The sequence below is a fragment of the Bubalus kerabau genome, chromosome 1, assembly GCF_029407905.1.
Source record: "Bubalus kerabau isolate K-KA32 ecotype Philippines breed swamp buffalo chromosome 1, PCC_UOA_SB_1v2, whole genome shotgun sequence".
NCBI classification, from domain to species: Eukaryota; Metazoa; Chordata; class Mammalia; order Artiodactyla; family Bovidae; genus Bubalus; species Bubalus kerabau.
The window spans coordinates 14,193,043-14,335,656 of record NC_073624.1 but is presented as its reverse complement, the minus strand read 5'-3'; the positions used below and the strand labels follow the sequence as shown (position 1 = coordinate 14,335,656).

Below are 142,614 nucleotides of genomic sequence, written 5' to 3'. Positions count from 1 at the left end.
CCTTGCTCATCCCCAACCGAGGCCCATGCTCAGCTGTCAGCCCCATTGGATCCAAATGGCTGCAGGGAGGTGGCAGAAGCAGGGGAACAGAGGTGGACCCCACCTTCCCGCCAAGCATGGACCAAGAATGTCTTGGGTCCTCCCTCCACCAGATCCTAAGCTATGACCCTGGTTCATGCAGTTTTTATAGCTAAATGGCCTCTGTTCCATCCCAAACCACCTCCAGGAGCTCCAGGCAAACGCGGGGCTCCAGGAGCCCAGAGACTGCCTTGTTACCCCTTCAAGAACAAATGATGCAGAAGAGAGCAACAAGGTGCACCCCCTGAAGGTGCCTTCTCAGCTGGACGACTTAGCTCAGGACAAAGAAGGGGGGCCAGGCCCCTGAAGAATCTACCCCCTCCTCGGGCAGCCATGGGTGGACCGCAGAGGAAACCAGAAAACGCCCTGCTTGTTCCTGTAGGTCACTCACTGCCTCCTGACCCCTCCCTCCCCACTTCCCAGTGGAAAAGCAGCGTAAAACTTTGTGATGGACACTCCATCATTCTTCTCATTCATAGCTTCCCCTCCGCCCCCACATCCCACCACACCTCCAACACACACCCCAGGCCCCTGGTCAGAGCTGTTCTAGGGCTTAAGAAAGAGGAGAGGTTCTCCTGTCCTCTGCTCCAGGCGACAAACTTCTCTCCTTCAGACACATTGCTTTCTCCCCAGGCCCGGAATTCTCTCCTAGTTCCCATCCTATCCAGAAGCAGGTGGGACTCTCCAGCCCAGGCTGGCTCCGCCCCTCTCTAGTCCTGGATCTCGGACCCTTCCTCATCCTGAGAGAGTCCTAGGGGAGGAAGGAAATGCACAAGGTCGTAAGCTGTCAGTCTCCTTCCCCCCAGAGTTGGACTTCCATCGCCTTTGCCCACTCTGGGCCACAGCTGCTAGTCCAAACCAAATGCGGTCACTGGCCTCTGGGATGAGCTCTCTGCCCTCCCTTTCCTTTTTGCCCCTTTTCATGTGGACACAAGCTAGATCGCCCCTACCTCTTTCTATCCCAGTGCTTTCCCCCAAGGGCTCTGGGTCCGTCACCACCAAGGAGGTGTTCTCTGCCCCCCACCCCTCCCGCACCTGTGAAGTATTTCTACACTCTCCTTTCAGCAAGAACCCAACCATTCATTGTGCTACCTCCCAGGAAAACGCCAACAGTAGGAAAGTTAGGGTCAGGGCCAGAAGAGTAGATGGAAACACTGACATCTGTGCTTGCCCCAGAACTGGTGCGTCCTCTTCCCTGGACAGGAGGCAGGAGTGACTGTGCCCACAGCCTCCGGAATCTGGTCCACCCTGCAGACAGCTCACACGGACCGTGTGGGGATGCCCCACTGAACGGCAGAGTCCAGCACCCACACCGCTGGGTCCTCACGTGGGTTCTCCTTCCTATTCATATAAATCAATCAGTACCTCAGGCTGCATCCCAGGGCAGAGCCTGGGTTTAGCGGGTAGGAAAACGCAGAATTTGTTCAGTCATGTGCTTGTAAAATGTGATGCTTCTATTTTTTTTTTAATATGTATGTGCTATGCACAAACCATATCATGTTCCAGCCAAAAGGAAAAGGTCTTTTTATACGTTCCTCTAAACTGTTTGACTCCACCCCTCCTATTAAACCCGACAACAAAGCTTTGGGCTGTGGATTCTTTTTCTCCTCTCGAGGAGGAAGGCAAATTGGAGAGAGAAAGCAGGAGTGCATGTTGCTGTGGATTTTTTTAAGGCTGGAAGTAGTCACATGGGTCGCTTCATCCATTCTGTATTTTACAGAATGGGAAATACAGCCAAGGAGGGAGAAGGACAATACCGTTGGCCATGGTAGACCAGGGAAGCCCTGGTGGACCAGAGGCTTCCCTGGTGGCTCAGCTGATAAAGAATCCACCTGCAATGCAGGAGACCTGGGTTCGATCCCTGGACTGGGAAGATCCCCTGGAGGGGGAAATGGCAACCCACTCCAGTATTCTTGCCTGGGAAATCCCATGGACAGAGGAGCCTGGCGGGCTACAGTCCTGGGGTCACAAAGACTTGGACACAGCTGAGCATGTGCACACACATAGTGTACCAGGAGCCTGGTTATGCACACTTCTGGGGCCATCAATCACTTTCGTTACTCATCCGCATATTCGCCCATCCAGGATTATTAATAGTTTGGGGGCACCTGTCTCTGGGCTGCCCTGTGCTAGATTTGGGGGCAGGCATGTGAGTGAACAAGGCAGAAACAGTTCCCTAGCCTCTCACGGACTTGCTTTAAAAATATAAAAATCACCCGTAAATGTATTAAAGTGTAGATTCCGAGCCACACTCCCAGCATCTAGGCCTGGGTGGGCCCAGGAATCTACCCAGGCAACCCCGACATTGCAGAGCCCTGGTCTAGATGGATGACTGAACTTGTAGAACATTTGGGCCAAAAGAGACTTTATAAATCATTTTTAAAAACCTTTTCATGGGTTAAAAGAAGAAAAAGGCTAGGAAGTGTAAGTTTCTTACCCAAGATCACCCAGCCTGGTGAGAGAGAGACCCCTTCTCTCCTTTCTGTGCACTGGCCCCCGCCATCATCAGCCCTCCACCCCACCCCTCACCCCTCACCCCTGCACCCACACCCCACCCCTCACCCCTGCACCCACACCCCACCCCTCACCCCTGCACCCACCCCCCCACCCCTCACCCCTGCACCCACACCCCACCCTCTTCTGCCTCCTCCACAGGTCCTGGGGGGGATGGATGGCAGTGTGTCTTCAGCTGAACAATGATGGGTTCTGAATAAACCTACACTCTTAGAAGAGGGCTTCCCTGGTGGCTCAGATGGTAAAGAATCCACCTGCAGTGCAGGAGACCTGGATTCGATCCCTGGGTGTGGAAGATCCCCTGGAGAAGGGCATGGCAACTCACTGCAGTATTCTTGCCTGGAGAATCCCATGGACAGAGGAGCCTGGCAGGCTACCATCCATGTGTTGCAAAAGAGTCGGACACGACTGAGCGAAGGACACTTTCACTTTCACTTTCTGCTGGAAGAGCCACCTGGTCCCGTGCCCTCTTTATCTCACCCTTGTGTTTATCCATGCAGTTAACATCTCTGAGCTCCTGCTGTGTGCCCAGATACCACACTGGCCCCAACAATATTGCTGTGATCAGTTATCTGTGGGCTCATATACTAGCAAGGAAGACAGCTATTAAAGGAATAATTCAGCAATTTGTGATTAAGAGGCATGAATGAGAAAGTCCAGGGGTCCCATGGGGGCACAGATCAGGGTCCAGGGTGGATAAGGGGACTCATTCCAGCGAGAGCTGAGCTGTGAGGGGCGTCAGTCAGAATTCAGGTGAGTGAGTGGGTGGGTGGGATCAGGGGAGGATGGATGCTCTGGGGGAGGGAGGCTGTTGCAGGTGTTTGAAGGGGCAGGTGGGGCTGAGGGAAGAGTCAGACACGACTGGGTGACTGAGCATGCTCACAACATAGGCAATAATCTCCGTTGAGGATGACTAGGACCTTAGGCGATTTCTGAAGACATTTTTGACCTTCACAAGTAGGAGTGCGGGCTTTTATTGTATCTTGTGGATAGAGACCAGGGCTGCTACACTACCCAGCACAGCCCCGACCACAGAGAACCTGCAGACAGGTACGGGCGCCCCTCTCACTTGGCCTAAAATTTCTTTCTTTTTTTTTTGTTGTTGCATCATGCCACTTATGGAATCTTAGTTCCCTGACCAGGGATTGAACCCACACCCTCAGCAGTGGAAGTGCAGAGTCCTCACCACTGGACCATCAGGGAAGTCCCTTGCTCAGCCTGAAATTCATCACTGACTCTCCCTGGAGACCCAGGTGAGGCAGGAAGGCTCTGAGAGAAGCACCCCTTGCTCCTCCTCTGCATCCCCAGGAAGTCTTGTGCAGATGGGATAAGGCAGTAGGTGATGGAGGATTGTCCAGAGAGGAGGCTGGGCAGATGAGGGGTTCACACCTGGGAGCCAGGTGCGTGTTCCTGGATGGAAGGAGGAACGTGAGGGGCAGGTGAGTAGGACCCAAGGGAAATGAAGTGAAGACCCCACAGGGCCTTCCTCTTCTCTGTCACCACCACCTCTGTCACCTTCTCAAACCTGGGTCAGAACCCTTCCCAACCCCCGCCCCGCTCCTGCCCCCATCCATCCCATCCCAGCCAGTAGGACTCTTGTTCAGAATCTTATCCCTAAATTGTTCCTTGCTGTTCAGTTGCTAAGTTGTGTCCGACTCTGTGACCCCATGGACTGCAGCATGCCAGGCTTCCCTGTCCTTTACTATCTCCTGGAGTTTGCTCAAACTCACTGAGTCAGTGATGTTTAACCATCTCATCCTCTGCTGTCCCCTTCTCTCCTGCACTCACTCTTTCTCAGCATCAGGGTCTTTTCCAATGAGTTGGCTCTTCCCATCAGGTGGCCAAAGTATTGGAGCTTCAGCTTTAGCATCAGTCCTTACAATGAGTATTCAAGGTTGATTTCCTTTAGGATGGACTGGTTGGATCGCCTTGCTGTCCAAGGGATTCTCAAGAGTCTTCTCCAGCACCACATTTTGAAGGCATCTGTTCTTTGGCGCTCAGGCTTCTTTATGGTCCGCTCTCACATCCATCCTGACGCATGCCACGAATTAGTGAGCTGTGGCCGCCAGCACTCACTGGCCACCTCTGTTCTTCTCCATCTGACCTGACCCTCCCCACTCCTTCCCCAGGGTTACTGTGGGGCCCTCTGATCTCCAGGAATGCCAGGAAGGTAACACGTCTTGACATTTTTATGGTCTTCTAGTCATTTTTGGAGAAGGCAATGGCACCCCACTCCAGTACTCTTGCCTGGAAACTCCCATGGACGGAGGAGCCTGGTGGGCTGCCATCTGTGGGGTCGCACAGAGTCGGACACGACTGAAGCGACTTAGCAGCAGCAGCAGTCATTTTTAATTGGAAAAACCCAGCTAAATAACAATAACAAAGCAACAAAAATTAGATAATATGTAATTCTTGATTTAAAACATTTTAAATTCATACACAGCAATTAGGAGGGTGGAGGGAGAAAAGTAACAAAATTTGGAAAATAATAGGAAATAGCATGAGTTATACTTTTAACCTTATTTTTACACATAGATGGACTTCTTCCTTATGGAATGTGTTATGTGCTTCTTGATTGGCAAATAAAATTGTGCTTGGGAAACCAAAGGTGTAAATATCTTATCAAGAAGAGCAAAGAACACTTAGCAGGGGAAAAAAGCTATTTCCCTGTGTTTTCCAAATTTTTGAAAAACTTTGAAAATTTTCAGAAACTTCCCAAAACATGTTTGATAACTTTCATCCAAATTTCCTCCTATACTTCACATTGTTATTTACCTTTTTGGCTCAGTACTTTTTCTTTTTCAAGCTTTATTGTGATATAATTGACATATAACATTATGTAAGTTCAAGGTGTATGATATAATGATTTTATATATACTGTGCTTCGTCACTCAGTCGTGTCCGACTCTTTACAACTCCATGGACTATAGCCCGCCAGGCTCCTCGGTCCATGGGGATTCTCCAGGCAAGAATACTGGCATAGGCTCCTACTCCAGTAGGCCATGCCCTCCTCCAGGGGATCTTCCCGACCCAGGAATCGAACCAGGGTCTCCTGCATTGCAGGCAAATTCTTTACCAGCTGAGCTACCAAGGAAGCTACATATATACATATATGTATATATATGCAAACTTATTACCAAAATAAGGTCAGATAATACAGCAATAACCTCACATAGGTACAATTATGTGGTGAAGACTTTAAAAAAATATACTTGCTCAGACAAGTTTCAAATATACAGTACAGTACTGTGAGCACTTTTCATTTCCTTTATACGTTTGTTCCTCTGGGCCCTGCAGGGTCTCCGGGATGAAGTCAGGGCGATCCATCGTCAGACCCTTTGGTACTGCCCCCTTGTGGCCACTTCCTTCATCACGGTGGTTGAGATCCACTGGATGTCGATAGGAGTGGCGACTTGGATGCTAATTTTATGAATAGACTGCAGTCCTTGCCTAGAAAGAGCTCACGGCCCTGAGTGGAGGAGCCACCTGCCCAACTGACGCTGCTTCAATCAGAATGCGTCCAAGGGTGCCCAGGAAAAGGTGACTCAGCAGAGGGGTGGAAAGCCTCGTGGAGGCTGGAGTAGGAGCCTATGCCAATATTCTTGCCTGGAGAATCCCTATGGACCAAGGATTATAGACTGGCAGGCTACAGTCCATGGGGTTGCAAAGAGTCGGACACAACTGAGCGACTAAGCACAGAGTGGGTGGGGCTGAGACTCCAAGAGTGAAAGACACGTGGAGAGGAGGAAGGACTCTTCTAGGCTCAGAGACGAGCCTGATCACAGGCCAAGCTCAGGATGTAAAAACACAGGGTAGGTTCTGCTTAGTGGGGGTTAGAAACGAAGACTCGGGTGGCAGACAGGTACGGGGCGGGGGGGTAGTCAGGGCTTGGATGTGGCATTCGGGAGCTGCTCCATCACGTTTTTGTTGTCCAGTTGCTCAGTTGTGTCTGACTCTCTGCAACCCCAGGGACTGCAGCACACCAGGCTTCCCTGTCCTTCACCATCTCCCAGAGTTTGCTCAAAACGCATGTCCATTTAGTCAGTGATGCCATCCAGCCATCTCATCCTTTGCCGCCCCCTTCTCCTTTTGCTGCTCCATCTTAGGTGGATTATTTAAACCTCGGTTTCTTCTTCCATAAAAGCAGGAATCATGGGGATAAAGCTAGTGCCTATCCACAGAGCCCTTGCAAAGGATGAATGGAATAATATATACAAAATACTGTGCACAGGACTCAGAGAAAGTACAATGACAGCAGCCAAAGCAAGCAGTTCAGGGTGTCCTGGAGCAGTGGGTGGCATGGATGGGTGTGGAGGCTAGTGTAAACTGGAGCCACATCTTGAACACCAAGCTCAGGACTCCCAAATTATCCATAGACAAAGGGGCCCCACTGTAGGGCTGGCAAGGGAAGCATTCTGATGAAATCTTAAGAGAAATCTGTGATGAGAATAAAATAGGGAAAGCAAAGGAAGCCCCCTCAGAGCTTCCCAGGTGGCTCAGAGGTAAACAATCTGCCTGCCAGTGCAGGAGATACAGATTCCATCTCTGGATCGGGAAGTTCCGTGAGAGGAGGAAACGGCAACCCACTCCAGTATTCTTGCCTGGGAAGTCCCATGGACAGAGGAGCCTGGCGGGCTGCAGTCCATGGGGTCGCAAAGAGTTGGTCGCGACTGAGCAACCAACAACAAACGACAAGGAAGCTACTCGTTCACGTATCAGCCAAATGTGTACAACCCGCCGGCTTTGGGGACTTCCCCGGTGGTCCAGTGGCCAAGGCTGGGCACTCCCATTGCAGGAGGCTGGAGTTCAAGCCCTGGTCAGGGAATTAGATCCCACATGCAGCAACCAAGTCTTTCCATGCTGAAACTAAGACCCTGTGCAGCCAAGTAAACAAATACCCCACTCGTGCTGGTGAAGCTCAGTGAATTGGAAGCAAGAGCAGGCTCCTGCCGCTGGAAGCCTTTGTCCTGGTGGAGACTGGATGGCCACGAGGTCCCCAGACAATATACCCTTATCACACAACAAGGGGAGGGTGGCAGGGCACACCCGTGGAGCCAGAATGGAGAATACCGGGGAAATGGGTCACTTCAGCTCCTGTGCCTACGGGCCAGAATCGGTGTCCAGATGCAAAAGATGTGATGTGTTAGGAGCTTGGGATTAACAGATACAAACTACCATGTAGAAAATAGATAGTGGAGACATGTGAAGCATCTCATGTTTTCATTATATTAAAAGGTACCATTGTTGTGTTCTAAGGAAAAATCCTCCCCAAACTTCACTGGCTATTTCTTCAACTTTTTTAATTTGGTGGAAATAACCTGGTATTTTTCAAAAATGACATAAATGATAAGGGCCTACTGTATAGCCCAGGAAACCATACTCATTATCCTGTAATAAACCATCATGGAAAAGAATATGAAAAAGAACATACATAATACGTATGTATAACTGAGGGCTTCCCAGGTGGCCCTAGTGGTAGAGAACCTGCCAGCGCTGGAGATGTAAGAGGCATAGGTTCGATCGCTGGGTCAGGAAGATCCCCGGAGGAGGGCATGGCAACCCACTCCAGCATTTTCACCTGGAGAATGTCATGGACAGAGGAGCCGGGTGGGCTACAGTCTACAGAGTTGCAAAGAGTTGGACACAACTGAAGCGACTGAGCCCTCAGGGACGCATGTACAACTGAATCACTTTGCTGTACGTCTGAAACTAACACCACATTGTAAATCAACTGTTCTTCAATATAAAAAAAATTTAAAAACCCACAAAGTGATGACGTGCAGGGCTGGGAAACGAGGATTCTGGGAGCAGTGAGAACAGTATGCTCGCTCTTCTTTTCTGGCTATTCCTGGGCTCTTGCAGAAGCTCTGAGGCCTTTGCCCCCAGTCTCCTTGCAGTTGACTCCTCTGATCCTTCCTTTTCCCTTCCTGCAGCCAGAGAGACTCCTCCAGCTTTCAAATGCCATGTAAGTGAACCTCCTGTTGACTCTCAGCCTGGAATCCAGGTCTGTTTCAGAAGGACGAGGGAACACAATCTCTGTGTCATTTGGGAATGAGAGAGAGAGAGGGAGGGAGATACAGAGGGAAGAAGACATAACTGATCATCTCAATGAATTATCCTGGCACATGTTCTGCTGTCCTGGATGGAGTGAGAGGATCGTAGGCAGGAGGTGGCATTATGTTCTATTCTGTCTGGGTCCCCGTGCCTCTGAGCCTCTGAGCTCATTTCCGTGCCCCGTTTCTCCTCATACAACCATTCCCGCTTTTGTAGCTGGGGGTGATCTTAAAACACAGGAGATCACCATTTTGGAGAACCATCTCCTGTCCATGTCCACCTTCACTAATGCCGTCTGCGTGAAAGCCTCCTTTTCCTGAGCTGGGTTCCTGCCATCCTATGCACACACGTCTCACACTCCAGTATCGTTCCCATGTCCCTACCAGCATGCCACTTGCTGGTTGCTCCCTGAGGGCAGAGATGGAGGCCCTTGGCATCCCAAACCCACCTGCTGGCACAGGGTAGGTGTTCGCTGCACTGTTTGTTCTGGAAGAATAAAGAAATCGATGACTATCCTCGGAGCGTGTGGACGGGCTGGAGAAAAAGTCAGGAACGAGTGCTGCGGGTGAGGACATCCAGTGAGCCCTGTGTTCTTTGCTGAGAGAATGAAAGAGTCAAGGAGTGGAGTGAGTGAAGCATGGGACACTACGCAAGCTCCGAACCCTGGACCACGGCTAAATGGGCGGCTGGGCTCCCTGTCCAGCAAGCAGGCAAGCAGGTCAGCAGCTCTAGAACCCCCCTGGCCTGTTGCCAGGGAGACACTCCTTTCCCTGTGCCCTCATTTCCTTCTCTCCCCGCTCACTGGTAGTGAGTAACTGGGAAGGAAGCTGACGGGGAAAGCCCTGCTCCGCGGCTGAGAGCCTGCTGATTGGCTGCCAGGCGCTGGCTGGCCCACAAGATAAACATCAGGCCAAACGCACGGTTCCTGTCACCTTGCATCCCACGCTGTGGTTTATCGTAAGCTTTTCTCTTTCGGCCAACAGTTCTAGGAATCAGAGGAACAGAGAATCCTTGGGCTGGGAGACTCGATGGGGCCAGCAAGCCTCCGTCTCCCCTTGACTGAGCGTGCCCAAAGCTCTGGCTCGGTTCTGAGCTGTCGGCAGGATGTGAGCTGCAGCTGCCTGGGATGCCTGTTGAGAAGAAGGAATCTTCTCAAGCAAGGGAGTTTACCCACAACCGGCATCCCTTCCATTCAGTCGTTGTCTGACTCTGCTCTTCTGATCAGCTCTGGCGTCAAGGGAGGATGCTAAGAACATAATGCCCATCCCAACCCAAGGAGGGGCAGGAGGTGCTGGGGCCAAGGGCAGAGCCTCCGGGGACAGACCAGCCAGGACCAAACTCTGGCTACACCATGTCCCACCTCCCTGGTCTCATATAACTGCCCTCAGACTCAGTCTTCCTACCTGTAAAACGAACATGATCCTTGGCCTCACACCAGCCCCTCCTCAGAGGGCTGGTCTATGAATTAAACTAGCTGTTGTTGCTATTTAGTCGCTAAGTGTCCAACTTAGCGTGTGTCTCTTTTGCAACCCCATGGATTGTAGCCCACCAGGCTCCTCTGTCCATGGGATTCCAGCAAGAATACTGGAGTGGGTTGCCATCTCCTTCTCCAGGGGGTCTTCCTGACGCAGGGATCGAACCCGGGTCTCTTTCATTGGCAGGTAGGTTCTTTACCACTGAGCCCCAAGGGACACCTGAATTAAACTAGTAAATACACCTGAAGAGCTCAGCACACCTGGCACACGAAGAAGAGTCAGCACATGTCAGCTAACACTCTCGGGGCTCAGACACACACAGGCAAATGAGGACTCACATGAGCAGCTTAGTGATGTCTTCTCATATATACATAAGGTAGACCTTATAGCATGCTTTTATACTTATCTTATTTGATGAAAGAATGAGAGGTAATGAAGACAATTCGTTGCTGCTGGAATTACATGCATGGTGCTGAGAGTAACCTCAAAATCAATATAATAGCAAGCCATCATCATGCAGAGAAGAAAAATGAAATTTAAGTAATCTTACCCACACCATGCATCTCAATAACAGTGAAAGTTGGGAAGATAACCTTGGTCTTCTAACTTCCCCACAGGATGTCCGTTCCCTACATCATTAGCACACACAACCAGGGTCAAAAAGATGAAGAAATCCCACTGGGAGCATCTGCCTTCTTGTCTTTTCCTTGGTGAGATAGGAACATGGAAGGAGGGGCTCCCTGGGATCCAGGGCCGAGGAGACAAGAGAAGTCACACCTAATTCACTAAGTGGGGACAGAACTGCTTCTCAGACCTCGGAAGAACTGCCTCGGGTCCCCATGTGTGAGCCTCTGAGGCCAAGTTGGTGCTGCCTGCCCACACCCCTGTATTCCCTATAATTATATCGTCATGAGCTCAGACTTCCTCTCTGAACCCAAAGGAGTGCTGGCCCTCTTCTTCCCTTTTAGTCTTCCCCTCCATGGCCTCAAGGTAAATGTTAGCCCTAATTTCCTCATGCCCTCTGCAAGTGGAGGGGAGGAAAGAATGAGCACTCTTAGTAATTTCATAAATACAAGTGAACTGCAAGAGATCAACACTTCCCAGCTTGCTTGATCCAACAGACTCCATCCCAAGCACCAAGGTTTGTGGCCAAGCATGGTCTCCACTAAGTTAGTTCAGCTTTTGAGATGTCCTCAAGAGTCAGTGCAGATGGTTTGATGTCTTTTATGCTTGACTCGCCAGTGTAGGAGACCTGGGTTCAATCCCTGGGTCTCCAAGATCTCCTAGAGAAAGAAATGGCAACCACTCCAGTATTCTTGTCTGGAAAATTCCATGGACAGACGTGCCTGGTGGGCTACAGTCCATGGGGTCGCAAAGAGTCAGACACGACTGAGCATCTGAGCAGGAACGCATGCATGCACTCCTCTTAAGAGAATCAGCATGACCAAATCTCTCAGGAAAAAAATGGTCAAATTTATGACTTATGCACAGAAGAAAATTTATAGAACAATCATAACTAAATCTACCAGCCCCTGCTAATCAAACATAACAAATGACCCTCTTGCTTACTCACATCTTCCTAAAGTGAATAAGCTAATTGTCTTTGATGGCTGCAGGTTCCATTGTATTTATTTCTATTGAGAACTTCTTCACAACAGCAGACGTGTGCTCCAGAGTATCTGGAGGTTTTGTTCCCATGGTTTCTGAAGTTCCGACTTTTCCATATGGCTCACATCTGCCTCTTGACATTAACAAAGGAGTGGAGAATGTATAACTAGCCAAACTCTATCCGTGATGCTTTCAAATTGTGGTGCTGGAGAAGACTCTTGAGAGTACTTTGAGCTGCAAGGAGATCAAACCAGTCCATCCTAAAGGAAATCAACCCTGAATATTCATTGGAAGGACTGATGCCAAAGCTGAAGCTCCAGTACTTTGGCCACCTGATGTGAAGAGCCAACTAACTCATTGGAAAAGACCCTGATGCTGGGAAAGATTGAGGGCAGGAGGAGAAGAGGGGGACAGAGGATGAGATGGTTGGATGGTATCACTGACTCAATGGACATGAGTTTGAGCAAACTCTGGGAGATAGTGGAGGACAGAGGAGCCTGGCGTGCTGCAGTCCATGGGGTCGAAAAGAGTCAGACATGACTTAGTGACTGAACAATAGCAACAACAAAGCCCCATCCAGAGCACATCATTCAAGGCCTCTAGAGAGTGTTTCTCTTTCCTTCTGTCCTAATGATTCAGGCCCTTTCCAAGTTCCAAAGATTCTTGGAATCTGAACCACACTCCGGGTACACTGCTGACGAGCAACTGTGGTCAGCAGGGAGCACTGGGGGTAGGGAAGGGGGCGGGGGTCAGCGGAATGCTTGGCCTCTGTACCTTCGCAAGGTTTCGTTTCCCAGGGCAAGAGCATCCGTGCCTGGACACAAGCGTTTTCTGAGAAATGATCATCACTGCTGCCCCTCTTCCTGGACCAACTTTGGCAGATGCTAGCCGGAAACAAGTCTCTTCTCTTTACTGGAATGTTATCCCTGTTGTTCTTTCTGGAATTAGCATGTCATCTCTGCCTGTTACACACCCTCCTTACTATAAAGAAACACAAGCCTCACGTGTGGGACTGTGTCCGTTCATTTAGTCCATGCATTCAGTAAACAAGCATCAAGCACCCTTTGTGAGCTCAGACCATGTTGGCTCTATGGATGTGGACACAGTTACTAGAGAATTAGAATTACTAGAAATATGCCCTCTTCCCAGAAAGACTACATAAACTAGGAGAAGCAGAGGACCGTTTCCTGAAGGCAGCGCTCAGATCAATTCACTTTTACATAGTCTTTATCATAGTTTTTATCTTCATGAAAACTGCAGCCCAAACAATTCTTTTCCCAGAAATTGTATTCTAAGTACCCTAATTAAAGTTTCTCTAGTCAAATTTATGAGGAAGGACACTTAACTAGAGAAAAGTTGTATAAAGTCCTAAAGTCCCTTCCTTGCTTTCAAATTCCACGATTCTCTGAGATCAAGCCAGATCTTGCCCTAAGTGTTAAAAGACTTTTAAAAAATGAATCCTAAAAAAAGGCAAAGATGTAATATGATCAAAGTCTGGTAAATACTAGTGTCATTAAGGTAAACGTGTACTTTATATAGCAAATCTCAAAACATGAAAATGTCAGCTCCCTTGTCAAAAGTTCTTAAAGTTTTGGAAAAATTTAAAATATCTAAGTGCTATCAATTTCTGTGCAGGTGGTAAGGCTCTAGAACTCACCACTTCCAAGAGTTAATCTAGATGGAAAATACAGCTGGGCTTGGGACAGAAATTATATAAGTCAGCAGATGAGTTATCATCATGGGCATGTTTGGGGACATGTTCCCGACATAATGTATTCTGGCCCAGGTTCTACTAAGTGCTGCAACACGAAGCCAGCTGTGAAAACTCACAAGGCACTTCCCCTCTCTGGGTCTCACCTGGAAAATAAGGGGGCTGGACTGCATGATTGCCAAGTCCCTCCCTTCTCCACCGTTCTGAGAAACCGTCTTTTGGAACAGCTGGAGAAAACAGGATAGAGGGCTACGTGCCCTTGCGGGATGCAACTGCAATTCTGAAAAGAAACCTACGGTGGCTTCTTTTGTAACTAATTCACTTGTTATTTGTGAGATTCTGTATGCTTGTTCACAATGACTTGTATGCATATAAGCAGAGCCTGCACATTGGAAAAGACCCTGATGCTGGGAAAGATTGAAGGCAGGACGACAGAGGATGAGATGGTTGGATAGCATCACCAACTCAATGCACATGAATCTGAGCAAATTCTGGAGATTGGTGAAGGACAGGGAAGCCTGGTGTGCTGCAGTACATGGGGTTGCAAAAAGTCGGACACGACTTAGCGACCAACAACAGAGGTAAGCGTGGAGAAGCTATGCAGTCTGGGAGCAGTCAGAGGAGTCCAGGGATGAATCTTTCCTGGATTTTGGAGGGTGATCCGGGCAATGGGAATAGGGAACAGAACTGTGTGCCCGGCAGTCACTAAGGATACTGACTGGAGCCACTGAGTATCAGCAGATCCCAGGACTAGCTGCAGGTCAGCCACTTACATGATGTGGTTCAAGGTGGGTCAGAAATTCCTCTTGACTCCCTTCCTCCAGTCAAAAACACCCCTCCCGCCAACATGCATGAAAACGGCCATACCCGTGGACTTCCTGACAGATTATAATTTCTATTTTTGATTAAGAAAAACCAAATCAGTGTTTCATGTCACTATGCTTTGAATTTCATTTACCTCTTGGTGGGAGAGCTCATTTCTAGATTCTGTGGGGTCAGAGAACTTTATTGCCCCAAGAGTGCTAGGTTGGCCATCTGTACCTTTGCAACTTGAATGAGCAAATACAGACAAAGGTGCCAGCAGTTAGCAGCTTGAGAACCAGGTTCTAAAGGTGGAAATCATCAGAAAATTTAAGAAATCAGGAAGTTTTTGAAACAAACTAAGCTTTAGTTTCCTCATCTGCCAAGCAGGAATCAGAATTCATTTTTGTAGAGTTATTGTGAGGGTCAAATGTGATAATGTCTGTAAAATATCTGGTGGGTAGAAAGCAATTAGTATGTTTTTTGTTGGGTGGTATTCAATATATTGCTGTATGTTGGAAAGTATTCACATTTTCATAGAAGCCTACTGGAGACAGATCCTGAATATGAAGGAATGAATTTTTCACAGCCATAATGAGACAGCTGTTGGAAGAGGTACAGAGTTTCAGTGACCACAGGCTCAGAGGTATGGGCATTACTTAGGGATTTAAAAAATGATCCTTTTCTTGGCCAAGGTTAGGATTTCTCTGGAAACACAGTTCCTTAATATTTTTGTTGTTCAATCACTAAGTCATGTCTGACTGTTTGTGGCCCCATGGAATGCAGCACGCCAGACTTCTCTGTCCTTCACTATCTCCCTGAATTTGCTCAAACTCATGTCTATTGAGTCGGTGATGCCATCCAACCATCTAGTCCTCTGTCATCCGCTTCTCCTCCTGCCTTCAATCTTTCCCAGCATCAGGGTCTTTTCCAATGCGAATCAAGTGGCCGAAGTACTGGAGCTTCAATGTCAGCATCAGTCCTTCCAGTGAATATTCAGGGTTGATTTCCTTTAGGTTTGACTGGTCTGAGCTCCTTGCTGTCCAAGGGATTCTCAAGAGTCTTTTCCATCATCACATGTAGCTTCCATCAATTTGCTTCTAGTCAGTTCTATGATTTATTAATCCTCAACCAAAGACTTTATCTGAATGTGGTCTCTGAGTCCCCTGATAAGTGAGCTCCTGGGCCCAGTGTAAAGACCTCTGCCCAGAGGCACTTTAAATAACATTCCTGGGCAGGGAGCCCCCACCATCAAGCTGATCTTGCTGACACCCTGTCCAGAGGGTCTGGTGAAGAAACTCAAAGGAAGGTGTTTGGGAGGGTCCTGGCCAGTACGGTTTTTATGGGCTTAAGTATCTCCTGGAGACAAGATTCCCACCTCCTTCTCTGCTTTTCGATTGGCATAATCTTGTCTGTTTCTTATAAGATTTACTAAAGGCCACCAAAAGCAGTCAGTGCTCCAATATGCTGAATTTCCCATCATTTCCCCTAATACCACACCCTCAATGGGCACTCACTTATCATCCCACAGTTCTATTGAAAATAGTTGCATCTGGTAACTCACAGCCTCATAGCAGTGTCCAGCTGTCCAGCCTGGACCTGCGGGAATCTTGATGCTGGCTCCTGCTTCCCCACCTCCTCCCCTCGCTCATCCCTCATTTGAGGGCCACTCTCTTCCTCACACCTGTTACCCCTTGGCTGTGCCCCTCTGCATGCACACCTTTCACTCCCACAGTGGCAGAAAAATAACTGTAGACACAACTATCACACGCAGATACCATCACCCCTTTCATACGCTTTTCTGCGGGAGCAAGAATTTTCCTGAAGCCCACCAACAACCTCTCCTTTACGCCTCACCCATCACACTGGGCTGTGTGCACACTCCCAGGCCAGCCTTGGGTGCGGTCACCATGACAGCTTTCAACATGTGTTTAGAGGCCCCTGGGGGCACTGAGGTCCTTTCAGGAGGTTCATGAAGGGAAAACTATTTTCATAACAGTATTGCCTTTCTCTCTCAGTCTCTCACGATGGACTTTTACAGCAACTGCGTGCTGGGTGATAACACAGCAGATGGAACACAGGAGCGAATGTGGGCATCCAGCTGTGCTGCTATGAAGCCAGGTGCTGAAAGGAGTTTTGCAGACACGTTAAACAATGCTGCTCTTCTTACTGAGTGTTTTTGGTTTTGGAAAATAAAAGATGTTTTCTTTAAAATATGCTAATCAGGTTACCATCTAACTGGCTTCTTGTTGCTATCTGTAAATTAATTCAAAAGAATTCTTAAATTCCCTACTTCTAGTAGCAAATACAGTGAATATTGACAGATATAGCCCCTAGAAATGAAGGCTCTTTGAGTTCTTCAAAAAGTTTCAGAAGTCTGACGGTGTCTGACACAGATGTATGGATACCAAGGGGAGTGGGAAGGGAGTGGGATGAACTGACAGATTGGGACTGACACATATACACGACTGTGTATACCATAGCTAACTAATGAGAACCTACTGTGTAGCACAGGGAACTCTACTCAGGGCTCTGTGGTGACCTAAATGGGAAAGAAATCCAAAAAAAGAGGGGATATATGCATAGGTATGGCTGATTCACTTTGCTGTACTGCAGAAACGAACACAACATTGTAAAGCAACTATCCTCCAATAAAACTTTATTTAAAAAAGAAAAAAGAGGGTAAAGCTGTCTGAAACTGAAAAGTTTGAGAACCACTGCTTAAATTAATCAGCTTCCACCTATTGAGGCTGGGGCGGCCCGTGGTCAGCTCCCCAAAGCTTTTCATAGAGGAGGGGTGCGTGTCTGAGCCAATCAGGATCTGTTGGAAAGGAGTAAAGGGCAAATAATTATTGAGCAGGCAGACAACAGTGTTCACGACAGAACACAGAATTTTTAAACCAAACTTAGACGTGCACTCACTGACTTGCTCAAGGTCACACAAAAGCTCTGCTGGAGTCAGAACTTAAAAGCAGGACTTCTGATTGCTGGTTAGAATCAGTTAGAAGTCTGACTGTTAGGCTTTCTAAGCCCCACTGCTTTTTTGCAAAAGGTCTGAAAGAGGTTCAGAAGTCCTGGCAAGGTTGCAGTGATGGGCTGTGCTCATAAAATGCTGGTCGGAGTATAAGTGGTACAACCCTTCCGGAGAGCAATTTGGCAGCATGAGGGGCAGTGCTGAAAGTGTTTTTACCCTTTCACCCAGTAAGTCCACTTCTAGGAATTCACACAAAGGAAGTCATTAAGAATGTGAACAGAATCTGTGTGTGAGGATATTCATCAAAGTGTTATCTGTGGTGACAAGAAAACCTGGATGTCCAACAACACAGAATAGTTAGAAATTCTGATAAAGCTGCTGGCTGCTTCAAGTGGTTTTCTCTTGAGGTGAGAATATCAGGAATGTTCGTAAACGTGAATATTTTACAGGGATGTGTAAGTTTGGTGATCCAGAAAAAGAAAGGCAAATAATAAAAAATAATTATGACCTTGAAAAACTGATGGTGTGGGAAAACACAATACTGAGTTGTTGTTTTTTTTAAATAAGCCTGGTGCCATACCAAATATATAATATAATATCATTTACATATGTCAGGGGTGGATTTCCAGAAGGAAATGTTCCTAAATGTTAACATTTGACACCATCTCTGGGGTATGAGATTATTGATGATTTTGCTTTCTTTTTTTTTTTTTTTAACTTTTTAACAGCAAAGGCATTTTGTACTGGGGTATAGCCGACTAATAATGCCGTGATAGTTTTGGGTGAAGGGTGAAGGGACCCAGTATCCATTCTCCCTCAAACTCCTCTCCTATCCAGGCCGCCACATAACTGTTGCTCTCTATTAAATTTTCCAAGGCTTTAGAATGAGCATCTTTTCCACTTGTAGTCATGGGAAAAGGAAGGTCATTATACAAATATAAGAGGTGGCCAACGAGACACGAGACGAATCCTACCCAGGGCTTGGGAAGCATTTCCTTGTGTTTCCCCTTTATCGCTGCCAGGAAAATGTACGTGATGTCTGGAGTTGGAGTGGCCATCTTTCAACTCCAGGGTCAAGGCTGAAGAATCAAAATGATATAGCCCTGATGATAAGCCACTGAACCATTGCCAGCAAACACCTACTATTATTTTCTTATTACCTGAGGAAAAAGCCCTCTCTGTGTTTGAACTGTTGGCAGTTGGGTTCTCTGTCAATTATAGTGGTAAATATTCACTTTCAGTGGCAAATATTCATTTCATGAGAATTAGTCTAACAGATTTGCATAGATTTTTTTCAGAGCTATTCTTAACCTCATCCTTGAACCCAGAACAAGCAGAGTTGCTCAGACAGAGTAAAAAATAAAAAGAAGTGGTGTGGAAATTATGCATTCATACTACAGAAGTTGAAAGAAAAGGAAAGAAAAAGACAAAAAATAAATACTAATGTAGAAGAAGTTATTTAAGTTTAGTCTCTAAGTTGTGTCTGACTCTATTGCAACCCTTCAGGCTGCTCTGTCCATGGGATTCCCCAGGCAAGAATACTGACTTGGGTTGCCATTTCCTTCTCCAGGAGATCTTCCCAACCCAGGGATCCGACCCACGTCACCTGCTTGGCAGGCAGATTCTTTACCACTGAGCCACCTGGGAAGCTCAGTGTGGAAGAAGTGGTCGGGATCCATCATTAAGTGGATTAAAAAAAAAAGACACAAAACTGTTTATAGAGTTGTTTTAGTTATCTATTTCTACATAACATATCACTGTTAAACAACAATCAGTGGCTATGGCTTACAGTTCTATAAATGAAGAATGCGAGTAGGGATTAGCTGGGGGCTTCTTCTGCTCCACGTCAGTAGATGGCGTCAAGACTTGGCTGCATTTAGCGTTGGCTGTGCTGAACCAGAGGGTCCAAGAAGGTTTCACTCACATGCCTGGCTTCTCTCTCTCTTGCCCGGTGGCTGACTTAGATTTCCTTACAGTAGGGCAGTCTGGTGGCATTCAGGCTCCTTAGAACACTGCTGGCTTTCAAGAGAGAAGACACTCGTCCTTCCAAGTATAAAATCAAGGTATAGGAAACAATACACCTGCAAGGAAGTAAAGTCAGGCTGACCTCAGACTTCCAGGAGCATTGTTTAACTGATAAATAATGGGGCAATATTTACAAAGTTTTGAGGAAAAGAAAGTGGCACCCCAAATTATAACCACCAAGAAGTCATTTAGCTAAAGTCAAAAAACAAAATTTATCAAACCTGAAAGAACTTAGGAAGACAGCACCCAGAAACTCTACTTGGGATGAGGAGGAAAAGCTATTTAATACAACTTTATATATTAAAATAAGAATCCAAACAAAAATTCAGGAAATGAGAAACAGCTGAAAAAGTACAGGTGGTAAACACTAAAACAATTAGATACTGACTGACGACTAAACAATCATAGAACAGCTTTGATGATGTAAAATTAAGAATATAATTAGCAAAATTAGGGAGTTGTGAGAACACAGACATGTGAAAGATGCTAATTACCTTATTTTTCATAGCATTTACCCAATTTGAAACCGCCAAATTTAAATCAGTCACCAAAAAAATATTGATAGATAGGCAATGATTCTAACCTCTCAATGCTTTTATAATATTTTCATAATCTATTTTCTTAAATGTGGGAGGATTTTATCGAAACATATCTCTTGTGCAAATGACTCATTTAACTGAAGTTCACCAATTACTTTGCCACTTTAACTTCCGTTGTTTCCTTCCATTAAATCCAAGTAATATCGAATTAAAACATTTTTGTGTAAAAACATGAATAGGCAGTATGATTCCATTTTTGTAAAAACACTTCTGTTAATGTTTCTGCCTATTCTTCTATCCATAAAGATACACATGAAATGGTGGTGGTGCTGCTCAGTCATATCTGACTGTTTTGTGACCCCATGGACTGTGGTCCACCATGCTCCTCTGTCCATGGGGATTTCCCAGGCAAGAATCCTGGATCGGGTTGCCATTTCCTTCTCCAGGGGATCTTCCCGAGCCTCGGCTCGAACCCTGGTCTCCTGCACTGCAGGCGGATTCTTTACCACTGAGCCACCAGGGAAGCCTATATATATGGAGATATATACAATAATCAAGAGTGGATATTGATAGATAGCAGGTTTTTTTTTTTTAAGCTTTGTTCTTTCTACTTTGTTCTTTTTTCACTCTATTTTCTTAAGTTATTTATGAGTAACAAATTCTCACAAAACAAAAAAAGGTGTTCAATAAAGGAAGGTCTAAAGAAAACACACTGAGTTATGATCAAATAATTTTTATCGCTCAGACAGAGTATGGGTATTTTCTTGCCTGTCTACTTTTCTATAGTTTACAAAGTTACTCACCTTTCAGATCTCGGTTTAGCCCTCATCATGTCCTCCCGGTTATTCGCTGTCCTGTTTGCCGGGATGTGCGGGATGTGACCCACTGGCACACTTTCTCCCTATTGCAATATTTACCAACTCTTAATGCGATTCATGGGGTTGCAAAGAGTTGAACACGACTGAGCGACTGAACTGAACTGAACTGAATGTGACTTCTGAAATTGTCTTTCTTCCCTGCTAAACAGTCACCACTTTGAGAGCAGAGGTCATGTCTATCACTTTTTACTGCTAAAGTATCAAATAGCAACACTCCTCAATAAAAATGTATTTTAAAAGTGTATGTGCTGAAGCTGTGTATCAAACAGCAAATATTACTACTGCACATGGCAATTGCTTTTTATTTTCTAAATCGAATCCTCTGGTTTTGCCAAACTTATCAGGCTATAAGGTACATGGACGTTTGAAGAAGGAAATCTTTTAAGAGTTTATTTTTTGATGCCAGTTTTGGGTTCACAGCAAAATTGAGATGAAGAAGCAGAGATTTCCCATCCTCCCTGCCCCCAACATGCATGCTACTGCTACTGCTAAGTCACTTCAGTCGTGTCCGACTCTGTGCAACCCCATAGACGGCAGCCCACCAGGCTTCCCCGTCCCTGGGATTCTCCAGGCAAGAAGAACACTGGAGTGGCCCAACATGCATAGCCTTTTCTTTGATCAATATCCCACACCAGAGTGATACATTTGTTACAATTGATGAACCCATATTGACACATGATCATCCAAAGTCCATAGTTTCCACCAGAGTTCACTTCTGATGTTGTTACAGATTCTATGGGTTTGGACACAGGTATCAAGTGACATATACTCATCATTAGAGTATCTTTACAGCCTTGCCTGTGTGCTCAGTCATATCCAACTCTTTGCAACCCCATAGACTGTGTAGCCTGCCAAGCTCCTCTATCCATGGGATTTTCCAGGCAAGAATATTGGAGTGGGTTGCCATTTCCTCCTCCAGGGGATGTTCCTGACCCAGGAATCGAACCCGAGTCTCCTGCATTGGCAGGTGGATTCTTTACCATCTGAGCCACCTAGGAAGCCCAAGAAATATGCAGTTTAAACCCAGGGATACATCCTCTCTGCTCTGCCTATTCATCCCTCCACCCCCAAAACCCTAGAAATAACTGATCTTTCACTGTCTCCATAGCATTGCTTTTTCCAAAAAGTCACATAGCTGGAATCACACAGTATGTGGCCTTTTTCAGATTGGCTTCTTTCACTTAATACTAGACAATGAAGGTTCCTCCGTGTCTTTTCATGGCTTAATAGCATATTTATTTTTAGCACTGGAAGATCCCTTGGAGGAGGGTAGGGCAACCCACTCCAGTATTCTTGCTTGGAGAATCCCCATGGTCAGAGGAGCCTGACAGGCTGCAGTCCATGGGGTCGCACAGAGTCAGACATGACTGAAGTGACTGGCACACACACACACGGGGTAAGAGTATGTTTAATCTTGCAAGAAACTGCCAAGCTGTTTTCCAAAGGGGCAGCACCATTTTGCATTCCCACCAGCAGTGAGTGAGAATTCCTACTGCTCCATGTTCTCGGCAGTATTTGGCATTGTCGATTCTGAATACCAATCTAATAAGTGTGTAGTGTACGGGTGTGTAGTGGTATCTTATTGTTGGTTTAATTTGCCTTTCCCTGATGACATATGACGTGGAGTATCTTTCTGAATGTTTATTTGGCATCTGTGTAGAATCTTTGTGTGAGGTGTCTGTTCAGGTTTTATGCCTACTTTTTAATCATTTGTTTTCTTATTAATGAGTCTTCAGATTTCTTTGTGTATTTTAGCAAACAGTCCTTTTTCAGATGTGCCTTTTGCAAACATTCTCTTCCAGTCTGCAGCTTCTCTTGACTTTATCTTTCCCAGAGCCAAAGTTTTCACTTTAATGACTGGTATCTAAAAAGTCATTGCCAAACCCAAGGTCGCTTACATTTTCTCAACCATATTATCTTCTAGGAGTTTTATAGTTTTGCAGTTTGAACCCAGAATTTAAAAATAGCCCCTGATTTCTCATCTCCTTCCTTGATTGGAGAAAACAGTCAGTCATGGATGGATTAGCCCTGTAAGCCCTTCCACAAAGAAAGCCTTATGAGTGGAACAAATGATACAAATGGCAGTGGTATTCCTGTAAAGTTTTTCTTTTTGTGATTTGATAAATCCATCACTTTTTCTCTTGAGTTTCTTAACTAATTAGCCTAGACCATCACCCTATGGCTCTTCCTATTAATGTTTCTCCACACTTTAAAAGAATGTCCACACTCTCCACTTTCATCCCCTCATTTATCTTGCCTTCAGTCCACACAATCTGATTTCCAGTCCTACTCTTTTGAAAGAACTCTTTGCAAAATCAAGAATGAAAAATTGCAAAGCCTGATCTCTGAGCTTGTGTGTCCTCTCTGCAGTGTTGGGAATGGTTCCTCACACCCTCTTTCTGGAAATCTTGCCTCCTCCACTCTCCTTTTTTCCTCTCCTCATTCCTGATAATTAAGAACAAACATCAGGGAGCTGAAGACTTCCTCTTCACTCCAGCCCTGGGAAATGAAATCTCACACGTGAGTCAATTACCAAAAGGCCTTGTTTCTCTGAGGTGTACACCTGGGGTTCTGACACACTACTGGCTGGAGCTCTTTAGTAGAAGGAATAAATAAATCATAGCTAGGAACATCATGGAGTACATCACACCAGGCTCTTCTCAGCCACTAAGTTCCCTTTCTTCCTTCCCTTCTCTCTGCCTCCTTAGATACCTGGTGGGAATCAAGGCCAGGCTGGAAGGAGGAGAAACCAGATGGGTTCTACTCCAGCCTCTCAGAGGAGGGTCTTCAGTTATTCCCTTTATTTAACTGTTCGTTCATTTCCTTCTTTGGGAAGTCACTGGAGATGAAGGATAATCTGCCTAGAAGGAGCCATACCCCTGGCCTACCTGTTCCCACACCCTTGGAACAAGGCTGGGCAGAGAGCGCGCCGGGGAGGGGGCGCTGAAATGGGGCCATCTCAGTGATGTGGTTGGTGATGTTACTGGCCATGGGGACAGCGGGGACTTGAACCCAGGCTTTCGGTTTGTGTTCGTTTTCCTTCCAAGTTCAGTGCCCTGCCTTTATATCAGGCTCAGGGAGGAACTCATCCCTTCATTCCATAAATACTTAATAAGATCCTAACAGTGACTGCGGCCATGAAATTAAAAGACGCTTGCTCCTTGGAAGAAAAACTATGACAAACCTAGACAGCATATTAAAAAGTAGAGACATCACTTTGCTGACAAAGGTTTGTATAGTCAAAGCTATGGCTTTACCACTAGTCATGTACGGATGTGAGAGTTGGACCATAAAGAAGGCTGAGCACCAAAGAATTTATATTTTCAAATTATGGTGCTAGAGAAGACTTTTGAGAGTTCCTTAGCTGCAAGGGCAAAACAGTCAGTCCTAAAGGAAATCAACCCTGAACATTCATTGGAAGGACTGATGCTGAAGCTAAAGCTCCAATACTTTGGCCACCTGATGTGAAGAGCTGACTCACTGGAGAAGACCCTGATGCTGGGAAAGACTGAGGTCAAGAAGAGAAGGGGGTGACAGAGGATAAGATGGTTGGATGGCATCACTAGCTCAATGGACATGAATTTGAGCAAACTCCGGGAGATAGTGGAGGACAGAGGAGCCTGGCGTGCTGCACAGTCCATGGGGTTGTAAAGAGTCGGACACGACTTAGAGACTGAACAACAACCAAACAAAAGCAACAAGCTCCAATATGTGACAGGCATCGGCAGTGACTCGGAAATGACAGTGGCTCTGAAGGTCACTTGTGAGGAATTATGACTGCAGGAAAGATCCAGGTGGGGATGGTCAGACGGTTCCCACCTGGATCTACAGTAAGAGGCTGGAGTTTGGAAAAGGAACTACCAGCAGCAAGAAAAACTGCCCATCTACCAAGCAGGGCTACGTGGCCCTTCCCATGAGATTATGTACCACGTGTGTCATTGTATGAAATCTTATTGCCCATCTAATGAGACGGGTATAATTATGATTTCTTTTTTTAAAAAAACTTTTTCTTTTATATTGAAATATAGTTGATTAACAGTGTAGTGATAACTTCAGGTGTATAGCAAAGTGATTCAGTCTTGCATATGGTGATGGTGGTTTAGTCGCTCAGCCGTGTCCAGCTCTTTTTGACCCCATGGACTGTAGTCTGCCAGGCTCCTCTGTCCATGGGATTTCCCAGGCAAGAATACTGGAGTGGGTTGCCATTTCCTACACCAGGGGATCGTCCCCAATCCAGGGAGGGAATCTGCGTCTCCTGCTTGGCAGGATTCTTTACCACTGAGACATCTGGGAAGCCCAGTTATACATACTCATGCATCTATTCTTTTTCAAATGCTTTTCCCATTTAGGTTGCTACAGAATATTGAGCAGAATTCCCTGTGCCCTGCAGTAGGTTTGACCTCTTTTTTGACAGATGAGAGAACCGAGTCTCAGAGTGGGGAAGTGGCTTGATGGTGCAGAGCTCGGGTTCTGGCCCAAACTGTCGAACCCCAGGACCTTCCTTCAACCACAGATCTCTGCTCACTCCAAGCCACACTGAAGACAAATGATTCCTGCAGGGAGACGGGGCAGGGGGTCAGAGCACAGAGGTGCCAGGCGGCTGGCTTCTCGCCTTGCCCTGAGGACTCCCCGCCCCTCCCCATCATGCGGCAGGAGCATCCTGTCTGCCCCACCCCCACGTGTCAGCAGCTGTGACCTCCAGCAGCCCAGGGGGATGCCTTTCTCCGGAAGCCCCCGCATCCTGCTTTCTGCTGAACCCAAGCACATCAGGCCGCCCATCCCAGCTGCAGCACGCAGACAACCTGATCTGACAGGCTGGGCTGAATCACCAGCCCCCTCAGCTAGAAATAGCCCTCCAAGAAGTGTGCGGTGGCTACGTGTCCACTGGGAGGGGAGGAGGCTGGGCAGGGGGGCCAAGGAGTCCCAGGACCCCGAGATAACACAGGCCCGGATGTGCGGCATCCCAAACCCGGTGGACTGGCCTGGGTCACAGACTCCAAGGAGGTGAGTGGGAACCAGGATGTCTGCTCTCCGACGTGGGCTGCGTGACAAGCCCCAGGCATCCTGCGAGGGCGGGCTGGGTTCCGATGGGCAGCCTGCAAGTGCCAATCAGATCAGGCAGGCCGTGCGCACACACACACACACACACACACACACACACACAAGGCAACTCTGCAGTTCACAGTTCCCATTGTTCTTCCCTGGACACAATCCCAGCTTGACAAGCATCCTTGTCTTCTCTCTGGTTCTGGTCAAAAGAGCAGAGTGAGAGGGGTTAGGAGGAGATAGCAGCCCAGCAAAGTTTAGCCAGCAGGATAACCAAGGCTTCTAGACCTTGCTCCTTCTTCCCCACCTGTGCATGTGTGCTCAGTCATGTCTGACTCTTTGTGACCTCATAGACTACAGCCCACCAGGGTCCTCTGTCCACAGGTATTCTCCAGACAAGAATACTGAAGTGGGTTGCCATGCCCTCCTCCAAGGGATCTTCCCAAGCCAAGGATGAAACCCTGGTCTCTTATGTCTCCTGCATTGGCAGGCAGGGTCTTTATCACTGGTGTCACCTGGGAAGCCCTCTTCCCCACCTAGAAGAGAGAAAACATTCCAAGTTCCTCCTGCAGAGCCTAATTCCAGGGTACCAGATCCCTCCGGCTCTCCCTGCCACTGCTCTCTGCCCACCATGTTCCCACCTCAGCCACTCAAAGTCCCTGAAAATGGGAAAACATACCAGATATGGAGCAAGGGGGTGTCTTTGGCAGAGCTCTGAATTCAGAGCAAGAAGGCCAGGGTCTGTCTCCCGGCTGTGCCTCAGAGGAAACATAAAACCTTGCATAAGTCCCAGATTGATCCTCGGTTTCTTCAGACATCAAATGGGATTCCTACTCTCGCACGGAGTAGTTTGGAAGATCAGATAAGAGAATGCAAGTAAGAGCGGCTTCCCTGGCGGTCCAGTGGATAAGACTCTGAGCTTCCAATGCAGGGGCCACAGGTTCAATCCCTGATCAGGGAACTAGAAATCCATATGCTGCAGAGTAGCCAAGAAAAGAGAGAGAGAGAATGGATGTGAGGATGTTCTGTCAGACTATTCCATTTGGAAAGCCCTTTGTAAATGTTAAGGGTGGAGCTTTGTTATTACATGAGACCTAGGGCATGCGGGCCAGTCCCGGCTTCAGTGTGGATCACCTTGGAGACACTGCTGAAAATCTGCTGGGACACTGCCCTCGCCTCCTCCTTGGGCTTACACAGGGGCTCGGGCCCGAGGAGGTGTGAGAAAGCACTTTATCCCTACGGCTGTTTTTATACCTGGAGCAAGTGTGATGACCTTGGAATGGGGCTTCCCAATCTTCCTTACACAGGGGTCCAGATAGAAGGTGGCATCTGTCTGCAAGCTGACCACCCATCCCCCCAGGTCCCAGCCATGCCCTGCACACCTGCTATCCCTGGGGATTCACAGGACACAGAGATCAGGAAAGCACCACTTCAAATTATAAACTTCTTTTTTTTTTTTTTTTAAGTGAGATCTGTTGGTGGGGGGCAGGGTAACAAATTGACAAACTTTATATTGAGAATCCTCAGGCGGCAGAGAATGAGATGGTTGGATGGCATCACTGACTCAATGGACTTGAGTCTGAGCAAACTCCGGGAGACAGTGATGGACATGAAGCCTGGTGTGCTGCAGTCCACGGGGTCGCAAAGAGTAGGACACGACTTGGCGACTGAACAACAACAGCAACAAATACTGAGAATCCTTATTCAAAAGCTGGCTACCCCAGTCCATCCCATGCTCCCTTCCCCGCTTGGTTTCCATGTTTGTTCTCTATGTCTGTGTCTCTCTTGTGCAAGTAAGATCATTTATACCGTTTTCCTTTTACTGATTTACTTCTCTCTGTATGACACACTCTGGAGTCATTCCTGTCTGACTGGGACTGACACATATACACTATCGATACCGTGTATCAAATAGATAACTAATGAGAACCTACCATATAGCCCAGGGATCTCTACTCAGTGCTCCGAGCGACCTAGATGGGAAGGAAATCCCAAAGGGAGGGGATATATGTATATGTATGGCTGATTCACTTTGCTGCACAGCAGAAACTAACTCAGCATTGGAATGCAATTAGACTCTGATAAAAAATTAATTTTAAAAAATAAATGAAATCTTTTGTTTTTATACAAAAACATATAAAGTCTTATCTCAAAATAAAATCTCATCTCAAAAACAAGCTGTGTTCCCCCATTCCCTCCCCCACACCCTCAGGCCCACCTCTCCCCGCTTCCCCAGCAAGCCTGACCCCAGTCTCTGGCTTTGCTCTGAATGGACCCAGCGCAGCCCCACTCTTGTCACCCAAAGTGAACCCTCTGAAATCCCTCCCGCAGCCCCGGACACGCGGTGTTGTCTTATCTCTCCCCGGCCGTCGTGGAGGAGGCCGGGAGAGGGCTTCCAGTAAGAAGGGTGTCAGCAGAAAAGAGGAAGGGGGGAGGTGGCAGAGGAAAGGGGACGTGAGCTGCAGCCTCGGGTCAGTCTATGTTCTGCTGTCAGGCTCTTCTGTGACCCGCCCTTGACCGGGGTCCCCAGGGAAGACTTCTGCAAGGCTTTAACTCCTCTTTGTCCTGCAACATAAGCTTCATTCGGACCACCACAAGCCAGACAGCAGCAACATGGGTTCTGTGACATTCGAGAAGCCGTTTGCAATTCACTGGGGAATGTATCAGGTGGGTTCTATCTATATATTTGGATTTCCTCTTGAGCACATCTGTTGGGCTGAGACTGATATTATAGAGACCTATAATATTAAATGTTAAAAATACACAATCCTTTGTGTGATATTCAGTATTAAATTAACAGCATCTGTAGCATTTGTAATTAAAAAACTACATGATAAAGGACAGAGAGGAAATAGAGATTTCAAAAACAATTTTAAAAAATGAATAAAACCAAGAGCTGGCTCATTGAAAGGATAAACAAGACTGGCAAATCTCCAACCAGGCTCACCAAGAAGAGAGAGAGAATCCAAATAAGTGAAATAAGAAATGGAAAAGGAGACATAACAACTGATACCGCAGAAACACCAAATAACACAAGGGAACACTATGAACAGTTACATACCAACAAATTCGACGACCTAGAAAGAATGCGCAAGTTTCTAGAAACATACAGCCCACCAAAATTGAATTAAGAAAAAAACTGATCATTTAAACAGACTGATCACCAAAAGTAAAAAAAAAAAAAATCTCCAATTTTAAAAAGTAGTACGATAAATGAAATAACATCTGTAATTTAAAACCAAATGATCGGAGAGGAAATAAAAGAAAATAGAGAGCAAAGGCATCTTTATTGCTTGAGTTGATCCCTAATCCAGTGTGAACATTATAAGCAAGGCAAGTGGGGGAAAACGAGGCCAGCAGCAGAGAACAATAAATCCTCTCTCTGCATCCGCAGGTGGGCATTTCCCAGCTGACCAGGTCAAGTGTAGCAGGTGATAAAGCGAGTTATTGCAGAGGGGAATGGAAGACATGACAGACTCCCACACACACTGCCAGACTGAGACACCCGGTAGGGACTTGAGAGATTATTTCATTCACACATCCACCTCCCCAGCAGACAGCTGGGAACACAGGTCGGAGAGGATGCGGTTCCGCAGTTTGCAGGCACAGATTTAGAAAAAAACAAGTCTGCACAGCGACGGAGAAGCTGCTCCATGTGACAGGGCAGGTGAGAGACTGAACGTGTCTTATCTCAAGGCACGAGAGGTAACGAGTCAACGCAGGCAGATGGGTGCTGTTTCAGCAGACCTCATTTCTCTGACCCTGGAATGAATTGTTCCAGGTGGCGATCCCATTTCGACCCCCATTCAGGCAAATGCCATGGCTGAGTTTTGTTTTCATTCTTTGGAATATACGTTCTTTTTTTAGGGAAGTTATAACAGTGGGCTTCCCAGATGGCTCAGTAGTAAAGAATCTGCCTGCCAATGCAGGAGACATGAGAGAGGCAGATTCGATCCCTGGGTCGGAAACAGCCCCTGGAGGAAAAAATGGCAACCCACTCCAGTATTCTTGACTGGAGAATCCCTTGGACAGAGGAGCCTGGTGGGCTACAGTCCATGGGGTCCCAAAGAGTCGGACACAACTGCTCGACTGAGCACACACACAGAAGTTAACAACAAAACTGAGCAGAGAGCTCTCATGTACCTCCCCCAGCACATAATCTCCCCTCCTACCAGCATCTTGCATTAAGTATTGCATTTGTCACAATCAGGGAAGCAATATTGACATGTGATGACTAACAAAGGTCTTGAGTGTACATGAGGGTCCGCTCCTTGGGTCGTGAATTCTACGTGGGTGTGTGTCCACCATCACAGTCTCTCTGAGAACAGTTTCACAGCCCTAAAACTCCCCTGTGCTCCAGCGCTCGGCTGTGGGTGCCCTCCCAGCGCTCAGCTCCTCTGTCTTAGACGGTGCCCAAGTGCCAGCAGCCACAGACGACAGGGTGCAGGGCATGACTGTGCACTCGCGGGGCTGGCCCCGCCCTAAAGCCTTTGCCCTCCAGGGATGCTGTTTCCTAGGACATCCTCCATCTCCTGGTTCTCCTCGCCCCCTGCCACTCCTTCCACATTCTCATGACAGCTTCCTCTCAGTCACCAAGTAGCAGAGCACCCACCCCACCCCCGCACACACACACAGACACACCCTGCAAGTCTCTTCAGAATTCCTATCCAGCATGACGTATACCTTCTTGAAAAACGTTAAACCCCTATGCTGAGCAAGCACTCAGATACCGTTTTCATCAAACACACTCAAACAATTGTTATTCTTATTTTTTTAAAAAGCTTTCAAGCTCTGTAGTGGTAGCGGTTTAGTCAATAAGTCATATCCCACTCTTTTGCGGCCCCATGGACTATATGTAGCTTGCCAGGCTCCTCTGTCCATGGGATTTCCTAGGCAAGAATACTGGAGTGAGTAGCCATTTCCCTTCTCCAAGGGGGATCTTCCCGACCCATGGATTGAACCTGGCAGGCAGAGTCTTTACCAGCTGAGCCACCAGGAAAGCCCTTCAAGCTCTGTAGTAAGTTGATACTAGATGGCAAAGTTGAATGGTATGCATTTGAAAGTCAAAGCTTATTTTTCCAAAAGTCAAGTAAATAACACCCAGAGGCCTATCCTTCTCATCCACAGCCATTGCCAACCCATCAGTGTCAGTAATTACAGATTTACAAGGTTACTGGAAGCTTGGGGTTCACTGGCAGGAGCAGCAGGTGTGGAAACAATTCTCACCTCAGTGTTTTAGATGGATTTGAACTTCTTTCCAGGCCTTAATGGTGCATCCACTCTGCCTGGGTTCAAGGGTCCCTCTCTCAGGCTGTTGGAGAAGGGTGGGCCCAGATGACAAGTCCTCCCAAGGGCCTTTATTTTGGAAAGTTCTTTAAGAACTTCATCACCTCTCAGTCAAGTATCAAAACCTCCCATGGGGTCACTCACCTCTTCCATCCTTTCCCTCCCAAAAGAGATGTTTCAATTTCTCCTTCCCAAGGCAGACATTTCAGCTTATTTTTCTGGTCATGGTAAGTGAAAATCGCTCAGTCTTGTCCTACTCTTTGTAACCCCATGGACTATACAGTCCATGGAATTCTCCAGGCCAGAATACTGAAGTGGGTAGCTTTTCCCTTCTGCAAGGGATCTTCTCACCCAGGGATCGAACCCAGGTCTCCCGCATTGCAGGCAGATTCTTTACCAGCTAAGCCACAAGCAGAGCCCAAGAATACTGGAATGGGTAGCCTATCCTTTCTCCAGGGGATCTTCCTGACCTAGGAATCAAATCAGGGTCTCCTGCGTTGCAGGCAGATTCTTTACCAACTGAGCTATCAGGGAAGATTTGGTCCTGGTAGCCTTCCCAAAATAAAGGCCCTTGGGGGGACTTGGGAGGACACCTTGGGAGGTATTGATTCTTGACTGAGCGCTGATGAGCTTTGTTTAAGTGTATTTTATTGAACTACAGTTGCTTTACAATGTGCATTAGTATCTGGTGTACAGCAAAGTGATTCAGTTATACATACGCTTATATGTGTTAATATACATGGTTTATATATATATATATATACATGCACTTGTTAATCCCAAACTCCCAGTCCATCCCTTCCCCAACCTGCCTCCACCTTAGCAACCACAAGTCTGTTCTCTATGTCTGTGGGTCTGTTTCCGTTTTGTAAATATGTCCATTTGTGTCATATGTGAGATTCCACATAGAAGTGATATCATGTGATATTTGTCTTTGTCCGATTTACTTCACTTAGTATGATCATCTCTAGGTCCATCCACAAATGGCATTATTTCATTCTTTTTATGACTGAGTCGTATTAGTATTCCATTGTACATATATGTAGCACATCTTCTTTATCCATTCATCTGTTGATGGACATTTAAGTTGCTTCCATGTCTTGACTATTGTAAATGGTGTTGCTACGAACATAGGGTTCATGTATCTTTTCAAATTATAGTTTTCTCTACATTTATGCCCAGGAGTGGGATTGCTAGATCATACGGCAATTTTATTTTTAGTTTTTTGAGGAACTTCCATGTTGCTCTCCATAATGGCTGCACCAATTTACATCCCCACTAACAGTGTAGGGGGGTTCCTTTTTCTCCAGAATTTATTATTTGTAGATTTGTGCATGATGGCTCTTCTGACCAGTGTGAGGTGGTTCTTCATCGTAGTTTTGAGATGTAAAGTTCTTAAAGTGACCTGACAGCCTGTCTCACAGGACTGTCAGAGCATCAAATGGGATGCTGGGTGTAGACGCAGATCGTAGGTTGGGAAGAGCCAGACAGAAGCTAGCCGTCTCCTGCCCTGCATGTCATGAGCTCCTTGAAGAGCAGGACTGTCCTTTTTCATTCTTAGGCTTCCCTAAAGACTTCCTACAAAGCATGACTGTAAGATAGGGTTCCTATAAACACTTACGTGAGGACTGAGTGGATGCATTGGGGAAGAGAGAATCTGATTGGATATTAGGAAACGCACTTTAACTGTCAGCAGAACAACATACAGGGTGATGTTTTCAGGAAGGCCATCCCTCCTGGAGGCTTAGGCATTGATTTCCCTGACTCCAGGGATTGGATGAGCAAGATGGCGGGGGAAACCACAGTTGAAATTATATACCGTGAAGACGTACAGGTAGGGAGCAGAGACCTTCCTCTGCAGACAGGGGTTTCACAGTCCCACAAAGCAGAGAAATCCCTGACCCACCCTGAGACTACCTCCCAACAAGGGAAGGGGCCAGGGAGGTTTGCCTTCCAACCAATCTGGGACTGGAGCCAATGCCCACATCCTCCTCCCAAGACACCTGCCCTGCGTCCCACCATGCCTTGGCGGGGGCTGGGACACCCCTCCCCGTCCACCCTGTGAGTCTCCCTCAAGCCTCTCTTGCCCTCAAGTCCTCCTTGACCACTGCGTCCACCCAGAGATCTGTCCCTCCTCCAGATGCCCTGGTAAGCCCCACCCATCCTGGCCATCCAGTCCTTCTCAGGAGGCAACTTGTAGGGAACAAATTACAGGATCACATTGTGGGTCCCTTGAAGACAAGTTTCGTTGTATTCTGTAACTCCTCCCCTGCCCGCTCTGGCACAGGGAAGGCTCTCAGTACCTGCGGCCGGCTTCACAGTGCTACCCACCATCAGGTGCTCCCGAATGACTTGCACTTCAATCTTCAAAGCTGTTTCTTCAGTTCACTGAGGCATGGGCTTCTTTGTATGAACCATTCTGGGACTCTTCCTAAAGAAGGCTGTCTGACACATAGCATCCGTGGTGGTGGTTTAGTCGCTCAGTCGTGTCTGACTCTTTGTGACCCCATGGACTATAGCCCACCAGGCTCCTCTGTCCATGGATTTCCCAGGCAAGAATATTGGAGTGGGTTGCCCTTTCCTCCTCCAGGGGATCTTCCCGACCCAGGGATGGAACCCAGGTCTCCTGCACTGCCAAGAGGATTCTTTACCACCTGAGCCACCAGGGAAGCCCCACATATAGCACTGAACTGTCCTAAATCTTCTCTCTAACCTGGGGCATCAGCACCCTGTCTTAGAGACACATCCTGGGTCCAGGTGAGGAGCACTGTGCACCTCTGCTCCTGGTCCTTCCTCTCCTGCTCTCATGACTTCAGCCCCAACCCGCAGTGGGCTCAGAATATGCAGCTTCAAGCATCCAGTATCATGCATCGAACCTGGACTGGCAACTCGTTTCATACATGATATTTTACATGTTTCAATGCCAGGATGCTTGGGGCTAGTGCACTGGGACGACCCAGAGGGATGTTATGGGGAGGGAGGAGAGAGGAGGATTCAGGGTGGGGAACACATGTATACCTGTGGCGGATTCATTTTGATATTTGGCAAAACTAATACAATTATGTAAAGTTAAAAAAAAAAAAAAAGAATATGCAGCTTCAAACTCAACCACTCCCGGTATAAGCTGCATGTTATTTAAACTGTCTGCACCAGCCTCCTCATCTACACAGAGGAGGTAACAGTTCCTCCCCCAGAGAGTTACTATAAAGAATAAATGAGTGATATGTAAAGCGCTTAGTAAGCTCTCTGTAAGTGCCATGTGTAACCAGGATTATTATGGGGCCAGCGGCCTGGGGAAACTAAGACGCTGTCCCTGCTCTCCTGCTCATCTGATTTGTGACTCCAGACATATAAACCCCAAGAGCTCCCTTTCTTTGTGTATAAAATTAAAATATTGTTAATGCCTGGTGTGTCTACCTCACAGGGTGGCCATGAGATCAGATGAGCAAATACATGTGAAAATGCTTTTATAAACTATGAAAACATGTATACGTGCAGAATAACAAACACCAGCTTTCTGTGCCTGCATCTGTGTGACCTCACACCCCGTGATGCCTTGTGTAATAGTTCCTGATTCTTCTCTGCCTCCTGTGTTAGCTGAGGGCTCCTGGGGCAGGCATCACATCTCTCTCCTCCAATCAGAGGACACATCCAGTCCCAGGACCCAGGCCCTCTAAAGACTAACTGTGGGGACCCCTGGCCTGCAGCTCTGCTCCAGGGACCCTCCTGGGCGCTGCTCCCTGGGCATGGCCAGCAGACATCCCATCTTCACGAGCTCTCTGAATTCAACTCCACACTGCCGGGGAGACCACTATACTGGTGGAGTGGCCCTGGGCAGTCCTCATCAGGGAAACCAAGCGATCGAACCTCAGCATTTCATAAAGGAGAAGTGACTTTGGGTCTTTATCCTTCCTTCCCATTTCGAATCCTTCCCAAGGCGGCAACTTTTGCTTTGGGTGCCTCAGGCTCTGGCTCCCAAATCTTCACGAGGATGGAGTCTTGGAGGATGCCATGGCCTGATGCTGACCTGGGTTACTTCTGCATCCCTCCAGACACCCACCTAGCACTGTGCACAGAGAACGTTCTGGATGCACAGCTCCTGATTGGAATTCAAAACACTCGTTTGGGAGAGAAGCAAAATGAGTGGACTTGATGGGAGATTAATTGCACAGGCGTCTGTCGACTGCATGGCTGAAGCTGGATTTTTTCAGAACTGCTGGCTGCCTTCACATTTCCTGGTGGAAGTGGGGCAGGTCAGCAGACAGCCCAGAGTCGTAGATAACTTTTGCCCACACATCATTCACTTTTGGGAGCGTTGGCTTGAAATTGAGGGGTGTGTGTGTTTATGTGTGTGTGTGTGTGTGTGTGTGTGTGTGTCTGGAACCGACGTGCCTTCCGTGAGCCTCAGAGATCCCTGTATTCTCTTCAAATGGGCTGATTACAACACAGAGGATGTGGACGGCGGAGTTTTTCCTGTTTGATGTCACACTGCTACCCTTTAAAAGTCCGAGGGGAAAAAAGGAGGGAATGCAGCTGAGGAGCCTCGGGCCAGAAACCAGCAAGGAAGAGGAGAAAGAGGCCGGCAGAGTCAGGGAGGCAGGGTCGGGTTTCAGACTCAGCACCGATCACTCAGAAAGCTGCGATGCTGGGGGCCCGCCTGGGGCTCTGGGTCTGCACCCTGAGCTGTGCGGTCCAAGCCTATCCCAACAGCTCCCCGCTGCTGGGCTCCAGCTGGGGCGGCCTGACCCACCTGTACACGGCCACGGCCAGGAACAGCTACCACCTGCAGATCCACGGAGACGGGCACGTGGATGGCTCCCCGCAGCAGACCGTCTACAGTGAGTGGGGCTCCGCCTATGCCGGGGGGAAGCTGGCTGCTCTGAGGATCCACCTGCAGGGCCTGGGGAGGCCTTAGCTGGGCCAGAGGGCAAATGCAGCCTCCTAGACCCTCGTCCAGTGTGTGTGTGTGTGTGTGTGTGTGTGTGTGTGTGTTTAGACCTCGGGAGAATATTCTGTCACCTCCCCAATTAGTGTTTATTGGTTTCTCCCAACAGAATAATTTCCATCTTTAACTAAAATCTGTCTTCCCACAAAGAGCAACCTCTTCCCCTTTGCCCTGTCCAAAGAGTCATAAAAATGTACAAATGATAGACAAGGAGGCTGGGAGGAAGAGAAGCCAGACCAGTCAGTAGACGCTGAGTTATGCTCATGAACGTTGGACTGGGTTAGCCTTGGAGGTTGTAAAGAGGATTCTTGTACCAGACCAAGGCTTGGGATAGATGAATCCAGGGGCTCTTTCCAACTCCGGGCTTCTAGTATTCTGGCCTTGTAAAAGTTCTCAGGAAAAATGCATCAAAGACTAGACTAGACAGCATTCACTGTCTTGATGAGTCTGACCCAGTGAATCCACACACCCATCCATCCACTCATCTATCCAACAACCTTACTGAGGGCTTCAGTGGTACCCAGGCTGCTATGAGCCAGTGAGTCTTCTCTGTGGAGCTGAAAGGTCTACCTAGTAGCAAATTGAGCTGCTTGGAAACTCACTGAAAACATAAGACAATCAGAATGTTTTTAAAGATCAGGTTTGTGGAAAATTGGACCACAGTCTACAATAGTCAGCCAACTACCTGTGCTTCCGATGTCCCCAGAAGGGAAAATGGGGTGGGAAGAGGATGGATGTTTAAAAAGACATGGTTTTCTCTTTTATGAAAACTAGTAAAAATTACTCTAAGGATACAGAAAACTGCCAACTGATTCAAAATTCAATCAGAGGAGAGAAAGAGTAATCACAATCTCTGTTTAATTTTAAAAAGTGTATTGTAGGAATGACTTGCCCTTTATTGCTGCACGGAATGATTCAGTAATTTTGCGATGGCCTTGCTGTATGCAAGACATTCATTCTGTTAAGAATCAAAGGGCCTTAAACGTGGTAGCAAGACAGATGAACATGCAAAGCCGAGAGTTCAGACCTCAAGTTCTCAGCAGATGGTGACGGGAGATAGGAAGAAGGTCTCCCCAAACACCAAACGGTTTCCAGAACTCAGGGGAATATGGTAGGATTCAGGCGTCAACATCTTGGGAGCCAAGTTTGAGCCACATGGCAAAAATCTGAACTAAATCGGGATACAGTTGCTGCCGCCAACAGAGTGCGTGTTTTATTCAATGGATACTTAGCAGCATCTGCAAGGTGTCCAACATTCCCCAAAGCTAAGGTGACTTCAGAAGAAGACCCAGCCCTTCAAGCACCTCCAGGGTTCTAACCCTTCATGTCTTCCCGCTGTGAAGAGACTATTGGGAAACATGGTTTTGCACCTCTCATTGAGGGTCGTCCTCCCTTCAAGATGAGGATAGTAGCTTATGGTACATTACTGTGATTCCCCTAGATGGAAAGGGCTGCAGACAATTAAAGACTGCTTCTAAAACTTATCTTCCTTTGATGAAAGGAAGCCCCCAAAGATGCATCCTGGTGGGGATGGAGGGAGGGCTGTGAGTGGTGCCGGAGGGGGCGGGGCTTAGCCTACTGAGTTTGCAGAATGAATCAGAGAGTTTTCCCTCTTGTAGCCACTGACCTCAGGCCCCCAAAAGGCACAGAGCGCTAGTTGAAATGAATTAAAATCACTGAGAGGAAGCAAAGTGAAATGAACTGATTTCAGATCTTTTTTTTTTTTTTTTTTTTCCAGAAATGTGCTTTCGTCATATATAGGTCCTAGCTAAGCCTGTGTCTCTGCCAATTAAGAAACCTGGGAAGGGACCGAGTCAGGGGTGGGAGGGAGACACTTCTCCTAGTTTGTATAAACTTTTATATTATTCAGATCAGTTATCATGAGCATTACATACATATAGATAAAGAAAGAGAGAGAGAGAGAGAGAGAGGTAGGCTAAGATAAAAGGTACCCAAAAAGGAAAGAAGAAACACCGATACATGTAACGAGGTAACACAGCTAGGTACCAGGCCGAGAAAGAATTTGTAATGACGTCCCCAGTGAACACCAAGCAATGCTGGAATTTTTGTAAAACCAACGATGGTTTTACACTGATGGAAAGATGTAGGGTGTATTTTCCCTCCCAGTTAATTATGCATTTCCAGTAAAATGCAGTTGACTTGATTAATGTGCTTTACTAAATTCTTTATTTTAACTTTTATAAGTGAGGAATTTTGATGAATCATTGAGTGTTCAGCCCATCTTTGGTTTGTTGATCATCATTAAATTATCTGCTACAAGATGCTAGACCCTCAGGACTCACAGCTGTTAACAGGGAACCCCTCTGAAGCCTGTATCTCCTCCCTACTGTAAACAAGGTCACCCTCTTGAACCCCGTGAGCCCCACTTTGTGGCAAGAGTAGCAAGGAGATGCTTATTACTCCCAGTTAATATCTCTCTCTAGATCCTAAACTTTTTACTTCCTTCACCTTCCCCAGTGTCACTTTCTTTACATGAAGCTGAACCATCCTTGGGCTTTTTAATCTTTCAAAATAATATCTTTCTTTTGGGGACCCCAAAGCTGTTTTGGATAAGGAAGTGGCAACCCACTCCTGTATTCTTGCCTGGAGAATCTCATGGACAAAGGAGCCTGGCGGTCTACACCCCATGGGGTGGCAAAGAGTCGGACATGACTGAGCAACTAACACACAACACAGAGCTTTTACACCCATCATCTTATTTATCACTAACTGGCCATGAGACGAGAATAGGGCAGAAAATTTTCACTTTTACAGCAGAGGTTGAGGCAAATGGTCATAGTAACAATCACTGGTATTTAGAAAGTGTGTTTATAGTGGATAAAAATATTATCTCCTTACATCCTGAAGTCGACCAAATGGGGTAAATGATTGTGCTCCAAATGAGAAAAGAGATTCAGGAACACAGATAAGTGGCTTGTGGTCACATATGGTAAGTGAGCTAAAGCACACCTGGACCGGGTCCCACACTTCTTCTGGGGTCAGGTACACAGACACGGCATCAGGAAAGGAAATGTCCTTCACACCTGCCGGGCTCCAACAGGTGTGGCCCCAGCAGCCAGGGGTTGGTTGATGCTTTCTTTCTGCCAAATTCTGCCCATGGGTCTGTGTAGACCTACCTTGGGCCCCTGCACCAGGGAAGGAAAGCAGCTCTTGCCTTTGCTAGACTTTTTCATCGGCTCCCATGGATTTGGTTCGAGCCTGCGCACCCTCACAGCAGCAGCTCCTGTCCCTCTGCAGGCTGCCTTCTGTCCGCAGTGGCCCTGGACACCACACACACCACCCAGAGGGACGCAGGCATCTGCCGGTGACGGCCCACGTGATGGCCTGTCGTCAAGGGCAGGCCAGCCACCCTCCATGGAGCCTTCCATCTGCTAAACATTTTCAAGGCACTTTTACAGCATCGTCCCTTTTGATCCTGCTGCAGCCCGGGGGAGCAGGCAGCACAGCTGTGAGATGAGAGCGATGACTTGCTGAGGCTACAACATTAGGAAGAGGCGTAACGGGGAACAGAATCTTAGTGTCTGGGTTCCAGGCTGCTGGCTCAGAACCTCTCCCCTGACCCCCTCCAGGGCACCACGACCTGGAAGCCTCATAGCCGTGGCCTGGATTTTGGCCCCTGATTGTGTCTTCTGAGGCTTGTCGTGACCTCAGTTGGAGATGAGCTCCTGGGCCGTGGGCAGAGGATGTCAGGGTCACGGACTGGAGTTTGAATATTGCCATAGGTTCCTCATCATTTAAGTTGGGAGGTTGCTATTTCCAACATTAATAGTGGTGACATTAACAACATAGAAGCTGGGGGTTTAAAAAATACTTTTTTATTTCTTTAGTTTTAGTGCCCAAGGCATGTGGGATCTAAGTTCTCCAACCAGGAATTGAACCTGAGCCCCCCTGCAATGGAAACTTAGGGTCTTAACCACTGGACCAGTAGGCAAGTCCCATAGCAGCTGTTTTGAGAATTTAAAATATATCAAGTACTCAGAGTACAATCTCTCAAAAACAGTTATGAAGTGTAATTTTTTTTTCCAGCTAAACTAAAAAATCATCAGGCTAGAAACAGCTTCTTGTTCCTTATGTTTCAGGTCTTCCCTCAACAGTAACTGTAGATCTGAGACACCCCAACAGACGCCACTATGGAGGATTTCATATCCTCTGCACCTCCCATAACCCACCCCACTTCCAGAAGCTTCTGTCAAGACTAATCCTTAGCCACACTTGGAAACCAATGACCGCTCCACTTGGGCTTCTTTCTGGCTCACTCTCAGCCTCACGGCCTCTGCCTGTCATCCTTCTGACTGTTCTGAGCTCACCTAGGGTCTGAGCACTGCCTGTAGCTGTCCTTGGAGGGCTCTGCATGGAGCCCACAGGGGGTGTATCTGGGGTGTAACTCACCCAGGAGGCGCCACCACTTACTGGGCACACAGGCCCGGCGTTCACAGCTCTCCAGGCTACCTTTCTAGAAGACCCCTGCCTGAACTACCTCCCTGGGGACTCTGAGGCCAAATGAGACACGTGGGGAACAACTCTCTGGTTGGCTAAGGGAAGAGACCCTGAGACTTAAACAAATGATCCTAGTAGAAAATGTCATGAAATTAAACAGCATTTGGGGAGGAAGTCTTGCTCAATTATCACTCGCATCACACCTTTTATGGTCTACTTGTACCCTTGCTACAAAACAGAAACTTTAGACTTTATTTAACTAGTCACTGGTACTTCTTAAAACTGCAAGTCTCCACGGGGTGGGCAAGGGAGCTGCTGTCACTTACTCAGGGTGTAAGTAGTGTGAATGGCTGTCAGGCTCTTGTCCAGGGCTAGGGGCTTACTCATTTGTTATTTCTGGCTGCGCTGGGTCTTCACTGCTGAGCGTGACTTTCTCTAGTTGCAGCGAGTGGGGGGCTGCTCTTCATTGCAGTACAAGGGCTTCTCATCGCAGTGGCATCTCTTGCTGAGGAATACGGGCTCTAGAGCGTGTGGGCTTCTGTAGTTGTGGTGCCCAGGCTTAGCTGCCCCGCAGCATGTGGAATCTCCCGAACAAGGGATCGAACCCGTGTCCCCTGCATTGGCAGGTGGATTCCCAACCACTGGATCACCAGGGAAGCCCCAGGGCTAGGTTTTGAGAGAGGCTGCCCCTGGGGGAGAGGGGCACCAGCAAGTGAGAAAAGGAAAAAGAATAGTGATGAAGAAGCAAGAAGCAATTCCCTGCATCCATTCAACATGGAAAGCTAAACCACCTGCTTCTCCACCCTAGAGAGGCATAAACTTATTAACACAGGTGATGAGGTACATGCTCTGATGGGGTGAGGCATTGTTTGGAGGGGCTGAGAAGAAAGAACAGTCCATGCAGATGAGGGAGATTAGAAAAGTCTCCATAAAATGGTGACATATGAGCCTGGCCTTGGAGCATGAGTGACCTGGATACACAGAAAGGAGAGAAGATTCACACAGAAAGGGTGCTGACTTCTGCATCGCTGGCTCCACACAGCTATCTCGGTGGAGGATCAGGCTCCAAGTACAATCTGGCTTCCTGAAAGACATCTGGGCATAGATTTCAAAATCACAAAAGCTTGGGAGAATGTGACCACCATGGCAAACATTAAGCAGTATGAGCCAAGGACTTCCCTGGTGGCCCAATGGTTAAGATTCTGCACTTCCAGTGTGTGGGGGAAGGGGGGACACATGTTCGATCCCTGGATGGGGAACTAAGATCCATACTGTCAAAAAATAAAAGTATGAGCCAAACAAAAGGGACAACAGAGTCCAGGGAGAGAGAAACGTGTTGGCACGAGTAGAAGAATGCTGGGAGCTTGGGGTGTCCCTACAGGCAGGGGAGAAACAGGAGGCAAGGTGGAGGGGAGGGGCGTGGGGAAGTGGGAGTCAGAAGAAAGAGGCTGAACAAGGACAACTGTGAGGAGAGTTCTGTGAAGTCCTCACCCTGCCCCTTCAGATCAATCAAGGCAGGCTTCTTGGAGGTGGGGACCACATGTGAAGCCAGGTTTGGACCTGAATGGTTTTCTCCACAGGCGCCCTGATGATCAGGTCAGAGGATGCGGGCTTCGTGGTGATAACAGGTGTGATGAGCAGGCGGTACCTCTGCATGGACTTCACAGGCAACATTTTTGGATCCGTGAGTTTCTTTCTGTGCTGGGTTATTATTTGCAAATACTTATCTCACAGCTCTGGCAAAACATAGAACCTTATAGCTTAAAGATTTCCACTTGCAGTGTATCTTGGTGATCTATTCACTGAGGACTTTTACCAATCTAAGTATCAGACGCTCTGGTTTATACAACTGGGGTCTGAACCCAGGACGTCCAGCTCATGGTTCCTGGGCTCTCAGCTTCTAATCTGACCTGCTCCCCTTTGTCCCCATTTTTGTGCCTGGTACAGTACCTTGTCTGCAGCCCAGGTCCTCACATCACATCCGTTCATATTGTAAAGTCCGTTAGAAAGAAAGGGTGAGGAGCCACTGGCATCTCATGATGTTGTTCCTAGATGTCCGTGACCTTGGGCAAGTCCCCTATATCTGTCAACTTCAGTTTCCTGACCTGGAAGAAGTCAAGGGTGGGGATGTGGATCATATGCCCTGTGGGCTTCCCCCAATTCAAGGTCTGTAAGGAATTCTCTCCGTCCCAGCTGTGACAGCTGCTTTGCGCTGGAGAGCAAGGGCTTTTCCGACCTACAAGGCAGCACTGCCCTTCCAAACATCAGGCCTTAGAACAGGCGCAGGAAGGCGGAGCTCCGGAGCTCCTCCCACCAGAAATTCCAAGACAGCAATTACTTTCTGTTTGCTTGCTGTGTCCCAGCACCCACCACAGAATCTGACCCAGAGCAGATAAATATCTGTTGAACAAATATAGATAAATAGATATGAAAATACCTGTTGACCACATACAGGCATATAGAGAGTCCTCATCTTTAAAATACTGACTTCCTGGACTCTGGGGCTTCCCTAGTAGCTCAGTCGGTAAAGAATCTGCCTACAGTGCAGGAGACCTGGGTTCAAACCCTGGGTGGGGAAGATCCCCTGAAGAAGGAAATGACAACCCACTCCAGTATTCTTGCCTGGAGAATTCCTCGCACAAAGGAGACTGGCGGGCTACAGTCCACGGAGTCACAAAGGGTCAGACACGACTCAGTGCCTAACATTTTCTTTCCTGGACTTTGAGGATTAAATGGCATACTCTGCAAAGGTCCCAGCAGTCACTGGGCAAAACCCAGCCCCAGTGAGTGGCTGAGTGAAGGCTTGCCTAGGTCATCTGGTGATGAAGTTCATGTCCTGAATTCCCACGTTCTGTCTCGGCTGGGAGCACCCTCACTTATGCGGGGCCCCACAAACCTCACCCCACCTTTGTCCAGGTGAAAAGGCTGACCCAAGTCGCCGCTGAGCCCAAAAAGGGTTTAAAAGGCAGTGACAGGGCAGGACGAGGCTGCATGGAAGTCGGCTTCCCTCCAGAAAGCTAGTTTTGTCCAGCGTGGCTCCAGGCAGCCACAGACCGCCAGGGAGTCCCCAGGCGGGCCGAGAGGAACCGCGCTGGGGGCCGGGTAGCTTAGAAATGAGTGGAAATCCCTTCTGTCCAGCAGGGCACGAAGGGGTTTTAAAGGCACGGCTCTTGCAGAGCGGATGGGAGGGATGGGGTCCCTGGGGTGCGGCTGGTCGTGTCCCGTCCCCGCAGGCTCCAGGCTCACCCCAGTCACCCCGCCCCGCTTGCAGCATCACTTCAGCCCGGAGAGCTGCCGGTTCCGGCAGCGGACACTGGAGAACGGCTACGACGTGTACCACTCGCCGCAGCACCGCTTCCTCGTCAGCCTGGGCCGGGCCAAGCGCGCCTTCCTGCCGGGGACCAACCCGCCCCCATACGCGCAGTTCCTGTCGCGCAGGAACGAGATCCCGCTGCCGCACTTCGCCGCCACCGCGCGGCCCCGGCGCCACACGCGCAGCGCGCACGACGGCGGGGACCCGCTCAGCGTGCTCAAGCCGCGCGCCCGCGCCACGCCCGTGCCCGCCGCCTGCTCCCAGGAGCTGCCCAGCGCCGAGGACTCCGGCCCTGCCGCCAGCGACCCGCTAGGGGTGCTCCGCGGACACCGGCTGGACGTGCGCGCTGGCTCCGCGGGCGCCGAGCGCTGCCGGCCCTTCCCCGGCTTCGCCTAGGGCGCCCGACTTGGGAAAGCCACGTCGTCTCCTGGGGGACAGGTTCCCCTGCCACCCCCAGCAGAGGAAGTGGAGTGGAGTGGCGGCTCCCTCCCCGGGAAGTCCGGCACTCCCTGCTCCAGGGGGAATCGCCCTTTGAGGCCTGCGGGATGGAACTCCTCACCCCACCTCTCCACGCACCCCTGGGAGAGGTGTCCCCGCCCACTCTCCTCTTCCCTCTCCTGTCCTCCCCATCAGTCCAGTCATTAAGAACAAAGGCTTAGGGACTTCCCTGGTGGCCCAGTGGTTAAAATTAAGCCGTGCCAACGCAGGGCATGTGGGTTCGATCCCTGGTGGAGGAACTGAGATCCCACATACCTTTCGGGCCAAAACAAACAAAATTTAAAAAGCAACAAAGGTTTAAGCAGTTTATCCCCTCAACACGCCCACCTCTCAGCCAGGGTGGTGAAGGGGAGAGCCCAAGCCATCCGATTCTCCACTACCCACTACTTTGTGTCATCTGCCTGGACCCTGCTTGACCTTGACCCGAGAGGACATTAACAGATGGACTGGGCAATCCTACTCGCAAACATCCTTAAGCATCTCTGGAAAAGCCTGTCCACAAGATTGGCGGTAGGCTGGTCAAAATTTAGCCAGAATGACTGCTCAGAGACCAGAGGCAAGGGATCAAGGTGGAAACATCCCCTCCCTACTGGGCGGTCCCCCTGCCCTGCCCTGTCCCTCTCTGCAGCCAAAGCCTGGGGCCCAGAGTGACCCCTGCGGCCCTGACACAGCTCTGCCTCCTGGATCACCTCTGGCTTGAGTGAATTGAGCCTGAAGAGGGGATCCAGTCTTGGCTCCAGAGAATCTACCCTGCTAGGATTTGTTTTTTCCAAGGGGAAAAAAATTCAAACTCTGCTTAGAGGCGTTTAGCTAAGTCTCTGCTTCCAGGTTGAGTGGCAATCCCAACTACACAACTGTTGCAGGGAGGGGCCTTGAGAACACTGCTGTGGGTTCTGGGGTCTTTGTGGCAATTGTGCCCTTTCACGAAGTGGCGTTGAGGATCCTGGGGAAAGAAATCCAGGACTGGGGACCCCAGTGCAGGAGTTAGAAAAAGCCAGCACTATCAGCTCTTCATCACCACCCTACCTGCCCTGCAGCCATGGCCAGAGGCTTAGCTAGGCTCCTAGGCTGGCACGTCTGGGTGTTACTCCACTTGGAAGTTCTGGGGGCACCAAAGACAGTTTTCAGTCCCAGAAGCCCCAGTGGCATCCTGAGGAATACCGACTCTCACTTACAGACAATGGAGCACCAGGCAGGGCGCTGATGACTTAGGCATCCTCAGGGGCCCCGTTCCTACCTCTGTTTCGATGGCCACCTGAAGAGGAGAATGTGAGCAAGCAGGGCAGATCTGAATAGCAGCTTCCTCCCAGTCACCTCACCACCCTCCCTGCCGCCCCCCGCTTCTCATCATGCACCCAATCGTAGAAACTGATCCACTGCCCTCACCTGATGGTTTTAGGCTGAAGGACCGGTTCCTATTTTGAAACACTCAGACTGTGTATGACACTAAATAGCAGTACTTGGCAACTATTTCCTCTATAGTCTTCATTTCCCATCGGAGATACTAGTATACTGTATAAGAGCTACTGGAGAACTCCATGGAAAGGACTTTGGCAGAAAACTGGTTCTTTGGGGTTTTCTCTTTGGCAGAGCCGAGGGAGCCCCACAGTCTTTTGTCCCTTAGCACATGGCAATATTTATTTATTTATTTGGAAGATTTTTGCCTCTCGCTCTATATTTATAGATATTTATAAAAATGTAACCCCACCCTTTTCTTCTGTTAAAAAAAAATAAAATTTATCTCAGCTTCTCTGAGTGTTTCTTTTTTTGTATGTGTACATAAAAATATATCAAAACATGAGAATAAAAGGAATTATGGTAGAGGAGCACTGGGAAAATGTAGAGAAAGCAAAGTTGAAAAAAAATCAGAACTTTAAAATATTCCAGGTTTTCCCCATACACAAATGAACTCAGTAATTTTGACTAATTCAGACAGAATTCTGGAAAACAAAGAAAAAATTTTAATCGTGATTATATTTCTGATCACTCTAGCTTGTTGTTTCCTTCAAAGAAAGAAAATTTTCTATTTGAAAAATACCCACAGACACAACATCAAGATCCCAGTAACCCTCTGAAGGAAGATGACACATTCCAGGCTCTGGACAAAATAAGGGGAAATGGCCCACAGTCCAGAGAAAATGCAACCACTAGAGACCAGCCATTAGATGAGCCAGATCCTGGAATCAGTGACAGGAACCTTGAAGCAGTTATGATAAATATATTTAAGGATTTAAAAGGAAAGAATGGTACTAAGGAATAAACAGATCAGAGAAAAGAAATAATAAAGAACCAAGCAGAAATCAAGAATTGAAAGATACAATATCTGAAATAATAAATTTATTAAGCAGATAAATAGCCATTGAAGATAATAAAGTCAACATATATTCTAATCTGAAGAAAGAATAAATACGTTAAAAAAAATCATGACCGGTGTCTCAGTGATTTGTGCGGCAGTACCAAATTGTCCAAAATATGTGTAAGTGGAGTTCCAGGAAAGGAACAGAAAAAGTTGAGGAATATTTGAAGATATAATGACTGAAATTTCCCCAAAACTGATGGAAAATGAATGCACTGATACAAGAAGTTCATCAAACCTCAAGAAAAATAACAAAGGTAATCACAGTCAAACTGTGATTTGGGGATGGCTGCAAGAAGAATTTGCAGAAGAATCCACCTGCAATACAGGAGACATGGGAGACCTGGATTTGGCCCCTGGGTCAGGAAGACCCCCTGGAAAAGGAAATGACAACCCACTCCAGTATTCTTGCCTGGAGAATCCCATGGACAGAGCAGCCTGGTGGGCTACAGTCCATGCGGTAGCAGAGTCGGACACGACTGAGTGACTAACACTTTCAACACACTGAAATTTTGCAGGGGAAAGGGTATGGAATCTCCAGATTGCTCTCCAGTGTTTCAGGGGGAAATCATACACATGAGCCTGCAGGACAAAACAAATGGCTCAAAATGTAAGCAACTGGTGAATCTGGGTAAAGAGATTAACATGAGGAGTTTCTTGTATTATTCTTGCCACTTTTCTGTAGGCATGACATATCAAAAGCAAAAGGTTACCAACACACACACACACTTTATTATAATTATTCTCCACCTAATATAAGGAAATAGAAGCCCAGGGACATGAAGAGACTCACTCAGCCACAAAACTACTAGAAGCTGAACCAAGTCTATTGACCACGGATCTTCCCCATGTTACTGCCTGGTCCTATCAGACATTAACCCATCAACAGATGAGCCCCAGCCCTTACAACAGGCCACAAAGCCAGGCCTCCCTCCCTCATCCCTTCTGCTTTCTGCTCCCTTCTCCTGTCGCCCACCCAGACTTCCCAGTACCTGCTTCCCCCACACCAGCTTGGGTCCCACACAGAGCTTGACCCTTCCTCCTCCGTCCCTGTGCCCCCCATCTCCATCTGGGTTGCTCGTCTCCTCCCACAGACGAGCAGAGTTCATTCTTGATTTCAGTCTTTGGATCCCACCTTCTGCTCCCACCTATGGGAACCCTCCCGGCATCCCTCAAATAAAGCCACACGCCTCCCTCGGGTCTTCCCGCCTCATTTCCCTCCACTGCAAAGAGCCCACTGACAGGTCCTGTGTTCATCTTCCTGGACAGAGTACGGCTTCCACAAGGATGGTCTATTTTTCTGTTTATTACTATATATTCGCAGTTCTTAGAATAGCTGTAATAGTTCTTGTAACAGCCTGGCATGTATGTGCCATGCTCAAAATATATCTACCGAATGACTAACTGAACACAGGCATGCGATTCCAGTTATAATTGCAACAGAATTTTTCTGGAAATTAATGAACTGATTCCAACATGTGTACAGAATAGAGCTGCTCCCCGTGCAGGGTACCTGGCTGTGAAGCTGCAGTAACTGAGAGTGACAGTCCTACGGGAACAGAATTGTTGTTGTTTAGTGGCTAAGTCATGTCCGACTGTTTGCGACCCCACGGACTGGAGCCCACCAGGCTCCTATGCCCGTGGGATTTCCCAGGCAAGTATACTAGCTTGCTTTACTGGATTGTCATTTCCTTTGCCAGGGGATCTTGCCAACCCAGGGACTGAACTCAAGCCTCCTGCATTGCAGGTGGATTCTTTACAGCTGAACCACCTAGGAAGCCCGCATGGGAATCCAGAGCTCCCTGAAATGGGGCAAAGTCCACTCCCTCTAGCACATGTGGGTGCATGGGGGTCTGCCTGAGAATCAGGAACCAACTGGGAAAAGAAAGACTTGGTAACTGTTCACCACATGGGAAAAAATATCTAAAACAGAATTCTGGCTTTACAGTATTCAAAAACAAATTCCAGATGATTTAGAGAGGAAACATTCAGAAAACTCCTTAACACTGTAAGAAAAAGGAGATTAGGATATGACTTCATGGTAGGAAAAGCTTCTTAAAGACACCCCCAACTCCCCCAAATCATAAACAATAGGGTATATCCGTTTGACTTCAAAATAAAAAAAGACACGCATATGAAAAAGGTGTATGGTGGCATACACAAGAGATGAGTGAACTGGAGGACATCTTCAAGGCCTCCTATAACTCACCAAAAAAAAGCTACACAGCTGAACAGAAAGCCAGACCAAGGATGCATGCCGACTGCTGACTTGCCAGAGAGGGAACACCATGGTCAAGACGCGCACACACACACAAAAATGCCCAGACTCCAGCAGTCACAGAAGAGCTCATTAACACAGGGGCATAGCCTTCACTCGTCAGATTAACACAATTTCACCAGACAAAATCAAGTGTTGCCAAAGATGTAGAGACCAGGAGCTTTTGAAATACTTCAGTGATACTGAAAAACCTCTGTTCTGGAGAATACTGGCTCCTGTCAGGCCACGGATGCACGCTTTCTCTGACACAGCACAAGGCCACTCCCTGAAGCAGTTTCTATTCAGAAAATGGTGAATAAACCAAAACATCCACTGACGGGAGAATAAAGAAATAAAACGTACTGTGCTTATTCTGCAGAATACAGTGGTTAGAGAAGTGACCAGGTCTGTACACACCAGGATGGAGCCCCAAGATACACACAGGAAGTGAGAAGTCAGAATAGACCGATGCTGTGTCCATTTGTAAAACACCAGAATGACAGCGTTCCCCAATGATACCAGGCGGCCACGTGAAGGATGGGTGGGAGTGCGGACCCGTGGTGCTGGCCGCCTCTGCGGAGAACGGGAGGGAACAGGGCAGTGATGACTGCTTAGAGGAGCTTTACTTCCATCTCAGTGCATTATTTAAAAAAAAGGAGGGGGCTAGTTATTACTTCTGGAGGGTGGGGGAGTGGGCATTTATTACTTGTCCTTTTCTGATTACGTGCCAGCTGTCTGCAGTGAGCTCCCTGTGTGCGTGACCACATCCTCCGCGGCGGGCCACCGGTGCACTGGCACACTGAGGACCGCGTGATCCTAAGCCTGACGCACGTCTAAGTGTGACTTTAGCCTTAAGTGACGGACAGACTCAGTCTTACCCTCTTGTGAGCTGAGGCTCACAGCATTCATCAACATGACTATTTATAAGCAGAACTGCACGGAAAACACTTTCTCCACGGAGACGAGGACTTCAGAGGGACCCCCATCTGCTGCACAGAATTTCAGTTCAGTTCCGTCGCTCAGTCCTGTCTGACTCTTTGAGACCCCAACAACAGCAGCATGCCAGGCTTCCCTGTCCATCACCAACTTCCTGAGCCTGCTCAAACTCAGGTCTGTGAAGTCGGTGATGATAACCCAAATCCCTTTTCTCTAGCACCATCTGGTGGAAAAGAGAGGAAACCTCATCTTGAACAAATCCCCACTGCTTTGAAGCAAATCAGCAACTGTGTGCTTTCTTAAGCACCATGTTCAAACTAAATTCTTCAGCCCGCAGGTTAGATATGAAAGGTCTGCTCTTTTTGTTTCTCCTGCTTTGATTCCCTCTTTGAAAATTCTGTAATAGATGATGGTTCTTCCTCACTATACTGTTCTTCAACTATAAGCCACATTCATCTATATCTCAAACCCTCCAGAATCCACAGTTACAACAGTTGATTTCCGTAGTAAAGATTTAGTGTCATTTGCTTTTACGTCAACTATGATAGCAGGTTTCCTTTAAGGGCTTTTTGAATATAACATACTGTCACACAAATATGGAGTGGAAATTACAAGTACCCTCTTCCAAGCACTGGATGAAGACAGCAAAAGAAAAAAAAAAAAAAATACAGTATCATACCAAGAAAACAAGTTAGCTTTTTCAGACATAAAAGAAAAACATTAAAAAAAAAAAAAAAGAAATTAAAAAGGTGGGAAAAAAAAAAAAAAAAAACCCAAACCATAGTAACAGGGTTATTCATGCCTCAATTCACAATACTGAGTTCCCTCATCCATTTACAATACAGAGAGGTCACTGAGCAGGGTGGTAAAATTACCCTGGAAAATTCCAACTGAACTTGCACCAAAGAAGTCCATTTTCGATGGTTTTCTATTAGTGTTTTACATGGCTCTGATTCCACTCGAGTTTTATAACCTGCTGTAACGGACAGCTTTTTAACTGTTTCCAAATCTGCATTAGCAGAGGACGGAAGTCAAGTCAAGAGGCACTCCCTCAGAGGCTCACATTTGTTGATTTCCATGCAGATGATTCAGATTTAGGGAGTTTTGCTCACCCCAGCCAGGTGGCCCTGCAGGTTCACACACACACACTGGGCAGTTGGTCTCCCTTTGCCTCCTTTCTCAAAGTTTAGGATGAAGACAGTCATCCCCGTGTTAGGGCTGACTGACGTGAGCTCGGACCTGCTCAGAGTCGCTGGGAACGAGCACTTGAGGTCGGTCAGAAAGTAATCCAACAGGCTTCGCATGTAGGCGCCGTGACTCACGACTAAGACACTGGCTGCTAGACCCGGGACACCGCTGTCTGAGTTAAACGTGGAGGCACAGTTCTTCCCTAAAGGAAATATCTCTGCCAGGGAACTTTCCAGACAGCTGCTCGGGGCTTCCTGGGAAAACTGTTCGTTCTGACCGGCTTCTTTCAGGATCAGTTGACAAAGAAATTCAAAAAAGTCTTTCCCACGCCTTTTCAGCTGCAATGAAAGTAAAAAAAAGGTGAAATAAAGTGACATTAATGACTATCTTAAGACATAAACAGGCTTCCCTGGTGGCTCAGATGGTAAAGAATCTGCCTGCAATGGAGGAGACCCGGGTTCAATCCCTGGGTCAAGAAGATCCCCTGAAGAAGGGAATGGCAACCCACTCCAGTATTCTTGCCTGAAGAATTCTACAGACAGAGGAGCCTGGCGGGCTACCGTCCATGGGGTCAAAAAGAGTTGGACACAACTGACCGAATAACACTTAGGATATAAACAGAACTGATTTTTCTGCAAGTCAGTAATACCACAGAAGCAGATGAAACTCTATTCATTCAATCAGTACTTCCACTGACACTAGTAAGTAAGTGCCCAATATACTTCTGGAACCATAAGAGCACTTCGGGGGCAAAGGTGAGTAAGATACAATGCCCAACTCCTGACTTGAAGCAAACAGAAGGTCGTGAAACGGCGTCACCTAGGAAACCGCATCCAACACTTCTGAAGCTCAATGACAGCAAGGATGAAAGGCCGGCCCTCGCTGAACTCTGCAAAGTCCTTACAAGGGAACTATGAAAATTAAAAATGGGGGGAGATGACCACCCGTAACACACCTGAGCAGCAGAACACTTCAGGGGCTATGATGTCACCTGGAGGGGTGGGGGCAGGGGAGGCGTGACGGCCTCTATCGGCTGCCCTCCCCGAGCGGCACACATCTGCTTCACTGACCCCCCCGTCACTGCAAAGACTGCTGCTCCCCGTTCTTAACAAGACCATCTAACAACCCATTTCCTCAAATCCATGATCAGTAATGATGCCAAATTAATAAACGAGATAAGACAGGACAGGTTAAAAAGAGGGGGGGGGGAATGGTATCATGCAGATGTTCTGTGAACCAAACAACTTGCAAATTGCTTAGCTAAAACTCAGAAACATCTTGCTCACACGAAGAGTCAGGTTTCAGCTACTCGGATGTCGACCAGCTCGTGGACACAGCCACTTTCCCCCAGGCTGCGTACCTGGTCCAAGGTCTCTCCTCCAGGCGGTGTGAACGCTGGGCACTCCTCCCCCGCCGCTTTGGCCATGGCCCTCAGCTCGCTCAGCGGCCTGCCTTCTGCAGCCCCATATTTCTGCAATGATCCAACAGACAAAAGTGCCTCAAGGGGAATTTGCAATTCACAGACAATTAAGTACATGTCTACAGCACACTTTCAGCTTACTTTATCCTATCTCCTCTGAAAAGATGCAAACCCAGGTCCATGTGACTTCAGAGCTCATGAGCTGTTTAGGCTCTTAAAAATCAAGCCTTAGCAAAATGCACAAGACACAGAGGAAATACCAATGGCCAAGAGACACGGAAAATCTACCTTCTCAGGAATCCATAGTAAGAAAGATTAAAATGACACCTTTCATAAGTCATTAAATCAGAAGACCAAAGAGACCACTAACAACCAGTGTTGATGTAGGAGGATCAGAGGCTGGGAAGAGAACTTTTCACTTTTAAACTCTTCTGTACTAAGTCCTCACAAGTATGCCTTGCTTTTATAATTTAAGATGCCTCTCGCCTACGATTTTAATGATTAAATAAGACACTATTCACGAGAGTAAGTAAAAGTAATTGCCACACAGTAGATTCTTCATGCAACAGCCAATTTCACATCCCAAGCAGGAAGGCATTTGATTTCTAGCCATGGGGTAAACTGAGTTGCTGTAGTGATATTTTATGGTAGAAGAACAACATGTAAGTAAGCTATTAATACTTACCCTTTCTCGGAGTCTTGAATCATACTTTACTGTCATATCTTTGCAAAATTTGCTCTTCTCCAAAATCCCATGCACAGTCTGCAAATCAAAAGACAACCATTTCTTTTCTCATAAAAATAATCATTACTGGGGAATCCCCTAGCATGCCAATGGTCGGGGCATGCTTCCATTGCAGGGGGCACTGTTTAGATCCTTGGTTGGGGAACTAAGATTCTGTAAGACACAGACCCCGCCCCCCAAAAAAAATCATTCTGGGAGGGCTCAGGATGGTGTCATAGGAAGACCCTCAACTCACGTCCTCCCAAGGACAAGGAAAACCCCAAAAGGCTAATAGTAGATTTTCTAGTAGAAATCTCACAGGTCAGAGGTAGTGATGTGACATATTCAAAGTGCTGAGAATTCCAGCTAAGAATACTCTACCCAGCAAGGTTGCTCAGAATGGAAGACAAGATCAAGAGTTTTCCAGACAAACAAAAACTAAAGGAGTTCATCACCACAAAACCAGCCCTACAAGAAATATATATGGGGCTTCTTTAAGCTGAAAAGAAATGGCACTGATTAATAGCAAGAATACATGAAAGCAAAAATCTTATTGGAAAAGGTATATATATTAATATAATAAAGGTTGTAGAGCAATCACTTATAAAAAGTTATTGACAAATACATATATGTGTCAGATATACACACACACATATAACATACACATTTATCATTTTCTCCCTTCATATGTCTTATTTATGCTTTGTCCCAAAAAACTTTCATAAAGACTTTTCTCCTGTGTTTTCTTATAGAAGTCCCATAGCTTTAGCTTTTAGACTTGTTCTATGATCGGCTGCAAGTTAGTTTTTGTGTACTGTGTAGGCAAGAGTCACATGTCATGTTTTTCCAGATGGCTGGCCCATTGTTTCAACACCTTTTATTGAAAAGACCACCCTTTCAAACACAGAATTATCTTGGCATCTCTGTCAAAGTCCAACTGACCAAAAACACTTACAAAAACAACTGACCATGTGAGTGTGGGTCCCTCAACTCGCGCTTGAAAGAGAAAGTCTTTATTTCACCTTAATTTTCGAAAGCACTGCAGAATTGTCATTTCTACAAAGTATCTTTTACCTTCACACTCACCCCAACTCTCTTCTCTGTTTCCCTTTTGAGACTTCAACTATATGTAATACTGCACTGCCTGGTGCTGTCCCACAGTTCAGAGACTTTTCATTTTTCCTTTTCCAGCCTTTTTCCCTTCCACACTTAATTTTGGAATGTTCAGTTTCCATGTCTTCACATTCACTGACCTCTTCTTCTACAGTGTCTGTTGCTGCTGCTGCTGCTAAGTCACTTCAGCTGTGTCCGACTCTGTGCGACCCCATAGATGGCAGCCTACCAGGCTCCGCCGTCCCTGGGATTCTCCAGGCAAGAACACTGGAGTGGGTTGCTGTTTCCTTCTCCAATGCATGAAAGTGAAAAGTCAATGTGAAGTCGCTCAGTCGTGTCCGACTCTAGCGACCCCATGGACTGCAGCCCACCAGGCTCCTCCATCCATGGGATTTTCCAGGCAAGAGTACTGGAGTGGGGTGCCATTGCCTTTTCCATCTACAGTGTCTAATCTACTGCTAATCCCACCCTGTGAAATTATCATTTCAGAACACTGCATTTTTCATCTCTAGAAGATGGAGTTGCTTCTGCCGTCTCCTACTTCTCCCCTCATTATGCTCCTCTGAGGGCAGTTTGGCCTCACTGTGAAGGGGTGACACTCTCTGTATTCAGCAAAGCCTCCACTTGTGCTGTGGGAGCTCTAACACCTCCCCACTTTGTGTGGGCCCCAGGAATCAACTGGACAACCGCACCCCTGCAACTGTTCTCCCCCAGAGTTCGTTTTCTGCCCTCGTGCAGTTCCAGCCACACGTGTGCAGACTAACCGTTCACCAGAGACTGATGAGGACTTCTAAACACGTGTCTAGAGTCTTCTCTGTGCATTTCTCCCTCCAGCACGCCCACAGATTTTAGTTACTTAAGCCTTCCAAATTCTAAGCTTTGTCCCCTCAACTCAGAAACCACTGACCTCCAGCTGGCTGCTTTTGCAGAAGTCTGGGGATCACTTCAGTCAGAAAACCACAACAACTGAGGGCTCATCCCCTTTGTTTCACCCCATCTGAGACTGCAGCCCAGGCTTCCTGGAGTCCACTACCTAAAAACAGTTGTCTCACAGGTTTTGTCTTGTTTTCTGGTTGTTTCTTGGGGGAGACTACATTCCAGCCCTGTTATTCCCCCATGGTTATCACTAAAGTCTCCTTCCCTTAGCTTTCAGAAGTTGATTTGGTTTTTTCAAACCTCTGGGATTGTTTTTATAGTAATCTACTCCCTAAAGATATTTCATACATCTTTCATTTCTTTATAGCAACATAACTGCTTTTTAAACTCGATCTGAGTTCCAATATCTGATATCGCAATCGTTAAATCTCTGTGGTGTTTCCACTGGGTTTCTCTCAACACACCCTCTGCCTTTTTTTGGCATTCTGTTAGACATTTTCGCCCAAGCTGCTCTGATTAAATTACCAAAATAAAATAAAATATAAAAGTGAAATAAAAAGAACTTCTGTCAGCGAGGAAAGAGGATTGGGATGATGTTTGTGTGCGGTTTAATTCTCTATGAACTCTGGGAGGAAATTTTTCAAGGTCCAACTGTTGAAACTTTTGACTCACGAGCCTCATCCTTGACTAAACTTACCTGCTTTGTCCTTGTAAGGTCACTGGAGAAAACATGAGTAAACTTCACATCTTTAAGAAATATACCAGCAGCAGCTGCTTGTTTAAATCCAGTTTCTGAAAGAGGCTCATCTATTCCTTGTCCTGCAGTATTAAGAGAAGGAACAGTAACGTTCAAATATATATAACGGATGCAAATAAAAATCATACCTAAGAGAATATAAAGAGCGTTTATATTTTATTAAAAGACTTCCTTGAGTACTTTCCACATAACTGTTCAGAAAACTAAAAGCAAGCAAAATTAAGCTATAATCCCTATAGAGGTTCAGGTAGACAAGTGTTTTCCAGCATGTCTGCCTGATGGGAACTGGTGGGTGATGAAACTGTCTTCAGCTCCCCTGCCTTGCACCGCCCACTTTACCAGCCTGTTTCATTAGTGCTGCCTCTGATCTACCTTCTCAGCCCAGCTGCTGTATCTGGGTGGTTGGATCATCACCTAGAGAAGTTTTCCTTCTTTATCTCCACTGTTAAAATTCAGTAACATACAGTACTGCAAATTACTCTCCATAAACGCCGACAAGCCTTCTACCAGCTTAGAGCAAAGATCAGTTCGGCCAGCGACACGACACACAGGACAATAAGCCATCATGAATGAGGGTCAGCAGAAACAACGGGTAACAGACTTGGAACCGCCAGTACTTCAGACATGGAAATCAACAGAGACTGCACATTGCATCACAAAAACAAGCAACAGCAAGTACTCAAAAACCAGACAGGTTTCTGAAAGAGCTAAACAAATCTTTTAACAATGAAAAACGGAATTGCTGTGGAGGTAAAAAATATCCCTCAGTGGATAAAAGGAAATTCATTAAGCTGAGAAGCTTCACAAACCCAACGGTAAGGCTGAAGTCATCCCCCGTGCCCCTCTCCCACAGATATGAGGAGATAAGAGCACGTCTCAGACATGTTAAGACATGGAGGAAGGACAAGGATTCCTAACTACAGCCAGTGGGAACTCAAGAAAGACAGAAATGGAGAACAGGAAGCATGAAACGGAACAGGAAGTGCTAAATGAAGAACAGGAAGTGTGAAATGGAGAACAGGATGTGTGAAATGGAGAACAGGAACTATGAAACAGAACAGGAAGTGTGAAATGGAGAACAGGAAGTGTGAAATGGAGAACAGGAACTATGAAACAGAACAGGAAGTGTGAAATGGAGAACAGGAAGTGTGAAATGGAGAATAGGAAGTATGAAACAATAGGAAGTGTGAAATGGAGAACAGGAAGTGTGAAACGGAGGACAGGAACTATGAAACAGAACAGGAAATGTGAAATGGAGAACAGGAACTATGAAACAGAACAGGAAGTGTGAAATGGAGAATAGCAAGTGTGAAATGGAGAACAGGAAGTGTGAAATGGAGAATAGGAAGTATGAAACAATAGGAAGTGTGAAAAAGTGTGAAATGGAGAACAGGAAATGTGAAATGGAAAACAGGAACTATGAAACAGAACAGGAAGTGTGAAATGGAGAATACAAAGTATGAAATGGAGAACAGAAATCAGGAAAGACATAAAACTACAGATAAAGGAAACACAATGCACACCAAGGATAAATTATTAAAAAGAAACAAAAAACCCTACCAGATTTAGTAAGAGAAACTAGAAAACCAAAATAAAAAGACTTTAAAAACAGCTACAGAGAAAGACAGATGGGACACCATGGGATATGATGGGACACCATGGCCATGATGGGATATCCACCATGGGACACCATTTGGTTGAGAGAAGATCTCTGGACAGGAGCAAAGGAAGCCAAAATAAAAAACTCAGAAGAGTAATAGCTTCCAAAAGAACCATCAGTCTATAACTGGACTAAAAAAGACTAAAGAAAATAAAAACAGAACTGCCTGGAATAGAACTGATTGAAACTATCTTTACCACCAACCGATTTACACAAGAGAACTTCTCAGAAAAGATGCTTCAGGAATGAAGGTCCGAGATGCAAAAGAAATGGTGACAGGAGAAGCTGGCAAGTAGGGCTGTAAATGTAAACAAACACTAAGTAAAATAATGACTAGGTTGCACAGGTGAAAACAGACAGGAGACTAAAACAACAGCACATGCCGACACATTTTTCAGGAGAGAGGATATTTCCCTTCTACTTTATTAGGTATGAATGGTGACGATATAAAGACAACGATTAAAAGAACAGACATGGCTTATTTCAAGGCCAGAAGGCAAGATAACAGGGGGTTGGATAAGGGAAAGAAAAGCAGGCACCTAAGTAAAGGTGGGAGAAGGAAAAGATTAGAAAACGAAGGGAAAAAAAAAGAACCACAAAGGAAAAATCCAAACACACCAGAAACCAGAGTCAACATGGATCAAACCACTCTCACCAGTTAACAAAAAGACTGCTTTTTTTTTTTTTTTAAGAGAACCAGAATCAGCTGCCTACCATTGACAAGGTTAACACTTAGGAGACCAGTACCCAGCAAGGCTGAAAAGAAAGGGATGGGAAAATACACACCAGGAAAATTCCAACCCCACACAGCTGGAGCTGCCATATCTCTCTCAGAAACACATGACTTTGTGACAGAAGTCTTACTAAGGATTGTGAAGATCACTATAAATAAGGTTCAATTCACCAGGAAGATAGAGCAATCTTTAAATTTGTATGTGCCTAATAAAATAGTCTCGAAGGATGTAAAAGCAGAATATATAAAGCACAAATTGATAAAATTGAAGGTATTTAAGGATGAATTGGCTATCACAGTGGGAAATTCAATATATCTCACACATAAACTGACCCTTATGTCATATAGGCACATGAGTAAATTTACAAAACTAGTAAAGTATGGGAAGATTTGAACGACAAAATCAAGATTAATGATTTGATATAAAATTCCAAACCCAACAATTAGAAAACAAAGATTTTTCTCAAACATATAGTAAATTTATAAAAACTGACCACGCTAACCAATTTCAGACATATTACCAAATAAGCCATATTGTCAAAACAGAAAGCAATCACACGCTAAGTCAATCACAAAAGATGAAGAACAAAACCAAAGAGTCCACTCATTTGGAAATTCAAAAAACAGTTCGAAATAACTTACAGAAATCATAAATCATAATGGAAATTTAAGATACTTGGTACTGAATATTTACTAGATTACTATAAATCGAAACTGTAGGCATGCAACAAAAACGGTACTTAGAACCATATAAGCTTGAATGCTGACAAAACTTAAAAGAAAAAGGTTGCTGTGACTGAAGAAACTAAGCATCTAACTTCCAAAGTTAGGAAAAGAACACAAAACAAATCTAAACAACAGGTCCTGAACATGGAAACTTTTATTCATGCTCTACTGCCAGTTTCAAATGAAATGAGACAAGTGAGCAGGGCCCATGAACAAACAAGGTAATGAGTCCTGAGGATGCTCTGAGTGGGGCCCAGGTCAGTGGGAAACAGACTGGTTTCCAGCAGAAGGAGGCAGGCACGTGGGGTATTAAAAATCAGCTCCTGCAAACACCAGATGTCCCTAGCCCCAAAATATAAAACTCAACGCTTGTATCATCGGAGCACAGAAATAGCATGTCTAGCTGAAAGATATTCTTTAGAAGCCAGACCAGCTGGATCACAGGGAGATTAAAAGAACCTGAGCCCAAATTAACAGAACAAGCTTGGCTGAGGTGGGGTGGGGAGGAAGACAGAATAAAGTACAACCCCACGTGAGAACAGGAATTCTCTTTTTAAACTATTTATTTGTTACTACTAAAAATAATACATCTTAGCAGGAAAAATACCATTAACACCAGCCAGTAAATTTCTGTTTCCAAATATGAAGTCATTTTAAACCCTGGCAGATATATTTGAAGACAATTAGACCCAATACAGCTCCTTAATCAGCTGAGAGGTCGCTTTGGAGCCGCCCACAACCAACTTGGACCACTGGTCTTCACATCCAATTCACTCAAGACACTTACTCCTCTTGAGTACCATCTACTCTGATCATACTTCTGTGACCATATGCTTTAATTCTGTAATCCCAGGTCACAGTCCAGACCTGCCCCCGGTCCATCCTACCCTATCAGATCTCTTTAACCTACATTTCACATGAACATGAACAGAGAGAGCTAAAAAATAAAAGTCAGAGAATACCAACCTTGAATTATTTTCTCCTTGTTAAGTCTTGTTTCTCCACTAAAATAGAAACACAGGGAGAAAGCCTTTATCATCAAATTAGGTTACTTTTGAAATGAGGGGAAAAAAATCAGCAATGAAAGGTCATGATATTTGTAAAGACAGCACATTGTACCTACGTTAGAATCTAACCTGTAAAAATGACACTCTGAACTACTATCTGCAGCTGTCTATTCTATGTACCGAATTGATGAGCTAAAAATTTCAAACTGTTCCAAAGTAAAATGTATATAGATAAATCTTCAGTGAATTGAAGGCAGAGAATATTACTTTTCAAAGTATATGTACAGATACACAATGGAGTGTCACTCAGCCATAAAAAGGAATGAACCTGAGTCAGTTGTAAGTGATGTGGATAAACCCAGAGCCTGTCGTACAGAGTGAAGCAAGTCGGAAAGAGAAAAACAAATATTGTATATTAACACATATATATGGAATCTAGAAAAAAGTCTTGATGCACCTCCTTGCAGGGTAGGAACAGAGACACAGATGTAGAAAGCGCATCTGTGGACATGGTGGGGGGGGGGGGGCAGACGAACTGAGTAGCACCGAGATGTACACACCACCACATGTACAACAGATAGCTAGAGGGAGCTGCTGCACAGGGCATGGGGCTCAGCTCGGGGCTCCGTGAAGCTAGGAGGGAGGGACGGCAGGGAGGCAACGTACGTGTACAGGTATCTGACTCATACTGCTGTACAGCAGAAACTAACTGTAAAGCAATTATACCCCAATTAAAAAAAAAAGTGTATGTACAGACAGAAAATTTTTGTTAAAAATCTTCAAATATGTTGACCAAAACTACTTGCCCAGGTGTCAGGACCAAATAGGACAGCCAGTCCACCCATTCGTCTGCTGGGCTGAGCGAGCAGGTCCAGGGGACCATGAGTGGAGCGGAAAGGGGTACAGGGACCCACAGCCCCCACCCTGGCTTCCGAGCAGCCCCAGCTGCTCCGCTCTGCAATGCTGAGGGATTACAAAACCAAACCCAGCCCATTCTGAAGCAACAAGAAGAGTGACAGGGTGAGAAACACTGTCACAAAACAACTGGATTGAGGCTGGCCAGGGGAGGGCAGGGCGCACTGGCATCCTATGGGGCATATTTTGCTTTCAAATCACCTTATAAACATCACAGAGAAGCAATCTAGCAACAGGATTTTTTTTTCTCCAAAAAAATGTGCACAAATATTTAGTTTTACAGCCTTGTAAATGTTTGTTACAAACCAAACATTTCTCAAGAGGTTTGTACAAATCCTTGAAGCAACTGGTTATAGCTAATTTGGGGAGTGGGAAAGAAAAGTGGGTGGCTAGAATAGGTTTCAGAAAAGGCAATGGCACCCACTCCAGTACTTTTGCCTGGAAAATCCCATGGATGGAGGAGCCTGGTGGGCTGCAGTCCATGGGGTCGCTGAGGATCAGACACCACTGAGTGACTTCACTTTCACTTTCCTGCATTGGAGAAGGAAACAGCAACCCACTCCAGTGTTCTTGCCTGGAGAATCCCAGGGACGGAAGAGCCTGGTGGGCTGCCGTCTCTGGGGTCGCACAGAGTCGGACACGACTGAAGCGACTTAGCAGCAGCAGCATAGGTTTACTATTAATCCACTTCCCTAACCAAAGCTTGGCTTGTAGCAGCCACAGGGAAAATCAGGAGAGTGGAAAGGTCAGAGGAATATATTTTGAAGGAGCCAGGAGTAACAGCACTCATTTTCAAAATCTGCAGTGTGATTCACTTCCAAGACAGATACCCGACTCTGTAAGAATCCCAAGCCTTATGACAAGAAGCCAAGTCTGATGACTGGCCATTTATAGGCCCTCAAATATGCACCGTTTGTTTGGGAGATTATCACGCTGTTCTTCACTTTAAAAGACATTTTATTTTGTTAGTTCTGGTTTATGCTCGACAGTGCTTCTCTAGAAACGATGTAAGAGAGCTTAATTTCCTAATCACATCCTTTTAAATAATTCAAATTCAGCAGACAAGTACTTGGGTTTGCCTCAGGAGAGACAAATCATGGGACATTAGGGTACAACTGGGGCGAGCTGTCAAAGTAGATATGCTCTGGTATACACGAGAATGGAGTGTACTCTCCCGCTATTCAACCATGAATAGACAGCCTTACAGTGATTCCTCCACAACAATTAATTCATTTGAAAATAGAGAAGTTTCCAAGGGCTAGGAATGTGAGGATTTTCACTGGATGGTTGGGTGGGAGTTAGGGAACATAAAATACCCAATTCATGATACATTTGTATCTACATTAGATTAGCCCTAGCTGCACAGGCTCTTCCAATTAATCAATCCTACTCCCAGAAAACACACATCACAGGAACATAACAATTACATGTATCTTTATAAAAGTTTACAGATGATCCAATATTCAACTTGCCTGCTCTATTAGAACAATGATTAGCATTCAATGAAAACTAAGTAACTGCCAAAAGAGGCAGAATTAAAAAAAAAAAAAAATCAGTGTTGCTGTCAATACCTATACTAATTAATCATCTTTCAGGAATTAAAAGTAAATTAAATTTAGTTTGTAAAAATGTTTATAGAACTAGCTAAAAATGGAAGTGAAATGGGATAGTTTGGCAGGCAACTAATTGAAAACATCTACAAGAACGTTTCAAGGGAACCAGAGGCCTTTTTGTATTTATTGGGGTTTTCAACAATGCTGTTCTAAGACCATGAGAAACTACAGCTCAATCAGATTAGTAAACTTGAAGTCTGAAATCTGGGGTATTCTGTTCCAACAATGATACACGCTGGCACTCTTGCGTTCAAGGATGTTGATGAAGATCAACATGCTGACAGAAACAGCACCAGATTCATAAAGAATTTGGCTGAGCTTAAACTGCAATTAAAAAGTTTTCTTCCATTATCAGAAGAGTCACCGTTCAATAAAACTCAATTTAGTTCAGTCGCTCAGTCATGTCCAACTCTTTGCAACTCCGTGGACGGCAGCACGCCAGGACTCCCTGTCCATCACCAACTCCCAGAGTCTACCCAAACTCACATCCATTGAGTCAGTGATATCATCCAACCATCTCATCCTCTGTCATCTCCTTCTCCTCCTGCCCTCAATCTTTCCCAGGATCAGGGTCTTTCCAAAGAGTCAGCTCTTCGCATCAGGTGGCCAAAGTATTGGAGTTTCAGCTTCAACATCAGTCCTTCCAATGAACACTCAGGACTGATCTCCCCTAGGATGGACTGGTTGGATCTCCTTGCAGTCCAAGGGACTCTCAAGAGTCTTCTCCAACACCACAGTTCAAAAGCATCAGTTCTTCGGCACTCAGCTTTCTTTATAGTCCAACTCTCACATCCATACATGACCATAGCCTTGACTAGACGGACCTTTGTTGACAAAGTAATGTCTCTGCTTTTTAATATGCTGTCTAAGTTGGTCATAACTTTCCTTCCAAGGAGTAAGCGTCTTTTAGCATCTTGTTTCTTTTCCTGAAAGAATCATCAATTTTTAGCTTTGAGAATTCTGAAGGAGGAAACTAACTATTCCCTATCAATTATTTCAACACTTTCTCTGCAGTTTCTTATGGATGCCTGTGTGCTCAATGGCTAAGTAGTGTCCGACTCTTTTTGACCCCATGGACTGCGGCCTGCCAGGTTCCTCTGTTCATGGGATTTTCCAGGCAAGATTACTGGAGTGGGTTGCCATTTCCTCCTCCAGCGGATCTTCCCGACCCAGGGATCAAACCTGCATCTCCTGCACTACAGGTGGATTCTTTATCACTGAACCATCATAGAAGCCCTTTCCCATGAACAGAACAGAACAAAGTAAACTGTTCTTATCACTCTCCACAGTCAGATCACAAGAAATAAAAAGTAGCTTCTGAAATGGCTGCTGATAGATAGTCAAGCAATCCACAAACCCTAGGCTTTAATTCTAAAATAGGAGGCAGAAGGGCAAAGCAGTTAACAGGATGGGCCACAGTACTGCCACCTTGGTTTAAACCCCCTCCCCAACTCATCACGTGATTTTAAGCAAGTCACATGACCTCTGTGTCTGTTTCCTCATCTGCAAATTGAGAGGCCTTCTTTACCTCACTGGATGGTAGTCAGAATTTAATTACAATAGTACCTGGCAAATACTAATTCATTAAGACTTATTTTTAAATTAATTCCTCAAAGGATTTCTTTGAGGAAACAACTTTACACCTTTCAAGCCCTTTTTAAGAAGGGAGGAGGGGATAAAATATACATTCATGTAACAACTGTCTATTAAGCATCTAAATAGGGATCAGCTTGTTTTTCAAGGGGTGGTTTAGCCTAGATTTTCTATGGCTTCTGGGCTTCAATTTTATGTCAGGCATCTAGAAAGTGCTGCAAATTAAGAGGAAAGTGCCATCAAGACTAGTTCCTGTTCTGCTATGGAGTAGCTGTAAGTCCTTGGAAGGTCACATGATGGTCATAAACCATTCTATAAAATGCAGAGGAATGGGGTGGAGAAAGGATCTCCATTTCTCGCTTGGGCATTAAAATCCTGTGAGTCCTAAAGGGACAACTTGAGATCACAGCTGAGATAACCTTCCTATTAAGGAAGAACAGGACCAAAAAAAGACAACTAAAGGCAGCTTGACAAGGTTAGACCATTCTGATGTTGCTTGCAAGCTCCAACAAGTCAAAAATGGAATCTTAGTGACCTGCAACCCAGTCCTCTGATACACAGAACCCACTCAGAATGCTGGTCCCATTAACCACACACACACATACTGGACAACAGGCTGCATTTTTATCAGAGCTGTCTTTAACAAAAACAAAAGTTCGTTAATTCTCATACATGCTCCCCACCCCTCCCCAGTGCTATGCACTTTACCTTTCTAACATTTAATGATCACACTAATCCAGTGGGGTGGGGGCTATCACTATCCCCATTTTATAAATCAGGATACTGAGGTAGTGTAAATTAAGTCGGTTAAAGGAAGCCCAGGTTACAAGGCTCCCAGGTGGAGCCCAGATTCCAATCTATGTCGCCCTTGCTTGAAAAATCTGTGCTCCTGACCGCTCTGAACTCAGTTAACACCGGGCAAACATAGAGTCAAAAAGGAAAAGGAAGGCATGGCAAGACATGTCAGCATTTGGCTCCCTGTAACGTTGCATGTTAAAAATATTTGTTGAGGGCGGTGCAGGCGGCTGAGAGCAGGCGAGGCGCCCCGCCACGGCCCCAGCTCCTCCCCCAGCGACCGAAGCTCTGCGGGGAAGAAGAGAATCTCAGACCCGAGCCTGGGGGACCGAGGGGACAGAGTGGGAGCAGAGCCTGGAGGGAAAAGGTCAGCCCCGAGCCGGTCCACGCTGCAGACCCTGCGGGCCCAACTGGGGGCAAACGCGCGGCCCGGGAGGTGCGGGGACTCGACTGTGTCTTCGGATTCAGCCGCCCCCAAGCTGGGGTGAGGTGGGGGGGCGGGATCTTGACCTCACTCCTTCCGACATCCCTGTCCCCACGTACTGAGGGACCGATGACATCTGACCCCTGGCCTTCTGCTCAGCGTCGCTGGGCCAGTAGGGCCGGAAGGGGGTAACTCACGGGGAACATCCAGAAATCGCCAGGCCGAGCAGAGGGGGAACACACGTGACAGGACTGGCGCGGCGGGTGCGGATCCTGGGTCCCCCCGGCCCAGCCCCGCAGCACGCCACGGAAGGGACAGGGCAGCCCGCGACGGCCATACTCACTGCCGGACCACGGTCAGAGCGAAGCGCGTCATCCCGCCCACGCCCGGAGCCAGAGGACCAAGGACCTCAGCGCCGCCAGAATCCGCACCCGCTGCCCAGCACTGTACCCGCTGCCCAGCACTGCGCCCGCCGAGCCCCGCCGCTTCCGCACCGCGCCGCCGGCCGGCTCCTCAGCTATAGGTGAAGGCGGCTTCCACGTCACTCCCTGACCAGCCAATCAGGGAGGCGGAAGCCCGGCAGGTCGCGAAGACTGATGGGCGGCCAGATCCCGCCCAGGGCCGTGGCGCGTGCGCCGCTGCGCGCAGGCCCGTGATTGGAGAGCGGCAGGTGCGGCGGCCCCGCCCCGAGCCCGGCAGACGGGTTGCGCTGGGGCAAACCCAGGGCTGGAGGCTCCGCGATGATAAGGCTCCTGCCGCTCCGATTGCGGTTAGTCTGATTTGAGGCTGGAGTGCGGCCAGCAGTCCTGCTTCGTGGGTGTACAGCTCCAGACACGTTCGGTCCTAGGGTTTATGTTAACCGCTGGCACTGGAAGCGTGGGGTCAGCAGTGTGCTTAGACCCACCCGGCTTCAGCCCCCACCTCCGCCTAGACTGACCTGCTCCGGACGCAAAGTCTAGGCTTGGCCCCTGGCAGCCCTTTGGCAACCCACTCCAGTACTCTTGCCTGGAAAATCCCATGGGCGGAGGAGCCTGGTAGGCTGCAGTCCATGGGGTCGCGAAGAGTCGGATATGACTGAGCGGCTTCACTTTGACTTTTCACTTTCATGCATTGGAGAAGGAAATGGCAACCCACTCCAGTGTTCTTGCCTGGAGAATCCCAGGAACGGGGGAGCCTGGTGGGCTGCCATCTATGGGGTCGCACAGAGTCGGACACAACTGAAGCGACTTAGCAGCAGCAGCCCTTATCTAGACTAGGCCTCTTGTTTCGCCTGCAGGGCCCGATTTTTACCAAAAATCCTGCGAAGCCACTTGCTGGAGAATCCTTCCACCCTTGATGTCTAATCGAACTCCTCTTCCTCCATTCTGTTAATAAAATCACGTTCCTCTCTGTCCCCATTCCCCCAATATCTCACCTAGTTCCTCATGGTCATATTTTCCGTTCTCTACCTCATTTTCTATTCTATCCTTCACCCTGCACCCTTGGCTATGTATGTGTGCTCAGCTGTGTGTGACTCTGTGACCTTATGCACTGTAGCCCGCCAGGCTCCTCGGTCCATGGAATTTTCCAGGCAAGAATACTGGAGTAGGGTGTAATTAATTTCCTTTTCCAGGGGATTTTCCCGACCCAGGAATTGAACCTGCGTCTTTTGCATTGCAGGCAGATTCTTTTCCCCTGAGCCTCTGGGTGGCCCACCCTTGGCTATAAATTTCCATTTGTCCTTGTGTTCAGAGTTGCATTTATTTGTCAAATCAAACATTTAAAAAAATTAGCTTTATAATATAAGAGAATTGTTTTGGAAAAATTTAGAAAATTAAAATAATATGAAATGTTTAATTATCCAAGAACTACCTATAAAAACCACGTATGTTTTCAAAAACATTGAGAATCAGGAAAAAAACAGTTGAAAAATGAGACTCTTTGAAAGAATGGACATTATTCTGCGTTATTCGTTCAAGAGTTCAGAGACTACCCTACAGTTTATAAAATGAACAAGGAATTCATTTAAACTTTGTTTAGATATAAGCTGGAAATGACCACTGATAAACTTTTGTTGACAACATATAAAATAACATGCTGGTTTGTTTTGTTTTTTATAAAAAAGGATGCTTTGTTGTGGCAACTCATATGATAGAATTCTGAATTAGTCAGGATAGGCCAAGTTATGGTAACAAATTAATCCTGGAGTTTCCATGGCTTACTACATAAAAGTTTTCTTTCTCTCTCATGCTACATGTCTGACATGGATCAGGAAGAGGCTTTACTCCACAAAGTCCTAAGGTAACAGTTAACAATGACCTCCTTACATGGATTCACAATAACTAGGGCAGGAAGTGAGAACAATTGAGGGTGTTGAACCAGTTTTTAGATACTTCATTCAGTGTCTGAAGCTACTCACAGGACCCTCCTTAACTGCAAAGGTGGCAGGAAAAGTGAGGGACATGTGAGTGTTTAGCGTGTGGACAATGCCTCCCATACAGTGTGTGTCCAGGTCTCCGTGGGTTATGCCTTTGGTCCTCTTCTGTTCTCCACCATGCAGTCTCCTCACTGATCCTACCCAGTGTACAGATACTTGTGTCTCCAGCCTGCAGTCCCCTCCCTCAGCTTTCTCCTTATTCGTTTACTTTTTCTTCCAGTTTTACCAAGATATAATGGACATACAGCACTCTATAAGTTTAAGGTGTGCAACATAATGATGTAATTTATACCCATCACGGAATGACTGTCACAAAAAGTTTAGTGAATATCCCTCATCTTGTCATGTCACGTGTTAGTCGCTCTCAGTCGTGTCTGACTCTTTGCGACCTCCAGACTGTACCCCGCCAGGCTCCTCTGTCCATGGGATTTTCCAGGCAAGAGTACTGGAGTGGGTTGCCATTTCCTACTCCAGGGGATATTCCCAACCCAGGGATCAAACCCGGGTCTCCCACATTGCAGGCAGCTTCTTTACCATCTGAGTCAGCAGGGAAGTCCAGTAAAACTCTAGTGATTATCAATCAAGTTCGAAATTGTTTCTTTTCCTGAAAGAATCATCTTAGAGACACAAAATTGTAGCAAAAAAATAAAAGGCTTTTCTCCTGATGAGAACTCTTAGGATTTACTCTCTGCAGCTGTGTTTATATCTTTATCATGTTGTACATTACATCTCTAGTATTTATTTATCTTAGGGCTTCCCAGTGGAGAAGGCAATGGCACCCCACTCCAGTACTCTTGCCTGGAAAATCCCATGGATGGAGGAGCATGGTGGGCTGCAGTCCATGGGGTCACTAGAGTCGGACACAACTGAGCGACTTCACTTTGACTTTTCACTTTCATGCATTGGAGAAGGAAATGGCAACCCACTCCAGTGTTCTTGCCTGGAGAATCCCAGGGACAGGGAAGCCTGGTAGGCTGCGGTCTCTGGGGTCGCACAGAGTCAGACACGACTGAATCGACTTAGCAGCAGCAGCAGCTTCCCGGGTGGCTCAGTGGTAAAGAATTCACCTGCCACTGCAGGAGACACCCATTCCACTCCTGGGTCAGGAAGATCCCCTGGAGAGGAAATGGTAACCCATTTCAGTATTCTTGCCTAGGAAATCCCATGGACGGAGAAGCCTGGCAGGGTACAGTCCATGGTGTCAAAAAAGAGTCGGACATAACTTAGAGACAAAATTTTATTTATCTTGCAACTGAAAGTGTGTACCTTTTGACTGCTTTCATCCAATTTCCCCACTCCTCAGCCCCCAGTAACTACAAACCTGATCTCCCCCGCTCCATGGGTTTGTTGTTGAAGTATAATTGACCTAAAACTCTATGTTAGTTCCTGTTACAACACAGTGGCTTGACACATTTCAAAATGATCACCAAGTTAAGTGGTTACCACACGTCACCTGTATTCCCCTCACTGAACCTGTAATACCCACTACTCATTTATTTTGCAACTGGAAGTTTGTACCTTCTAATCTCTCTCACCTATTTGTTTCCTCCACTACCGCCATTTTGCCGCCTGTTTGCCCTTTGTATGTATAAATCCATTTCTGTTTTGTTATATGCTGGAATGTAGGGTTTTTTGGGTTTTTTTTTAAGGAAGGGACTCCCTTGTTCTCTTACACCTGCCTGGAATGGTGACAGTCACGTTGCAGAAGCCCAATCAACATTTGTCATCCACAAAAATCATGCTCCTAAAGAATAAAGGGGGGCGGGGAACATAAGAGAAAACTCTTTACTATGGTCCGGGAAGATCCCACGTGCTCCTGAGCAACTGAGCCCGTGCATCACAACTTCTGAGTCTGCACGCCTACAGCTTGGCAACATGACAAGCCACTGCTATGAGAAGTCCATGTAGTGCAACGAAGAGGACCCCCACTCGCCACAACTAGAGAGAGCCCACGATCAGCAACGAGGACCCAGAGCAACTAAAAAAAGAAAGAAAGAAAAAATGTTTTTAAAGACTCACCAAAATAGAGATGAGAAGATTTTGAGCTGAAGACTCAAAATGGACCAAGCTGACATCAGATGTTAGTCTAAACTAACGAGAGTCTTCAGGACCAACTAAAATTTGGTGCTTTTTCAATTACCCCAGTTACTGTATTTTTAACACCATGACTTTGCTTTTTGCTCCTCTGGCTTTTAAGTTGGAAATTGTCAGGGTTTATGCAAATGTAATAAAAGAGAAAGTCTTGGACTTTTATTGGCAGGGATTTTTTTTTTTTTACACCACCCACTGTCATAATTGATTACATGCTGTACCCTGATGGAAGAACAGAACTTCAAGGCCAATAACAAGTCACAAATACATGGTAAACCATCTGCTTTGTCCGGCGATTGAGAAATAATAATGTGAGCAGTGATCCAAGCAGGAAGGGGCTGCCAGTCCAACTGTGCCCAGTCCTCCATCAGCTTGATGTCTGAAGGTGCAAGGAGATTTGTTTTGGCAGTCACTCTGTCAACATCTGACATCTGTCACCCAGAGTTCGCCATTACTGCTGCTTCCAAAAAATTATATCTGCCAGTCAAACGGCTTTTCTACTGATGGATGGTGGAAGGAGCCTGCTTCTGGGGAACTCCCCTTTATTTGAATACATGTATCCAGTAATCCCTTTTCATGCCTTGCCTGATAGCCTGTCACTTAGTGGGGGAGAGAACTTTGCCTAAGCCCAAGTTCACTGATGTTTGGGAGAAGGGCAGCAGGATGAAGGGGATACTGTGGACAGAGTAAATGCTTATGGTTTCACTGTCGTGGATCAGAGCAGTCTCTTCTATCATGATCTACAGGAAAGCGATACCTCCCGTCATCTCTGCCCTTTTGGAAAGTTAACATTTGCATTCATAACGCCTTTAAAAATAGTTGACAAGGTACTTGATGTGTTTGCATATACAGTCACTGCTCACTGGAAACTGGTTCCAGGACTTTCCTTGGGTACCACCATCTGTGAATGTCCAAGTCCCTTATACACGATGGTGCGTATATAACGCACCATCTACGATTGGCAGGTAACCTATGCACATCCTCCCAGACACTTTCAGTCATCTCTAGGTTATTCAGAATACCCAGAATATAAAAGCTCTGTGAATAGCTGTCAGAACTCTGCAGATTCAAACTTTACTTTTTAGGAGCGTAAGTCACTCAGTCGTTTCCAACTCTGCAACCTCATGGACTGCGGCCTGCCAGGCTCCTCTGTTTGTGGGATTCTCCAAGCAAGAATACTGGAGTGAGTAGCCATTCCCTTCTCCAGGGGATCTTCCCCACCCAGGGATCAAAGCCGGGTATCCTGCATTACCGGCAGATTCTTCTCTGTCTGAGCCATTAGGGAACTTGCTGGAATTTTTTTCTCAAATATTTTCGATCTTTGGTTGAACCTATGGATATGGAAGGGCTATGGTCAGACACTGCTTGAAACTTACAGTATTAGGTGTTGTACCTACACTACCTCGTGTAATCCCTTTAATAATCCAGCATCTTACAGTTAACAAGCAACCACCCTGGGATTCAAATGTAGAGCCTCTTGCTTAAGTGAAATGCCCTCTCCACTACGCCATCCTGACCCTTCCTGTCACTGTGACAATCTGCAGGAAATGAAGAAATGTACAACACTGTCAGCAACACTCCAGGCACTGGAGTGTTGGGTCGTGATTGGGAAGGTTCCCCTAGAGCCAGGAAGAGTGCTCAGGAAGACCCTACAATCCTGTTCTCCTGGCCCTCGTATCTGGAAAGATTTAGGATGTGGAGCGGGTAAGGCCATAGAAAGTACCATATTGAAGCAGATCTTCCCTACCCTTTTTTCTGGTTTTGTTTTTTAATTTTTGGTCACACTCCACGGCATGTGGGACCTTAGTTACCAGACCGGGGATCAATCCTCTCCCCTTGCATTAGAAGACACAATCTTAACCTAGGGACCACCAGGAAAGTCCCCCGTAGACTCTTCATTCTGATTCTGAGATAGTGAATGATTGCTGTCAAAACATCTGATGCATCAAGACTTTCCAGGAAGGTACTGACTGAGGTGTCCAGACTCATTGAGCCCTGCCACAAACGGAAACCCACACGAGCTGAGAGCACTTTCCCTATGTCAAGGCCTCCATTGTTGAGGGACCCTACACTGAGAACAGCATGAGCCCTAGCAGGGTTCAGGTTATCATGTCGGCAGCAGGATACCTTTGAGATGGTAATCAGTGTTTTTCCTCCAGCATTTTTCCCTTGCATTTTTTGGCTCTTTATCCCATGTCCCCTTTTTAGGGAAGAGGAGGTGCCAGAGGCCAAGGAAATGACCATCTCTCCTTGGAGGATAAAAAAATAATCTTGACATAAGCAAGGGTTTGGGAGACTGTGATGAAATCTTCCCTGTCCCCTGGACCAGGAAGATTCTCTGGGCTGAGTTGTCATTGTTCAGTCGCTAAGTCATGTCTGACTCTTTGTGTCCCCATGGACTACAGAACACCAGGCTTCCCTGTCCTTCACCGTCTCCCGGAGTTTGCTCAAATTCATGTCCATTGAATTGGTGATGCCATCCAACCATCTGTGGACCCCTTCTCCTTCTGCCTTCAATCTTTCTCAGCATCAGGGTCTTTTCCAGTGAGTCGACTCTTTGAGTCAGATGGCCAGAGTACTGGAGCTTCAGCATCAGTATTTCCAATGAATATAAGTCGCGATGGGAGTCAAGCTAAACATGCCCAAGGGCTGTGGATTTGGTCCATAAATTACTTTGTGCATGTCCAAATTAGACACTGAGAAGAACAGTAAGAAGTCATGAATAGCACCAGCGCATCCCAGGAGAAGTCAGAAGGCAGCAGTGCTGAGAGATGCTGGGGAGGCAGCTGCCAGTTCTGCTCACCTGTGGGAGGGAGGTGTTGCCCTATACCTGTCTGCCAAGGTTCTTTCTGCAAGTTGCTCCCGCCCATGGCATTAGTGCCACCTAGCGGACTTCCCAGGAAGTTGATACCCACCAAAGCCAGAGGATGGCGGGGGCCCAGCTTGCGTGCTCAGTTGCTCAGTTGTGTCTGACTCCTTTGCAACCCCATGGACTGTAGCCCACCAGGCTCATCTGTCCATGGGATTCTCCAGGCAAGAATACTGGAGTGGGTTTCCATGCCCTCCTCCAGGGCATCCTCTCCACCCAGGGATCGAACCTGTGTCTCCTGCGTCTCTCCAGGTGGACTCCTCACCCACTGAGCCACGTGGAGCAAAAGCCAGAGTCAGAGCAAGTCACCACCAGTGAAACGGAAGCAGTGTTTTGGATAAGCATAGACACCAAGTTCCCATGGGATGCTGAGGCAGGGCCCTGGGACTGTCTTGCTGTGTTCTCAGGCCGCCCAGTTCTGTCTGCCTGTCTGATCAGATCCTGAAGGAATCTGCCCCTCAACAGCAGGACATCCCTGAGCCCAAGCAATAAGCTCAGAAAGGCCGGCTGTATGTATTTTCCTAAAACTCATTTGCTTGAGCAAACCCAACCATCTTGTCAGAAAGCACCTGGAGCCACCCAGGGCATCGGCGTTTGCCATCAGAGCTCTGTGCCACCTCAGGGGTCTCATGGAAAACCTCCTAAACTGGAGAGCATGGGTTATGTCTGCTCTGCTTCTCCTTGGAGGCCAAGTGTACTTGGCCCTGCACACACGTGCTGGCCGTGGCCGGTCAGCTCTTTGAGACACGCTGAACCTTCACACCCACAGTCACCACCATTCTTGCTGCCGTTGTTGCTGTAAGGACAAGGCAGAAATGATCCGGTGTGACACTCAGGTCTGAACGCTCTCCTCACGGCAGCAGGTTGAGTGTGTTACTTGGGCAACTGGAACTTTTCATTTTGGTGTGACCTCTGTATCCCGACTCAAAGCCCCAGATCTCTGCAAAGTTGTTAGAAAAGTTCTCCCTAGAGCAGAAACAAAGTTAAAGTGTTAGTCACTGAGTCGTGTCCGACTCTGTGACCCCATTGTCTGTAGCCTGCCAGGCTCCTCTGTCCGTGGGATTTTTCTAGGCAAGAATACTGGAGTGGGTAGACATTTCCTTCTCCAGGGACTCTTCCTGACCCAGGGATTAAACCCAGGTCTCCTGCATTGCAGGCACTCTTTACTGTCTGAGCCACCCGGGAAGACCAAAACATCTGGGTCTTACGGGGGCACCCAGATTGAACCTGGGCCCCCTCCTTGGGAGTGCGGAGTCTTAGCCACTAGACCACCAGGGAAGTCCCTAGAGCAGAAACAAAAGACCTGGGATTTTGACATCTCTGATCCACTTGCAGAAAGAACCCTTGCGTTCTTTTCATGAGGGTAACATCGGTGTTCCAGAGAAGGCAATGGCACCCCACTCCCGTACTCTTGCCTGGAAAATCCCATGGACGGAGGAGCCTGGTAGGCTGCAGTCCATGGGCTCGCTAGGAGTCGGACACGACTGAGCGACTTCACTTTCACTTCTCACTTTCATGCATTGGAGAAGGAAATGGCAACCCACTCGTGTTGTTGCCTGGAGAATCCCAGGGATGGGGGAGCCTGGTGGGCTGCCATCTCTGGGGTCGCAGAGTCGGACATGACTGAAGCGACTTAGCAGCAGCAGCAACATCGGTGTTCGCGATGTTTCAAGTCTGAGATTTTCCAAGTGTAAGATGAAGTGAGTCTGAAAATGTGTGTGACGGGCCAGTGGATGGATCCCAGGCCAGCTGTGCAGGGTTGGGCTTCGGCTTCCTTCCCACCTTCAATACCCAGAGCCCCGGAAGGGAGAAGCCGGCAGCAACTGGACGGTATTTGGGAGGAGAGGTGCCGGAGTGTTACTAACAGACAGGGCACAAGCACTGTGGGGCACAGATGGGGGAGGGGAGGGAAGGGAGGGACCTGGCTGCACTGTCGGTCGTGCAGAAGAGGATTCCAAGGATGGTTAAGAGCAGCAACCAACCAAAGAGGTCTTGGAAACTCCCGAGAGGCCCAGTGGACGCCACTAGGCAGAAACCCAAGAAAAAAGTTATGCCTGCTTTCCTCCAAGAACACTGGTAGTCCGCGGCGGACGGAGACAAAGGGGAACTTCTAGAGTGCTTCTAAGATGAAGCATCCTGTGGAGTGGAGTTACTAGGGGATAACAGCCAAATGTCTTCATCCAGACTGTTCCTCCATGACCACTGTTACCCTTCCTGCTTGCAACTGAGGTCAGAATTAAACTGGAAAATAGCCTAAAGTGACTTCCCCCACCCCTTAGAGACTAGGTTATTATTTTCTGTCTCTACAGCTCTATTTCCTTTAACATTTTATTGTTTAACCCCCATAGAAATTCACATTTTTAAATTTTCACATTAGAAATTTTTATGTTGGAGTGTAACTGATTTACAACACTGTTAGTTTCAGGTATATAGCAAAGTGATTCAGTTATACCTTTATCTTTTTCATATTCTCTTCCCATATAGCGTATTGAATAGAGCTCCCTGTGCCATACCATAGGCACTTGTTAATTGTTTTATAACATACAGACATGTATCTGTACCTTAATTCCAACCTCCTACTTTATCCCTACCTACCATCTCTCCCCTTTAGTAACCATAACTTTGTTTTCTAAATCTGAGTCTGTTTCTGTTCTGTGCACAAGTTCCTTTTTTTTTTTTTTTTTTTTTAAAGAATCCACGTGTAAGTGATATAATATGGTATTTGTCTTTCTGTCTGGTTTACTTCACTGAGTATGATCATCTCTAGGTCCAACCATGTTGCTGCAGATGGCAGTTTCCTTCTTTTTCATAGGTGAGTAATATTCCGTTGTATATATGCACCACATCTTCTTTATCGATTGACTTTGAAAGAGACAGGGAACTACAGAGAAAATGAATTTTCTCAGCAACAGTAACGGGCGTGACCTATCACTCTTGGGAAAGAGGCTAGTCTGAGTTTCTGAGGTCATGGAGCAACTGGCAATTCGTTTAAGGGTGGCCATTCCCACCCCTTTCCCAGGCTCTGCCTCATCACCCTTTCCTCCAAGATAGTGGAGTCCAGTCCTCAAGGGAGGGATACAGAGAGAATCAGGAATCAGGTAGGAGCCATGAAGAGCGGGAAGCAACCAGGAAAGCTGCAGTGGTCTGGTTCTCCAGGGACATGCCCCACCCAATCTAGAGATGGGGCTTCCCTGGTGGCTCAGTCGGTAAAGAATCCACCTGCAGTGCGGGGGACCTAGGTTCCATCCTTAGGTTGGGACGATCCCCTGGAGACAGGAATGGCTCCTCACTCCAGTGTTCTTCCTGGAGAATCCCATATATGGAGGAGCCTGGCAGACTACATTCCATGGGTCACTAAGAGTCGGACACGACTGAGCACACACACACACAACCTTGAGATGGCACCTCAGAAGCCAGAAGATGCTCACTCAGACCCAGGAGTGAAGAGCTGGCAATAATCAGGGGACAGCATCTGAGGTCAGTCAAGATAGCAGTGACTGACGCACCTCCTGAAAGCGGTCTGAGGCGCCAGTTTTTTACAAGAGGGTTGCCTGGGTGATCCTTAAGTGTTGTTGTTGTTTTTAAAAGGCCATCAATGGCTTGCACCCACGTGACAGACCTAAATGAGCCTTCAGGTTAGGATCCACATTTTACCCCAACACCAACTATGGCCAAGAGTTCTGACCCGAGAAGGTTGTGCTCCACACTGAGAACTGCTGGTCTAAAAAATAAGTCAAAGAGCCAGAGACCTTAGGTCAAGGTGAGTTTATTGTCCAAATAGCATAATCTAATTGCATCCAGAACCATTTTCAAATCCATCTTTAAGCTAGTCAGAAAAACAGGTTATTATTTTTAAAAATCACTTAACACTGAAAAGATAGGACCTCAGAAAAGGCAGCTTGACTATACCATGCCACCATCATAGCCAATACAACATTTTTTTTTCCCATACTTCCTAAAAACCTTCCGTGTATACTGATCATGCTGCTTTAGCACTTGCTCGCACGCCGACCAAATAAACACCCACACCTCTTATAGAGTACATGGTGAGAGATTAACATTGACTCGATATGGCATCACACTCGTTTAAAGCAAAAAAAAAAAAAAAAAAAAAAATTATAATAATAATAAAAGAAAGTCCAAGACGAGAAACTGTAACTGAGAGAGAGAGATCTGAGGTACATGGTACAAGGGTAATGAACATAATGGAAAAAATCCAATGGCCCCGTGACACGCTGGGGATTTCAGAGGTGGTGAGCAGTAAGAAACAGAACTAAGAAAAAAAAAAGAGAACTGTTTAAAAAAAAAAAAAAAGGATAGGCATCTGTGAAAATACACTGGATACTGTAATGGCTACACTCAGTAAGGCACTTTTTCCCCCCAAAGAAGGCTGCAGGCAAAGGAATAAATGTGACAGCAAAAGCATGCGTGTATAAGTCTGCCGAAGGCTTCCCGAAACCCAAGCCAAGAAACGGGTCTGAGGGCCCACTCAAGTCTAGAAGCAGAGACACCGGGATGCAGAACAGTGGTTCTGGAGGAAAGAGATGGTTCTGGGTTGTTTAGAATCCAGAACCAGGAAAAGCCGGGTGGGATGAAGAAGCCATAAACATCCTAATGAATTTCCCGCCTTGTTTCACACCAACGGGTGACGGGAACCACGCCGAGCCCACAGCTGAGGAGCCTGCATTCATTCTAAAGCTACAGGGTGCATGTTGGGTAAGGGACTTCACCGTCTCAGCACTGATTTCCCTTTTAAAGCTATTCTTGGGGTTGGACTGTCTCAAAGATAAACACGGAGGAACCCTTTTGGCTTAGAAGCCAGCTGGCTTACTCAAGATTTCCTGCCCATTCTTATCTCCCGTTCCCACTCTACCAATAATTCTCTCTTCTTGAACTAGAAAAATCAGTATATTTACATGATATAAGGTGCACGTCTATTTCTTCTCCCAGCCCTGTCCCCCCATGGCCCGTGGGGAGAACAGTCTGCTGCCCTCTTTGAGAAAAAGTCATCCAGTCCTGCCGTCATCCTCAGCGGGCAGTCCCAGGGCTCCTGGGGCCCTTGGGGGTGGGCAGCAGCCTCTTCGGAAGGGAAGACCCCGATGCCTGCAGCCAAGGGCCGCCCCTCCCGAGTCACACGTGCCCGACTCAGGTGAGGACAGGAGGCAGAGCAGGGCCTCCGAACAACCCACAGACCAAGGGGGACCTGGCTGGGAAACACTGGCTGCTCAGTGGGGTAGGGACAGTTCCAGAGGACAGCCTCCGTGGACAGAAGCCCCTGCTCTCGGCCTGGAAGGAGGGGTGCAGTCTGCTGAGGCACCCATCCCCTGCCCCCACCTGCAGGCTTCTCGGCTGCGATGGACAACCCACGTGGAACTGACTTATGCTCAGCATATATTTTTGGCATATGAGGATTTTCACCCCCTAGGATTTGGCCAAAACAGGGGAAGGAACAAAATTTGGCCGGCGAGGGGAACAATCAGTCCCCACTGATGGAGAAAAACAAACAACCAAAAAAAGAAAAGAAAAAAAAAACAATAAAAGAGAACAAAGTAAAGGAGAGATACAATGACAACAAGGTAGGAAAAAAACCAGAATAGGTTTGGAACCTCCTTCACGGGAGGAGAAAAAAAAAAAATGCACCTGAACGCCTCTGGGACAGAAACTCCTACTGAGGAAACCAAGATCCAAGATCCGAGGAGAGGGCACAAGACAGTTCAACAATGCCCGGGGCCCGTCTTTTGTTTAAGGAAGGAGCAGGCAGGAAAGCAGAAACTACGTAGCACCCTTCCCACCTGCAACCCTGCGCCTCCCATCACACTAGGCACGAGGAGGAAAAGGAGAAAAAGCTAGAAGGTCCCAGGGACCCTTAGGGCTCCAGGGAAAGTGGAGAGTGAGAGACTGCGGGGGGAGTCTGTTGGCCTGTATCCTTCCTTATTTCTCTCACTTGCTGCTTCTGTTTGAGCTGAGCAGCTGGTCACTGTTAGAGGGATCTGTACCTCCCTTTCTCTTTAGGTTCCAAGATTCTCAAGAACTCTAGGGCTCATGCTTTTCTCCACCACGCAGACTCCCCCCAACCCCGGGGCCCAGAAGAGCGGCCTACGCAGGATGGCCTCTTGATAAAACACAGGCCGCTCAGCCTTTCTCCCCCAAACCTCAGAATTCACCGCCCACTGGCCCACCAGGAATCCTGAGCATCTCAGGATCACATAACTCACCGAGTCCTGAACCCTTCTAACCCACGTCAACGGAGCCTGACTCACCTGGGATTCCATCTCTGGACAGAAGCAGCCTGCCCACCTGCCTTCAACCACCGATCCGATACTCACCCCGACCCGTTTTCCCGATCATGCCAATTCAGCACACTATTTAAAACCTGAAAACCATTCAGTGCCACTCAGCGAGGACCACGCCCTTGCCCCAGCATTTTGCCTGTCACAGGCCAGACAGGTGGGAGCAGTTCCCATGGCAACCCTGCCTGCCGCAGGTTCAGACCTAGGAAACCCTCTGAAATCGTCCTGAAGGGGGCCCAAGGGGCTGCCAGCGTCCAGGAAAAGAAAAACTTGCCAGAGAGAGAAACATGCCGAAGGAAGGGAAACTTCCCAGGTGAAAGGAGAACTGGAAGCAGGTGTGCTTTAGAAAGGCCCGCCTGATGAGGCTCTCTGAACAAACAGCCTGCTCAAATGGCTGGTACCCAAGTGCAGATGCTGCGTGCCCAGCACACCGCATCACTCAGCGCTGTGTGTCGGCCTTGCGGGGGAGGGGAAATCCCTTGGTCCAATTGCATTTTTTCCATCATGATGAGGATACCGGAGTCAGAATGGAAGCCTGATGACCTTCACCACTGAAGAGGTCCCTGGGCATGAGACCCTGGGGTCAAACCCCCCACCTTCCATCGGGGAGAGGCTGTGGCCCCTTCCCGCCTCCGCCTTCCCTAACTGATGGGCTCCCAAGCAGAAACTGTGTGGTTGTGAGGTATTAATGAGAACAAAAATGTGAACCATTTTCTTTCGTAGCGACTGATTTTGTCCAGTAAACCTGAGGTAAAGAATACTCTGTCTTTGAAGGATGTGATCAGAGAGGGAAAAAAAAAAAAAACAAAAAACCATGAATACGCATCCAGAAGAAAACACACTATGTATGGAAGAGGGCTTTTCCAGTACGAAGAACTCCTATCTCAACCAACTACTTCAGGACTTGGAAATTTAAGCAGTAAAATAATATATTATAAAAATGTTTATATAATAGCAGCACACTCGGTGAAACATTACAGCTAGGTACTGTTAATGTGGATAACGATGAATGATCTTAGCTTCTTAGCAGCGCAAAAAAAAAAAAATAATAATAAAAAACTGAACATAATAAAATGAAAAATAAGAGACCCTTAGATTTTTCTCCATCTTAAACCCTCAATACTATGAAACAAGGCAGAATCTGCGTATAAAATAATTCTTCAGAGTAGCCCTGTTCTGATCTTATTTTTTTTTTTACTTAAAAAGGCAAATATTTTAATAGCTTCATTACCTGTCAATTATAATTGTGCAAAAAAAAAAAAAAAAAAAAAGTTGGTGCTTCAACCTCTCTGCTAACTGAATGCCTCTAAGACGTGGAGAGGAAAAAAAAGTTCAAGTACGCTGAATACAACTTTGCAATGAAATCAACAACAAAAGAAACAAAACGGAAACGGGAACGAAATGCCACACGGATGCCCCGCTGTCTGTCTTTGCACCAGCAATCATGTTTCTTTCCATGTCCAAAGGGGAAGTACAGAGGTGGGAATTAAGATCCTTGTGTGCCATCAAAATGGTTACAGATCTCTGCTTTTAGGAATGTTGTCATAGGGATTTTCGCGGAAGGGGATGTGTCTTTTGAGTCCCCGGAGGGGAACCCAGAGAGTGTCAGATACAGGACGGCAACCTGACTAGGGGGGCAGGAGGGGAGGGGACACAGGAGGAGGAAGGAGGCCTCTGCTCTGTATGATTTGCATAAACCAATCCATCTGACCCCTTGGGAACAATTTTTCAAAGTGCTTTTCGAATGGAATGGTTTATACCAATGCTCACCTGTGGACCGGACATGCCAATTAGCACCAAAAAAAATTGGGTTTTTTTTTTTCCTAATGAGGGATGCCAAGGTCGCATTACTCTCTTGAACACCTCAGGAGGAAAAAAAAAAGTTCCAGATCCCACCCTGGGGCTCCGTCTGCCTCCATTTCACGGAGTTTGGGGGATGGCCCATAGCTAGATTGCCCCTTTAAGATAAAAATGGGGTGGTGTCCGCAACAAAATCCGCAACGAACCAAGTTTGGAAGAAGAAGCAAGGTATTGAAAAACATGAAACCCAGGATCCAATCACCTGTGTCCAATGGGCAGAACAGAACATCTCTTTCAGGTAGCAGCTACTGCAGACAGCAAGACTTGTCACTAGAGACCCAGCATCGCTTAGCAACAAACAGGTGGTTGGGAGTCGGGCGCTTCTCCATCCAAAATGGTTCGATCGCGCTGAGATTATGTCACTCCCTCCCCATCCTGTCCCTCCTTTATTTCTAATTCCTTCTCAAGTTCATTGCTTCGCAATCCAATCCTGCCATATGTGGCATCCGCAGTTCTTCCAAATTATCCAACAGGGGTATATACGTGCTAGCTCATAACATGAAAAAAAAAGTCTCTAACTTGTTCCCATAGGGCAGGCGTACATTTTTCTCTAGCTACTCTGCAGGTTTTCCTGTAAGCATGTTACTATGACTTTTAACATCATCAAACAGTAACTGTTGGCATATATAAGGGATTCCCTTCTGTTGTACTTCAAATAGGCACCAAATGCTTGTAATGATTTTGTTTTTATAGGACCTTTATCTCTCACTTCTAAAAGATCTTTCAATAGGATCTAGGTGGGGGCGGAATTTTTTTTTTTTTAAGTTTCATCCTAAAATGTAAGAGAACCAAATACAACCAGAGAGAAGGAGAGAGCGGATTGGACGCACCCCTCCCATTTGGCCCGCCCCACATCCTCACAGGTCGATATCCCGAACATCTGTAGGGGTGCTGGCTTGGTCCAGCTCATCCTCCGACTTGGATCCATCGCCCTGGTCCTGACGGTACTGCTGCAGGCTATTCAGCAGCACCACCTCAATCTGCTCCTGGCAGGCTTTGAGGCAATCCTAGAAGGAGAAGCATCGAGACCAGAGCCATTAGCAAGGGCAACAGGGCACAGAGCAATCAACAAAGAGAACACACACGATTCGAGCCTGCCTAACTCCACACTCCAGCAGGTGGTGGTGGTTTAAGTCACTAGGTCGTTTCTGCCTCTTGCGACCCCCTGGACTCCAGCCCGCCAGGCCCCTCTGCCATGGGATCTCCCAGGCAAGAATCCTGGAGTGGGCTGCCATGTCCTTCTCCGCTTCCAGTAGAAAGAAAGTCAACATGTAAGGAGGTGCGTCCTCCTGGTGGCCGGGGAACCACTCCAAGTGGGGTCCACAGGCCGGCAGCATCCACACCACCTGGGAACTAGTTAGACATGCGATTCTCAGCCCTCTCCGAGCCAGCTGCACCTCAGAATCTGCACTTCAGCAGAAGCCCAGGCAGCGCTGGCCAAGGCGAGGGGCCATTTGCGGCCATGCAGCACCTGGTAACTCAAGGACCAGCGGGATGCTGCCTGCTTGGGGCCACTGCGTGGTGAGCGGGAAAAGGGGAAGGTGAGCCCTCCAGATAGTTTGACAGAACTAGATCACCCGAGGGGCAGACACAAGCGAATGGACTCAGCTACACTGAGCCTCAGAGCCACTGCCGCCATGCTCAGAAACAAGCCAATTTGTCTCTCCACTTATTTACCGTTTCCTTAACTCTCATAAAAAATACAACAGCGTGTTTACAAAGTTCTGGACACTTGAGCCGTCTAATGGGGGAGAAAGCAAAAAGAAAAGGCTGTGGCACGGCTTTGAGATCAGTCTATATTTGGTAGGGAAGATTCAGGGTGTGTCAGCCCCATGCAAAAGCTCCTCTAAACTGGGAGACATTGACACAGCAGGAATTCATGGGTGTCATCAGGGTGGGACGGTGGTTGGCACTAGCAACCGGGCTGTGAGCCGAAGTCACTGCTCATAGCAGATACTGGGTAGGCCCAAAGGTTCCTTCCGCTTCTCCTGTAAAATGTTACAGAAAAATCTGAATGGACTTTTTGGCCAACTCAGCATCTCCCGACCTCTCTACTCATCAAGACTGGTTTCCTGGCACTCTCGTAAACGTATGGAAAATATGTGAACTCCACTCTGCCTGGGTCTTTTCAGTTTCATGTATGTTCCCCCCGTGTTTGCTCCACCATGCAATTTTCACTGCCCAGAGGTTGCAGTCTGCCAAGCACACAAGCATTATCTCTATTTTCCAAAGATCTAAAATAAAGTTGGAGCTCCCAGGCAAGTTTCCATGCCCCTACATTTTCCTTTGTATCTCTCAGCCACCGTACGCTGTTAAACCACAACTTTTTAGGAAAATTAACATCTGGAGTGAGACCAGCCCAAGCACTGAGAGCAGATATGAAATACCACTCAGAATGAGTGAAGAGGGACAGAGGGAGGTGGCATCTGCTGTCCCCACAACCAGACTTGTGGGCACCACTGAGTTATTCTCCTTCTCTGTCCTTGGTTTCCCCATTTGTAAAGTAAGGCTCAGGAGACGCTCACAGAGGGAGGATCAGTTGCAATGTCCAGATAAAGCTCTAATCATTCATTACAAAGTGGAAGTCTTGGAAATCTGAACAAATTCCTGAGGTTTCTCTGAAATGAGGTACGAGTGAGCATTTCCTCAAGACAGGTGAGGGGCACAGCGGAACGGGCACTGGGCATGGAGCGTCCAGCAGGGATGCAGACTCTGCGAACCCATGGACTGCAGCACGCCAGGCTACCCCGTCCTTCACTACCTCCTGGAGTTTGCTCAAAGTCATGTCCATTGAGTCGGTGATGCCATCCAACCATCTCATCCTCTGTCGCCCCCTCCTCCTCCTGCCCTCAGTCTTTCCCAGCATCAAGGTCTTTTCCAATGAGTTCACTCTTTGCATCAGGTTAACAAAGCAAAAACTGCTCTGGCTGGTCCCCTAGGAAGCTCTCCACCAACCCTGTCGACTTTCCTTCCTCCGATACTCTGTTTCTGCGTCAACGCAACTGCCACCCAACAATACGATGAACCCAGGATGCCGTGATCATTTCTGCATTAGCCACATCAGCAGCTGAGACGGGTGGTCCTCTGAACATGGGGATGTGGCTCCAGAGAGCTAGCAGCTTGATAGGGGGCCATGGACAGTCTCCCTGGGGGTCACCCAGGTGCCTGCTCTTCCTGGTATTCAGGCTTCCCTCCCAGCAGCCTGAGACCCTAAAGGAACAGTTCTGAGAAAGTCCTTTGGGGCGGGCTGGTAAGCCAGGCAGTCACTTCTACAGGACTTCAAGATAACACAGGCATCGAACATCATATTTACCTAACTTGCAGCCCCAAACCTTCACGCTTTCCTGAATAAAATGAAGAAAGAAATCACACAAAACCCAGACTCTCCTTCCTTCAGTCAATGTAAATCATTTTTGACAGTGGCCAGCTCTTCCTCTTTGATACTTCTTACTTCGAGAGAAAAGGAAGGACGGTAGCAGTTGCCGCAAAAATGAGGATGGAGCAGGAAGCAAAGGCTCTCAGGGGTCAATTTTGTCCCCCATTCCTGGGAAGCACTCTGAGGTCTACGTCTAACCCTCCTCTGGTTCCACTGTTGACAGCATCCGAGTTTCAACTGTGGGATCTGTCGCTCTCGGCGAGATGAAAACCTACCTGAGGGCAAGAGCTCATTTTGCATAAAGGATGCTGAAGTTCTCCTCTGATGGAGGCACAAAGGTTAAGAAATCAGCCTCCCTCTTCCTAGAGCACAGAGCTCATGCCCTGCATTTCTAAAATTTTTTTTTGGCCATGCAGCATGTGGGATCTTAAGTTACCAGACCGAATAGAACCTGAGCTCTCCACAGTGGAAGTGCAGAGTCTTAACCACTGGACCTCCAGGGAATTCCCCACTCCCTGCATTTTTAACACCTTCCTTCAGCATCGCAGGAGCCCTTCCCCTTGGTGGACTTCCTAAGACTGTGAATTTCCTGTGAGCTGCTGGAAAGTGAAGTTGGGAGGGAGGATGGGCTGGTGCCCCTACCTGCAGCAGACCAGCACCCCCACCCAGTCCTGCCCAAAGGGCTCTCAATCTCCCCAGCGGGGACCAGGGTGGAGGGTGTGGCCCAGAGGGAGGAGGCCAAGACTATAGATGGAAACAGACAAATAGATGGGGGAACAAGCTGCAGAGTCTGAAGGGAACAAGAGGCAAAGCTGCAGAGTGACGGCAGTGTGTCTTCGGGCGGAGTTCTTAGGGTGACACACGCAGGTCCTTACAGAATCTGAGAACAGGGGCTCTGGGGCGGGGGGAGCTGTAACAGCACCAGCGGCCCTCACTTCCCAGCTTAGGGAACTGAACCGGAGCTGGCTCGTCCCCCAGTCACATGTAGTCAGAAGTTAACCCTGGCCTTCAGAGGGCAAGCTTCCTATTCCAGAACCCTCTTCCCTGTGCAACTCTCTGCTCCTTCCAGGCTCTAAGGAAAGACAGACTGGAGAATCTCCAGGAAAGGCAGACAGAGCCCAAGAGTGGCCTGGAAACCAGCCCCCACCGCCCCTACCCCACCGCAACAGCGCCTCGGATGAAAAGATGCCCCGGGGCCCTCTGCTCCTCGGTAGCCTCCAAAAGCACCAGCCATTGTGTCAAGATGCCCCAAATTAAGCTGATTAGAAGGAGAGCCATAATGCTCGTCTGTCAGCCTGGACAGGTGGCACTCCCCAGCGCTGGGGGTCGGGCAGGCCTCCAGCCCCACGAGGCTGGGCCCCCTCCCCCCGCCTGCCCCGGCCCGGAGCCCTGACAGCCGCGTTTGTGATGCCGGGCTCCGTCCCCCCGGGCCCCGACTTCCTCCGCTCGCTGGCTGCAGCCCCGCGCCCTGCACCCTCTGCGGCCTCGGTGAATGGGCTGCGGAACTGTTACCATCGGCCCCCAGTGTCGCTGCATCAGGGTATTGTCACCACACACGCACTGCACTCAACAGGGGGACAAAGGGCTGAATGAGCCCCAGACCCGCGGCCAAATCAGGCACAGACAACTTAGGAAACTATCTCATTCTTCCTTTCTTCGCAGCCTGTTGGGCTTATTTCCTTGAATACCAAATGAGGCCCGCAGTGAAAATCAGGCAGGCGCGCGGGGAAGCCTCAGCTCCAACTCTGCTTCCTCTGCCGCCCTGCCCCCGCCTTCCCTTCCTCCAGCCACTCTTCAGGAGGCCCCTGACCACACAGACCCGGTCCCGTCCACAAAAGACAAGTCTGGGGAACACAGGGGTCTCCGGGAGAAGGTGTGCTCGTGAGGGCTCCGGGGACCAAGATGACGTCAGTTGCGTCCAACTCTGTGTGATCCCACAGACTGGAGTCTGCCAGGCCCCTCTGTCCGTGGAATTTTCCAGGCAAGAATACTGGAGTGGGTAGCCATTTCCTCCTCCAGGAGAATCTTCCCGACCCAGGGATCGAACCCACATGTCCTGCGTCAGCTGCACTGGCAGTGGGATTCTTTAACACAGAGCCACCTGGGAAGCCCAGTCTTAATCGCATCACCCCTGGCACTGAAGGCACGGTTTTGTAACAACCCACTGACAACAGGATTCTAATATGCCAGGACGACCCTAGGAGAGTGATGTCCTGGAACTTCTCTGGGAGCTATTTAAGACTGAGACAGAGGAGCTTCCCTCGTGGTCCAGTGGAACCAGGACTTTGAGACTGAGACTTTGCCTTCCAATTCAGGGGACCTGGGTTCAATCCCTAGTCCAGGAACTAAGATCCCACATGCCTCACAGCCAAAAAACCAAAACAGAAAACAGAAGTAATGTTAAACTCAATAAAAACTTTAAAACTGGTCCACATTAAAAAAGAAAATCTTAACAAAAGAATGCAACAGACTTTTGGTATAATCTAGGTATAATAGGGTATGTATAATGACAAGATGACTTGAGTCTATACCTGTTCTGTTAACTATCTTCTGGTAACTTCACATCTTCAAGGCCTGTGAGCCCCATTCTACTTGCTCATTAGGGATTTAGGAAACTGGTGTCACGTGATAGCAAAGTGACTCGCTCTAAGAGAAAGCCAGGTAAAACTCGAGGGACCCTGACATGCTAAGTCCTCTCTCGCTTTCCAAGAGACCTGGGAAGACCAGAGCAGGGGAAACACACTTGACATCCACCTGCCAGCCCTTTGTCCCCTTTCCCTTCCTCCTACCACCCCAGCATCATTCCCTGATGACTCTGCCAGGGGATACGGAGAGAAAGGACTGAGTCAAAGTTGGGTCTCGTTCAAGAGTCTATAGACAAGTGAACAAGGAGATAAAGGCGGGCGCCAAGCAGAGCAGGATGCCGAGGGGACGGAAGAGGAACCCCGATTCTGCCAGGGAAGTGGCCCAGTCGGTTCTCCCTTCGCAAGCAGACCCCTGGCAACGGAAGCCCCGGTGGACGGTCCCCCAAAGCCAGCACGGCCTCTCTGGCTGGTGTCTGTTTTTAGCAACCCTCATGAGTGGAAGGAAAGACTACTTAAAATACACCACCCTCTGAGACTTTTATTCCCTGTAAAACCGTCAGCCTTCTCACTCAGCTTTCTCTTTGGCATGAGGCGTTCCGGTTTATTTTGGCAACCAGAGCGAGCAACAGAACACGGCTTTCTACGGCCGCGTGCGTCTCTCCTATCAAAGCTCACTGCCGCCAGCCAAGGAGCTGGAGAGGGGGGTCTGGCCGTCCTGGGGTAGGGGAGTCGAGAGGACCCTCTTTCCGCAGCCTGATCCTTGACAATCCATGGGGAGAGGATACCATCAGCTGGTCCAGGATCTCCAGGTGCACAGGGCTGACACACAGCTTGGGGACTCTGGAGTCAGAGGCCAGTGCACCCCGATTTCCTAGCTGTCTGAGCATCAGGGCCAGTGGGGCACGAGGTGGTCGGAGCACCTGGCTTCCCCGTGGGAGGACTCAGTGCAAACCCCTGGGCCCTTCAGTGTGGTCCGAGGGTCTACATCTACAGCTACAACTTTTTGTGAAGGCAAAACATTGGGTTGGCCAAAAATTTCACTCGGCTTTGTCCATACACTCTTACAGAAAACCTTGAATGACCTTTCTTGGCCAACCCAGTATACACCACCTAACACTGAGCATCTTCAACTCTTCTAAATGCAGTGTGTTAGCTTTAAGTTCCTTCACTGTGTGTGTGACCATCACCCTTCTCCAGATCTTTACATTAACAACCATTCTCCCCCGTCCCCCACCCTCTGGTCCCTGGGAACCTCTATCCCACTTTCTGTCCTTATGGATTCGATTACTCTAGGTAAGTGGAATCATATTTGGTCTTTTTGGTATCTGGCTTATTTCACTTTACATGTCCAAGGCGTATCCACATTGTAGCGTACGTCGGAATTTCATTTAATGGTGAACACTAGACCATGGCATGTACAGACCGTATTTTCTTTCTCCGTCCCAAGGACATTTTCTATCATCAAGTGATGAAACTTGATGCTCTTCCCTGAGTTTCACGTTAGGCCCAGAGAGTCCTGCCTGCGGGCTGATTTCCTACTATGCCTCTAGTTCCTCACGCCTGCTTAGCGTCCATTCATTTGCTCTTCATCTCCTGGGAGTTTAGGTACTTTACTGTTGATTCTGCACACACTCGCTGAGTTCCTTGAAGACAGGAAGCTCATCTTTTATTTTCCACGTGTCACCCACCCCCGGACTTCTCCCACGCTTGTCTCGGGTCTGTGCCTTACTCACGAGGTGACAGCCTGCACCAAGGACTCTCCAGATTATGACTCACACGGTCAAACAAACAGCATTGTAGAAAAAAAAAAGCTAAAGAAAACCCAGAGCTGATGATCTCAGTCTGCAACCTGGGATCGTGAGCGGGAGCCCTGAAAGCAGGAATCTGAAGTCTCACCCATAGGGTACGGGCACCGCCTGGGACCCTTTCCCAACTGGCACTCCAGATTGCAGTCCTTCAGGACTTGCCAGTGCTGTTCAAGTCTGGATGCGGGTATCAGCCCAAGTAGCGGATACATTTGCTGTTACTTCTCCCTACTGTTTCTATTTCTTTTAATGACTATACATTGAAATTCCCTAGAGAGGGAAATGGCAACCCACCCCAGTATTCTTGGCTGGAGAATTCTGTGGACAGAGGACCCTAGTGGGCTACAGTCCACGGGGTTGCAAAGAGTCAAACGCAACTGAGCAACTAACATTTGAACACTTAATACTGAAATTAAGTCAAATATCCTCTATTAAATATTGTTTTAAACAAGAGCCCTCCAGAGAATCCAGACTGATGGGAGAGAGGACTCGGTGCCCAAGGACGAACACACACAACAGCCGAGGCACAGGGGACAGACAGGCCCCAGGAGAGCAGGAGCCAGGCCCCGGGGATCCCAGGTGAGGCCGGGGGATTCCTGGGGTCTCCATCAGCTCTCTGAAAGCCTGGTCCACGCATGCTCGGGATTTCACACCAAAATGTTACACCCCCAGACCCACCGGTGAGACTGAAGCACGTGTGTGCGCCGTCTTCATCAACAGCTGCTCTTTTTAGAAGGAACCTTTAAGCTGGGGCTGCATTCAGTTGACCTAGTCTGAATGGCCTGGCTAAATACTGTCTGAAAGAGGCCGGCAGCGTCTCCAGTATGAAGTGAGAGACTGGGTTGTGGGCACAGCCCACGAGCACCAGTGACACCCTGGGAACAACCTCTGTCCATCTGAAGCCACTAAGGGGGTGACAGAGAGATGGGAGAAAAGGCTGGAGACCCCGTGGGGACATCAGACCGTGAGGATGTATCTATAAATATCCACAGGGGGTTACAATGCCTGAAGGGGGGTCAAAACTCTTGTCACTGACATGTTTTGTCTCTGGGGGTCGAGGAGGGGCTGGTCTGACGCTGGCTGGGAGTGCTTTCGGCAAGGCAGCCTTAATAGGAGACATTCAGAAAAGGAAGGAAGTGTATCATTTCTATAAATCCTAATCAATTCTAAGGTTTGCCTCTAGAGGATTTGAAAAGCATTCTGCCTGGGAGGGTCTTTTCGATCTACACCTCAGAAACCATGCTTCAAAAACCTGTTTGCCATGTCTTCCTCCAGGGGATTTTCCTGACCCAGGGATCAAACCCACATCTCCTGCATGTGGATTTGCAGGTGGATTCTTTTACCCACTTTGGCAGAAACCACAATTTTGTAAAGCAACTATCCTTCAATTAAAATATAAAATTTAAAATTAAAAAAAAAAAAAGCCTGTTTGGAGGCAGCATCTGAAAATCAGGTCCAGGAGAACCCCTTTCTGTGTCATTTCCGTGAGATGGTAATAAAGGTCGGGGCAAAATCTAAGGAGGGGCTGGGGGAGGGGGGAAGCCAAGAGAACTTCAGCCTTTGCTGAGCTGACATTTACCCCCACTGCCAGAGGAGGCACCGGCCTCGGGCTGGTAAACCACATTCTCCCTTGTAACTCAATATATTCCCCCAGCAGGGCGCTCAGAATCCCCCTGACCATCCAGAGGGGGTCATCACAAAGTCCCTTGCATTCTTGAGCTTCTCCATGGTAACTCGAGAGGGCCTCGGAGCTGACACCCCTCTCCCGGGTTGCTTTAAGCCAAAGGCCTTTTTCAAACAAAAAGATCCCAGGAGCTGCAGCCAGGCAGGAATGCAGGGTTCCCAGGCCTGGGCGTCAGAGCCTCTGGGTTCCGGTCCCAGGCCAGTGACCCCGGCCTCTCCACCTCCCTGACCTTGTAGAATCACCCTGGCCTGGACCTTCTAAGGACCGTCATTTCCAACCAGCTGAATCAGAGCCTCCCTAGACCCTGGCTTCTCCCCCAAACCTCTCTTTCTTCTAAGGAGCTTCAAATTCTGGCAACCAGAGTTACAGCCTCTGAACTGTCCACGGGGCACCCAGAATGGAAAAATCTATAGCTAATAATAGTTCCTTGCGTTTGCATGGCACTTAACTCTTTTTAAAGTGCTTTTTAATCCATCATCACAATGAACTAAAGGGAAATGAGAGGCAGGCGCAAGGGCTTGAGAGGTCAGTGGAGGCGGACACCTCCTCACAGGAGTGGGGGGGTCCTCCTCTCCCACGCCCTGTGGTGCAGGGGGGCCCCCCGCTCCAGCCCTGCCTGCCAGCCTCAGCGTGTGTGAGCAGGCGAGAAGGCTCCATGTTGGAGGAGAAGCAGGCTGGGGATTGTACATAAATGGAAACAAGCAACAAATCAGACCCGCGGGGAAGCCCGGGCCATACAGGAAAGCAGTCAGCGGCCTCCCTCCCGCCTCAGATCTGCCTTCTAAGTTCTCCCCTCTATCTTGAGGGCACACGGGCTGCTGAAACCTGAAGAGGCGGCCTCATCTGCTGAATTCTGTATGATGTCAGAGGCCACAGTCTCGGCAAAGAGAAGCCAGCCACCACAAAGAACCTCTGACACATCACCATCCCACCAACTGTCTCTTTCCCCGAGCGGACAGACAAGATGCCTGGTCTCCGCCAGGAGGAGGGACAGGGGCCACCTACCACATCGGTGTTGGTGATCTTTGCCAGGAGATCCACCAGGGCATCTCCAGTGAGCGAGCTCACATCCTCATCCTGCTGAAGCCCACAGATGGCGGCCCCCACGCTTCCAGTTGCAATCATCGACGGCGGGTACATGGCGAACTTGAAGTCTGTGGGGACGAGAGGCAGGGAGGTCAGGACAGGGTGGAGACGGGCGCTTCCCCGCTTGGTAGACGGATAGCACAAGTGCCGCCTGGTCCCTTGGAGGCGTCAGAACCTGTGTGATTCACCACCCAAAAAGTGGAAGGCTGGGGTGGGGGCTGCTGGGGAAGGAAGACCTGCGTCCCAATTCAAAAACACAGCACAGGGGACTAGAGGCTAAGACTCTGCACTCCCAATCCTGGAGGCATGGGTTCGATCCCTGGTTGGGAAACTAGATTGCACCTTACTGCAACTAAGAGTTCATGTGCCGCGATGAACACCAGGTGCAGCGAGCATTGGGCTGAACCCACAGAAACAGCTTAACCTATGGCTTCTCCCTCTTGCTAGCATATCAGCATTGTCCATGGAGGCACTTTTATCGCTGACTCCAAGGTCTACATCAAGTCACGAGCGTCCTTAGAAACCGTGCTGGGTGGCTCAACGAGGCACACACTCCCCACCCCTCCTGGCCGAATGCCATGAGCACAGCAGGCCTGGCTGTCTGTCTTTCTCCTTGACCTTCTTTTCTCAGCCTGTGCACCTCTTGAGGGGTGTATATTACAACATTCCACCCAGAACCTGCTGTGCGCTGACTTGTGCAGAGCCTCCTCTGTCCCCTGGATGGTGACGAAGCCAGCTTCTCCCTCCTCTCTGCTGTAGGTCTCTTCACATGGGGTCACAGCAGTGTTTCTCTGCCCAAAAACCTCGTTAGCACCCCACCCCCCCTACCCCCCCGCCCAGACCTTCACAATGCACAGGAGGCAACCAGCTCGTGGCCCTGGGCCCACAGGGGCTTGGGGTGGGAGCAGCTGGCAGGGAAAGGTGGGGCAGGAGGAGACCCCGCCTCCTTCCTCCCACCCCCCAGTGCCCAAGCCTCAGCCCAGAACCACAGTCCACACACTGCCTATCTCTGCATCCCGCTACCTGCATACCCAACCCCTACTTCTAGCAAATTAACCAACTTCTGGAAGCCAGGGGGTGCAGGTGGATGGTCCAGGGGGTGCCCAGAGGACTGTACCTCCCTTGTTTGGGTGGGGGGAATGCTGAGAGACACGTCCCCCTGCCCCGCCCCACCATCCCCTGCCCCCCGATGGCTGCACCTATGAAGCAGGGGAAGCCAGGCAGGCTCTGCTGAGCCGCAGGACTCCGAGCAGCTGCTCACTCTCCTCTGGGTTAATCCAGTGGAGACGACATGAGTGCTGCAAAGCCAGGTTCAACCCCCTGGGGGTCCTGGACCAGTCATGCCCTCCCTCCCACCCTGAAGTTTTTCTAACTTCCCTTGCAACTCAGTACCAGTCACCAAGTTCACCTGTGGGTCGCGACCTGCACGTGCTGTTGTTCTGAACAAAATAAAAGTATCAGGAAGGAGGGCGAGTGGTGGGGAGTCAACACTGTCTGCAGAAACTCTTGTATCGATTTGAGGTACCCTGATGAGGCATCCCACGCAGTGTTATAAAATGTACTTCTTCCTTTATGGTAGGTCAAAAGTTGAAAAGCAGCAGGCTGGCTCATCTCCCAGGGGCCCCTCCAGGTCTAACTGACTTTTATTTACAAAAAAATTAGAATGTAACTGCTTTACAATGTTAACTTTCTGCTGTACAATGTAGCAAATCAGCTCTATATATACATGGATCCCCTCTCCATGTACATATGGAGAGCCTCCCTCCCACCCACTCCCATCCCACTCCTCTAGGTCACCACAGAGCAGACACCCTGGCTTCCACAAGGCAGCGAAGTCACAAGACATATGTCTCCATCGGGCAGTTCTGCATGGCCTCAGGGGCTGCCCCAAGACTACACCCAGAGACACTCCCCTCTCTGCTGATAGGGGAAACGCAGAGAGGAAAATACCTAATCAAACACCTGGTCTCGTCTTTGCTATTTGTCCTAGCTCCTGTTCGCTAACCTCCACACTCAACCCTGGCAAGTTCCACCGAACCCATTCAGCCATTTCTGGAAACCTTAAACTTTCGGCTATGGAACTGGATGGAGAAATATTCACAATACCTACCTGAGTGAGAAGGGGGGCAAAAAAAAAAACTATATGTGTGTGTGCTATGATCGAGATTACAACCACCCATCAATATATAAATAGAAAGGCATAAACATGCATGCATATAGGGGAACTAGAAGATACAAAGATATATGTAAACTTCCCCACCACTGGGTGGGGAAAACTTCTTTTAGCAAAAATTAGCCCTGAATCTAAGCCTCTTGCTCAGAAATGCTGCCAAGTTGTATTCTGGTGCTGAAGGCACGATCGGGATAAGCGTCTCCCTCCACCCTCAGCTCCCTACCTGGAAAGGTAAGGTGTGTGTCACTTCCTGAGCAACCCGACCCCCAGCAGACTGAGAAGTAGTTGGCTGAGCAGGGACCCATTCGGATCATGCTCCCCCATGCTCCAGGCACCACGGATGGCCCCCTGCCCCCAAAATATAGGACATAAAAATACAACGCAGGGTGGTTCTTCTAAAGATACATCTCTAAGAAGGGAGATGTCCCCACGTGATAGGAGCGTCCACGTGGAGCCACGCAGGCCTGCCCTAGAAGGTGGGGAAGGTTTGGGCCATGCAGCTCCTAGCGCTGGAAGGTGGAGGCCATGGAGGCTGGTAACCCACTGCTCACCAGCTGCTTGAAGGTCTCCAAGGCCAGTCACCCGACCTCTCTAAGCCTCTGTTTTCTCACCTGCAAATGAGGATATGCCCACCTCCTAGGGCAGTTCTGAGGCTTCAACCAAGAGAGCAGCGCCCTGCTCCCAGTCAAGAGTCCACATCAACCGCCACCACCATCACCCCCACTATTCCTGACACTGGGACGTGCTGTGGGATTGGGGCGGGCAGTACACTTTTTGGCCACACCGCATGGTTTGTGGAATCTTAGTTCCCCCTACCAGGGCTCGAACCTGTAACCCCTTGCATTGTGGAAACACTTAATCTTAACCACTGGACCGCCAGGGAAGCCCCTGGGTGGGCAGTTCTGACTGTCAGAGATTCTGTTCAGCATCTGCAGTGATTCAGGGAGACGTGCATGGGGAGCCCAGAGAGAACAAGGGATCTGCTCTGGGTCTGGAGGCTCTTTCCTGATCGTGTGTGTGTGTGTGTGACAGGAACACAGCCTCATGGAGTCCCCACCACCTCCTGCTGCTGTCAGGGGCAGAAGCTGAGATCCTGTGGGGACGTGGGGATGGGGGGGACAGAAAGACGACATAAGTATACAAGCAATGAAAGGGAAGCTGGATGGACCGCATTCATTCCTGCAAGAGGGGCACCCAGAGCCAAGGAACAGGCCCACACACCTGCAGCCCCGACCTGACCTCCGCCCTCCCAGTGAGGCGGGGCGGGCAAAGGGCGCGTCTCTGCCGACCAACCCTGATGCCATTCCTACAGTTTGCAGACTTGGCCAAGTATTAGCAAAAAACAAGGTAAAATTCACCTGTTTCAGGACACTGGCTTTTACGGGTGAATGGGTGAAATCTCCAGAGGTTAGGCGGCTTTGTTTAGCATCTGCTGCTGGGTTTGCAGGCGCCTGGACTTGGCACCCAGTGCGCCGGAGGACTCCTCGGAAGGTGAAGAGAGCCTCAAAGGGACCTCCCCCCCAACCCCGCCCACCTCCAGCCCCACTAAGGACACAGGATCGTCACTCCCATCAGAAGCGGGAGAACTGCCCAGAGGAGGGAGCCTCAGCTTTGACGTCCAAGAGACAGGAACCCGTTCCATCCTCAGCCGCCCCCCTACCACCAACCCTGCTCTTGCTCTGGGACCCTGCAGAGATCCTCACTACGTCTCTCAAGGACCTCCGGGGGGACCGCTTAACCCAGACAAGGGCAAGAGAAGTGCTCCACGTTCATCAACTCAGGAATATGTCACTGGAGGAAGAGTTCTGAGCTAAGCAGGTTTGCAACCACAGATTACAGGGCCCTGGCTGGTCGCGTTATCCCCGTTGTTTTGACTACGACGGCGGAGGCCTTGACCGGGTAAGTGTGACTGCTGTGCTTCTTCTGTTCACCACTGGGGGGCGAGAGAGACTCTCTCTGAGGTGTCAACCAGAGACGCGTTCCTCCATCTCTCCTGCAACCTGGCGTCAGTCCGGTGGGGGGTTTAAAAGGCCAGGATGGGGGTGCTCGCTGGCCACCGAATGACGTCATCGGCCGCCCCCAGAGCCGGCTCCCACCACGTCCTTGTGGGGGCCTCGATGCCAATCTAACACCAGCAGCCTGGCTGGGAGCAGGTGGCAGGAGGGCCCTCAACCCGCTCCTCACAGCAAGATGGGAAGTGAGCCGGCCTTGCCAGGCTGCCTGAACCCACGCAGGGAAGAAGGGAGACTCTGGGTCAACGGGCCACGCCCCCTGGGCCCCGCGACCTCGGATCCTGGAGGACAGAAAGCGGTTTCCGTTCTTCCTTCCACTTTCCAACCACCCAGGCAAACGTGCCTTCCTGGCTCAGGCGCCAAGTGGTAGATCCTCTCTGGGCCATCACTGTGTGTGTGTGTGTGTGTGCGCGAGCGCACGTGCGTGTGTCCGATTCTTTGCAACCCCATGGACCGCAGTCCGCCAGGCTCCTCTGTCCACGGGTGGAAACCAACACAACGCTGTAAAGCAATTATCCTTCAATTCAAAAAGAAGGGAAAAGGAATACTGGAGTGGGTTGCCACCACTTCCTTCTCCGGGGGATCTTCCCCACCAAGGGATCGAACCCACATCTCTTGCCTCAGCCTGCACTGGCAGGCAGATTCTTTACCACGGGAGCCACCTGGGCCATCACTATCTGGCTATAACCTGGGGATGAACCGTCACAGGAACACCTGGAGGCAAAGCCAAGAAGACAGTTGGAAGCACGGGGGGTGACACCATCACCCGGGCCCAGGCCCAGACGTCTGGGGGGGATACTCATGTGCAGGAGAGCTGAGGGCAGCACCTTGGGGTGGGGGGCACCTAGGCAAAGAGAGGAGAGGCCGGGCGCCATGGGTAGGGAGGCTAAACACCTCCTCTCCCCACCCCTCGTGCCAAGTTCAACCTCAATGCCATCGGCTCTTCTAGACGTAACTGGAATCATCTGTTGAGCATGATATCATGCTTCAAGAATCTCCCCACGCTGGCGTGCGATCCTGAGTCATCCCAGTGGTCTCCTTCCCCCTTGGCAGACCTGGGGGGCTCTGCCATCAGGACCCGCCTGCTGCCTGGCTACTAAAGCCTCACAGGAGCCAGTGGTTATAAGGGCTCCCCTAGCCCCATGGCCTCCACCGACCAGGACCAGGACCAGCCGGGGGTAGTCTCCGCCCCAGAGGCTGTTCGAGGTTGAGCAGGGGAGGAAAGGGAGCACCTCTCCGTCTCACCATATTATGCCTCGAGCCCCAGGAAGAAGACCGACACCCCCTACCCGACCCGCCTCCCGCCTCTTCCCCTTTCACACACAGGCACTCTCTGTGGACAGAGGGACCAAGGCCAGCTCTTTCACAAGCAGCTTTCCCCCTCAACTGCCCACAGCGCCCCAGGGTCGCTACTGCCGCCTCCAGACCCACGGGGGCCTCTGCAGGGGCCTCCGAGCCCCTGGCTGCCAGAGCTCAGAGACAGAACCAGCCCGATCCACGTGGGGTGGGGGTGGGGAAACAGGACCTGAGCTCCTGGGACTTCCCACCTGCTACCCGTCCCAGACACACACCCGGCCCCAGGGTGTGGAATCTCATCTAACAGGAAGATGTTTCCTCCAAGAAAAGCAGCCCCAGGGCTCTTGATCCATCATGGCCTCAAAGCCCCAGCCAGAGAGATGCCATGTGACACAGCCTTGCAGACACATTCAAGGGCAGATGGGGCAAAGAAAAGCCTCAGGAGATAGGCTCCTTCCTTCAGGAGACACAGGAGACCCTCCCTGTGCTCTGAGCAGACCACACCTGGCTTACTGGGTACCTGGCCAGAAGTCTCTTTTCTCCTATCCTCCCCCACCCCCTGCCCCACACTAGCAAGGCAGTCGTCTCAACTTCCTCCGCCTCCCCTCAGACCTCTGTCCTCAGTCCCTGAATCCCAGGCTCCCTACTCTGGCCCCAAACTTGGCAGCTGCCCCAAGGATCTGGCCAAGAAGGCCAGGAGCGGGGGATGGGATCCCCAATTTTAGAGAATGGGCCTTTAGAGAATGTGGGGACCTGCTCTAGGCCTGGGTGACTCCACCCACCCTCCTATCCGAGTCGGAGATCATCAAGGAGCGGGCAGACGGACCCCCAAAGGTACATCAGTTAGGAGACAAGGTCATACAGAGCTCTGGCCGTCAACAGCTGGGCAATGAGGGAGCACAGGGTCAGGGGTCAGCTGTCCGAGAGAGAAAAGGGCTGGCTGACCCCCTCCCCCAGTGAATCGCGACCACGGAGAAGGGACAGGCGGGGCCTGGGAGACAAAGTGACAAGTCAATGAGGGGCTGACCTCGAGGGCCTAGGCCAGACAGCAGAAAGGGAAGCAGCTAAGAATGGCCACGGCCTGCAAAGCAGCAGGGATCAATGGCTAAGAGTGGCCCTCGGGGCCGCAGGAAGGGCACAGACTGCATCTGGGAAGCTCGGGGAGGGGAAGCTTGCCCTGGGATCCACGGGGTGGTGGCGGGGGAGTGGCTGGACCCTGCATCTGAGCCAGCAAAGGCCAAGCGTGGCGTCCTGCTGGACTCAGACGGCGCAGCAGGGTCAGCGTGCAAGTCACTGTACCCGCCTTAGCTGGAAGAGTCAGCATCGGAGTCCCGTTCACAGTTAGTACCAGGGCCCATCGCCTGTACCTTGCCTGGTTGACAAAGGGCCTCCTCGCCCTTCATCTCTCTTCTGATGTCTGTTTTCCTAACCACCCTGAAAGGGTTGCAGGAATGTTGTGGGTCAGTGTTTTGCAGATGAAGAAGCTAAGGTTCAGACAAAACTTAAGTGCCCGGAGGTCACCCAGTGATAAGTAGCAAAGCCTGACCTTTTGACTGAGAACAGGGCATGGACGCTATTGCAAACAATGTGTTCATCTCCTTGGGCTCCAATATATGTAACAAGATACTGAAAGAAGTCAACCCCCAGGCCCACCTTTGCAATGCAAGTGCAGACTCCTGGCAACCTTGAACCACGCCCTCTTCCCCCCTCCCCCGCCTGCCCCTGGGGCGGGCCGGGGAGGGGAGGGGGGCGCGGAGAAGATCTGCCCAAACAAGTTCTTTCCCTGACACTTCTGCTTGTGAAAATATAAACTCCTGACGCTCCACCCTATTATGATCGCGGGTCCGGAGTTTCTCCCACAGCCACTACCTTTGGGGGGCGGGAAGTGGGGGCAATGTAGAAACTGGGCAAGGTTCAGTGTGGAGAGACTGTATCAAACCATTGCCTTTGGCGTATTAGTTAATGGCACAGGGGCCAACAAGATTATGTACCGATTGTGGCATCAACAGGGTGGGTGTAGGGCTTTTTAACATGAAAAGGCAGTTGCAACTTACAGGTTGCAATCAAAACCTCAACACGTAGGCGTAGGCGGGGTGCGGTGGGTGTTGGGGGGGGTGGGAGCAGAGCCCAGGCTTAGGAATTGACTCCCTGCTGCAAAGCCCACAGGCCCACCCCCACCCTGCCAGAGGGAGCAGCCAGGAGGCAGTCAATGCCCTGCAACCAGTAGAAATCCTGGGGCCTCTTCCCTTCCCAGTATCAGGGTAGGCAGTATTTATCTTGACAGGGTTCCTTAACCTGTATTTGCCTCCACCCCCCAAATTTCCTCTTGGGCTTATCTCCAAGCCATCCTTTTCCCTCCAAAGATGAAAGATTTAAACACGACCAGAGAGCAGTATATATAATCTTCAAAAGAGCACTTTAGACACCATAAAGAATATTTTAACAGGCGCTATTTTTTTTTTCTTCCCCTTACCACACCTATCCTCGTAAACCATTTATGAGTTTGGAAGAGAGAGAAAATATACCAGCTGAGATAAAGGAAGGAAAAAACTGCCCAGGAAGGAAACCTTGGACTCTATAGAGATTATTTGGGACCCCTCCCGTAAACACTCGGAAGTTAGGGCTGTGGTCTGCCTCCCCTTGCAGCCCCCCCAAAGCCCTTCTCGGCACCCAGCCACCCCCCACCCCCAGGGCTCCAGCAGGTCCTACCAGTGGCGCACAGAGCGATGAAGGTCTGGGCGTGCTTGCGAATCAGCGACAGCTTCTCGCTGGGCTGAGGCAGCTTGCGAAGGATGTGTTCGATGAAGTCATGGGGGGTGACAGCCGCCAGGTTCCATTTCAACTTGCCCAGCACCACCAGCTCCCACTCCTGGGGAGGGAGGGAGGCAGAGAAGAGTATAAAACCCACACAGGCTGACCCAGTGTCCCGGATGGGAGGCTTGGGATCTAGACCAGTCTTTGGAGAATGTTCATTAGGACAAGGCTAGATTGGAAGGCGGGACCATTTATCAGAGTGGCCCTAAAGCTTTGAAGTGGGTGATGGCTCTTAAGGCTTCAAATGTCAAGCTCCCCGGAAACCAATGAGCGCCCAGGTGGCCACTGCCTCGATGGTCCTTTCTGCTATTTCTTCAGCCTCTTCAGCTGCACACCCCACCTCCTCACCCAACCCCGACTTCCAGAAGATGCTCTCGCCTGCCCACCCAGAAGGTTGAATTCACAGTAAAATACCGCCAAGGTTGTGGTGGCCCTTTGGTAGGAATTTATTGTATATCAGTGACTGGATTAATGAGTAACTTTTTTCATCCTCCTGGAAAAATGATGTATACAGAATGAAGCTCAAATTTAGGTTTCTTGGCCCAAATCCTTGGCAACCAATTAGCTCGCCTGCGTCGGTGCCAAAAAGTGCCATTTTCCTCTCTGCTGCTAAGACTTTCCCTGGACACACAATGCAGAAGACCCCAGGAAACGACACCCAGACACAGCACATGCTTCCACGTACAGGTTTGCGCAGGTTTTTGTTACCATGACTAAACGACCAGAGGGGTCACTGGCCACCCTGTTTTGCAGCTGGAGGGGATTCAGGAGAGGGTTAAAGTGCTTGTTCGAGGTCATAGAGAAGAATGCAGCCCAAATGCTGGCACAAGGCTAACCCGGTGTCTGTGGGCCTCTCACCAGCAGCCCACCTACTGAAAAAACTTTGTTTCTTTCCCTCTTGGAGATACTTCCGGGAGAATTATGCTCAAGGGAAATAAGTCAAAAAGAATGCCTTAAAAAAACGTGCAGTCAGAGGGAAAACAGGTCTATTGATCGATCATCATCAGAAGAATGAGATGCTGAGACCAGCCTGTCCATGCAGCTCGCTCCCACATTCACCCCAGGAAACTGACTCTCTTCCCCCCAGCCACCGGAGCCCCATTCTGCCCACGGCACCCACCGGCTGTGTGGTCTCCGCCAATGCCCTCCCCTCCCTGGTCTTAGCTTCCTCATTGGTAAAATAGGAGGACCCCTCTAGATCTCCACTTCTGGGATAAAGAGACTAGGAAAAAGCAGATGTGTCTGCAGAAATACAAATTAGCTTTGCAGACCCTCCAAAAAAATTGGGGTGCTCTAAAAAGATCTGAGCCCCCCATCATGATGAAACAGTGATGCAAAAGGAAGATTATTTTTCCTGGTCTTCCCTTGGGGAAAAAATAATAACTGGATCTTATTTCTACCCATTTGTTTGTCTTTACTGGCTTTAATGTAGGCCTTCGCTTTTTTCCGGAGGTTGGGGGTAAAAACACAGACAGCCTTCTAAACAATCAGGGTCTTCCAAGACGGCTTGAAATTCCAGCTCTCCTTCTCATGGGAGAATGTGAGTATAAACCACTCGACCTGTACCATTATTAAAGGAAGCAGATCTCCCAGAAGAAAGCACCTTTCTGGGCCTCTCCGACCAAACCAGAAGCAGCTGAAATCTGGCAGCTGTTCAAAGGTGAGGTCATTCATGCCCCTCTGCATTCTCGGAGATTCCTCCCCGTCCTTGCACATGTCTGCCGCTAGGTGGCAGCACAGCCTCAGGGAGGAAGGCCTCTCACAAAGAACTCAGTTCAGGCAGCCAGTCCCGGCCCTGTGGACTTCGGTGCAGGCCTGGCCAGCAGGGAGGGAGGGTGGAGAGGAACAGAGGGGGCCCTCTTCCAAAGAGTTGGGAGATGGGTGTGCAGATCACTGAGGGTGGGCCTCTGGGGCCACTCAATCAATGCCACACTGCGGCTACATGGACGTCTTAAGGGTGAAGCTGCAGAGGCAAAGGGTCCTTACTGGGTGGGAAAAAGGTTTGCTGGCAGAAAATCAGAGCCCAGACAAGATCCCCATGTCTGTACAGAGGTTACAGCCCCACGGAAGATGGACTCCACGCCTCCGAATTCTCCCACAAAGGGCCAAATTTGATTCTGCTCAAAAGCCAGTGAGTTGGTGTTTAGTGAACAGCTACTATGTGCCGGTATGCTGGAGAGACTGAGAGATTCCCTAGAGTGTACCTTTGAACTCCTAGTTCTTGGGAGACACGTCACAACACGTCTGAATCATGTTGAGGTTGATGACTGTCTCAGAAGTCAGTGATTGAAAATTGGGAATTTAATTAAAATATTAACAGTGTTCTATACCCCCACTACACACACACACACACACACACACACACATATACATTTTGCAAATGAGTGTCACCAACCCAAACCTCTGTGAAGGAGGATCTTATGCATGGGCGGAGCCTGAGTACTTTGTATATACAGTCCAGCACACAGTAGGAACACAAAGAGTCTCAATAGGAAAGGTCAGAGCTCCCCGAAGGGTGGACATTTCACAGATGGGTAATTTGGGGTCTTAAGAGTTTGTTCTGGGAGCGGTGGGTCAGGCGGATTAGGCCAGGGCAGAGCAGAAAGGCAAGCAGGCAGGAAGGAGGCAGTCATTACCAGCAGCTCCTGAGGCTTGATGGAGTTGTCGGTGTAAATGCATAACTTCTCAGCGGTCAGCGGGATGGTCTCTTTGAGCTTGGACGCCAGGAACATGCACACGGCCCCCAGCAGCTGCAGATGGGTCTTCGGAGTTGGGACTCCGGCCAAGAAGCGGTCCAGGTAATTGATGGCGAGAGGAAAGACCTCCTCTTCGCACTTCTGCTCCTCACAGACCTACGACATGAGTGGGAAGGGGTCGGGGTGGGGGGAAGACCATAATTATCAGGAAAGGAGGAAGAAAGGGAAATCGCACAATCTCGGGAAATGACAAAAAATATTGGATTTGGGGGGAGGGGAGGGGAGTAGAATAAGCGATAAGAATGAAGACGAGGAAATTGGGGGCAATCTACATGGTCATCCGCGCGGGGGTCCTTCCCGGGAACTTAAAATCTCAAAGGTGAGGGGGCTTAAGGACCCCGAAGCCGAGGGCGCAGCAGCGCCAGCCCCGCCGCCCCCGTGGGCCGCTCACTACTCCGGGCGCTTGCACTCACTCACTCTCTTTTTTGGATTTCGTCATCTTTTCAAAAAATCAATAAAAATATTCTGGAGGCTCCGGGGGTCTCGTTCTTGGTCTCATTCGGATCCCCAGACCCTGCTCTATCATTCCCGACAATTGAAAAAATTGTCGGGAGGGGTCCCCGCGGCCTAGGCGCCGCATTTGGGGGGGTGGGTGGGAAGAGGTGGGGAAGCGGGGGGAGGGCGGAGGGAGCGAGCGCCGCGCAGCCTGGGCGGCCGGAGTCGGAGCAGGGGAGACGGGTTCAAAAAATAATTAAAAATCGAGGAAATATCCCAGAAAAGCCCTTTCGCCGTGAAAATCCCGCAGAGGACCCAGGCCTCCCGCAGCGGAGGTTTGGGGCGCAGGGAAGGTCTGGAGCGCGACCCCTGGGGCTTCGGATCCCGAGGGGAAACTTGCAGGGGAGAGCGCGGCGGCTGGAGTGTCCGGCCGCGGCCCACAAGGGCAGAGGCCGGGGACGGTGGCGAAGAGCTTGGGGACGCTCGAGGACGGGGAGCCGCCGGAGAGAGGCGCGGGGGGCTCCGGCCTCTCCTTCGGGGGGGCCCCGCTATCCCCCCTGCACACACCTCCTCCCCCTCCCACCCCACCCAGATCTCCGCACCCAGGAAACTGAAGGCCGAACCGTAAGTAACCTTCACGAGGGGGCGGGGTGGGTGATGGGGGAGCGAGGGCGCCATCAGAAGTGGGGGGACCGGGGTCGTGGGGTGCGAGGGAGAGCAGGCGACGCGTCCAGCCGCTCCACCCCCGAGTTTACAAAGCAACATGGCGAAACCACGGCAGGTCCGGAGCCGTGCAGACGTGGGCACACGGCAAGGGTTCGGAGCAAGGGGAAAGAAGTGCTTCTTCTGGGTTCCCCGAAAACACACGTTTCTTCAGTGTGACTTCCGGGGCTCCTGAATTCCCCGTTTCTCTTCTCCCTCCGCCCTCCCCCTCCCCCCTCAAGTGCCAACGCGGAGTCCCGACCACATGCGGGGACCCGAGGCTGGGACCCATTTGCTCTGGCCTTTGCGGGGAGGGGGGGCGCAGCTGACTTTTTAACTTCGGGGTTCACGCTCCTATTCTCTTCTTCAAGGCACCGCAAGCAGCCTCGGCTTAGCAAAAGGTCGCGGCGGGGGTGGGTGCCGGTGGGAAGAGGTGGCAGCCGCATGCAGGCACACGCGCTCGGGATGCTCCCCCACCCTCCGCCCTGGGACAACCTCGCTGCTCTCCCCCTCCCCCCGGGAATCTTGCACCCCCCGTAAGGAACCGAGAGGAAGCCACGCGTCTCGCCGAGGGCGCGGGGGTAAGCTCTGGCGCAGGAGTGGGGAGGCGGGCTCCCGAGGCTGCCCTCGCCCAGGTTCCGGGACCCGGCGCGGGGGCCGACGGAGCGCTTGCCTGCAGCCCTACCTCCAGCATCCAGGTGGCCACCATCCTGCGCATGTAGGGCTGAATGTCCTTCTGCACGCACTTGAAGTAGGAGCACTGGGGCAGGTAGCGCTCCTCGATGGTCAGCAAGTTCTGCAACACGCGGTCGTCGTGGAGCAGGTTGGCGTCCGGCACGGCCCTGCGGACCGGCTCCACCTCGCCGCACAGCAGCTCCATGGCCAGCTGGCTACTCGCTCGTGCCCCTGCGATCTCCGGACTGGAAAAGTTGGGGGGTTTTTTGGGAAGGGGGAGGGGAGAGGATTCCCCGTACCTCCTTCCTTTGGCTAAATAAGGTTTTTTTTGGGGGGGGGGGTTAAAGGCAGAGAGAGAGAAGCCGGGGAAGAAGAGTGGAAAGAGATAGGATGGGCGGTGGGAGAGGAGCGCCCCGGGGGCGGCTGACTCTCTCTGCCCTCCCCTTCAAACTTGTCTGCTCTCCCCAGCTCGCTCGGCTCTCTGCTCGCCGAGGCAGTGACGCACACTGGCTGGGCAGTTACTTCTCCTCCCTCTCGCCTCACCCCCCTCTCCGGTTCCTCCTCCCCTTCCCTCCCCTCCCGGCCCTCCCCTCCTCCTTTCAGTCTCTCCCTCCTTTACCCTCTTGTTATTAAGGAGAACAGCAGCTGGCCCGACCAAACTTCAAACGCGGTCCCCCGCGCCGCCCCCCACCCTCTCCCTTAGCTTTCCGAGGCCCTCTCCCTCCAAGCCAGGGGCCCTGGAGAGGGGAACCCACCAAAAAAACCACAAAACCCCACCGATCCCTACTTATTCCCTGTAATTGCAGCACATTCTGTAGGTGCATCCCGCCAAAACTACGACCCTCCGACTCGGGCTTCCTCAAACATGATCGCCACACTCCAGCCCACAAATTTAAGATCCAGGAATGACGGGTGGGTGAGCTGAAGATGAGGTGGGCTCAGACGATTGAGAAATAAGATCCCTTATATGAGCCGGAAGGAGGGTGATTTTGGGAAACAGTTAACTTTGCATACTCAGAGGGAAAGGGTATGTATATGGCCCTGAAATGTACGTTCTTGATCATTTTCAGCCTGCTTCCAAAACCCGATTATAGGGACCAGAATACATTCGCCCCCCCCCACCCCCGCCCCATGCCACTGCTCACCCCCCACCCCCCGCAGATGTGTGGGGAGAGGAAGAAGGCGGAGGGGTGGGTGTCCGGAGGGAGGGGGCGCTTCTTCGACGTGGGAGAATGTGACCTAGGAGCAGAAACCCTCCCGTTCTTGGGGCGCCGCAGGCGCCACTGGGAGACGCGGGGAGGCGCCCCGAGCCGCCGCAGGCCGGGGGCAGGGCTCCCAGCGGTTCCGCCGCGGCCAGCGGCCACGCAGGAAAAACCCGCTTCCTCGCCCTGCATCTGCTGACAAGCCGCCCGAGGTGTCTGCGCCGAGCGTGGCCACACTGATACAGCTTTCTAGGAAATAGCCCGGGGCGGGGGGGGGGGCGGGGAGGGGGGCGAGAGAGGGGGTAGATTGGGCTCCCTGTCTCTCCCCCAGCGCAAACGACACCACCCTTCGTTTCCTCCGAGGCCCAAGATCTCCCACCCCGGGTCCCTCGCGGACCCTCCAGGTTCACGCCTCCATCGCAGCCAGGGCTTTCTCCCCGAGAACTAGACTGCGGTAGAGACGCGGTCGGCTCCGACACGTGCTCCGACGCATCCTCCGGTCAAAGCCGCTTTGGGAGGGGATCCGGGGGCGTTTCCTCACCTCCTTCCTCCCGCCACCCACCCCCCCCCACCCCCACCCCACCCGGCCCTCTGTGCTATTTCACTCCGAGGGGGAAAGGAGCGGGCCCTGCGTCCCGGGTGCTGGCCGAGCTGGCACGTGCGGCGAGCGCCGTGTGGGTCGGGGCTCTCGCGACACCCCGAGGTCAGCCCAGCACCTCCCTCGCGGAGCAAGGAGGGTCTCAGAACCGGGGCACGGAGGGCGAGCGTGGAGGCGGGGGCGGGATGGGTGAACCGGGCGAGCGGCTCCCTGAAAGGAGGGGGAGGTGGAAGGGAGCGCGGGGAGCGCGCAGAAAACCAGAGGTGCGAGCGATTAACTCCGGCCCCCGGGGCCAGTCCCTTTCCACGAGGGTGGGGCGGAAGGGGTGGGTGGGTGGGTGGGTGGAGGGGGCTATCGCTTTAAAAGGGTGAGTAAGAGTTTGGGGCGCCGTCTCCCCTCCCTCTATTTGCATAGCCAATAGCTCTGGGTCTCCTGCTACTGCGCGCTGATTGTTACCGGGCAGATTACTTTTTTTTTTTTTTTTTTTTTTAGTAGGACGCGTTCCCCGCTACATCAAAAGGAAGCCAAGGAAGGGAGGGCGGAGGGAGAGCGGGGATGGGGCGGGCGGGGGCTGGTGAGAGGCCGGGGCGCCCGCGACCTTATCAATAGCGCAGGAATTAGGATCCCATCGACTGTACGTAAAGAAAGGGGAGGGAAGGGGGCGGGCGAGGAGAATGTCTAATTGCGGTGGAAGCCATTAGCTTTCGGGAAGAAAAAAAAGCTCGCTGAAAAACCCAAGTTGCAAACTCAAAATGAAACAGCCCCGCGCGGCGGGTGACACCCGGGGCCCAGGAGCGTGTTCCTCGGAAAAGATCGGGTCCCTAACAATCACCTATTGATTTCAGTCAACGTGGACTTCCCGACTCAGGCCTTGAGTCACTCCGGATAAATACATTAACTTACATTTTAAGACCCCATAAAAGACCTACTCAAACTTCAGTTCAGCCACCTTTGAGCGGATCAAAGAAAGCCTGCAGGAGTGGGGGGTGGAGTGGGCTGGGGGCAGTGGGGGCGAGAGAGGTATTTTTAAAGTATAAATCTGCCCCGACAGGCAAGGACAGAAGCCGGCCAGGGCCCCCAGCCTCTTGACATCACTTGATAACTAACGCAACACGGTCTTTTCTCCACCTCCCTGCAGAGAAAGCATCCTGAGCTCGGGGTCCCCTGAAGAGGGGCAGCGGGAGGCTGGGGGTGGGGGGGAAGAGGCGGGTGGTCGTCCTCAGGGCCTCGCCCACCCTGGGGAGAAAGCCTGGGTGGCAGGGCCTCAAGTCTCCGGAGCGAGCCGAGGGGCCCCCTCGCCCCTTCCCTCCCCCCAACCCCAAACCCGTCTGGCTTTACTGAGAAATTCCGGCGGGGAGCGGGGCCGGGGGCGGAGGGGAGGCAGTCGTGAAGGGGAGGGGCGCAGGCGGGTGCCCCTCTCCCCGCCGCCCTCTCCGTCCACCCCGATCCGCCAGTGCGGGCGCTCCCCGCGCGGCAGGCTCGCTCCTTCCAGTTCCCCGTTGACTTCCCCTTCTGATCACGGACTCTATCCGAACTGCAACCTCGCGGCGAATCCATCCCCCAGTGGTTCGGGCTCCGAGGCTCGGGGTGGGGCGTGCGAGGGTGCGGAGGTTGGCAGGAATGTCTCCGGGAGGCTTGGACTGGAAACTGAGTTTTCCCTTTTGGTTGCCACTCCGACCATGTGTTAAAACCTTAATTTTGCTTGTTAAAAAGCACACCGTCTCGCACGCGGGAAAAGGGACGCTGCCTTCTGGGCAAACCTGCGCATTTTATTTGAGTGTAGACGTAGGTTTAGAGGAGAAAGAAAAAAACAAAAACCAAACTTGTGCTCTAGCTTTTAAGTCAAAACTGGTCACTGTTGGGGGCGGGGGGAAGGAGAATGTTGGCTCTTCCTTATTCCTTTTCCATCCCTCAAGGGGAAAAAAATTCCTACCCTTCGAAGGATCAGTGATAACCTTTACCGAACGTCAGTTTTATTGGACTTTTATTCCCTCCCGGGCCGGCTCACCACCTCTCGCGTTGTGGAGTTTCGGTTGGAAAGTGTACAAAACCCTGTAGGTGTAGGGTGTTTATAGGCACATTTCTGCAGGAACCTGCAACGCTGAGCACACTTACGCCCCAGCTCACCTGGCGGACGCCGCCCAGCCAGGTGATCCTGCGGTCGTCGGGAAGCTGCGTCCTCAGAGGGGCGCTCAGGCGGGCTGGGGGGAGGGGAGGGTAGCTCGGGCTCAGGCCCTCCCCCCACCCCTTACTGCCCCCCTAGAGCAGAGCTGTGTCGGGGTTTTCCCATTTAGGGATGGACAGGGAGTCAAAACCGAAAACCCGATGGTGGCTTGAAAGTAGATGGCCAAGGGTCCGAGCCTCGGCTCCGGGCGCCCGGGGTACCAGGGAGGAACCGGACGGGGTGCAGAAGGAGCGGCTGGAGTGGGAGGGGGGGGGGAGCAGCAAGTTAGAAAAATGTGCCCAAGGAGAGGGACAGGTCAGGAACTGGAGCGCACGAGGACAGAGGCTGAGTGGGTGGGGATGAGCCGTCGGGAGGCACCCCTCCACACACACACACACACACACCCCAGGCCAGGCCCAGGGACACCAGGTGTGCGGGCGCTTCCGGGACTTGGCACGGCTGCCCCCTGCCCGCGGCGGCCCCGGGGCGCCTGGACCTTGCGGGGACAGAGCCGGGCGGGGGCTTGCGCTCTCCAGCCGCCCTGCAGAGGTCCGAACTCGAACCCGGGCTGCATGCCTGGGGCGGCAGATGTGACAGTCATGGGTCTGGAACGCCCGCCGTCAGTTCGCCCACCTCACATCTTCCTCCTCTCCCTTGGAAAAAAAATAAAAAGTAAAAAGACCCGAACTTTCCCCCTCTTCCTGTCTGATTCAGCTGCTGGACACGCCTCACGCGGCCGAAAATAGCCCTGGAAATGTATTCGCTTTATAAAAAAAAAAAAAGTGACTTTTCCACTAAGATTTGGGGCGGGGGGCGTCTGGCCCGCGGCGTCGGCGGGCCCGGCCTCCGGGAGGAAAGGGAACCGGCCGGCTCACTGCTTCGCCCTCCCCCACCCAGGCGCCCGGGAGGGGCCCGCTGGGCGGCGGAATCGCGCCTCCGCTGGAGGAGCCACCACGCGGCTTTTTCGCGGAATTTTGACGTCACCCACACGTGGGGGAAGGGGCTGGGAGAGCGAGAGGAAGCGGCGGGGGAGGGGGCGGGCGGCGGCGGCGGCGTGGCCGGCACCTCGCGAGGGGCGCTCCTGCCGCGCGCCCCCGGCCGCCGCGCTCGCTGGGACCAGCCGTGCGCGCCCGCCCGGAGCCGAGCTGCGACCCGCTCCCAGGCCCTCCCCCCGCCCCCGCATCTTCCACCCGGGGGAGCTGATTTTCAGCCTTTGGAAGCCGCGAGCTGCTCCTAGCTCCGGGGAAAGCTGATTTCTTTGGGTTGCGGTCCAGTTGCGCTCGTTGGCGACATCAGATTGAATATCGCGATTGCTGGTCGCGACGCGCCGCCACCCGGCTGTCCTCCGCCTCTCCAGTGGTCGAGACGTGGGTGTGCTTTCTGTTCCCCGGCAGGGAGTTCGGCATATATGTTCACACCAGGAGTTTTTCACGCGTGACTTTTCCTCCCTGCCACCCCACCCCCCTCACCCGCCCCATCCACTACTTCAATGCAGTCTGGCTGATGCGCTGAAAATGACATGTGACATCTGCATAGAAGCAGCTTGGGACGAATTTTAATGTGTTAGGAGCAAATCCATCTACAACTATATACTTTTCAAAAGAGTTCACAAATCGATGGGCAAACGTATAGGGCGACTCCCCTCCCACCCACTGGGTACCCCCATGGTGTCCGAGCTCTGGGAGAACCTCCTAGACTCCCAGAGCTAAACACAGCAGCTGCAGAGTGAGCCCAAGAACCTTCCTTTCCCCTACATTTGGGCAAAGTCTTTTTAATCTTTCCGTTTGGGGGGGTGATATCTGAACTGTGCCATTCCTGAAACCCACGGTGACCATGCTGCGTTTCTGCTGAAATTTACAAGGAGTTTGTGGGAATGTTTGGGAGAAAAATAGTCAAATGTGAACTAGCTTTTAACCTCAGTGAGGTATAGAGACTGTTGGAGGGATCAGATGTAGAAAGCTAGGGGCTTCTTAGAAAATGTGGATTGGAGGTGGAATTATTTGTTTCAAATGTAAAGGAGAAGCTTTCTGTTTGAATCAGATATGAAGTGTGGAACTGTTTCTTTTTGAAGATGTCAGACTTTGGTTATGAACCTTCTTCCTTCGTTTGAACACATTCTCTCTATTTTTAACTTATTATTTCTTTCTTTTTCGTTTAATGGTTGCTGCTGTGACCCAAGAGACTTTGTTTTGTTTCTTCTGGGGGAAAAAAAGAGTTAAAATTAATAAAAAATGTCAATACTTGCTGTTGAAGGTCAGTCTGAGTGAACTGTATTTGAGTTCCTGCTTTTTGGTGCCTGATTTGATGGGCACTTGGTTTGTATGTACAAAGGTAGAAAAATAGAATAAATTATTGAAGAAAAAAAAAAGGGAAGGAGCCAAAGAAGTGTTTAAGAAACCAAAAGAGACAAATGTCTTTTAACTTTTACTCCTGCTTCACTTTAGACATTTAAGTTCTGGGAGGTCAGAGTAAGCATTTTGTACATTTAAATCCTTAGTGAAATATCAAAACTACCCCTACCAGAAATTTTCTTGGAGCAATGGTCATTTTTATTTGTTTTATAAACACTTCAATTTTGCCCAAGTTCAAACGTTCATTTGCCTTGAAAATGTCCACTTTTCTAGTATGACTGAATATTCTTTCGATTTCGTGGCTTTATTTGGCTGTGTATTAGCTACAACCAAATTGAAGCAATATAAAATATTTCTAACAAGTAGTCCTGATTTCATATTTTATTTTTCAATTTTTAAACACAAGGATTGTAAACATTTGTTAGTCTACTTTATAGCATAGCTGTACAAACACCCTGAATTCACATTCTGCAAACTTTAAAAAAAAAACCCAACTAATTAATATAAACCGGAGACATAGTTTTCTCGTTGAGGTTTTGGGTTTTATTGTTGTTCTTGTTTGGGTTTTTTTTCCCTGATAGCAAAATTCAGGAGGCAGATTGAAAATTTTTCAAAAATTATTTTCTTGGTGGTCTTTTGTTGGCATTTTTAATTTGAAATGTGGAATAGAGCATGTTTTAAGTTTTATAATCTTCAAAATGTGCACCTCTAGAGAGAGATGTTCTTTCTATTTTGGGATTGACTTGAAAGCAAGCAGTTTGCAGAAGTATGCTGGACAATCCCAGCTAGGATGGATTTACACTCCTACTTAAGTAAGGGCATTTGTTCTCATATGAACTCGAAACAAAGTCTGTGCCTATGCATTATATAAACAACTTTGAAAAGCACAAATCCAGAGGACAGGGGTTCATGTGGAAGGTGAAATTAGAACAGAAAGTCCTAATTTATTTCTGCTGTTAGCCCTCTCCAATCACACTTTCATTGTGATTCCATCAGCTGTAAACCAAATAATTTTTTCTTTGTGACATACAGAGGTATGTTCTTTCAAGCCCTATTTAATAATGATGATGATAATAATAATAAATAATAATAATCCACCTATCTCCTTCTCTTCCAGTGAATGTGTGTGAGCCTGCACTTTTATTTTTCTTTAAAAATTGTGAGCATGTTGTAAAGAAATGCATCTCAAAGTTAGGTTTTTTCCCTGGGAAATAACAGCAAAAGCACTCGATTTTGTGCTTTTGAAAATAAAAAGTCACCAAGATTTAGTAGTCATGTTGCTTAAGAGGTGGGGGGAAAGGCACAGGATTAAAAATGAACAGGAAAAATCCTTTGCTTAATTTACAAATCCTTTCCTTCATCGTGCCCACATATGTTTCCATTTTTGAGAGCAGCCAGGCAGTCCGTTAGGTAAATGCAAACTCAGGACCTAAAGTCTTTCCTGGTGTCAAGGAAGGTGTTCTAAAGTGAATGGTATGGTTTACAGAAGGTTTCGGATGAAATGTCTTACATCTGGCATCTCATGGGCACCAATTATTTCAGGATGATGAAATATTATTTTAAAGAAATGAGAGAGAGGGGAGTCTAGATCACGCATCACATGTGGGCAGGCCATTTTGTGTGTGGGGTCTTCCTAAAATCTATTAAACTCAAGAAATTTAGTTGTTTCACATAGCAGCCCATGAATTCCCTTTTGTATAATTTCAATAAACTGGTGAATAGCCTTTTTTTTACCCCCTACTTCTGAACATATATTCTTGTGATGTTTCTCTCTTTTTTAAATAAAATAGCAGACCTAATTATAAATTTCCCTAGCAGAATATAGACTAGGGCTTCAATTTACTTGCCTTTATACAAGGAGAGTTCAGATAATTACTCTTTGTAGTGTGATTACCAGCAATTTTATGTCATCTAGCAAATGATTTAAGTTAAGTTGGTAATCGAACTCCAGTGAAATCTGCTACACTTGGGATGAAAACCATACTTTACCTTGAGAAATTGAGGTCTGACCCTCCATTGAGACACTTAAGACTTTACTTTGGCTGCCTGTATGTTTCACTCAGTGGAGCTCTTTCAGATTTAAGAAACCTGGCTCTCTTCTATAGATTAGAGGTAGTCTTGCTTAGAAACAGGGGAATGGATGATGGACCCTCATGACATTTTGGCCAGTCATAGAATATGCCTTCTGTGTCTGGGAGTCTGCAGTTGAAATTCTATATAGTATTCATCAAGGTTATTCATGCTGAGCGATCACATATGTGTTAAACTGATAACATCGCAGGTCTGCGCACAAGTACAGCAGAGCATGTCGGAGGGCACGCTTCAGATTTGTAAGGTAGAATTTAAGTGGTTTTAATGAAGGAGTCAGATATGCAGAGGTTTCTATGCTTAGGAAATTGCCTTTGGCTTTTGTGTTTGATTGTTTCATTGTTTCATTTATTTGATACAAACTGAGTCCTTACCAGGTGTCAAACAATGTGCTAGAAGTCAGGGATGTGGAGGGTATGAAGACTGGACACTAAATGAATGTTTTGTAAGATTTGCATGGAGGAAAAAGTATTGGATAATATAGTCCCTGTCCTTAACAAGCCCATTGTCTAGGGATCAAGCCTGGGAAAGAATTAACATCCCATACATGAACGCTTTAAGAAAGTTAATGTGTTAACTTTCTTAAAGTTAATTAACTTTAAGAAAGTTAATAAAACCTAGAACAGAAGGCATAGAGTGAGATGCTGTGTCTTACCCACCTTATGCCACCCACCTTAAGGCAGGGGCATGGAGATTTATATTTTCTTTAAAATTCAGTCTACACAAGTAGTTATTCCTTGGACTGCATAGTGTTTTAAAATTATTTTTCTTAAGTTATTCTTGAACTGTGTTCTTAATTTGATAATAATCTATTGGAACTTGTTGGTTGGATATATATGGGTTATATGTCTGGGGTTTGGTCAGTCCTTTTAAAGTACCCAGACTCCTTTCTTGGTCCATCCGTCTGCAAGCAGTCCTTTCTTGGCGTAGCTGTTTTTCCCAGACCATCTGTTTCTCGTCTGAATGAACCTTCCCAGAATCAGACCGAGTATTGATTAGCGTTTCACTCCATTGGTTAGGGAAGTTGAGGTCAAAAGTGGCTCATTTATTAATACTCATCCTGATTCATCCAGATGTTGAGAGAGCAGAGTATAGACCTCTTATTATGAGCTCAGATGTCTCCTAAAATACATAAAGGAAACATCTGTCCTTGGCACCATGTTGGTGAGATGGCACCACCCTAAAAGTCAGAATTCTCATTTTCTGGTTCCAGCAGTGTGACCTGGGGATAGCTTAAGTGATTCCATTTCTGATGTTCCTTTCTCATCTACAATATTAGCTAGCTGGAGTAAAGGATCATGAAGTTCCCTTTCAGCCCTAAATTTCTCAAGTTCCTATGGCTTTATCATCATCATCATCAAAATAGGAATTACATCTTACAGCGTCTTTTATGTATTTTATGTTTAACATTAAAAAATCTTAAATTGTGAATTTGGGTGGATGTATTCTCACTCCCTAGGTATCTGAGAGATATTAACTCCTCATAGGTTGAAATCTTTTATTTCTTAAAGAAATATTTGTTTCTATTTATTGGGGCTGTTCTGGGTCTTCGTTGCAGCTCAAGAACTCTTAGTTTTGGCACGAGAACTCTTAGTTTCTGCATGTGGGATCTAGTTCCCTGACCAGGGATTGAACCCAGGACCCCTAGCACTGGGAGTGCAGAGTCTTAGCCACTGGACCTCCAGGGAAGTCCCTTGAAAGCTTTCAAATTCAGTACATTACATAGGCAAGCATTTGCTATCTGTTGTCAGCTGATGAAAAGACTACTTTCATTGTCCCAAGTCAGCAGAAGAAGATGGTAGCCTTTAAACGTCACGGAATGTAAAAATATATGGAATATAGGAGTGTTCTGGTGCTTAAGAAAATTCCAGCACAAAACTTAAACTCTCCTAGTGCATACACCCGCATCTCAGACACAGCCCCATCATAGCATTTGTGGACATAGAGTTTCGACTGGATCCTCACTCACAGACCCTTCTTTAGGTAGCCTGACTAAGTGACCACTCAGAGCCTTGTGGGCCTCTCTTCAGCAAGGCTTATTCCGAACTCGATGGAACTCCCAGGGCATCAAGTGACTCCTTTGACTTCCAGCATTGCAGTCTTTAGACTGGACATTCCTCCTTGCGTCCTAACAGCTAAGAGTAAGCAAGGAGAGCTTTCTGCTCTGTCCTACTTTTCATTGCTTTGAACATGTGAGAAATGTCATTCATCGAGCAAAATCCACTTAATGTAAATTATTTACCATATAAAATTATGTGTTTTTAGACTATTTCCTTCTTAAAAGTGTGGGTACTGGGGAACTTCCCTCTGGCAGTCCAGTGATTAAGACACTGACTTTCAGTGCAGGGGTGCAGGTTCAATCCCTGGTTGGGGAGCTAAGATTCCACGTGCCTTGAGTCCAAAAAAAACAAAACACAAAACAGAAACAGTACTGTAACAAATTCAGTTAAGACTTGGTCTTAATTGAAATGGTCCACAACCGACAAAAGTCTTTTTAAAAAAAAAAAAAAAAAAGCCTGGCTGCAGAGAAGAAGAAATTCGTGGTCCTGATGCTGGCTAAGATTGAAGACAAAAGGAGAAGAGGGCAGCAAAGGATGTGATGGCTAGAAAGCATCACTGACTCAATGGACATGAGTACGAACAAACTCCAGGAGACAGTGAAGGACAGGGAAGCCTGGGTGCTGCAGTCCATAGGGTTGCAAAGAGTCAGACATGACTTAGCAACTGAGCAAGAACAATAAGCAGTTACCTTTGGGAGAGTTTCTGGACGTTTCTATATCATTTTAAGATTTATTTTTTAATTAACTAATTAATTACTTTGGTTAACTGTGCCACAGAGCATGCAGGATCCTAATTCCCCAACCAGGGATCAAACTCATGCCCCATGCCGTGGAATCGCAGAGTCTCAACCACTGGACAGCCAGGGAAGTCCCCTGTAATTTTTTTAAACATGGTGTATGGTGTCATGGAGAAAGCACTAGACTTGGGGTTATGAGAGGTGAGGTCTAGTCCCCATAATATAATGGGGTGTCTCTACCCACTGTTCACACCACTGTGGGTCAGTTCCTCAGTGGCTTCTGCCAACATGGTTTAATCTCAAACAAGTCAATTCTAAACATCCTGTTACTTCATCCTCAGAGAGACATGTACTCAGAGATAATCCTCCAACCTTCATAATCTTCCAACTTGTACAAGGGACAAAGGAGAACACATTTACACAATCATAGAAGTGGAGAGATCCTTACATATCAAATCCACTGTTTACCAAAGTGAGGTAGTTGGTACATGGAGGAGCATTTTGTATTTAAATGCTTTGAGGTTTATTTTAATGAGTAGCAGAAAAAAATGCAACATATTGACTCATAGTTACACAAATACTATAGTGGTATTTAAGTTTTAAAAAAGGATCCATTTTTTAAAAAATTAAGTTGAAGCAAATCAGGAAAGTTATATGCAAATTATTAAAATTTAGGAAACACACTCCAATTCTTCCTTAGAAAACTGAGGGACAGCGTCTCACTAGGACTAAAATAGCACACACCTCACTTCTGAAATTAAAGAAGTTAAGTCTTTGGATTAACTTTTCATTGAATGGCATCTTTTCATTTAAACTATATCGTTACAATTTACCCATTCTGCTTGTTTCTTCCTCAGTATTTTATTGTGATTCACAGATGGGTTGTGATTTCTGAATGGCTTTAGATACTTCTTACTGTTCATTTCTGTTTTAGTGATTTTCCCTACTTTTAACTTTTGGGCTAGTTGCCTTGCTTTTTTTTACCAGACCACTACTGCCTGTTACTTTTGCCTATCTAAGTAGGTTTTCCTTTTGTCCTGTCGCCCTTCCAAACTTATCTGCTTTTTTAAGGGTAGAAAAATGTCACTATTTGACTTATCTATCAGTTTTCTGGAACAGCTTCTTTCTCAGGGTATGTCATTATCTGACCTGACTAGGAGCTTGCTCTCTGAACAAGCTTTTCCTCAGGGTGTTTGCCCGAAACCATCAGCGGTAATTGTTTAACATTTCAGCTGCCTGAGGTGGTGCTACCCATTGGAGCTAACAAGAGGCTGGCTGAGAAAAGTAAAAGGAAATGCTGGAAAATGTGCTGTCCATATGGGCTTTGAACAGTTCTGACATATTCTTGGGAAGCTAGAAAGTCGCACTGCATGCGCATGGCTTTTCATGTACACAGGCAAGACCTGAGAAAGCCCTGATTACTCACCACCAGCCGACCTTGAGCCTCTGTGCAAACAGAAAGTGATAGTTAAGACCTAAAAACTGCCTACTTGCTGAAGGCAGACTCTCCCAACACACACACTGGGTCTCTTGGTAAAGCTAAGGGACATTGGTTCAAGGCATTTGCTGATAGGCTTATAATGCTTAAAGATGTAATATGCATGACAATAATACCCCAAAGGAGTGAGAGGGAATAGTGTTGTAATAGAATAAATTTTTTGCAAACTATTGAACTTAAGTTGGTATTAATGCATTGTTTTAATTGTAATCCCCAGGACACCTACCAAGAAAAAAAGATTTTTTTTTAAAGGAAGTAAAACAGGAGAATTTAAGTGGAAGACTTAATAGTACTATTCAAGACAAAAGAATCTATCAATGGAAAATAGAAGAACAGAAAAGACATAATACATACAGAAGACAAAGAACAAAATGACAGACGTCCGTTCTAACTTAATTACATTAAGTGTAAATGAACTAAGCAGTTCAGTTGAAGGAAGTGGTTGGCGGAATAAAAGAAAACATGATCCAACTACATGCCATCTGCAAGAGACACACTTTAGATTAAAAGACATAAATTTAAAGCAAAAAGATGAAAAAATATGTATCATGCAAACACTAACCAAAAGAGAGCTAATGTGGCTATACCAACACCAGACAAAATAGACTTTAAGACAAAAGCTGCTACTAGAGACAAAAAGAACAGTTGATGAAAGGGTTAATTCATCTGAAAGATTTAATAATTATACACATTATGTGGCCCTAACAAATGAGCCTGCAGATATATGAACATAATCTTGTTTTGTATTGAGCAAGAATCTGTCCCTGTGGCTTTTACTCTGCGTGCTTATTTCTGCCTCTGGAGCCTCACAAAGTCAGTCTAACCCCTATGTGACTAGAGAGTTCTCCAAATATCTGAAGCCAACTCTCATGTCTTTTCTTACTTTCAATTTTTGTGTGACCTTTGCCTTATATAATTTTCCCCTAGAACTCAGTCATGGTCTCGTATAAAGAAATCCATTGCAACGTGAAGAACAGAACCTACTTCCATAACATCTCAGAGTTGAAAGGAAACGGAGTTTATTTTTTCCCCCAAATCTCTAATTTGATAGATGAGTCAACTGGGGCTCAACTGGCTAGATCACTGAGCTAGTTAATGGCAAATCAACATCCATAATCTTGGTTTCCAAACTCCTTGTCTGGTGCTTGTTCCTACATTTTCTTTCTATGATAGCTTCCCCCTACTTTGGGTACTAAGGAGGGTTGCTGGCTTTGGGTGAAAGAGACTAACCCCACACTTTCAGCGATACCTGGCATCCTTCATCTTGAATTTGCCATAGAAGAAAAAAGCTAAGAATAATGGAAGGCACTGCACTGGGCATTAAGGGATATGGATTCTCATCTTTTTTGGTCACTAACCGATTTCTGATCCCTCGGATAAATCACTTCAAAAAATACTGAGAAATACTATTAATATCTATTGAACACCCGCTGTTTACCAGGCACTGTGCTAGGCACTTTGCCTACAAGGCTCGATATGTGTTCAGATGTGTTTCTTTCTTATCTATAAGACAATCGGATTGTACCAAATGTTGTCCGTTGTCCCATCAAGGTCCAGAATTGTGTGACTGTAAGGAGCTATCTATTAGGATATTCTTATAGCTCCTGAGGGTTCATCTTGATTCCCTTCCTTCCTATTTCCTGCTTCCCTGATGGCTCAGACTGTAAAGAATCTGCCTGCAATGTGAGAAGACCTCACTTCAAAGCCTGGGTTGGGACGATCCCCCGGAGAAGGGAATGGCTACCCACTTCAGTATTCTTGCCTGGGAAATGCCGTGGAGAAAGGAGCCTGATGGGCTACAGTCCATGGGATCTGAAAGACTTGGACAAAACTGAGCGCCTAACACTTTCACTTTCCTATTTCCTAGCTGGCAGTGGTGGGGTTGCTATAGAATAATTGCTTTAGACTTGTCTCTACAGCAAGCCCATGAGTTGTGACATTGTACTTTGCCCTCCCAAGAGACTTTCCATTTTACGATTTGGCTGGACTCTTACTGGTTCCTTTCAGGGTTTCCCGGACTGTATTCTTTGCTCTCTTCTTTTTTAAAAATTTTATTTATGTATTTATTTTTGGCTGTGCTGGGTCTTCGTTGCTGTGTGCGGGCTTTCTCTAGTTGTGCTGAGCAGGGGCTACTCTAGTTACGGGGCTTGGGCTGCTTCTGCGGTGGTTTTTCTTGTTGCGGAGCAGTCTCTAGAGCACGTGGGCTTCAGTAGCTGTGAACCACTGGGTTAGTTGCCTCACAGCATGTGGAATCTTCCCAAACCAGGGATCAAACCGTGTCCCCTGCACTGGCAGGCGGATTCTTAACCACTGGACCAGCAAGGACGTCCCTCTTCTCTCTTGAGCTTTTCCCCATGGGTCTTTGATTCACCTGTAGGCTCAGAGAGTCAAAAGCAAAGTGTTAGTAGCTCAGTCACCTCCGACTCTTTGCAACCTCAGGGACTGTAGCCCGCCAGGCTCCTCTGCCCTTGGGATTCTCCAGGCAAGAATACTGGAGCGGGTTGCCATTCCCTTCTCCAGGGGATCTTCAGAGGAGTCAAATAATTTTAAAAAGTTCACTCAGCTTGTATATAGATGGCAGGTGGCAGCTGTCTGACCCAACTGCCTCTGTTATTCCTGGTATAACAGGATTCTTATCTCTGAAAGTTCACTGGATCTGATTTTCCCGCCCTTGCTTAAGACCTAGCTCAAGGCCTGCCTTCTCTACCAACTGAGCCTAGCCAGCAGTCATTCCTCTCAGTTTACCCAACAAGTGTTGTCTGCAGTGCCCATCAGGCACCACACTGGGGCTTGTGTCTTGGGAGACTCTAGGGCTTAGTGGTTATGAATGTGGGGCCTGGAGTCAGAAAGGCAAAGTAGAGATCCTGGCACTACTGCTTCTGAGCTGTGCAACCTTGAGAAAATTACTTAACCTCTCTGGGCTGGGTTTCTGCCACTACAAACCAGAGAGGCTACTAGTACTTACCTCCTAGGGTTGTTGTGAAGATAAATGTGAATCCATTCCATCACCCGATCTAGGGATAATCCCTGATTGGCCCAAGCCAATTGACATAATCCCATCCTTCTTGCCTGAGGGATTGAGTTGGCCTTGGGTACGTGAACTTGACTAGGCCAACGCAACCTTCGGGACTGCAGTTTGACAACATGGTCTCAGATGTGAGGTCTAGAATTGCTAGAGTCAGTTTTCATTTTTTTTTTTAAACTAGCAGGAAGCCAGCCTGAGAACAAAAGGGACACAGGGAGTAGGGCAGAACTGAGAAAAACCAAAGAGAGAGAGAGCTAGACGTCTGATCAAGCATCTCCTGAAGTCCCTCGAGCCTCCTGAATTTTCCACTGCAATTGAAAATACCTAATCCGTACTTATTTGTTGTTGTTGAGTCGCTAAGTCGTGTCCGACTCTTTGTGACCCCACAGACTGCACCACCCCAGGCTCCTCTGTCCTCCACTGTCTCCCAGACACTCATGTCCACTGAGTCAGTTATACTAACAATCTCATCCTCATTATTATTGCCTTCCCATGTGTATACGATGTTTTGTTATTAGATTGAGATGTCCCTTGGAGCAGAGACTAACTTGCTCCGCTCTCTGCTGCCGCACCCCCTGGCACACACCACCTGTGCTTCATGCCACAGTCCTCACTGCCCCTGGGTACCTCTGGACTTTGAATATCTTCGAGACAGAGAGAGAAGATGGCCAGAGTCCCAGGTAGGATGGTCCCCTGCTGGTTCTTCATCATCTTATTGTGCTAAGATAACAGGAAAGTAAAATACCTCATAGATCAGCTAAACCTTATTGAGAACAAGACACTGAACAGAGTATCATCTTTTTTTTTTTTTCTCGGTTACTGATGGTTACTATTACCATGCCCTATTTTGTACAGATGAGAAAAAGAGGCTTACAGAGTTTATTCAACTTGTATTGGACACGCAGCTTCTACATACCATAATTTAGGGACCCACACCCAGATGACTGCATTCTTGTCTCTAAGTTCTCCCTCTACTTCACAGAAAATGAAACTAGCAGTCACAGACAGTGCTTTATGGGTGTGGCTTACCAGGAAAGATGATGGACCCATGCTAAAAAATCGGCGTTGGATTGACATCAAGAGTTTAGTAAATAGGCACTTCCCTGGTGGTCCAGTGGTTAAGACTCCATGCTTCCAATGTGGATACGTGGGCTTGCTCCCTGGTTGAGGAAGATCCCACGTGCCACATGGCACACCCAAAAAGTAAAAATCAAAACAAAGCAACAACAAGCAAAACCACTAAAAACTTTAAAAAGATTAGTAAATAAAGGTACATCCACTTCAAATAAATGTTTCAGTTCAGTTCAGTCGCTCAGTTGTGTCCGACTCTTTGCAACCCCATGAATTGCAGCACTCCAGGCCTCCCAGTCCATCACCAACTCCCAGAGTTCACCCAAACTCATGTGCATCGAGTTGGTGATGCCATCCAGCCATCTCATCCTTTGTCGTCCCCTTCTCCTCCTGCCCCCAATCCCTCCCAGCATCAGAGTCTTTTCCAATGAGTCAACTCTTCCCATCAGGTGGCCAAAGTATTGGAGTTTCAGCTTTAGCATCAGTCCTTCCAATGAACACCCAGGACTGATCTCCTTTAGGATGGACTGGTTGGATCTCCTTGTAGTCCAAGGGACTCTCAAGAGTCTTCTCCAACACCACAGTTCAAAAGCATCAATTCTTTGGCACTCAGCTTTCTTCACAGTCCAACTCTCACATCCATACATGACCACTGGAAAAACCATAGCCTTGACTAGATGGACCTTTGTTGGGAAAGTAATGTCTCTGCTTTTGAATATGCTATCTAGGTTGGTCATAACTTTCCTTCCAAGGAGTAAGTGTCTTTTAATTTCATGGCTGCAATCACCTTCTGCAGTGATTTTGGAGCCCAAAAAAATAAAGTCTGACACTGTTTCCACTGTTTCCCCAAAATAAATGTTTAGGTATGTATAATTCATTTAAAAATGATATTTCATTTCCCTGACATCTTTAGATAACCCAACACCTTCCCAATCACAGCAGAGAGATTTTTCTTTTTTCTTTCTCCAAGCATTGGGATTGTGAAAACCCTAACTAGGATCACACCAACATACTGTCCCGCAGCTGTATTTTTTTTTCAGTGAACAATTGGTATAGATCTGCTTCATTCATTATAAGTGCAGAAGGTTTTTTAATAGTCGCTTAGTCATGTCCAACTCTTTGCAACACCATGGACTGAGCCCTCCAGGCTCCTCTGTCCATGGGATTTTCCAGGCAAGAGTACTGGAATGGGGTGCCATTCCCATCTGCAGGGGGATCTTCCCAACCCAGGGATCAAACCAGCATCTCCTGCATTCACAGTGAGAATGTATCATAATTTAACCACTTCCTACAATTAATGGACATATGGGCGACTTCCCACACCACTTTTTCTTTGCTTTTATAAACGATGTACCATCATCGTGCTCTGTTTCTTTGTGCATTTAAGTGTCCCTGGGAGGAGAACAGTCTTGAGACCTTAATGGTGCAACCTCAAAAGTGGTCTAAGATAGAAAATGAACACCTTGAGGTCCCTATCTTCAACAACTTCACAGTCTGTAGAGAGCAAATGTGTTCACACATGACTTTCCCTTTAATATAAGTGCAAGGGAAATACTTTGGCCACCCTCATTGGAAAAGACCCTGATGCTGGGAGGGATTGGGGGCAGGAGGAGAAGGGGACAACAGAGGATGAGATGGCTGGATGGCATCACCGACTTGATGGACATGAGTTTGGGTAAACTCCGGGAGTTGGTGATGGACAGGGAAGCCTGGCATGCTGCAAATCATGGGGTCGCAAAGAGTCAGACACAACTGAGAGACTGAACTGACTGACTGACTGAAGGGAGATAGGGATCCCCTCAATGTTACAGGAGTACAGGAAGAAGGAGACTGAGGGGCTCTGTTGAGTGGATAGCCAGGAAGGCTGCATGGAGGAGGTGGCACTTGAGTACAGTTGCGAAGGATGGGAAGGCTCTGATGCTTGGTCTGCCCATCTTCCTATCGTGGCCTGGCAATGTGTCTGTCATTTAGTTGGATTCTTTTTTAGGTCATTTGGTTGGATGACTAACGGTGAAGATGGATGGGGAGGATGCTTTGAGCAAAGGAGACATAGCCCTGGATCTAAAGTGACGAAGTATCCCGTTTCTCAGAGGGCCAAGAACTGGCTGCTGTGGCCAGAGCACTAAGCACAGGCCACCTCTGAACAGCACGGGGATAGAAGGCTGTTGTGGGGGACGGGGTGGGGGAGTTGACTAAGAGACACACAGGAGGCATTTTGATTTGTCTGGAAAATGATTTTTCTTTAATATGCATGCTGCAGGTCGGGCAGAAAGAGTAAGGACAGAGCAGATAGCTCTCTGATGGGACGATGGGAGCCAGACAGATGGGTCAACGTTCTTTATACGTGACCCCGAGCCCCAAGGTTTCCTGAGTCTGTTACTGTGATGCCTCTCTGCTTCACTGTGTCTCTGCTTTGAATTCAAGTGAAATCGCCATGTGGAAGACAAACTACAAAGTTTTAGGGGGGGGAAAAAAACCAGCAACTTTTAGCTGCTGCAGGTCTGTATCCTTAAAAGTTCCCTCCATGCTCCATGAATTTCAACATGTAGTTTATCTCTTTTGTTCCGTAAAAACACGAGATGCAACTTTAATGGCCTAACCCCAAAAAGATAACCAGACAGCCATCAAACATTCAGCAGCATTCCAAATAACCTTTTGCTGCAGCCTGCCTTCTACGGGGCCGTGTGGATGTCAGACGCACACAACCGGAGTCACGCTGACATAGCTGGCATGCCTGGACCGCAGTGGAATCTCGGGGGTACCAATCACAGGCCAGAGAGAAGCCATTGGCCAGAGGAAACAATGCCAGCGTGTTCACATCTCTGCAGAAGGAGCGGTGTTGATGGTGACGAGATTGACAATTGCAGCCAGAGGGGGACTGTGACCCCGAAGCTGGATGGACACACACGTCAGTGGTGCTAGCACGAGGCAGAAGCATTCCGGGGCTCAGGTCATGGCCCCATCTTCCTTCTCCTGATCCCCAACCAGAACGATTAAGAAGACAGCAGATATGCCCTAAAAATACTTCCTGCCTAGAATGCCCTTCTCTCGTCAGGAGTTTGAGAAATCCAGAATGGATAATAATGACCCAAATTCATTCAGCACTTACATCTACCAGACAATGTGTTGGGCATTTAACAAATAATTCATTTACTTCTCCTTACTCTGTGGTTGGTAGAGTCTGCCTGCAATGCAGGAGATACAAGAGACAGGTTCAATCCCTGGGTTGGAAAGGTCCCCTGGAGGAGAAATTGACAACTCACGCCAGTATTCTTGCCTGGAAAATCCCATGGACAGAGGAGCCTGGCAGGCTACAGTCCATGTGGTCACAAAGACCCTGATACAACTGAAGGACTGAGCATGCACTCAGTGGTGAGGGGTGTGTGTGTGTGTGTGTGTGTGCTGTGTCCAACTCTTTGCAACCCCATGGACTGTTGCCTCCCATGTTCTTCTGTTCATCAGATTCTCTAGGCAAAAGTACTGGAGTGGGTTGCCATTCCCTTCTCCACGGGATCTTCCCTACTCAGGGATCAAACCCTGGTCTCCTGCATTGCAGGCAGATTCCTTACCATCTTGAGCCACCAGAGAAGCCTATGGTGAAGTACTTTGCATAATCCCCACTTTAGGAAGGCGGGAACTGAGGCTAGGAAGGAGTAAGAAATTTACCCAAATTCCATAACCAGTAACTGGCAGAGTTGTGGACTTGAACCAGTCTTTCAAAAGCAAAGCCCAAGCTTCTGACCCTGGCACTCAAAGCCACGTGGCAAGTCCACACATTCTGTGGCACCCATGACAGCCACCCTCCCCGACGGAGGAGGTCTGTGTATTTATCTGGTGGAGAAAAGTCCTTCAAGGGATTCTTTTTCCTCCCCTGGTTTCCTGGGAGGTCAAGCAGGCATGCTTAAATATGCTGTTGCTTGAACCCTGGTTTATTTCAGGACCCCTGGCTCAGCCTGGCAAGGGATGCCGTGGAGGGGGCCCCTTCTGGGGTGAGGGGTGAGTTACAGACATTTTACATCTCTCTTGAGTTTGGTCATCACTCTTCTATCCAGACTTGATCAGCCTTTCGTTTTTTCTTCCTTTCAGGATTCTTTTTCTTGGGACTTCCCTGGCGGTCCACTGATTAAGACCACCACCCAATGCAGGGCTGCGAGTTTGATCCCTGGTCAAGGGGCGAAGATCCCACGTGCCTCGGGGCCAAAAAACCAAAACATAAGACAGAAGCAGTATTGTAACACATTCAACAAAGACTTTAGAAATGGGCCATATAAGAAATACTAAAGGAAAAAGGTTCTTTTTTTTTTTTTAATGCTATAAACTTTAATGTGACTTACTACATGTCAATTATGGCGCTACCTCACTAACACAGACCCATTAGCAGGCAGCATCTCCTATGGTCGTCCAACACTTTAGGGAAGTAGGTGCTATGATTATTCCTACTGTAAGAAGATGAAGAAACTGGGGCTCAGAGAGGTTAAATGATGTCTCCAGGACGCCTGATGCAGTCTCCCACCCTGTTAACCACCATCCCAACCAGACCCTACACTAACAGGGCCCTCACTCTGCACAAGGCATCGTTCCATGCTTCTTTTATAGTGACTCGTCCAGCTCTCACTACAGCGCCGTGTAGAGGCACTGTTACCCCCTTTTAACAGATGGGGAAACGGAGGCTCGGAATGTGCATGTCACTCGCCGGGGCTCACCCTGCTGGTGAGTGGTGGGGTGTGTGTTTCACTTCTGACGTCTTGTGATGCAATAGGAAGACGTTCCTCCGTTTGGGTTTTGTTTCTCCCTGGAAATCTCCTGCGAGGCAAGGCCCAGGGTAGGATGCAAGGGTTCTGAGAATAGAGTCTCTGAGCTGAGCTGGGACGGGATGCCAGGGACAGCCGCATCTCTGCAGCTCCGGAGATGGGGAGGGCGGAGGGGAGGGTGATGAGACAGCAGCCGCAAGCCTGGGGTTGGGCCAGGGAAGGCCTCAGAGCCCACTGGTGGGTTGGCACCCCCGAGCTGGGCTGAGCGCCAAGTGTGGCTTCAAGGGGACCAGACGAACATGGTCCTCGGGAGACGAGAAAGCCAGCGGGGGTGGGCTGGCATGACCTCAGCCTTCAGATCTGAGAAGGGCTGTTCTGTGGACGAGGGGATGTAGGAAGCAGCTCTCCTGAGAGCCAGGCAAGAAAAAGTAGGTTTCTGTTTGGGCAGCAGCAGTGGGATTTCAGGGAGAAAGAGAGACATCCCCGACGGTTTACAATGCCTGATGACAGAGGGTGGCTGTGGGACCTCACCCAGCCAAGTGGCCTCTAGACAGAGGAGATGGGCCACCCCAAAGCTGGCCTCTTTGTTGTCTCTGCCCCTAACCTTCTGAAACCCCATCCATTCTTTAAGGCCTTGGTTTCACTGCCGCCGCCTCCATGCAGCCCTTCCTGACTGACCAGCACCCACACACCCATAGAATCACAGTTCTGTTCTGAGGGTACAAAGCCTAGGTTCTCTGAGGTCCAGGCCAGTCCACACTTCTTGAGGGCAGGGGTCCCCAGAGGGCCAAGGTTCAGACCGGGTGATAAAAGCCTCAGACACTCTGGAAGCCAGCCCAGTCAGTCCAGGGACCTGTCTCCCCATTAACCCCACTCTTATGGCAAACATACCTTCCCTAGCGTCCATCTGGCCTTGGGCATTGGAGGTCTTGCTGGTGCGATGCCTCCTGGCCGTAGCAGCTTCTAGCACTAATGCACCTCTCAGATGTTCACAAGACATTTATGGGACACTTGGCATGTACCAGGCACCGTTTCCAGGGATTAGCTGGTTTAATCCTCCCAACAACCCTTCAAGTCCGTGTTACTATCACTGCCACATTACAGAGTAGGGACTGGAGGCCCCAGTCCTTGGCAGCTAAGGACCCAACTGGTACTGGATGGACCACAGTGTTGAAACCCCGGGCAAGTGTCAGAGTCTGGGATTTGTCTCTGTCTTGTTCTCAACAAGACATTGTCAAGGATGTTCTTGTTCCTTTGTACCTCCTGTAGCCCTTAGCAAATGTCCCTGCAGAGTCGTTGCTAAAGAAATATCGGCTTACTGATTGTTCAAAGACTCTTCTAGTCTGCTTTTCCAGTGATCTGTGAGTTTGGGTGCTTTTTCTTTTTTGGCCATGCTGTGCGGTTTGTGTTCACTCTTAGCAATATAGCCTGGAGTCCTAACCACTGGACCACGAGGAAATTCCTGAGTTCAGATGCTTTTGAGAGGACAAAATAGTATTGAGTCCTTGCTGGACAAAAGCCAGGTACTCCTTGGGAGAAGTGAGAGACTTGCATGCATTTTATTCCAAGTCTTCAGGGTAACTGTGACATACACACACACACACACTGTATATTTATATATATATGTATGTATGTATTTGGTCTTTGTCCCCAGTTCCCAGCCCATAGCTTCTTACTTCCTTGGACTTTCCCAAGCGATAGGCGTGTCTTTTGTTCTCATGAGGCCACTCCCGGTGGGCGGGGGTGGGGGGGTGTCCCCTAGAGAACTTCAGGATGGGGCTAGTCACCAAAGAGACCAAGGTTAGAGGGTTGGAACTTTGGGTCCCATCCCCCACTCCTCCTGATGGGGGAGGAGGCTGGGGATTGAGTTCATCACCCATGGCCGATGACTTAATCAACCACGCCTGGGAAGGCAATGCAACCCAGCTCCACGGGGACAGAAGGTTCCATGCTTGGGACCCTTCCAGACCACACCCTCTATACATCTTCATCTGGTTGTCTGTTTGGATCCTTTATCATATCTTTTATGTACGTGCTAAGTCGCTTCGGTGGTGTCTGACTCTTTGTGACCCCATGGCTCCTCTGTCCATGGGGTTCTCCACGCAGGAATTCTGGAGCGGGTTGCTATGCCCTCCTGCAGGAGATCTTCCCCACTCAGGGATCAAACCCAAATCTCTTAAGTCTCCTGCATTGGCAGTTGGGTTCTTTACCACTAGCGCCACCTGGGAAGCCTAGTATGGTTCATTAATAAACCAGTAATAGTGTGTAAATTGTTCCTGAGTTCTGTGAGCTGTTCTAGCAATGATCAAACCCCAGGAGGAGGCTGTGGGAACCCCTGAATTTATGGCCAGTTGGTCAGGAGTCCAGATGGCACCCCATCTGAGCTGGGCAAGTCTTGTTGGCTGAGCTCTTCACTTCAGGGTCTGTGCTAAAACCCTGTGGTCACTGTCAGAACCGAATTGACTTTTCGGACCCCCAGTTGGCTTCAGGAAAGTTGGTTGGCATGGGGATAAAGCCTGCATACTTGGGGTCACAAGTAAAGTGAATGAACACAGTCCATCGTGGCAGAGAAAAATGGGAAGACAGCCCACATCAGTTGATTGATAGACTCAGCCAAACCAGAACATTGTGTTAACTGCTCTCCTGTCCTCCACTTGTAGGAAGATATATGATGAAACTGGCTCCTATGAGGATTGATGTTGAACTTCAGTCACCTTCCAGAAGATGCCCGGCAGACTGGACTTGATCTCTACCCACTCTGCCTACATCTCCAGTCCGGGGCAGTCAGACCTGATGCTCGGCGGTGACCTGAAATCAGAAGAAACCTCTCGCCAAGCTCACCAAGAAGGTAGTATTTGTTCCTGCGTGGTGGTTAAGCTAGGAAAGCAGACGCCTGGCTTTGAGTGGTTTTTTTTTTTTTTTTTTGTAATGAGATTTGAAACCTAAAGGATTTTTTTTTTTTTTTTTTTTTTCAGATTGTCCTTAAGCTCTTAGAAATGAAGTTTGGAAGAACTTCTCCAGACTCTGTAGGTGTTGGTCAATGGACCTTAACAAAGAGATGGAAAAGCCAGGAAGAAATTGAGGCAGAAGGCACACCCTTCACCAAAATATTTGTTATACTGACCCAGACACTTTGCGGTGGTGATTCTTTAAATTGAGAGCATTGCGGATACATTGTAAACGGCTTCGTTCACTTGAAAGTGAGATTTGTGTGTTCCATTCAGAGAACCTGGTGAAGTGTAATTGATTTTGAAATCCTCGAAGATCATAGCATGTTCAAGCTGAAAGGAGCATTTCAGCTTCCTGCCCCTCCTTTACAGGAGAAATGACACAGCAACCTGAAATATGAAGTGATGGTGGCTGCACAAAGCTTTGTCCTCTGCAGTCTGTCCAGTTTCCAGCATCCGCCCGAAACTGGGCACCTTCTTTGCATCCCAGCTACCTGACTGTCCCGGTGAGGACTCTCTACATGGTCCTCAGCTGCCCTCATGGATGCTTAATCGTTGATCCCCTTCTGGATTTTTTCTTTTGGTATTGTTTTTATGGAAAGTTTTCAGACATAAAGGTAGAGAATACAATATAAATAACTCCCATGTGCCCTCACCCAGCTTCTACAATTATTAACATATGGTCAACCTTCTTTTATCTATACCCAGCTCCAGATTCCACTCCTGCAATGAAGATTTTGAAAGCAAATCCAAACATCAAGTGATATCATCTGTAAACACTCCATGTGCACCCATGGAAGAAATCTCTCATGTGTACATACCTACATATCTGCAATACAATGATTATAACTAATAAAATGAACAGTAACTCAATATCCAATTTTCCCCACTGTTTGCCTGTCGCTCTTTAGCGATTGATCTGTTAGAATAAGGATGCAGTGGAAATTTGGGTCTCAGTACTCATTCAAAGTTCTTGCATGAGGTTGTTTGTTGAACGAGAGGAAATAAATTACATGATAAAGACGTGCACTGTGTCCTAAGTCACTTTAGTCATGTCTGACTCTGTGTGACCCTGTAGACTGTAGCCTGCCAGGTTCCTCCGTTTGTGGGATTCTCCAGGCAAGAATACTGGAGTGGGTTGCTATGCCCTCCTGCAGGGGATCTCCCCATCCTAGGGATCAAACCCACTTCTCTTACATCTCCTTCATTGGCAGGCAGGTTCTTTACCACTATCACCACCTGGGAAGCCCTTAATAAAGATACTTTGTCATAATGATAGATCACAGTTAGCTACGCCTTTACATTTCCTAAGCAGAAGACCCCGACCTTCGTGTCAGATGGAATAGATGGGTGTCATTTGCCTCCTGCAGAGATAACCAAGGCCTGGAGATGCTTCAGGATCCAATTAGTGATCAAACTTAGACTACCTGTTTCCTGATGACAACAAAGCCTTGTGATCACCTCCATCTCATTAAAATTTGAGCCTCTACTTCTAAAGGGGGAGGCTCAAGAGATTCTCACCCTCTTTGAAACACATTTTATGCAGAAGCTCCTGGAACCTTCACGGCAACCCTGTGATGTAAGGGCCTTCATTCGCACTCCGCTGGAGCATCCCAGGCACAGAGAGGTTGAGACATTTCCTCAAGGTCACACAGCACCACCACTTAAACCTACCTCTGTCATTAGTATGGGCTTCCCTGGTGGCTCAGATGGTAAAGAATCTGCCTGCAACTGCAGGAGACCCAGATATGATCCCTGAATCGGGAAGATCTCCTGGAGAAAGGAATCACTACTCACTCCAGTATTCTTGCCTAGAGAATTGCGTGGACAGTCCATGGGGTCAAAAGAGTCAGACACAACTAAGCGACTAACACTCACTTTATTTTCAGTTGATTACAAGGCAACTGTAATTTTCAGTGTTGAAAAGGCGATTCAATGAACTTTATCATTTTTCCCTTTTATTTTTTAAAAAATAAAAAAATATTGATTGGCTGTGTTGAGATCTGCGTTGCATCTTGAAGATCTTTCTTTGTGGCACGTAGGCCCAGTAGTTGTAGCTGCAGGCCCAGTTGCCCCACGGCACGTGGGGTCTTAGTTCCCAGTCCAGGGATTGAACCCGTTTCCTCTGCATTGCGAGGCAGAGTCTTAACCACTGGACCACCAGGAAAGTCCCTTTTTCCCCTTTAGAATGTGGCTTTGATTTATGAAATAAAGTGCCGTTTAAAGTGATGTCGACTGTTCAGACATTTCATCAACGCAGATGTGATTTTTCCTTTATCCAAGTTTTACACGACTCCTGACTCAATCATCAAGAGCTGAAAATAAATCCTAGACTGGGGACCTGTCTGCCCCCACCTTCTGCAGCCATGGGTAACGTCACAGAGTTCCCGCCATGGCCAGGCCCCGATTACTCTGTCCTGGGCCTTCAGGAGCAATCAAAGCCCTTTTTAGAAAATATTTCCTGGTTGTCTGTGGCCTTGGATGGACAGAGTTTTCCACTAGGCCTTTTTTTTTTTTCCAGCCACACTGGCCCTTAAGAAGATGTTACTCAAGACTCCACACCTACTTCAAACATTTTTAGGGGCCTTGGCTGGGGCTTCGGGTGCGACTGCCAGGAACCCTACAGGGGGTGGAGCCCCGACTTGGGGCCTAGCCTCTGTCTCGGGACTCAGCGCCCGGGGGCCCACTGTTGCTGGGGTGACTTTCTCCCAGGGCCCCCACACAGCTTATTCTGGTCAGGCAGCTGCCCTGACAGCTTCTCCCGTGTTTCTGTCCCTGGTAGGATAGACCCCTCCTCCCCTTCCCCCTTTTTTAAGGGCATTCTCCCCAAGTCTGTCTGTCAGGGAACAGCTGTGCTCTGATATTAGATAGAATGTTTTCTGTGCTCACCGCGCGCCTAGGAACAAAAGGGTTTTAAGAACCCTGATAAATGAACAAGGTCCTTGGGAAGATGAAATGTTACCAGCGTTGCGAACAATTACAATCCTTGTGCATCTCGGAGGCTTTGGCCTCTGCAAAGCTGAGGGCCAGCCGGGCATTTGGTGGTGGAGCCTTGGAGACTGGGAGTTTTTTTCAGCCCCGTCTGGACCCGACATGGGAAAGTTGCTCAAAAGGTGGCCTTTTCACTGGCATCAAAGCCCCCGGCTGCTTTCTCACTGCTGCTTGTCCAGGGCTGAGGCCCTACTGGGTGTGGAGCGGGGCAGGTTCCAGGTATTCTGTGAGCACCAAGGCCACGGCTGGGCTTTCTGGTTTCTGAGATCTTCCAGGTGGAGGTGTTGGGGTCCTTTCCTGCCCCGAAGCGCGCCCAGCATCGTTGGTTACCCGCTGCCCACCTGTAGGTACCAGGCTGAGCCCTGGGCGGTGGCCTGTTCCATCAGCAGAGCAGCTGGTGACATCTGAGTCCCCGCCCTTGGCTTTCCAATGTGGAAAGTGAAGCTTGGGGAAGTTAAGGGATTGACCCAAGGTCCTAGCAAGCAAAGGGTCAAGACAGCTTTTAAACATATAGTTGGGGGATCCCAGGAAGGACAGGGAAGCCTGGCGTGTGCAGTCCATGGGATCGCAAAAAATCAGACATGACCTAGGGACTGAACAGCAACAAAAGAGCCTTAGCTTCTTTGATAAAAGTGGCATCGCTGGGTGTCTGGCCAGGGCGGCTAGACAGGGAGGGGTTCCTACGCTGTTCTGTGGTCCCACTTCCACAGAGGACTCCTTCTCACTGGATCCTCTCCTTTCTTTCTTTTAAATTTAATTTTTCAAAGAAATTTTTGGCTGTACTGAGTCCTTGCTGCTTTGCACAGGTTTTTCTCTAGTTGTGGCAAGCGAGTGCCTTTCCTCATTGTAGGCTTCTCATTGAAGTGGCTTCTCCTGTTGCAGAGCAGGGCTCTAGGGTACATGGGCTTCAGTAGTTGTGATGCAGAGGCTCTGTTGCCCTGTGGCACATGGGATCTTCCGGCCCAGGGATCGAACCCACGTCCCCTGCAGTGGCAGGCGGATTCTTAACCGCTGGACCATCAGGGAAGCCCCTCTCCTCTCTTTAAACCTTTCTCTTCACCCCACCTGCCTCCATCCACAGCCCTGAAGGATGTGTTCTGGTCTTTAACGCACCCTTTCAAGGTTATCTGACCCCAGTCTACTTGTCTAGGTTAATTTGCCCCCTAGTCCATGGCCCACCCCAGACATTCACTCCCCAGCCCAGGCTTCTTCCTGGTACCGCCCCACGTGGGAAGAGAAAGGTCAAGGCATGAAGTAAAATGACAGATGGAGAGAAAAGCTGCGCCCAGCCTCTGAGCCCCATGAAATCCTTCATTATGGGATTTCCCTTGTCCGGGCTGCAAGGAGAAGCCTGAAGGCTCACAGCAAAAATCTGTAACTCGTAAGGGCACCACCGTCCACATAGGTGCTGCTCATCACAGTGGGGGCATCTGATAAGTGGCCCCACGGGTGGGGGCCAGCGAGGTGATGGACTAGGAGGAGGAGAGGGGAGAAGAAAGAAAAGAGGGAAACCATCAGCCTCCTGATTTCATTTCCTACCTGTTGGCATCCCGCCTGCTCTCTCTTCCACTGAGATTCGAAGGTCTTTTAAAAGTGAAGCAGGAAGGATTTAGGCTAGACTCTAAGTAGAACCTGAGACCCGAGAATTGATCAAGGCACTCCCTTCTCTGGAAACATGCAAGACCAGGGTGTAGATTCACCACTGGCGGAATTTAGGACTGTGCTGGACCTGGTGACTTCGGTTCTGTGGATTCAGGAATGAGCCTGCTGCCTTGGAGGGGTTTCTTCTCAAACCAGTTGGGGTCAAGTTAACAAGTACACGGGAGAAACTGCCAAGAGGTGGACGCGTCGCAGGAGAAGCCCCCGCAACTGCTGTCTCCAGGCCCTGCCCTCTTCCTCCCCCAGTTCTCTTAATTTTCTTTACCCTCTGAAGCTTCCCATTCCTTCTATGGAAAAACACAGACAAAGCATCTTTCTTTGGGGGTTTATCACATCAATCAAGAGATTTGCCCAGGACACAGAGCACATGTTTCCAGCAAGTGGGGAGGCAAGGGTGGGTCTTGGTGCCCAGACATGGTGAGGTTGCCCAAGAGGAAGTGAATTACTGTCTCCCCGCTGCCCCACCAGCTCCCTACATGGGGCGCCTCCAGGGTCTTTTCTGCAAAAGGGAAGCTGTGAAAAGTGCAAAGACATTTTTGCTGTGACTTCTGGGAGTACGCTGTATCACCCAGAGAGGGTATGGGGCTAAGGACATGGCTTGCGGAGGACTCCAGGGGTTCCCTGCCAGCGACCGTAACGTGGGACCTTGGACAAGTCATTTCACCCTCTTTGGCCTCAGTTTCTCCTCTGACCAAACAGGATTAGTCTTAATTATTCTGGGAACGAATGGGGACCATGTGGAATAAAATTTTAGAAAGTTCTTTGAAATGTGGAAGTGGACCCTTTAAGGGTGATGTTTGCTATTCGGGATTTCAGGGTGGGGGGAGGAATAGGAACCAGCAGTAGGCCACGCACCCCTCGGGCCAGGATCTGCCAGGCCTTGGTCCAGGCAGTGACCGTGCCCGCCAGAAGTCGTGGGAGGAAAGGGGGGTCCCGAAGCCAGCAGCCTTTGGAACCGCCGCCGCAGACACCGCCCACCTCCCTCCTTGCCTGGGCCGCTCCAAACCCCAGGAAAGTCAGAGTTTCTGTGGCAACTTAAGCTGTGCCTGCTGGACCAGACTGGGCTGGGGGTGGGGCTGCGCTCTGCCAAATGGTGGGCTTGGAGGGGGAACGACAGCTGGAGGGTAGAGAGCTGTGTGGGGGCGTGGGGGCGGGCTGGAGCCCTTCCCCTGCCAGCCCTGCCAGGCCTGGGCAGTGCTGCCTGCTCTCAGCACAACCCACGTGGGTGGAGGGACCCCAGGTGGGGGCAGGGTGGGGCTCTGGGAGCCTGAGTAGGGGATGTCAGAGCGATCTGGGGACTCCCCAGGTATGCACTGCCTGCGGAGACCAAAAGAGCGGGGAGTCCAGCCTGCCTGTCCTGGTGACTTCTTCCTCCAGTGGAAGATGCTTCTCGCTTGGCTAGAAGCCCGTGAAAGACCGTGGACTCGCCTGCTGCTCCTAGTGTCTAAAGACGCCCCCGCCTCCAGACACATCCCCCCACACTCCCACTCCCGCCTTCCCTGTGCACATTGCCCCACGGCTCTACTGTCTGGGGGTCACACAGTGGAGAGGACTTTCCAGTTTGCCCCATGGACACAAGCATGATCTCGATCTCTCTCTCTCCCCTCCACACCCCTGCCTGACCCCCCAGCCAAGCAGGAACCTCCCTGTGTCCCAATGACACATGTCACAGGGCAGGGCAGGGCAGTGACGTGGAGGCCACAGAAATGTCTGCCCAAGGTGTGACCACCGCCACTCAGGACTCTGGGCTACCATGGCCAGCCGTCCAGACACAACTTTATCCTCCTAGACACTGGGGAGCAGCGTTTAGACCCTGGCTCCTGACATCAGCTGGCCTCTCATAATTTAAATGACACACACCATGGTTTTTAGGGCTTCCCTGGTGGCTCAAATGGTGCAGAATCAGGTTGATCCCTGGGTAGGGAAGATCCCCTGGAGAAAGGAATGGCAACCCACTCCAGTATTCTTGCCTAGAGAATCCCATGGACAGAGTACTGGCGGGCTACAGTCCATGGGGTCACAAAGAGTCAGACAGGACTGAGCAACTATTTTCACAAAACAAGACAGTTTTAAAAACCCAGATAGATGGTAGCATCTACTTGGAGCCACTGAACCAAGGTCATTGGCTTCATGGGCCCAAGGAGTCCCCAGTATTTGTTTCAATCCCTCCACTGGGCATTCCCACCCCAGCCCCACTCAGGGTCATGGCGGGGAGGATGGCTTTGCTTCTCTGGGCCTCAGGTTATTCACCTGGAAAAGAGGGAGATGGGCCGGTTTTCTATGACAAGAGGGATAATGATGCTAGGTCCATTGTGCTTGCTATGTACCCTGCATTTCTTTCCTTTAATACACACACACTCACACGTATATTTCTTGTCGGTCAAGAAATGCCTCTTGCCCATCACTCATCTTAAGTTTCACAAACTGTCCATTTCTCCTCCAAGCCTCTCTCATCTGTTGACTTGCGCCTTTCATTGGCATCCCTGCCCCCTGCCTCACCCACAGAGGATGAGATGGTTGGATGGCATCACCGACTCAATGGACATGAGTTTGAACAAACTCCAGGAGACAGTGGAGGACAGGGAAGCCTGGCATGCTGCAGTCCATGGGAGAGCAGAGTCGGACACGACTGAGCGACTGAACAGCAGCAACCCCTGCCATTAGCGGTTCAGCCCTTCTGGTGTTTTCCTGGAGGATTCTCATCTCCACCGTGGTGACCTTCACCCATATAGTTCTTTCTGAGGTCTTTTTCTCCTCCTTTGTGTGATACAAAGGACATACAGCCCAAAACTCTACAGCTGCCCCGTGCCCAGGCTACTAAGTAGGTGCCACTGCCAAACGATGGGTGATAATTATCGGGGTGGTTGTCCTGTTCTCCTGCCTTTCTACAGATGAGGAAACTAAGGCTCGGAGAGGTGAAGGCTCTTGCTTGTGCAGCTGGTCACGGATGGAGACGTGGGCGGAAGCCACGTCTTGCTGACATCTTGCCCACTGCCCCTCCCTGCCCCCATTTGGTCACTCATGCACCTTGGAGGCGCTGTGATATTTATAGCCTCTGGTTTCTTACAAGATGTTCCTTGGGGCCAGCGAGATGCCTGTCTTCCCAGGAAACTCCTATTCATGCTCCACGTTCTTGCTCAGGCATTTTCTCTTCTCCTTTGTGAAATCTCCCCAGACCACCTTCCACAGTTGGAGGTATTATCCCCTTGCCCGCGATTAACACTGTTCCTTTCACCCCTCTGTTATTCCATCCATTTCATCACACAGTCATCATTTTAAAATTTTTGGCTGCCCCACGTGGCATGTGAGATCTTAGTTCCCTGCCCAGGGGCCGAACCACGAGCTCTACATTGGAAGCGAGGAGTCCTAACCACTGGACCCCCAGGGAAGTCCCACACAGTCATCACTGAATCTCCTGTCTGCCTCCTCTCTGCCTCTGTGAGCATTTGAGGATGGGGACCAGGTTTTGCGGGTCATTGGACCCCTAACCCCAGTGAGTACGTGTGCGCACACGTACTAAAGTTTCCCAAGTGCTGAGTGCTTTACATGGATTATCTTACTGAACTTACCCAATGACCTTAGTGGATATTGTTTCCTCCCTTTTACAGATGATGGAAACTGAGAATGAGGGAGCTGCAGTAGCTGCTGAAGTTTAATCATTTTAATTTATGGATGCAGGGGTACTGGGAGATTAGTCCTGAAGCTGGGTTTCAAAATGCATTGTTTTCACTTTATACCTCGTGTGTTTGGGTGTGTGATAAAGAATCTGCCTGACAACGCAGGAGACATAAGAGATGCAGTTTCGATTCCTGGGTGGGGAAGACTCCCTGGAGGAGAAAAAGGCAACCCACTCCAGTACTCCTGCCTGGGAAATCCCATGGACGGAGGAACCTGGCTAGCTACAGTCCACGGGGTCCCAAAATAATCGGACATGACTTAGTGACTGAGCACGCAAACACCCATGACAATTGTGAAGACTAAAGCCTTCCCTTGGTGCCACCTCTAGACGGACTGAGTCCTGTGGCTGGAAAGTAGCAGAGTCAGGATCTGGTGGGAGCCAGAGACCCTCAAGATGGGTGCTGGGGGCCGTTAGTCGGGTGTCACTAGGTAATGAGGTGTTAGCATGTAGTTTACAAGAAGAAACCCAAATGAATCAGTAGTTTTCTAGCTTATAGGTTAATAGGAGAAATAAGTCATTAAAATATACATAATGACGCATACACAAAGGACACACCCAGCAGGTGCATAAAAATAGCAGCTGAGCAGAAATCAGAGTGTGGAGCAAAGCTGCTGTTGGGTGAGGGGAGCTGGGCGAATGGGTTGGTTTCTGGGTAAAAGGGCGTATGAGTCAAAGTTTTAAAGAGAAGGAGGAGGAGACGGGCTGTCCCGCTAGGCGGGCCCTACCTCCCTGTGGGTTCCGGCTTCCTCACACAGAGCGGGGACTCAGGCAGTGGTCTCAGACCCCTCCCAGTGTTGCTAATTTATGACTCTGGGTTGGTTTTCAAAGCAGAGAAGATAATGCACACACACAGCACTCAGACTCTCCGGCAATTCCTGTGATTTTTAAAAGATTTCTTTTAATAAATCTTTTAAGATTTCTTTCTTGGAGAACAGCTGCTCAGACTTGCTCGTGGCCAGCTCTCCATGAGAAGCCAGTTTCCCTCCAGCCCTGTCCAGGCAGTGCATGGATTTTAATATTCAGTAGATTCGGGAAAGTCAGCTGCAGGAAAAGAACCACCAGTGCTCCCAAACCAGACAGAATGGGTCTGAGATCCCTCATGGGTGTGCTGTGCTCAGTCGTGTCCAACTCTGCAACCCCATGGACCGTAGCCCTGCCCCAGGCTCATGTGTTCATGGGATTTCCCAGGCAAGTATACTGGAGTGGGTTGCCACTTCCTTCTCCAGGGAGTCTTCCCAACTCAGGGATCAAACCCACGTTTCCTGCTTGGCAAGTGGATTCTTTCCCACTGAGCCTTGGGGAAGCTTGAGATCCTACATGATTTTATGTCACTGGAGCCATTCTTCCTTAGGATGGTGGAGATGCTGCAGGACTTTGATGAGGGGTGATGGGCGGAAAGCTGTGTGGTCCCTGGGCATGAGCTTGGCCCTTCTCAGGACAGCAGGGAGCACTTAATCCCACACTACTTCCTTGCTCTTGGCTGAGTGTCGCAGGGGATGCTGGGTAGTCTGGGGGCTTCCCAGAAGCCCACGTGCCCCACTGACCTTTGAAGGATAAGAGGAAGATGAATTGGATGATTCTGGTTCCAAGCCCAAGGGTCATGGCTCCACTGGGGTGAAGGTCGCCAACACTCAGGAGTCCAGAGGAGGGGCAGCAGCCTGGGGAACCCATGGAGCGGCCGAGGACCTTCCATCCGAGGATCCCAGTGGCGTGTGTGGTTGGCGGAGGCAGAGAAGAGATGGAGGAGGGGTGGTATGAAGGATAGATACTGGAAAAGGTTGCTGCTGGGGACCAGCTGTGCTGAGCCTCTGGGCTCCGTGACTTTCTGGGGTCCACTGGGTGCTTCTCTGGAGAAATTCTGAGGAGGGATGAGGTAGACAGTGGGGAGGTGGTGCCCCAAGCCCTGTCTGACAGAACAGCTCTCAAAACCAGAATCCTCCTGGCCTGCTGCAGGGAGGCCCTTCCACAGAAGAAGCAGTTTTAAACATTCATTGGACATATCCTCTGTTTGTGCCGGTGGACAAACGATATGTATAAGGATGTAAGTGTTAGTCACTCAGTCATGCCCGACTTTGCAACCCCGTACACTGTAGCCCGCCAGGCCCTTCTGTCCGTTTGGAATTCTCCAGGCAAGAATACTGGAGTGGGTGTCCATTTCTTTCTCCAGGGGATCTTCCTGACCCAGGGATCGAACCTGTGTCTCCTGCATTGCAGCCAGATTCTTTACTATCTGAGCCAACCAGGGAAGCCCCGTATAAGGAATGGCAGATATTAAATGTGACTGAGCCATGGATGTCTGGGGAGCTGGTGAGTAGAGTCAGGATTTGAGTGAGAGTGCAGAAGGTGGTAACGGAGAGACAGAAGGCTCCAGAAAAATGATGGAGGACTAACTTCACCCTAAGGACTTTGGATCTTTATCCTCCAGGCACTGTGGCCCCGCTGAGTGTTAAGGGTTTGAGCACCACTGTCTGTCCCCACGTGCACCTTCCCTTCTCCAAGAAGGCTGCCGAGAGTCAGGGCTGAGCCTGGTTGCAGCTAACCAGCCTGGGTGTTCAATGGCCCTGTGGCCACAGCTGTCTCTGTGAGCCACATGTGCTCTTTAGCCCGGGTGAACCAGCAGAGGAATGGGTGTGGGTGTACTCAGGGTGGAGGAGCAAGGTGGCTGGCAGAACCAAAATTCAGCCACATCAAGGTCCAGAAGCAATTTGGTAGCTTGGTACCATGAAAGGAATAGCAGGACCCAAGGCTCAGGGTCCCCAGGCCTTTCCTGGTTCTACAGGAATGAGGTAAGCACGTTTGGATGGACAAATTATCTGACACGTGGACTGCGCACCAGGCCCTGAGCTGCACATGGAAATGCAGAGGGAAGGGAGCCAGTCCCACCTCCAGGAATGCGCACAGATGATGAAGTTGTTTCGGCACCACATCGGTCATCCTTACGTTCCTACCCATCTGTGATCTTGGTTTGTACCCGTTTCTACACCCCAGGCCTATGTGATGGCCAGGGTGCTGGGCCACCGGGTACAAGTCCATGGGCTCGTGTCTGTCCAGATGGAGGGGACCCCAAGAGCTCTGCTTCCGGACCTCCTCCAATCTAAAGTCACAGAAAGCCTGGGAATCAGAATGTGGAGAGAAGCCAGCAGTGAGTGGGTGAGTACCATATGTCGTGGGTGCATTCTGTGTATAGGTGCCAGAAAGGACTTGATTTCCCCAGACAGCTCTTATCTCATGGCCTGAAGAGAGGAGTAGGGGGTCTTGCTGCAATTTTCTTCTCCAAGATCGTGGCTGTCCTCCAGATATTGGGCTAGTCAAAACATTTGTTCAAGTTCTTCTGTAAGCTGTTATAGGAAACCAGAACAAACATTTTGGCCAACCCAATACATGGACTCCCAAGGGTCAAGGAAAACCCCAGTTTTAATGGGGAACCAGTACACACAGGGGCTTCCCACATGGTGCAGTGGTAAAGAACTGCCTGATAATGCAAGAGATGCTGGTTCGATCCCTAGGTTGGGAAGATCCCCAGAGGAGGAAATGGCAACCCACTCCAGTATTCTTGCCTGGGAAATCCCAGGAACAGAGGAGCCTGGGTGGGGGGGTGGCTACAGCCCAAGGGGTCACAAAGAGTTGGACACAACTGAAGCGACTAAGCACAGCACAGCACAGCATGGGACACACAGAGTTCAGCAGAAGAGACAGAACCCTGGGCTCAGAAACGTGCAGACAGGCTCTTAGAGAAGGAAAGTACCCAAGACCCAGGCCTGGAGTCCACCACCCACTGCCCTGACTCAGACCAGCTCTATGTCACTTGCCAGGCCGTGTTCCTCATGCGAACCAGATTCTACCTCACTGCCACCCGCTCTGCCTTTGCTCCTGCCTCCCCTGGAGTCTGCACCGGGGCTGCTCTCCACCCTGGAAATGCCACACCCTTCTCTCTAGCAGTCTCTGAGCTCCCCAGCTAAACCCAGCTTCCAAGATGCTTTCTGGACCGATCCTTGGTGCTGCCAGTCACTCCATCTCCGCATACCTGCTCAGCATTCACACTCTTGACCTCCCTTCACCTGGTGTCCCCTCTCGGCCTCATTTCCGAGCTATCTGATGAGCAAGGGGACCTCCTAAACCAATAGTCACCACTGGGGCTACCAGACATGGGGGTATGCCAGAGGCAGGGGGTTAGGAAGAAAAATAATAAACTTCTATTTATTTTAAAAAATATCATTGTGGTCTGTGGCAGTCCAGTGGTTAGGACTCTGAACTTCCACTGCATGGGGTGTGAGTTCAATCCCTGGTCAGGGAACTAAGTTGCTGTATGCCACACATGATGTGACCAAAAAACCCAACAAAACAAAACACAATAAAGCAGGGGCTTTAAAATAATCATAATGAAATCACTATTAGTTTATAAACTCCACTACTATGGAAGATATTCATAACAAGGGAAATGTTGTTGTTTAATCACTCAGTCTTGTCCAATTCTTTGCAACCCCATGGACTGCAGCACGCCAGTTTTCCCTGTCCTTCACTATCTCCCAGAATTTGCTCAAACTCATGTCCATTGAGTCAGTGATGCCATCCAACCATCTTACCCTTTGTTGTCTCCTTTTCCTCCTGCCTTCAATCTTTCCTAGCATCAGAGTCTTTTCCAATGAGTTGGCTCTTCGCATCAGGTGGCCAAAGTATTGGAAGTATATAGAAGTAGGTAGATACACTGGTTCCAAATTGAGAAGGGAGTACATCAAGGCTGTATATTGTCACCCTGCTTATTCAACTTACATGCAGAGTACATCATGAGAAATGCCAAGCTGGATGAAGTACAAGCTGGAATCAAGATTGCTGGGAGAAATATCAATCACCTCAGATATGCGGATGACACCCCCTTATGGCAGAAAGTGAAGAGGAACTAAAAAGCCTCTTATGAAGATCAAAGAGTAGAGTGAAAAAGCTGGCTTAAAACTCAACAAATCAAAAAACTAAGATCGTGGCATCCAGTCCCATCACTTCATGGCAAATAGATGGGGAAACAGCAGAAACAGTGACAGACTTTATTTTCTTCGGCTCCAAAATCACTGCAGATGGTGACTGCAGCCATGAAATTAAAAGATGCTTGCTCCTTGGAAGAAAAGCTATGACAAACCTAGACAGCATATTAAAAAGCAGAGACATTACTTTGCCAACAAAGGTCCTTCCAGTCAAAGCTATGGTTTTTCCAGTGGTCATGTATGGATGTGAGAGTTGGACTATAAAGAAGGCTGAGCACCAAAGAACGGATGCTTTCGAACTGTGGTGTTGGAGAAGACTCTTGAGAGTCCCTTGGACTGCAAGGAGATCAAACTAGTCAATCTTAAAGGAAATCAATCCTGAATATTCATTGGAGGGACTGATGCTGAAGCGAACACTTCAATACTTTGGCCACCGGATGCAAAGAACTGACTCATTGGAAAAGACCCCTGATGCTGGGAAAGGTTGAAGGCAGGAAGCGAAGGGGATGACAGAGGTTGAGATGGTTGGATGGCATCACCAACTTGATGGACATGAGTTTGAGCAAGCTCTGGTGTTGGTGATGCACAGGCAAGC

General features: G+C 48.6%; 4 protein-coding genes and 1 non-coding gene across 7 annotated transcripts in view; 2 read left to right on the top strand and 3 right to left on the bottom strand.

The window, feature by feature from the left end:
• The window catches only part of FGF6 (fibroblast growth factor 6), a 16,424-nt gene extending 14,777 nt beyond the window's left edge, over positions 1–1,647 (top strand). The window contains exon 3 of the mRNA XM_055566066.1: positions 1–1,647. This exon is cut by the window's left edge and continues 2,712 nt beyond it. The gene's annotated coding sequence lies outside the window, so the exon portion shown is untranslated.
• Positions 1,648–3,722: 2,075 nt separating this feature from the next.
• On the bottom strand, positions 3,723–3,795 carry TRNAG-UCC (transfer RNA glycine (anticodon UCC)). Its single transcript has one exon. It is a non-coding gene; the product is annotated as a tRNA-Gly (tRNA).
• Positions 3,796–35,631: 31,836 nt separating this feature from the next.
• On the top strand, positions 35,632–44,455 carry FGF23 (fibroblast growth factor 23). Its single transcript, XM_055566065.1, has 3 exons — positions 35,632–35,827; positions 41,973–42,076; positions 43,664–44,455. Exons 1-3 carry the CDS (start codon positions 35,632–35,634, stop codon positions 44,099–44,101), a joined length of 738 nt encoding a protein of 245 aa, XP_055422040.1. The 3' UTR covers positions 44,102–44,455.
• A 1,686-nt stretch (positions 44,456–46,141) lies between these two features.
• TIGAR (TP53 induced glycolysis regulatory phosphatase) lies at positions 46,142–65,810 on the bottom strand. Of its 3 annotated transcripts, none has more exons than XR_008710460.1 (7): positions 65,640–65,810; positions 59,916–59,953; positions 55,771–55,892; positions 53,046–53,123; positions 52,301–52,411; positions 48,331–51,278; positions 46,142–46,877 (listed from the first exon to the last, which is right to left on the bottom strand). XR_008710460.1 is itself a non-coding variant. In XM_055568785.1 (7 exons), the coding sequence occupies exons 2-7, from the start codon at positions 62,991–62,993 to the stop codon at positions 50,847–50,849; spliced, it is 804 nt and encodes a 267-aa protein (XP_055424760.1). In that variant the 5' UTR covers positions 62,994–63,410; positions 65,640–65,775; the 3' UTR covers positions 46,142–50,846. The 3 variants fall into 3 exon arrangements, 2 of the variants coding, with proteins under 2 accessions (XP_055424760.1, XP_055424749.1); XM_055568785.1 differs by adding an exon at positions 62,971–63,410 and having other exon boundaries at positions 46,142–51,278; positions 65,640–65,775; XM_055568774.1 differs by having other exon boundaries at positions 46,142–51,278.
• A 10,612-nt stretch (positions 65,811–76,422) lies between these two features.
• CCND2 (cyclin D2) lies at positions 76,423–104,750 on the bottom strand. The gene is made up of 5 exons (XM_055568762.1): positions 104,232–104,750; positions 102,290–102,505; positions 99,549–99,708; positions 91,278–91,426; positions 76,423–81,829 (listed from the first exon to the last, which is right to left on the bottom strand). The coding sequence occupies exons 1-5, from the start codon at positions 104,424–104,426 to the stop codon at positions 81,680–81,682; spliced, it is 870 nt and encodes a 289-aa protein (XP_055424737.1). The 5' UTR covers positions 104,427–104,750; the 3' UTR covers positions 76,423–81,679.
• Positions 104,751–142,614: the final 37,864 nt, after the last annotated feature.

Bases quoted from the DNA above. Each gene is read 5' to 3' on its own strand.
- FGF23 (XM_055566065.1), top strand. From the start codon at position 35,632: ATGCTGGGGGCCCGCCTGGGGCTCTGGGTCTGCACCCTGAGCTGTGCG. The intron at 35,828-41,972 runs GTGAGTGGGGCT...TTTTCTCCACAG, and splicing joins CCCGCAGCAGACCGTCTACA to GCGCCCTGATGATCAGGTCA. The intron at 42,077-43,663 runs GTGAGTTTCTTT...CCCCGCTTGCAG, and splicing joins CAGGCAACATTTTTGGATCC to CATCACTTCAGCCCGGAGAG.
- TIGAR (XM_055568774.1), bottom strand. From the start codon at position 65,671: ATGACGCGCTTCGCTCTGACCGTGGTCCGGCA. The intron at 55,893-59,915 runs GTTGGTATTCTC...TTAATACTGCAG, and splicing joins CAAGGAGAAAATAATTCAAG to GACAAGGAATAGATGAGCCT. The intron at 52,412-53,045 runs GTAAGTATTAAT...GGATCATTGCAG, and splicing joins ATTCAAGACTCCGAGAAAGG to AAATATGGGGCTGCAGAAGG.
- CCND2 (XM_055568762.1), bottom strand. From the start codon at position 104,426: ATGGAGCTGCTGTGCGGCGAGGTGGAGCCGGTCCGCAGGGCCGTGCCG. The intron at 102,506-104,231 runs GTAGGGCTGCAG...CTCATGTCGTAG, and splicing joins TGGCCACCTGGATGCTGGAG to GTCTGTGAGGAGCAGAAGTG. The intron at 81,830-91,277 runs GTAGGTGGCCCC...TTCTCCTTCTAG, and splicing joins AGATCACCAACACCGATGTG to GATTGCCTCAAAGCCTGCCA.